The sequence below is a fragment of the Xenopus tropicalis genome, chromosome 4 (genome assembly GCF_000004195.4).
Source record: "Xenopus tropicalis strain Nigerian chromosome 4, UCB_Xtro_10.0, whole genome shotgun sequence".
Lineage (NCBI taxonomy): Eukaryota > Metazoa > Chordata > Amphibia > Anura > Pipidae > Xenopus > Xenopus tropicalis.
The window spans coordinates 46231752-46375930 of record NC_030680.2 but is presented as its reverse complement, the minus strand read 5'-3'; the positions used below and the strand labels follow the sequence as shown (position 1 = coordinate 46375930).

At 41.5% G+C, this 144179-nt stretch overlaps 2 long non-coding RNA genes and 1 pseudogene across 4 annotated transcripts; all 3 read right to left on the bottom strand.

Annotated features, from left to right (window-relative positions):
* Window positions 1–16141: 16141 nt before the first annotated feature.
* LOC116406498 lies at window positions 16142–26540 on the bottom strand. 2 transcript variants are annotated; one of them, XR_004222342.1, is made up of 2 exons: window positions 25930–26540; window positions 16142–17140 (listed from the first exon to the last, which is right to left on the bottom strand). It is a non-coding gene; the product is annotated as an uncharacterized LOC116406498 (long non-coding RNA). The 2 variants fall into 2 exon arrangements; XR_004222343.1 differs by lacking the exon at window positions 25930–26540 and adding an exon at window positions 18331–18763.
* Window positions 26541–34114: 7574 nt separating this feature from the next.
* Window positions 34115–36353, bottom strand: LOC116410550. 2 transcript variants are annotated; one of them, XR_004222468.1, is made up of 4 exons: window positions 36076–36353; window positions 35900–35935; window positions 34992–35018; window positions 34115–34465 (listed from the first exon to the last, which is right to left on the bottom strand). It is a non-coding gene; the product is annotated as an uncharacterized LOC116410550 (long non-coding RNA). The 2 variants fall into 2 exon arrangements; XR_004222467.1 differs by lacking the exon at window positions 36076–36353 and having other exon boundaries at window positions 35900–36015.
* A 13200-nt stretch (window positions 36354–49553) lies between these two features.
* LOC108644508 lies at window positions 49554–84787 on the bottom strand (annotated as a pseudogene).
* Between the last annotated feature and the right edge of the window lie 59392 nt (window positions 84788–144179).

The following is a 144179-nucleotide window of genomic DNA, read 5'->3' as shown; positions in this document are numbered from 1 at the left end:
AAAGAATAGCAGCAGTTTAAATTTAAACATATGAAGTCTATAGGTCAAATCTGATTGGTTGTTGTTCACCCCGCCCACTTTTTCTAACCTTGAGTACGAAGTCACGCAGTGACTGACCAATAAAATTCAATAGGTGAAATCTGATTGGCTGTTGGTGGCCCCGCCCACTTTTTCAAAACTAAAACTGCAGTCCTGTAGTGGCCAACTGTGAAAAGTTTGGGGACCCTGGTGTTATTACTGTGAGAATGGCAGCAGGCTGAATTTCTCCATTTAAAGTCAATAGGTAAAATCTGATTGGCTGTTGGTGGCTCCACCCACTTACAAAAATACAAAAAACCTTGTGTGTTAAAACTAATGTTTTAAACACATCAATAGCTTTTTATATTTACCACAATAGACAATTTGAATGGTATCTGACAAAGACATTGTACTCACAGTAGTTAGTGTGCTCCTGAAAATGTCAAAAATGGCAGAAAACAATGCATTTCTTTGGTACACAACCCTTTAGTACAGTTCCTTGCTATATTAGTTGCCCTGATTAAGTTACACGCAGACCATTTTCTTACATAGATTAATAGATCTTCCTATAAGTAGAATTTACGCAGCCATTTTTATAAGGTTTGATATAGTTGTAATACGTACCAGTGTCCCTGTATACTAATATACTAACATTACTGCCGCTGTTCTCCCTGAGGGGAGTAAGTGTTACTGGATTGTATTGTTCTTTTACCATCAGGTCTCTAATCACACAAATCATTCATCTATAGTACACAAACCACGTACACGTATCAATTTCGTTTGTTCCCTCCACTGACATTCAGGGCTGAATTATCAGATATGGAGGTAGAAACAACCTAATGGTTGGCTGATTAAAATCCCCATGATTGCATAAAATACGCACTTTAAATTGTAGTTCACCTTTAGATTAACTTTTAAAATGATGTAGACATTGAATATTCTAAGAATTTGCAATTGGTCTTTGTGTTTTATTTTTTTTTTGTTATTTAGTTTTTTGTTACGCTGCTTTCCAGCAGTAGCATTTTAACTAGGGATGCACCGAACCCACTTTTCTGGGTTGGACCGAACCCGCCGAACCCACACTGAAAGATTTGGGAATAGGGCATTTTATAACATACAAAAAGTTAATTTAAGGGCAAGAACCCACAGAGCAAGTTGCTCACCCTCCTGCAGGCAACTTTGCGCAACTGAAGCCATGTGTAGGGCTTTCCACCAACGACTTCTATTGCTGCCAATGGAAACCCTTTTCATAGCAGAGATCTATCGCGAGTAACTCTCTCCGTGGATTATGATCTTTAATTTGGACTGTAGAGTCGGCACCATCAATTTACAGTCCCAGTGATTAGACCAGGGATTAAATGGATCATTTTCATTCCAAAATACAGGTATAATTAGATTGGTTACTAAATATACTTCACTTTGTGGTTTGATGGAGCAGCAGAAAAGCAGATCACCAAAAGCAGTACCAATATTGGATAACGTGTTTATGTGATTTGACAAAAATCACATTAAAAGAAATGCTCAAATATATCCGACTTTGACATTTCCAGACTCAAAGTTTTGAGATTTATCAAATGGAATATGGAGGTTCATTAAGAGAGATGGGTTCTTATGGATCCTGCACAGAGATCAGACAGCTTATTAAATGGTTGGGATCTTAGGGATGTACCCAACTTAACACTTTCAAAAGAGGCAAAAATTGGGAAGGAAGTTTTGCACTAATATCGCCAAATATCTACCAGGTAGGGAAGTAGTCAAAGAGAGGGCACCGGGTCAAAAAAAGATCTAACAACTAAAATTGTGTTCCCCAGAAAATCCCAATCAGACCTCAAACTGGAGCATTCAGTAGCATGAGACATACACGAGGGGGGTGCTTGCACCTGATTTTTTATTAAGACCTTCATGAAAGTAGTGACATATAGGTGTTTATATAAAACAACCAATCAGGAATGTAAAAAAATGGAAGATACACAGAAATTAGCCTGCCATTCCAAAAACTGGACACCTAATGATTGCAGCTCACTGGTTAGGAATTTCAAAATGAACATAAACACATGAAATGCCAGAACCATATCAATACAGGCTACAGTTACTGAAACATACAGAGGATTGTACTTAGCACTGCCAATGGAGTAGGCTGCACCACAGCAAAACAGCTGGACAAAAGATGGCCATTCCGACAAGGCCAAGGAGGCTCCTTTAAAGGCAGATGCTAAATACTGAGGAGCTGACCAGTGCATAGAACTGATCTTCATTGTAATGCTCAGAATAGATACATCCACTCTCTCTCCACAATGCCCCACTATCATTTTGAATCAATAATAAAGCAATACACCGTATCTTCACTAAGAACAAAGGTCAAAAATATCTCCGAAATGTTTGTTAATAATCCAAAAATTGTCTTCTATTTTGTAGGAGACAAATTAATGTAGGAGGAACGTCACTGACGCCTTATCTCCCTATCTCAATTCCCAATGCAAATTGAAAGCTGCAATCTAGATCCAAAAACAAATGGTTTCTCCGTGCGTTATTGAAGTCTGGGCTTGATGGTCAACTTCATGAGTTGATCCTTATGCTTTTGGGCAGCTTCAAAAGCAGGTAAATTATGGGATGCCAAAGCTTGCTGGTCCACTGACCTCTAGGGAAAGCCTGCTGTTATCTTCTGAAAGACTGGCAAGAGCAGCTGGCAAGTTTCATGAACCAATGGGGGTTAATGTTACATTCCAGGATGACAAAGTTGAAACCCACCCTTGTATGCTCATCTGTTATTAGCAAAGTATGCTTTTAAAGAGAGCTGGATAATCAACATGTATTTCTCTTTACAAAAGTATTTGTGGCATATTTATAAAATCAACGCAGGAAACTGGCCAAGAGGAAAACATGTTTGAGGGTTTGTTCATAATAAAATCTCTAAATGCTTTGGAAGTACAAAGACAGTAGACTCACTACCCAAATTTAAAAAGAAGATCCAACCCAAAACCAACAAAAAAAATAATTTTTAGTAACTTTCCATATGCATTATTAAAAAGTTTGATTATTTTACTTAAATGAATATACTTGTAACTGTCTTTCCCTTGATATTCCCCCACTGCCTGTCCTAACTACATGTACCACTGAAACAACACAGCAGCTCCCCTCCGCTGGAGATTCCCACAATGCCTTGCATGTTTCCTGTTTAACAGAACCGTTAGAATAATAATAATACAGGTATGGGATCCCTTATCCGGAAACCCATTATCCAGAAGGCTCCAAATTATTGAAAGCCCGTCTCCCATAGACTCCATTTTAATTAAATAATTCAGAATTTTAAAACTGATTTCCTTTTTCTCTGTAATAAATAAAACAGTACCTGTACTTGATCCCAACTAAGATATAATTACCCCTTATTGGGGGCAGAACAGCCCTATTGGGTTTATTTAATGGTTAAATGATTCCCTTTTCTCTGTAATAATAAAACAGTACCTGTACTTGATCCCAACTAAGATATAATTAACCCTTATTGGAGGCAAAACAATCCTATTGGGTTTAATTAATGTTTTATTGATTTTTCAGTAGACTTAAGGTATGGAGATCCAAATTACGGAAAGAACCCTTATCCGGAATACCCTTGGTCCAGAGCATTTTGGATAACGGGTCCTATACCTGTAATTGTAAAAACCAATGAAAATTCTATTCTGTTACTCAATTATTCTATTAATATTTTTTTTAAAGCATGGGTATATTATGGCAAAAGTTCAAATTATATTTTAACATAATGGTTCAAAAATGTTAAAACATTACATTTGTTTTCCTTAATGCCATGTCTTCATTAAAAACCACTTTGCTCTGTGGTAAATAGGGTAAGGCTTCTCTTTTCTTTACATCTTCATTTCCTTCTGAAGGCTTTACAGCAGATATCTAATGGAATAAAGCAAAATGGGGCACAGAGTGCACGGCAGCTTCATGTAACTGGATTTGCTCGCTGCAAAGGGCTGTGGCAGATAGGGAGATTAGTCGCCCGCGACAAATCTCCTTTGTCAAGGGCGACTAATCTCCCCGATATGCCATCCCACGGGCTTGAATGTAAATCGCCGGTGGGATGGCATATTCCCGAAATTGCGGAAGTTTCCTCTCAAGGCAACTTCCTTCTGAAGGCTTTACAGCAGATATCTAATTCCAGAGTAAAGCAAAATGGAGCACAGAGTGCACGGCAGCTTCATGTAACTGGATTTGCTCGCTGCTGCTAAAGGCCGTTATACAATAGCTGTACCTGCTCAAACAGCTCATTTTCTAAAGCAGTGACCCCCAACCAGTGGCTCAGGAGCAATATGTTACTCACCACCCCTTTATTGTTGCTCCCAGTGGCCCCAAAGTAGGTGCCCATTTTACATTTATGACTTGGATGCAAGTTTTGGAGCCACAAAGACCATGTTTAATGTGAAACCGAGCCTTCTGTAGGCTGCCAGTCCACATTGGGCTACAAAAAGCCAATCACAGCCCTTATTTTGCATCCCTAAAGAACTTTTTTCATGCTGATCAAAAAATTGCCATGTTCTGGCCGTCCAGAGATTTAAAGGTACACAAAGGTTTGGATTCATTTCAGCTAAACTGCAAACCTGCAAAAAGTGCAAGGATTCGCCCAAATGCCAAACTAAAACATGGCTTAAGTGCATCACTACATAATTTGTTTTTGGTAGACAGCAGCATTCTGCAATAAGCATTATAATGGGAAATGCTATAAAAATGAAATCTGAAATTTCATGTCATGGCAATAAACTTTCACTGCCCCCCTAAGCAATCTGTCTCACAACATGCAACTAATGACAATTAGCTTTTATACATTGTCTATGCAAAGGGAACACTAGCCAGTGAGGTATTTGACCTGTCAATCCATATCCGACTCCCACATAAAGAAACTGCTGAGAGTGATAGTGAAGGGTAGCCCAATTTTAGAAATGGTACAGAAATATAATATTAATTGATGTCTTGCCAAGAAGAGGCAAGAAAAACTGATAAACATCTAAAAATCGCAGCCCAAGAAATGAGATTTGCTGTTGCGCCTGAACTAAATTTTTCTCTAAAAGTTAAAAATGGTGATAAAATGTCCCCATTTTTCTTACCTTTACATAATATAATCTATAGAACGGACTACAGCTCCCATTCCCAAGGACACCACAAATATTACTGACCCCCTTCTCTCAATCAGATACAAACAAGTATTAATATTATCGAGTTTGTAAAGCACCAATATATTCCACAGCTGTAAAGCTGGCCACACACGTGGCGATTTTCGATCTTTCATGCAACCATCGTTCCAACCCTCCACTGACATTCAGGGCTGAATGGTCAGATATGGAGTTAGAAACAATAGGATTTCTACCTCCTTCTGCCGGATTCAGCCCTGAAGGCAGGATTTTGCTCAGGCGCCCGATCAAAATCTTTTAACCCACCCAATTGGCGAGTCGACCGATATCAGCAGCCTTCTGCAATATCGGTCGGCTCGCCTAGTTTCCATACACGCACCGAATATCGTACGAAATTATTGGTGCGTGTATGGCCAGCTTAAGACAAAATAAACCAAGCAATATCCAAATAGATTATAGATTGACAAAAACAATGTAACTAAGGTAACGAGGCATCAGAAAGAGACTGCCATGATGAGAACCATCACCAGTAAGTATTTTTCTCTGTTCATCTGAAGATGTTCACTAAAGGGACCTAAGAACACAATCCTATACAGAGCAAGAATACCAATGCAAACAGGTTTCAGCTGACAAAACCAGATCTGAATCGCTTATTTGAGCTTTTCTTGATTAAACGTGTGACTTCAAAGTGGAAATGAGACTATATACAGAAGTTGCCACAAATCACTATGGAATGGCTGAAAGTAAATAGTGTAAGATTGAAGGTGGGTGTACACTGGAAGATATCAAGCTAAACGCCCTGATACTGTATGAAGGGCCACACTCACACACATACAGTACAGCCGCCTATCGCACTTCTCATTTAGATGGATGGCCCGAATGACCAAAACAACGCGATGCAAAGAGTTGTCAAAGCTCCTCTTTACTTCACTGTCCGATGATTTTAAATCTACCTGATTGAGGGACCAACCCATAGGTGGATTTTCAATAAGGCTAGAGGAGGCTAAGCCTCCCCAAACCTGCTCTGGCACCCTAAAAATAAAAATATAAAATAAAAAACCTGGCTCTGTTTCTGCGCTGTGCTGCAAATCTTCTCCTGTCCCTGCAAGCTCCGGGTTCTGCTCTAATCAGCTGTCCTCTGTTTGGATCTTTCTTCTTGTATATTCTCCAATCAGAGCACAGCTTTCTTGACAGACAGTAAAATTCACCAATCAAGACACAGATGCAGACAGGGATCGGGAAATTTTGCAAACTGCAGAAATGAAGACTTAAAAAAGAAGAATCTGCAGGCTGTAAGTTTACCCATGAACCAGCTTTGAACTTTGCTGCAGTTTTCATCCCACAGGTACTATACTGTATATGTTCTAAAGGCTGACCCACTAGCTGGAATTAAATTGTTTTTTGTCATCTGACATTTATAATATCCCCTACCCTAACAGATGGAGGGTAAGTTAATTTTTCCCCCTGACAAAGCTCATTGTGCTTTTATATATTTGTTATGGTTTTTTGCACATTCTATTTTTTTTTTACTTTTGTCATTGTTTTTTTCATTTATAGTAAGTTACAGTGGGGCCAATGCTGTGTATAAGTGCCAGTGTTATAGTGCCAGGGCCTGAATATCTGCCATCTGTACCCACTGCTCCTCATGGCATATAATGTGCTGGTTTTGTATATAAAGACTGTGTCTCGCTGTATATAATGTGCCTGGGATGTCAGTACCTGCTGCCTCACTTTCTATAAAGCTAACTTAAACACATCTAATGGGGAGGTTAACTTTTAAGTTAACTTGTAGTATGTTATAGAATGGCCTATTCCTAGCAACTTTGCAATTGGTCTTCCTAGTTAATTTTATATAGTTTTTGAATAATTTGCCTTTTGCTTCTGCCTCTTTCCAGCTTTCAAATGAGGGTCACTGACCAAAAAGTATTGCTCTGTGCAGCTACAGTTTTATTTTTCCATGCAGGCCCCTTAACTATTCATATGCCCATCTCTTGTTTAAACCACTACCTGGTATATAAGACCCTAGCAACCAGATAGCTGCTGAAATACCAAATGGAGAGCTGCTGAACAAAAAGCTAAATAACCAAAAAACCATTAAAAATAAAAGAGGACTAATTGCAAATTGTCTCAGAATATCAGTGTCTACATCATATTAAAAGTTAATTTAAAGGTGAACTACCCCTTTAACCTAACTGAACACAAATGTATAGAGAACCCCTAACAGAAGTGCACGTATGAATGCTTTTACATCCTAAGCATTTTAGGGTTAAAAAAATCCCCCCCACCCGCACTTTTGCACAGTATCCCTGGGAGTCAGTTGGGAGGTTATTTTTTTACACCATCAGTGAATCCACTAGGGGGCTGATTTACTTACCCACGCACGGGTCGAATGGAGTCCGATTGCGTTTTTTTCGTAATGATCGGTACTTTGCGATTTTTTCGGATTCTTTACGAATTTTTCGGATCCAATACGATTTTTGCGTAAAAACGCGAGTTTTCCTATCCATTACGAAAGTTGCGTAAAAAGTTGCGCATTTTGCGTAGCGTTAAAACGTACGCGAAAAGTTGCGCATTTTTCGCGTAAGTTTTAACGCTACGAAAAATGCGCAACTTTTTACGCAACTTTCGTAATGGATACGAAAAACTCGCGTTTTTACGCAAAAATCGTATTGGTAACGAAAAATTCGTACAGAATCCGAAAAAATCGCAAAACATACGAAAAAGTCGCAAAATGTTCGTTTTCAAGTCGGAACTTTTCCAATTCGGGTCGGATTCGTGGGTTAGTAAATCAGCCCCTAAGTGTCACATTAGCTGTAGGTCAGTCTGTGTATGGGCCATCTTTAGCCTCCCCAAACAAAAAAGTCATCCTCCGCCTATAGACCAACCGCTATCTATGGTATTTAGATATCGGTCAGATGTCTGGGCTAGCATACACCTACTGGAAAAAGACCCAAACAAATCATGTATGTACGTATGACCAGCTTTACTCTACAATCATGGCTATATGTATGGAACCCTCAGTCGGCAGTTTTGAAAACAGATAGTCTGCCTAAACAGCAAATCTTGCCTATCAGTGCCAGCAGTAGTTGGAAGAAAAAGAAAACCAGAAGGTACAAAGATTAAAGTGTACATGGCTATACAGCCCATGGGCCAATTGGTCAGAAAACCCCAATATGTGCTGTGTTAAAGATGATCTATGTGCAAATATTTTTTTTACACACCTAAAATTAAATCTATTTTATAAAAAATGTATATTCTTAATTCAGTGTCTGTTTAGTTATGCTTGTTTATTACATTACACTGCCTCCATAAAATATACTTTGCAACCTAGGGTGGCATCTTCTTGCACAGCAATGAGTAATTGCCTTTATGTGTGTAATTGCTTGCCTTTATTAGAACAAATACCTTAAAGGGGCAGTATACTCCTTGCTTAACATGAAATCAATGAATAGAGCTTTTGCCTGTTTTATACAAGAAAAAAAGCTAGACAGGGAAATTGATGATAGTCCATGTTTGGTCCTTGCGAGGTTTAAAACTAGGTAACCAGTGCTCAGACAAGCAGGAATCCATTGCGCAATAGGAAATATCTGTACACTGGTAAACTACCTAGCTTGCAAGGATCAAACATTTAGCTTCAATAACCCTGTTTAGCGTAAGAAATACGTTAAACAGGGTTATTGAAGTACGAAAAAATATGTTCAGTACAGGTACCATTTACTGAACATGATCATGTTAATCAAGGACAGTACAGCTCCTTTACCAATTTAAGGACCAGAATGCAAGCAGCAGAAAAAGAAACAGATTACTTGATGGCACCCAGCACATACAGGGTTAAGTCAATAAATCTAGTGGCAGAACTGACTTAAGATGATCATACACAGGCCAATATAACTTGGCATCTAGCCCCTTAAGTTAAAGCTGGCCATACAAAGAATGATATGCTCGTTTTGGTGAAGTCACTGATTTTTGGCCAGATATCGGTCAGGTTGGCCCGCCAGTGTCTCATACATGGGCAAATAAAAGCTGTTGAATTGGACCAAAGGAGCCAAATCGGCATTTAATACACTGGAAGATATAAGCTGTCGATATAAGTCCTTTAGAATGATTCACCTGCTTATCTGCCGCAGACAGGACTCAACCATCAATATCTGGTCGAAAATCGGGCAGGAATGATTTTCTCATTTGGCTCCTTGATGCAGTGCTCAAGAGAGCAGCTGATCAGACAGGTAGGTTTAAAAATCCCATTGTGTCAGGATCACATTGGCATGTAGATTGGATCTATACAAGCCTGAAATATGGTCAGAATAAGATTTTACTAATTTGATGACCCAAGCAAATATTGGCTTATTTGGAGAGGACCACATAGACATGTTGATACAAACTTCGCTCCAACACAGGCCCAAAATAAGATCCTAGTATTGGCCCCGACCAACAATTCGACAACCCTATTTTTCCAACCTTACCCAGCGAGCATATATCTCTAAGTGTATGGCCAGTTTTATATGGCCTTTCTAGCTTTGTTACTCATCAGGCACAGTTGTTATGGAGGCACCGATATGTGACAAAACATATAACAGACACAGGTTATATTTTAATAAATAATGTATTCTTATAAGGATTAATATGGTAAAAAAAAAATTCAGCTGAATAAATGCCTTTCAAGACAGACCACATATGGGCCTGCTTTTGACTTACACAACGGATCAGCTGATGTAACCTTTAATGGCTGTGAAAGAAAGATCCCCAGCACAAATCTCTCTCCTGCAAAATCTGTTGCTCATGTGACAGGCACATGAGCAGAGCATTCTGGTCCAGTAAAACTGTATGTGTGTGAAGAAAAGCTTCCCTGTATTTTTACGCCTCACTGTATTAACTTTGAAATGGATAAAGAGCCCATTGTCTTTGGTTTTAAACTGGAAAATTGTAGGAATCCTAGAGGACAGAACACTAGTATCTTCAGAAGCAGTATTCAAGAGTCCATAGGCCATATAGTCACAGATATAATTACTCAAGTAAACCTTCCTCAAGTGGAGTCCAGATATCTTCAGTAATATCCTTCTTGACGGACACTAAAATCATAAAGTCAAGTTTCTATTGATAAAAACAGCCTTTAATATGTGTTGTACTGTGGGATAAACCCTTATTCTGCAACAGGTTTCCTGATCATAACGCCAGTATTATTGCGGTTAAAAAAAAAAAATTTAATCCTGGACTGACGAGACCACAAGAAAAGTGATGAAATGTTTTCTGTGAAAATAAAAGCAGGCATGTTCTCAAAGGCCAACTTAAGGCCTAAGTTAAAACTGTTCCTTTCATTAAGAGGGATATGGTGTCTATGTAACCATGCAGAGAACTTAGATCCAAAAAACATTCTTTGATATCCATCCCGTCCAGTTTTTCCCACTGAGTGCCACTCTGTAAACTGATGTTGGTAAAAGGAGAAATATGGCAATAGAATGAAGAACCAATAACAATCTCTAGAACAGATACTTCATGCAAAGGAACAGAGGCAGCAAGAATAAAAAGATATTACTAGTGCCACAAGGTTCTAACATCGCTTGTTCAAACTTTTGTTGAGCACTTTAGTACATGCCCGTCTTAATGTTCTTAAAGCAGAGCTGCTTGCTGGCCAAATGATTTGGGCATTTCAAAATATTGTAGATAGAAGGCTCAGCATAAATCTTAAGGGACCTCAAAAGTGTCACATTTCCAAATGAACTGAAATGAATTAAATAAATCCTGTGATACACATCAGATCCAGTTCGACCATATCTTCTTGAATGCTGCAAATCCTAGAAAGAGCAAGTCTTGGGATCCACTGAAGGGATTGTTTCTTTGCCAGCTACTTGGTAGGAGTAAAGTAGCATGTTTTCATCAATCATCTTAGATTTCCTTTTCTTCTGGTGAAAATAACACCTTCATATTCCACTATTCTTGACAGGATAGTTCACAAAGCATCCACTGTCCAGATCTCCTTGCTACCTTACAGCTTCTTGTGGCGTACAGTTCTTTTCATCTGCTCTTCCAGATATAATGTAAACATCATAAACCACTGAAACCAACAAGGAGGTGGCATCCAGGTTAGGTGATAATACATGGTGATCCGGTCAGTAACAATGGCAAGTTAAACACCAGATTTTGATTATTGCTATATTTGTGGTTATGCTCATTTAAAAAGTAGAAAATGAAATTAAAAAAAGCAGGCTCATTTAAGATGATGAAACATTTTGATAGAATGATACAAAAAAGGTTAAGATGACCACTAAAGCCAGTGGAAAAACACTTTGGTTAGGAAAGTTAAATCATATAAATGAATAAACAAATATTCACTTATTTAGCAATGATGGAGGTTAAGAGCAAAGTGAGCAGAAAGGAGTCATGACACAGAAATGGTGAAGTATGAGGTGTGCATTTGCCAACTCAGGGGTTGCATAAAGGCAGTGCAAATCCAAGAATTCACTAAGGTTGGTCTGATACATATGTGCACCCCACAGTGACCCTTAAAATTAGTGTACTGCCCACTGACTGAGGCCATACCGTCAAGGGGTAACCCCGATATATAGATGGTGCTTTCTGACCGACAGCAATTTGCTATAAAGGCTTTCCCTCAGTATTAGGAAGATGCTTCCTAATAATGACTAATTACTGACATGGCAGGATTATAGTGATAATAAGCAGTTAGGGCAAGGCAGCTGTGATTCTATTAGCACTTATGGCAATTATGTTTACATACCCCTTTCCAAGGGAGGCATCATGCCTAGACTTAGGTTTAAAAATATCCAATAACTCCATACAAAGGACAGTAATCAGTTAGGGTCATAGTTTTCCTTTTTATTTCCAATATCAGCATGTATTTCTTTGAAGAAGCAAAATGGTAATTAAAGCTTTTTATTGCAGAATAAACTTCTATTGTAAAAATATGACTAACCTTCTATAATTAGGAAGATTCTACAGCAGTGTTTCTTAAATGTTTTCTCAAGTAAGCTGTGGTATGTGCTTTACAACACAAACATTGTTTTAGAACCAGTATACGAGAGGTCGCTTAGTACTTTGCATTGAAGAAGAAAAAAAAATTTCACATTAAAAGCAAAACAGATATCCACCATAAACTGCAACTGTAGAATACAGTCCCATTCTTCAGTAATGACATTACAAACTAAACAGTAGTTTAAAGGCAAACTCCACCCAAACAGAATTTAGTCTTTTTGAAAAGAGAATGTAACTTCAAGCACCTTTGCAATAAGCATCAATATAAAAATTATGAAAAGACTGCAAATTTTTTATGTAATAATATGGTTTGGAAGTTAGCTAAGCCCCGCCCCCTGTTAATCTGGCTGACTACTGGCTGAGACTCAAATAACATGTTACAGTAGCCGGCTGTCCTCTGCGCACATCCCCCCCCAATCCCACAATTCCCTGCATACATGATGTTAATAAGGAACAGTGCAATGCATTGTGGGTTACGTAGTCCCTGCATGCTGTCTGTAAGCTGTGGACAAGTTTTTACAATTTGTAACATCAGTGTTTTAGTCCCTCCTCCCCTGCCAGGATTGCAAATGATGCAGAAAGAGAACGATTTTGTGCCTGGATTTCAGCATATAAAAATGTTATGTATTCATACTCTTTGAAGGAACGGGTTACAGTGATAAGTATATTAGGGTTTCTATGTTGAGTGGGGCTCTAACAAATGGTGGTTCGTAAGCCGGAGCTCCCCTTTAAAGGACAATAAAAAACAAAATCCCTGGGGGTACTGATCACTAACTTCAGCCACTGCAGAACAAACCCCTGGACTTTGCATTTAAAAAAAAAAAAAACATTTCAAACTGTCAACTCATGCAGAATAAAATGTGACCATTACAACTCTTCTGACCAGGGTTCCCCTGAGCTAAAATGATGGTTTGTTCAGGAGTAGGTATTCCTGTACTGTACTGTGCTGTGCTAAGGGCAGCACATTCATTGGTAAGAACATCTAAAACAGTTGCATATGATCTGCAAGGAGGAGGAGCAGTGACCCAGAGTACTAAGTTAGTAATTAAAATCACTAGTTGGCAATATCAACCTATAATCAAAGTACTCAAAACAATTAGAAATTAAATAAAAAGTTCTACCCACTCTTAGTTTAAAACTAATGAACAATTTTCTTATAAATGATCTCATTCCTTCCTCTATCTCTGAATGTTTTGTAAGATTATAGGGGAGTTTATTGCGATAAATCTCCTCTATCACGTAATCTCCTGCAAATTCTATCCCACCGGCAATAAAGTGAATCGCCAGTGGGAAAATATATGCATCGCTTAGTATTAGCAGGAGATTAGTCGCTCGCGGTAGAGGATCTCATGTGTCAGCAGCCTAAATCATACGTTTATTATATTCTACTACTTTTAGTTTCATTATTCACAGCAGTCTGCAAAAAAAAAAAAAATAAATTAAATGTTTGTTTTGCCTATTAAGCAATTTAGAAATGTTTACTTGTGCAACGAGTTGTATAATAGACTTTAAAATACAAGCTAGAGGACTGAACAGACTCTTGTGAGTGAATTTTGTACTAATTTTCTTAATGTTATTAACCTAAAGTCCACAAAGCTAAAAGTCTGACAAAGACAACATGGCCTTTGCAAAACTGGAGCAAAGTAGTGCAAGCACATAATATATGTAATATTTCCTCACACTCATCTTACTTGCCAGTAGGCATTAAGGAGAAATAAAAATGGTCAGTAAAACTTGTGTCAGCAGTTTTACTGCCGTCTTAAGTGTGCAGTACATGACAGGGGATAAAGGAGGCTGCTGCAGTGCAAAGAGTTCAACACTTACCTTTCCTTTTGCACTATGACTTTGTCCACATCTTGTAATGCACATTGCTTTAGGCAAGTGAATAAGTCCAGTGTAAGAATGAGCAGTGAAAAGAAGTCCACAAGTGGCCATGTAAGCAGAGACAATACAAAGATGGACAGGGGGCTACAGGTTTATTTGGGAACATGATTTTAAAATGTCACTGTTTTTCCATCCCAAGCGTAAAAACAAGTGGCAATGTGTGTGTAAAAACCTTTTAGGTCTACTTTAGTCTGCCTTGCAGCATTGGGGTCCAGCTTTTAAATCCAACTAGAGGACAATCTGCAAAAAGTTTGCAAGTTCTCCAACATTCATACATACAGAAACTTGTGTGTGTGTGTGTGTGTGTGTGTGTGTATGATAGAGGTTGATGTGCCTAATGTACAATCTTAGTGTAATAGTGAAAATGGGGGCATATATGGGCTGCTAGAAGCTGCCAACTCAGACCCTTCAGACCAAGTTGGCAAACAATGCAACCCCTCAAAAAATAAAAAAGGTGGATGGGAGGAATGCAGTTGCATATAAAATGTTATTTTCAGGAACTAAGATTTTTAAATGTACAGTTATATATTTTGTAATGGTACCATAGGCTCTAACATGCATGCAAATGTTTTACTAGCATCCCTGTCTGTCAAAAAGCCATTGCTTCTGTGTAAACATAACATCTATAATACAATGGATAATCTGCCTTAGTGTTACAGCACTGAATATTTATTTCCTTCCTCTCTCCTTGAATTGCTGCAGGTCTCTGAGCTCTTTCGAGCACAGATGTAAGCTTCCCCCTTTCCTTACCCCCAACTTGCACGTGTGAATAAGGTGCAGAGTGCAGCTACTCGCCATCCAGAAGTGCTCTGCGCATGGGCACTAAGGGTAATGGCTCTTGTACTTCAGTTGAGGGACATCCCAAATGACCCCTAAGAAGCTTGTAATGGTAGCATATAAAAATAAAAGTATCCCACATAAAATAATATGAATATAAAAGACGTCCCCTTGGAGTTTCATGTCCTGTACAAAAGCATTCAGCCAGTGACCTGGTCACAGAACTCCTTGGGTAAGTGCTTTTACTAATGACACAAGGTTGCCAAGTGAGCAGATCTTCTCCTGATATGCCTACCAATGGGCAATATCGGGCTAATCCGGACGTTTGGCCCTAGGGCCAAAATGACCGAATTGAAATGGCAGGTATAGGTGCCGTCGGTTCGGGGACCACATCAACGAGCCAATGCGGTCCCCGATCTAACAGAAAAACCAAACCTTGCCAATCGAGATCTAGCTGATCTCAGGGCAGATGTCGGTCAGGCAGGCCTGTCATTTTGGCCAAACATGGGCAGATAAGCTGCTGAATCGGCAGCTAAAAATGGCCCCTGTATGGCCACCTTAAGACTCTAATTCACAAGGCTCAGCTTTATGAGGCAAGGACAAAAACTTTGGCCAACACTGCTCTAAATTATAGGTTACACTTCAGACTGAGGTTTTTATTTTGTATGGAAGTTAAGTTTGTCAGTTAAAAGATTAACAAAAGCAATTGAGAATATGTAAGCCTTATACATCCCAATTTAGCAGCGTTAAAGTAAAGAGACATTCCACCAACACAGTTTTTAATGCAAATCTTTGAGAAATTTTAGCAGTCTTAAGCAGTAATAAAAATGATACTATAAAATCATCAGCATCCCACTAATATAAAAATGAATATATCTTACCAATGTTTCTTAAGTTTTATAGGTGAAAAAGAAAGAAAACACAAGCATATTTCAGATGTAACCTACTAGATAAAGTAAATTGTGTGTTTAAAAGACACTAAATACTGCGCACTGCTGTGCTCATTACTGTAAAATAATAAGGGTAAGCACAAGTATTAGCCCCAGATTTTAATGGTATTTGTGTAGAGAAAGTACAGTTCCCATAAATGATGTATGCATAGCCTACAATCACAGTTTCTTTTAATATTGTATAAAAATATAAAATAGATGTAGCATCCCAAAGAAAATACCATTCACATGGGTGGAGTGGGAAGGTAGAATATGAGAACCAAAGGGTCCCAATAATGTTGTTCAAATAATGGAAAATATAAAGTGTGCCTAAAAGTTATGAACAAAACCATTTACGCTACACAGGATTAACCAGACATCATAAGCAGCAGAATAACAGAATAACATAGGATGCACACCAAATTCCCAGATTTTCTGCCTCTGTGGTTTTATTATGAGTCGTATAGTTAACTGCATTAATCAAGTATACAAACATGTTTTCAATATTGTGCATACAATCATTTTTAATTGTCTACATTTGCAGTGTAATTCTATGCACCGTAAGCCACACATTTGTCCTGTTCCAAGAATGGTTGCTGCAAATAATAAATTATGCCGATAACATTTCTTTCCTATAATTGTTCTTTTGTAAGTGCATGTTCTATATGTTAAGACCTTAAAAATATTTAAGTATGTTAAAACAAAACCCACCCAGAAACATTTGAACATCATGCCATTTTATTGTTAAGGCTAATAGACTTAGGATACCATTCAAATTAGTCAGTTGGGGTAAATACAGAGGAAATGAATTACCGGTACTAAATAAACGACACAGGAGGCAATAAATTGACACGACAAATAAATAAAAGTCTAAAGCCCTCCATACCATTAAAATGTTTTAATGTTGTTGCAAAAACACTATGCAACAAACATCGCTGCGGTTAAACACCTTAAAAGTCAGCGCTTGCAATTTCAGCCCCAGATTACAAGGTAAGGAACATTAACTAATATAGTGTCCTACCAGTTATTTCTCAACTCAGACCTAGAACATGTTTGTGAAATAAAAAAATCAATTAGTAAGAAAAAAAAATGAAAATATTAACCTCTGCTTCAATGTAAAGTTTCCAGAATCTGCCAGAGCTCGGGAACTGGGCAACAAGTCGCTCATATGTCTTCCGTGCTTTGTCTATAGGCTGATACTAAAATTGAAATAAACAGCATTTACAATATTATGACTGTGTGGGAACATTTTAGAATCTCCTGAATACAGCCACCTTTGGTACTCAAGAGAATACATAATGTAACCCTATGTCACTAAACCTGTGCCTCGCGAATGAGAATGCTCCATGCATCAAGGTCATACGGATTGTCTTCCAATTTCTTTTCCGCTTTCTTCACCTTTTCCGGAGCATATTCAGCAGCCTTGTGGGGAGAAAACAGATAACAGGATTATGAACAGAATTACAGGTAATTTGGCTATCCGTGTATCAAGCAGTTTTTTATGCATTTTGCCTGTACCGATTCAGCAATAACATTCAACACATTCCATAAAATTTACTATATAAAAACTACTATATAGTTTAAGTCGCTCTGGATGTGTAATTGTAATATGGCATTCACACATCCAGCACCTTTATGAAAGAGATCCTTCAGTGAACTAAAAGCATACAGTAAGCAGCTTTGCTCAAACACACCCAATACCTTTTATTTAATGTCAGGGCTGCCCAAGAGAAGGACTGCAGGCTGGATATTGCCCCCCACCATGAATTTCTAAGGGACCCAGTTTTACCCAGGAGTGCACAGAGCAATAATCAACTAATTATAAAACCTCAGAAAGCAAGTGTAGCCAACCAGCAGGCACCAGTCTGACATTTATTTAGGAATAACAATACAACATTGAGAAGCGCTGGGAAAGGCTCTTCTATAAACCCAAACACAACACCCTAAACATGTTTGTAATGCCTGAGTAGTATGTAATCATTACGGCATTATGAGTATTTCTGGTCAGCCAGCTATAAAGTTTTAGGTAGGCAATAACAATAGGATGGTATAGAAGTAATAAACTCAAAGATAATGTAACAACAAAGAAAAAAAAAAAACTATATGAAGGCACAATCATTAAGTGGTGACTGTCACCTGAACACATGGTCTCTCTGAAGTTGAAAGTCATTGCCCCAAGAGCTTGCAGGTTATATCCTTGACTCCTCCCAGTCCCACCTGCAAGTCTAATAAACCATACACTATATATACAAATGGCCCCACAATATCAGAATTGACTACAAAACGATCAAAGCTGCACGTGGCCCAATATACATCAAAATAGAGAACACGTATTTACATCATGCACAGTGCAGAAGTGCATCGGTGTGTGTAAAAACAATTATTTTAGTGCTGGAGGGATTGGGGAGGCACATATTTCTCTCCCCCAATAAGCCCAATTTTTTTGTGCCCCTCTTTTTCCCTGGGGAGAACACTGCATTACACTGTATTGCTGGCTTGTCTGGTATAAGATACAGTCTACTGAAATGTCCCTCTTGCTGGTCTAGGAAACGTCACTGCACTGTATTTCTGCTCTTACTGCATTTACACTGTGCATATTACACCATACTTACTATAAGTCCTTTGCACAACATTACTGGGCTGATGGAGGGAAGAAATACAAAGAGCCAAGTAGAGTAATGCTGCCGGCTCTGTACATGGTATTACACAAAGCTCCCCTGTATTTCTGGCCTGTCTGGTATCATATAAATAAAAATGTGTGGCTTGGAATAAGTGCAGGTAAAAAGAATAAAAGGTGGTGTCTGGATTATTTTTTAAATTCTGTAAAATGACATCATTAGATTTTTACTTTTCATATTTGGAACTTATATGGGTGCACAGCTTACAAATCTCTGCAGCAAGTTTGACAGATTAGGGGAGGTCCCAAAATGCATCATTCTAATTGAGCTCTATATAAACCCAATAACAGCCATGCTACAGACATCCTTAAAGGGATACTGCCATGATTTTTATGGGGTACTTTTTATTTCTAAATTACACTGTTTACATGGGAAATAATTCCCTCTGCCATTTAAACTTTTATTTATATTGGTGTGTAGGCGCCATCTCAATGCATTGTGCCTGAGTCTGAGCTTTCAGAAGGAGCCAGCACTACACATTAGAACTGCTTTCAGCTAACCTATTGTTTCTCCTACTCCCATGTAACTGGAGGAGTCCCAAGCCGGACTTGAATTTCTTATTATTGAGTGCTAAAAACTCCCCTTGACTAACATTTTGTTAGCCATTTAAAGGGGACCCCTCACCCAGATATAAAAAGCTGTACAATAAAAGTACTTTTCAAATTAAACATGAAAGCCAAATTATGATTTTTTATTAACACATCCATACAAATTATAACTTCATTAAAAAATGCCAGATGTCAATCATACATTGTATGCCCCGCCTCTTAGGTACTGTAGATGTCAGGTGACAAAAAACAATTTAATTTCAGCTAGTGGGTCAGTCTTTAGAACATATACAGTATAGTACCTGTGTATAGTACCTGTGGGATGAAAACTGCAGCAAAAGTTCAAAGTTGGTTCTTGGGTAAAGTTTACAGCCTGCAGATTCTTCTTTTTTTAGTCTTCAATTCTGCACTGCCTCCAGTTTGCAAAATCTCCTGATCCCTGTCTGCATCTGCGCCTTGATTGGTCAAAAGATCAGAGCACAGCTAATTTCTGCAGAACCCGGAGAAGATTTGCAGGGCAGTGCAGAAACGGAGCCAGGTTTTTTTTTTTTTTTTTAAGGTGCCAATGAAGGTTTGGGGAGGCTTAAGGTGGCCACACACGTGGCGATCTGACGATGTTTCGTGCGACCATCAGTCGCACGAAACATCGTCAGATCCGCCACACACCGTCAGGGCTGAAACAGCAGGTAAGGAGGTAGAAACAATAGGATTTCTACCTCCTTCTGCCGATTCAGCCCTGCCGGCAGATTTTGGTCAGGCGCCTTCTATGGCGCCCGATCAAAATTTTCTAACCTGGCCGATCGGCGAGTCGGCCAATATCAGCAGCTTCCTGCAATATCGGTCGACTCGCCGACATGTCATACACGCACCGAATATCGTACGAAACGAGGTTTCGTACGATAGTATTGGTGCGTGTATGGCCAGCTTTAGCCTCTAGCCTTATTGAAAATCCGCCTATGCTTGTTATAGTAGGAACCTTGTTTCCATTGCCCTCATACTGATATGGCTATGTAGCCACAGCCATAGTGCCGCCAATTACGGCCCCAGTTCTACATCCCATGAATACACACGGACCCCTCTCCCCAGCAACACTGGTGCCTATAGGCAAAAGTCAGAAGTTAAAGAGACAGTAAGTAACTGTGCATGGGGCCGCTGCCAGAGGGGGATATACCGTATATACTCGAGTATAAGCCGATCCGAGTATAAGCCGAGGTACCTAATTTTACCTAAGAAAACTGGAAAAACTTATTGACTCGAGTATAAGCCTAGGGTGGGAAATGTAGCCGCTACTGCTAAGTTTCAATAATCAAATTATTTAATAAAAGGACACTCACAAGTGCTTACATGACTACCATATTAATAAACACAAGGTATGGGCAGGAAAATGAGGCGCATCCAACATAAGATAACCACATGCAAGGTTGTACAGGTTAATATCTCATTTAATTTTACATACATATTGAAATTGTGATGTGTAAATTTGTTATTTAATTCTTATATAGTTCTGTATACTTTTTGGGGTGAGTGATGTAGAATCACAAGTTTAAGAAAGATAAGATCATGTGTACTAGGAAACAGTAAATATTTCTGACTCTTATCTGATCCAGTCTCTTCTGCAAACCACTCTCTGGTTACTAAGGTAAACAAGGCCCTAGCAACCAGATATGGACCTTAGATTGCAAGCTTCTCCAGGGCAGGGACTGATGTGATATAAATAACAGTAAATAAATAAAACATAAGAGCATTCCCTTAATATGTGCAGGGCAGGATGCAATCTGCCCCCACCTCCTGCTTGTAAGATAATCTGGGGTTCAGCAGCTGTGCATTGCTGTCCTCCCTATCTACTGGCTGGTTTGGATGCCCTCTCCTAGGAAATGTAGAATGTTCTGCCCCCGAGTGTGGCATCTCTCGCACTCCCCCCACATGGACGTATGTTCTGCCCCCTAGCGTGCCATCGCTCGCACCCCTCCTCACCCTGGGGAGCCTGACCTGCCGGGAGCCCTCAATTCAATGGCAGTTTCTTCAGTCTTAAAGACAATTCCTGTTTTTTCATGCTGTGACAAGGGAAATATTTCATTTTATGAGCCACAGAATACAGCTCCCCTTTTCTTCCCTTCTTGTTTCCTTGAAAAAAACACTAAGCTGCCAAAAAGTCCCCTACTTCTGCTCCTCTGTAGTTGTGAGGAATGCTGCTGGGCAAACGAACTGCTGCCACAGGCTGGACACATAAGTCTATAGGGAATGTTACAACAGCCACATCCAAAATTATTTCATAGTATGTGATCACAGTTTATACTATGGGTAAAAATGCTCATGTTAAAGTTCTCTAATTTCCGTATATTCTTAAATGTTTTGAACCCTAAGGGACGCTGGGAGTTGCAGTCCCAACTGTGGCAAGTGGAACATTCCCCCTATAAAGCTGCTGCTGCTGCTTCCCACCCCAACACTTGCCGTTCCGCTCAGAGCCTGTCAGTACAGGGCGAGTGACTGATAATGTGTGAGAATGTGTCACAGTCGCACCTCCCGCTAACAAAACATGGTTACGTTTGAACTCCGCACTTGTGAGCAATGTGTGTGTCTCTCTGAGAGATGCGACTCACGGTACAAGGTACGTTCCCGCAACACTGCCCCTGAGCGCTTCTCACCATGTCCCACCACAGGCTCAAAACAGACGTCTGCTACCCCCTGACGTCACCACGCAACCCCGCCCCGTCCCTTAGCAGTAGCCAGGCCTCTTTCGACAACCCTGCGCCGCGGCTGCTCCCTGCTCAGTCCTTATCTTGTTGCTGCGGTATCACCTGTCAGATTTCAGAACGTGATATGAAAGTGACTTCCAACACTGTGTCATGCACGTTGCACCTTCCCCCTTAAACAAGACGATACTTCTCCTCACTGATCAAATGTTTTCCTAATTTCACCCCGCCCTCTAAAATATACAAGCCCGTAAACTACCGTATATACCCGTGTATAAGCCGAGGAAGCCTTTTTAAGCACATTATTGGTGCTGAAAAACTCGGCTTATACTCGAGTATATACGGTACACATATACATATAAATACACACCGGCACATTTACTATATGGCACACAGAGCTGTGCCTCGGCTTCTCTCCGCCTGCGCTTTCTCTGATGCCCGATGCCTAGTTGCCCTTTTTCACGCCAATATCTGCCCCATGTATCTGCACCCAGGCCAACGCAGTGCCAGTGTGTTTTTTAAAATGAAAAAATCCAGTGCCTGATACAGAGCAAAGCATGGCGAGGAGAAAAACTGGGTCTGACTGGGGGCCCAAGACATTGGGGCACTAGTCTGGTGGGCCCTGGCCCTCGTGGGGGGACTGGTTTGGGGAAAAGGTTTTTCATCTGCCAAGATACACAGTGGCACAGGGGGGTGAGGGTTTAGCAATGGAAATGATGGGAAGTAGTTAAAATAATCAAATTAAGTTATTCCGCTAAGGGGCCGCATCCTTATATGCCTCCATGGCACTCTATAGGTTAATTCCCCTTCGCAGCTCTAGAGACATAAAATACCTCAGGTTCCCCTCAGTGCTACATTAACAGAAACCTTATTTATTATTATTATTTATTCCCAGTTATTTATATAGCGCCGACACATTTCCGCTGTGTTTTACAGAGATTATTCATCATTCACATCTGTTCCTGCCCAGAGAAGCTTACAATCTAAGGTCCCTATCACATTCACACACACTACGGTCATTATGCCTGTATGTTTTTCGGAAGCCTGATTGGTTGAATGATTATTCAATAAAACAATGAGTTTTATTATTCAATAAAACAATTAATGGTTAAATTCCCAGCACAATGCCACTGCCGGTATCATAACAGCATGAAATTGTGCCCTGGGTATAAGATCACCTGCGGTTTTTAATAAACTGATTTTGGCCCCTTGGCAACCTCTGCTAAATATGTAATGACTGGCACACTGGCAGCTAAAAATACATTCATGTATATGGGTCTCACCTACTCACCGGGGGCACATTCTCCTTCTAAGAGCCAACGTGCCGCCCTCTGTGAGGGATCAGCTATGGCCTCTTCTTTCATTTAAATAGAAGGAAATATCAGCTCATAGAGGGGGAAATTGTTCCCCACTAGCGACACTAATTGTCTTACCTCCTACCCCGTCCGGTGAACCTCTTCTTTAAAAAGGGCACCATCCCAAGGTACTACTCTTCTGCTGAGTGGGCCACCGCCATCTTGTTCCTGGCTGTCGGGTGTCCTCTTTCCAGGGCACAATCACGGGCAATACAGAACATATGCCATGTGTGAACTCAAGCAGGAGACAACTGGGAGCCAGGGAGAAGATGGTGGTTGTCCCCTTCATGGCAGGTGTCCGACTCCCTGGAATAAGATACATGCCCAGGTGGCTGAGCAGTATAGTGAGAACCAGTGAGCCCAAACTGGCCATGTAGGGACGGTACTTACTGCTCTTACACCAAGCGATGGAACCAAATGGGCCACAGCCCTATCCACTGATTAGATATTATATAGGGTGCATTGCCAGTGTGTGTGGCCATTGTCAATGACCAATGTGTAGCACACTATTATGTGTAGGAGATAGCTCCCAGCACTATTTCTACACACAAGCACCCATCCCAGTAGAACGTTTCTATGCCCAGAAAGAGATATTGCCGTGTCGAGAACCTGAAACACCACAACATCAGCACCCCCACCCACATACCATTTATTTCTAATGACTGACAGATGTCTTTGTAAAGGACATGTATGACTACAATAATAATGTTAGAAGCTCCCTGTTAGCCCACTCTACAGTCTAGGTTGGTGATTTTCTGAAATCTGCCCACCTTTGAGGTCCAAAATATGGTCAGGTCCCCATTAACTGGAAGACATTGCTGTATGGGTCATTCCCTCATAATTCCCAGACTATCTAGAACAGCAAGTGAGTGTTCATTTCAGTTCTTACCCTAAGTGACCGTCAAACTGGGCTTCCAGGAGTATCTACAGTAGATGAGCAACTAGATATTCTACCCACATCTCACCTTCAGACAGGTCTTCTCCAGCCAGGGCCATATATTTTATATAGGCACCCAAGGTGCATATACAGAAAAAAATGCAATATTTAAAAATCCCTGTGCCTGCCACACTTTTGGATAAATACGGAACCATTCATCTCATTTATTCATTCATGGTGGGTTTATGGAGGTGGAGGGTAAGTAGCCCTCTCCTATGTGCCCTGCATATGTGCCGAATGCGTAGGTGAGGGGGCGGGAGGGACCAGGACTGCACCTAGGACCCAGTTGGCACCCCCAGCATTGCCCCCAGTCACTACTCAGCGCCACAGCTCCAACTAACATTCTCCATAGTTTGCATCAGGATTGCTAAGTATTATTTTTGACCACTAGAGGTGCTGTTTCATGGGAAAACTTCAGCTACAGATCTTGCATTCAATGCAGACGCCCTGCAACTTGCGTGTTTTACAAGTGCCCCTTAACTGTCAAGTAATCACTTTGTTCTGTGTCAGTGTGTAAAACCCAAAGTGTTGAAACAGCGGTACAGAACCAACCTGTAGCCAATCAGAGCATTGGAATAGTGAGGATACAAATGGTAACAGAGTCAAATACAATACAAAGCGCCACTGTGTTGAAACCAATGGAAAATGTCCCATAAACAAAAAGGAGAATAATTCCCCTCTTAACTCTCTGAATAATTTGAGTCAATATATTCTACACTGACATTAACTCTTTCCACTTATCACCTTTATCAATGAAAGCAAGATCTGATAGGATGGGCCGAGCCAGTTCAGCCAGTGGCACCAATCATTGCCTATGGGAACCGGACTAATCCATTCAGTTGTGCTCAGACCTGCCTGGCTCTAATAGCCAATGTGGCTAACCAGTGGAATTGTAAGTGGCCAAAGATGACTACTGCCAATAAAGAAAAAAAAACCCACACCCCCCCAGGAAATTCCTTTCTGCCCTACCCCAAAACCAACCTTGTCTCTCCATTCTGGGCAGAGTCCGATATGGGAATTACAGGCAGCAGCAGGACAAACAGAGCCATTAGTGCCGGCTCTTATCATTGTATCTGTGAGTCTCTTAAATAAATCAGGTGCCAGAATATACAATACACAAGCAAAGCAAAGGGGGGGGCACAAGCCCCTATATGTGTATTTATATTGCCATTCTTTAGGTTTAGGAGCCAATAGGAATAAAACAACCAATTCTGATAAGTTTATTCTCTCACTGAATAATGCCTGCTATATATAAAGAATAGATCCTCCCATCAATAAAGCCCTATAGGCCCCTCCTGGGGGGGTTCTGCTCTGCAATGGGTTTTAGCATGGAAGGTCCCACAGCACAGACACTGCGCACAGGAGACGCTACACATATAGTGAATAGGCCCCATATATACAGCCTAGGGACAGGCATTCTCATCATATAAGGGACTATTCTATTGGGCCAATACTCACACTGGCACCCTGCACATAGCCACTCATGCCCTGCACTGGCACATACTGTATATATTCAACACACAATGTCAATTTTAACTCTGTACGTGCAGTTTGACTTTTAACCCCATCAGTGCTGTGCAGTGGTTACACATGCTTGCAAATAAATGCCTACTAAGAAGGTACAACACAGTGGTGCCAGGGCTGGCATACAATAAGGGCACAGTGCCGGCACAACCCCCAAGCTTGCACCATTCAATTCAGATCTGCCCAATCTGTGTCTAATTCCCAGCTGCTGTTGTACTACAATTCCCAGCATCCCCCATCAGCCTATGGTGGGAGTTGTGGTTTAACATCAGGAGGTAGCACACCATTGGGGATAAGGAGACAAAAGCATTTGGTGGGAGAAACAGAAGCCCCTGGATGGGGGTAGAGGGGCAGCAGCCAGGCTAAGGGGGGGTAACTGGGATATGCCTGTATCGGTGTATGGGGCAGATAGGGGAATGCTGCAATATGACAAGACTACACAGGTACATTAGGGCCCCCATTAGTGCCAGTCTTACCTTCCATGGCCCGTACGGGCATCTGCAGAGCTGCCATCACAGCCACAAAGAGGAGCAGCGATGCCCACCTTGCCCATGGCATTGCAGCTGTCGGGCACCCCTGCCAGCCTCTGCCTATGCACCCAATGCACCGCCCCTCATCTCCCACAGTCCCCGCCGGAGCCATCAGTGGGGGGATCGCACATCTACCCCAGGGGATCCAACCCCTCTGGGTCACAGCTCCGGAACGTTGCGACTCATTGGCAGTCAGGTTGCCGGCCCCCCGGGAGATCCTCCGCTGCAGCGTTAGGGGCACATACTGCCGGCTTGGCACTGGCTCAGGTGGGGACAGGTCGGCCCAGGTAGGGTTGGCTTGGCCGGCTGGAGGTGGGATCGATCGCTCACCGTTTGCTGTTGCTTTGGGGATGAAACTGTCATTGCAGCCTAGAGACGGCTTTTCATTGAGAAAGGGATCACGTCGCAGGCAGGAAAATGTGAGGACACCGAACGTCTGGGGAAGGGAGACACCTAGTGGCGGAATAGTGCAAGTGCATAGCCGGGCGCAATAGGGTAGCGGAATGCAAATATTAGAACAGATGTGAATCTATAGGAGCGTAAAGGGTCATGGGAGTCTATAGGAGCGTAAAGGGTCATGGGAGTCTATAGGAGCGTAAAGGGTCATGGGAGTCTATAGGAGCGTAAAGGGTCATGGGAGTCTATAGGAGCGTAAAGGGTCATGGGAGTCTGTAGGAGCGTAAAGGGTCATGGGAGTCTATAGGAGCGCAGAGGTTCATGGGAGACTATAGGAGCGCAGAGGTTCATGGGAGACTATTGGAGCGCAGAGGTTCATGGGAGACTATTGGAGCGCAGAGGTTCATGGGAGACTATAGGAGCGTAAAGGGTCATGGGAGTCTATAGGAGCGTAAAGGGTCATGGGAGTCTATAGGAGCGTAAAGGGTCATGGGAGTCTATAGGAGCGTAAAGGGTCATGGGAGTCTGTAGGAGCGTAAAGGGTCATGGGAGTCTATAGGAGCGCAGAGGTTCATGGGAGACTATAGGAGCGCAGAGGTTCATGGGAGACTATTGGAGCGCAGAGGTTCATGGGAGACTATAGCACCATAGAGGTTCATACACATCCCTGCCCCAAAGAACAACCTGATGCTGTCTCACTTGTGTTACTGATGTTGATGCTGGCAATTCCCACTCACATACACCTGTATGTAACTCTGCGCTGTTGCAAAGCTATAATGCCAGTCTGGGTGAGTTCCTGACTCTCCTAACTGCCCCTTTAATATCACTTTGACTGTCACATCCATGGCACATGGCACCAGTAGCACCAGACTGGGCCAAATTTAATATCAATTCTAATATGAGGAGTTTGTGTGGCCTGTACAAAGAGATGCCATAACACTATACCAGCATGGGTATTCCTTGGTACTAAGCATTAGCCAGCAGGAACAGCCCTCTGTGTTTGCTCATAGCCTGTATATAGGGGGAGATACAGTAACACCATGACAGTGTGTCTATTTCAGAAAAAACAGCCCCCTAACTGTGCCCATAGCCTGTATAGAGAGATACTATAGGGCACTGCCCTTGGAAGGCTACCAGGCTGCCTACTGTATAAATACCCAGGCCCAGACTCAGAATAGCCCCTGGCATTTCAAGCACACAGAGGCCCAAACAGACCCCCCAGGCCCAATAAATAGTGACTGTCTATGGCACCTTACAGCAGCCCCTCTGGCATTTGAAAGGAAAAAAGTTAAAAAAACTCTGCAACTTTGAAAGGAAAAAGGGGGTGTTTATGGCAATGGAAGGTGTTCATCGTGTGATTTACTTCTGTTGAGTGTCAGGCTGGTGAGGCTCAGTGTCTGTGCTGTGTGTAAAGGGTAAGATATAACTGCCATTTTCTCCATTACAAATCAAATGTCCAACGGGGCACTAGGGCAAGCTGAACCCTGCCAGTATGTAAGTTGGAATTATCTGGCTAATTGTAACCATGCCCCCCCCGCTTATTTAGTTCCAGCTGCCTGAAGGGATGAAGGAGATAAGGCAGAACCAGAAGAGACCACGAGAAGGCGGCTGGGGGGTATCCCTGCCCCTGAATGTTGTTTAAACTTGCCCTTCTCCCCTCCCGCCAGTATTGCTTTGGTTTGATCCAGCAGGAATCCCCCCTACTGACTGTATAACGTTACTCCCCCTGCTGGAAGGAGGGAAGTTCTGAGATGGGGGGGTCGGCCGGGAAACTGAATACAAAGGCCCATAGCAATAATATCAGCCCGATGAGTTCCATTTCCCAATATCCTCATTTAATTCCATGTTTGGGCCAATAATAAACTCAGTCCCCCAACTCCTGTCTCCTGTACCTTTTATTGTGTTGGGTTGGGAACCCCCAAATACTGTCCCACTTCCACGGATTCCTATTCTTAGCGCCCCCTATATTCTAAACGCTACTCCTCCTACAGTTTTAGGGGTACAACACCCAAACTCCCCACACTTCTTCGCCCTATAGCAGAGCAGGTTGTTTGTGTGTTTCTAAGGGATCCCGCCCCCGTCTTCTTGGGGAGCCTCTCCGAACCCCCCAATTATCCCATTGACTCTGACAGGGAAGATTTTTAAACTGCTGCCACACTTACAGCTTTGAAGCTACAAACTTGAATCACATAGTCATGGGGTCCGTCTGAATGAAAATATAATGATTGTTGGATGTCCAAAAGTGGGCAGAGCTGTGAACAACCAATCAGGTTTTACCTAATGACTTTCAATGGGGAAATCCAACCTGCTGCCATTCTCACAGTATTAACCCCAGGGTCCCCAAACTTTTCACAGTTGGACACTAGACTGCAGACTTTCATTGGTTTACATTTAAACTGCTGCTATTCTTTAGATATTAATACTAAGGATTCTTAATAAATCATTGATTGTTTTTTTAATCAAATAACTTTCAGGAGTTTATGTGAGTTTCCAAAAACACCGGTTAGTAAATGCCCCCCCATAGTTTCTCGGGTGTCTCAGCAAAGCAAAACTCCAGTCCCCCCTCCCTGTTCCCCCAACCTTTCCCTGTCTCTCTAATAAGCAAACAGAGCCGCTCAATGTCACACAACAATGGAACGTTTATTGTATAAATGTGCCTCTTTACAAAAAGAGAAAAGATTTAATATTTTTGTCAGTCCTCTGTTTGAAGGGCAACATCTATTTGATTTATGTGCAGAATGTTGATAGAAGCGCATGAAAATAAAAAATAAAATATATAGTGCAAAAAAGTAATATACTGAACACAATAATAAATATGGTGAGTGCTTTTGGATGAACACCACAATATATGTGACCCCAGCTATATATATGTTCAAACTGCTCACCAGAACAACGTATCAAAAGAGCATATAAACCACACCCAGCTGGGCTTTTGATTGAAGTGAGATCCAATTCAGCGATGTATATAGAATGGAAAATGAGGCAAATATAGTGTAAAACTGTTTAATAAATATAAAAGGCCCTGCGCTCTGCAGGCTACTTACAGTACAGTAGTAGTATAGGAGTAAAAACAAACGGAGTATCCTCCAAAGCTCTATTTGATTTAGCATCAGATGCACTTACAAACGCTTGCAAGTGTTTTCTGAATTCCATATTTCTTTCCTTTGCTGCAGAAGAGGCTAGCCATCGGGGACCAGATGTTATTGTGGGGCCCGAGGATGATAAATGGGCCCCTGTGCCCCTACCCCACCCCCCGATGGCTGCCTTGTAGCAGAATTAAGTGTAAAACAACTGTACTTTTCCGAGTCTATCTTGGAAACGTTTCCCCAACTCATCCGAGTGGCTTCTTCAGTTCAGATGGCAGGTAGGGAATTCCCCGGCACTTAAACCCTTGAGGGTAGAACAGTCACAGACATCCAACCGCAATGGTTCCATTGAACGTATCCAGTTAGGGGTTGGCTGAAACTGACAGGGGTAAGAAGGTGAGATCCAGTCACAGTGGTACCATGATTCCCATTGATGCGGGTTTTAATCCTTCAAAGTACGACTGGAGCAGAACAGTCACAGACGTCCAATCACGACGATTCCATTAAACTTATTCGGTGTGTGTTGGCCTGGTCTCTTTGCTTGTCTTTATTGATGAGCCAATGGCTGTGAATCCATGCCTGCCGAAAAAACTTGCTCATCGCAACCTGTCTCTCATTTAGTTTCCATAAAGGCCCAGTCTGGGGGCCCACAAGTTCTCAGAGCTCCTTTTAGAGGTTTGTATTCCTTCTCTTCAGCCTCTGCATTGGGTGCCACAGTTTCAGCCCAATGGTGCCAAGTCCTAATAACGCCAAGTTTATGTTCCAAAGGGCGGTGGGAATCAAACAGCAAGTGCTGCTCTTTCAGTTCCCTTGAAGGTGCCCAGGGCTTTCTTTTCCACTTCTTTCATGTAACAGTTCACTACAACTGGTTAGAGATGTAGCGACCTGTTCGCCGGCGAACTAATTTGCGCGAACATCAGGTGTTCGCAAGTCCGCAAATTCGCAAACTTTTGGCGATGTTCGCCATTTTGGGTTCGCCGCGTTTTTTTTTGTGCCGCGTTTTTTTGCTTCGGTTTTTTCCGCCGCATTTTTTTGCTTCGGTTTTTCGCCTTTGCGTATACATAGGAATAGCTTGCGGGTTTTTTTGGCGTTATTTTTTGGCTTTTTGTTTTGCGGTTTTTTTTGGCGTTTTTTTTTACAAAGTATTTTTCAGATAAATTTTTGCCCTTGATCCCCCTCCTGCATGCCACTGTCCAGGTCGTGGCACCCTTTAAACAACTTTAAAATCAGTTTTCTGCCCAGAAATGGCTTTTCTAGGTTTTAAAGTTCGCCTTCCCATTGAAGTCTATGGGGTTCACAAACTTCGCGAATATTCGCGAGTTTTGCCGAAAGTCCGCGAACGGGTTCGCGAGTTTTGCCGAAAGTCCGCGAACGGGTTCGCGAACATTTTTGGTGATGTTTGCTACATCACTACAACTGGAGACACAGGCAAACTCATAACACCACCATGTTTTTGTCCATAGAAAACTCCATTGTGCTTGAAGTAGGTATTGAGACACAGGCCCAGTAAGGAACAAATTTGTTCTGGATTCAGCCTTGTTCTGCTGTGGAGGGTGGTGCCTTGTTTCAGCCGTTTCCTCACTCTGTCATCAACATACAATGGCGCTTTGACACCCTTACCCCGGCGCTTTCACAGCAGTTTACACTTCCAGGCATGTACTTTGAAGGATTAACTACCTCATCAATAAGAATCATGGTACCACTGTGACTGGATCTCACCTTCTTACCCCTGTCAGTTTCAGCCAACCCCTAACTGAACACGTTCAACAGAACCACCGTGATTGGATGTCTGTGAGTGTACTACCCTCAAGGGTTCAAGTGCCGGGGAATTCCCTACCTGCCATCTGAACTGAAGAAGCCGCTCGGATGAGTTGGGGAAACGTTTCCAAGATGAACTGGGAAAAGTACAGTTGCTTCAGACCTAATTCTACTAGATAGAGCAGGTGTTACAGCTCGGCAGATGTTCTTGCTCCACCTGAGGAAGAGAAAAAGGATTTATCATATGAATTCAGTGTATTTGGTAAAATGTTGAAATAAATATATAAAGGACAAGGAATAATTCATTGTTGGGGTACCATTATCTTAGGTAACATTTTAGTCGGGTTCTCACATATATGGGGAATTTATAAATAGTTCGAGTTTGATTTTTTTTCACGATTTAAGATTTTTTGCGCTTGAAGAACCTCAAATTGGAATTATGATTCGAAAGCTCAAATGTCTGTTATTTAAGTGCAAAAAACCTGAAAACGCCAATGTAAAACTTCACCATCTAAATGCGAGTGAGTTTATATAGAAGTAAATGGGAGTTGCCCTGGGCAAAGTCGTGCCATATTTTTTACAAATTAGTAAATTCGAGGTATTCGAGTTTTTTTTATCTGAAAGAGTTTTCCTTATTAATAAATAAGAAGAGCATTTGATATGTGACTTTATTAAATGTAGAAAAACTAACAAATTCCCCAACAAATGAGCCAGTAATATATATAATGGGTACAATAAAGTAGGTAATATTATCCCTACCTCAGGGGGCTGATGGTATTGCCGCTACTCTCTGGGTCTCGTTACAAAAAACAATGAGTCCAGAGAGCTCATCCAGATCAACTCTGAGGGGGCTCCCTCCTCGCTCTGTTGTTCATCCTGGTTATAAAAGAGAGAAGATGAAAAATGAATATTTCACAGGGCAAATGAATGCAAAGTTTGTAACAGTTTTCTTTTTCTGCTTACACTGTCACTGCTCTCCTCTGACTCCCCAGAATCAAAGTAGGGCTCGAATGGGGGCATGTCCCTTCGGTTCTCCTGGTTAAGGTAAGAAAACATTATTTTATGAGATCAACTCCGATCAATACAGAATATGATAAAACAAATCTTTAACATTTCTTTCATTGCACTTTCATCCGTTCATTGATTATTTCCTGCTTACCTCACAGTGACAGGAATGGTGGGAGGATGAGGAGTCATCCTGGTTAAAAGAGAGAGAAAATCACAAATGAATATTTCACAGGGCAAATGAATGCAAAGTTTGTAAAAGGTTTCTTTTTCTGCTTACGCTGTCACTGGAGTCTTCCGATGATGTTGGCTGTTGAAAAGACAGGAAAAGGGGATTAAAAATAAAGTCAGTTACAATCTTTAGACTACAGTCTGCGTGTTGCAATCTAACCCAACCTATAAAACTATTCCCATTAATTCAGCCCCACAGAACTACATTAACTCAGTTCCCTAGAGAAGATGCTAAAGTGAATGTTCTGTAGGGCGATCTGATGCCGGGATGGAAATTGTAATATAATTGTCTTTGCTGCTTACCCCAAAGAGTTTGTTTGGCTCCAACTGAGGCATGCACCTTCGATTCTCCTGGTTAAGATAAGAAAACTCAGATCAGTACAGAATATGATAAAACAAATCTTTAACATTTCTTTCATTGCACTTTCATCCGTTCATTGATTATTTCCTGCTTACCTCACAGTGACAGGAATGGTGGGAGGATGAGGAGTCATCCTGGTTAAAAGAGAGAGAAAATCACAAATGAATATTTCACAGGGCAAATGAATGGAAAGTTTGTAAAAGGTTTCCTTTTCTGCTTACGTCATCAAGGCTCTTTTCAGGCTCCTGATAGTCCTAATGGGAATACAGAAAAAGGGGATTAAACTCAGTTCAGTTAAACTCCTTATTGCAGCGCAACACAACATATAAACGTAACCTATTGTGCCCATTGCTGCTTACCTGAGGCAGAGCGTCGCCTGCTCCCTCCTAGATTTGGGGAAAAAAAGAATAATATTGTATTAATTTAGTCCCATAAATCATTCTGAGATAAAACTTGTATAAAGGAAAATAATATAATACTGAGTGGCGCCATTTTCACAATATGTCTCCCTTCCCTTTTACTTACCTGACAGGTGTTAATGTCGGAGGGATTGTCAGCTGGTTCCTCCTAGTTAAGAAATAGAAAAGGCCCAGATCAGATCAATTCAATGTAGTAATGAGGATTTTGAGACAGGGTATAAATATCACAAAGGGACACAGTGGGAATGACATTAATATGGCTGCTAAATAGAGATGTAGCGAACTGTTCGCCGGCGAACATCGGGTGTTCGCAAGTTCGGAAGTTCACAAACTTTTTGCGTATGTTCGCAATTTGGGTTCGCCGCGTTTTTTTTTCTGCTGCGTTTTTTCTCTGCGTTTTTTCTCGGCCTAAAACCACCGCACAAGCCACACATGGTGTTTTTCAGCCTAGTACTGGTGTAAGCAAATCCCGTTTCCATGGTGCTAATAGTGCGAAATAGCAAAAAACGCCGCGTATTTCAGCTAGGTCTGCCAGCTGCCTTTGCGGTTTTATGCAACGCTGTGTCAACAAAGTATTTTTCAGAGAAATTTTTGCCCTTGATCCCCCTCCGGCATGCCACTGTCCAGGTCGTGGCACCCTTTAAACAACTTTAAAATCAGTTTTCTGGCCAGAAATGCTTTTTCTAGGTTTTAAAGTTCGCCTTCCCATTGAAGTCTATGGGGTTCGCAAAGTTTGCGAATATTCGCGCTTTTTGGCGTAAGTTCGTGAACGCGTTCGCAAACTTTTTTTTTGAGGTTCGCTACATCCCTACTGCTAAAGTGTAAGAGAGCAGAAACAATTATTTCTTCTTACCTGGCGAGTCTGAGCCCCGGGTGTTTCTGGGCGCTCCTGGGTAAGAAAGGGAAATGAAAAAGATGAGCGAGGTTGTATGATTTCTGTTGTAAATAAGCCGATTGGCTGATAAGGGACTTTGATTTGCGTTTATCCCTCTCTATTAGCCTTATGCTTACCTCAATCTCCTCGCCAGGCTCAGCAACCTGCTCTGGCTCCTCCTGATGAAGAGCGATACGATTAGTTATGGGATCAACTTACTATAGTTCTGTAGCTCATTATCATTAATTAACTCAGAAAATAAAATAGTTCCTTTACTACTTACCTGGCAGATGTTGGTACCAGGGGTCGGCGGCTCTGGGCAGGTGGTGTCGCCACAACCAACCGACGGAACCTGATTAAGAGAGGAAAATAGATCAGATTCACTGGGAAAAGTGGCGCGGGGATACAAACATGGGATGCACAGAGGCCGATATGGAAGGGAATCAGGGAACCATGTTACTGGGCCGAGTTACCGGCAGATTTATCTAAATTCTCCCACAAAAATCTCACAAATTTCTTATTTATTAAAAGATTCCAATGTAAAAAACACGAAGGAATAAAACCGCAGAACGAATACAAATAAGAGAGCGAAAACCTAATTTGCACAAGAATAATCAATACAAAAACCTCTCGAGCCAAAAATTCAATACAGATTGTTATGATTGGCCGGCGCGGCTCCCACTGACAGCTTTTAGACAGCGCCATTTTGTATTAGTGTTTTTACACTTGGTAAATTATTAAAAAAAAATGGTGTAATCAGGAAAATATTCTATTTTTAGGGCTAAAAAAGGTGCGATGAAAACAAACAAAATATGAACATTAGTAAATAAAAAAGGGGGAGTGAATAGTAATAATGTATGGGGTCCTTTTCTGCTTACCAGGCAGATGGTGGTCTCCGGAAGAGCCTGGGAATGGGATAAACAAAAGTGATGTTATTTTATAGAATTAACGGCTAATTAATGACTGAAAAGATGTGTTTAGTACTGGGAAAAAGTGCTTTTGAGAAGATATCATTCATGTGTATAAATAAATGCAGAGTCAGTACAGGTGTGGGATCCGTTACCCAGAAACCCAATATCCAGAAAGCTCCAAATTACGAAAAGACTGTCCCCCATAGACTTAATTTTAATCAAATAATTCAGAATTTTAATACTGATTCCCTTCTCTCTGTAATAATAAAACAGTTCCTGTACTTGATCCCAACTAAGATATAATTACCCCTTATTGGGGGCAGAACAGCCCTATTGGGTTTATTTAATGGTTAAATGATTCCCTTTTCTCTGTAATAATAAAACAGTACCTGTACTTGATCCCAACTAAGATATAATTACCCCTTATTGGGGGCAGAACAGCCCTATTGGGTTAAATTAACGGAAAGCCCCCTCATCTGGAATACCTTTGGTCCCGAGCATTCTGGATAATGGGTCCTTCACCTGTACATTAATTTATTATTGTGATATCAATTCAAAGGGGAAGGGGCTCTCTCTTGCCAGGGAACCAAACATATTGAAAAGGGTTCCAGCACTAATAATCTATTATATATATTGATATGTTATAGAATGTGCCATATATGGTTTGTGGTAATGAATGATTTTGTAGTTTAGATTTAAAAGTGAGAAAGTAGAAATGATGGGGGAATGGGGTCAGTAGTTAATATACCAGTAAATTCTCAGCGTTATTAAGGGCCTGTGACAAAGTCACATATAAATCTATAGGTCAGTAAATAAAAAGGTTTCAATAACACAAATAACCAGGAAAGTTGTGTTTTTTACAAATTGCTGCTTACCACAATGATGTCGCCAGCGGGTTCGTCTTGGTGGTTCTAGGAAGGATAAAATCATGTTTTATTACAAGAATAAACGAGCAAAAATGGCCAAAATTAATAGTAAATGAAATGGCTGGAAAAGCACAAATAGTGAGCAAAGAGTGATCATTATATTTAACCAGTTCCTCTCTGCTTACCACGACGACCGCGCCAACTTCATCGTTTTCAATCTAGGAAGAATAAAAACACGTTTTATTACAAAATAAATGAGAAAGAGGCAAACAAATTGTAAATGCAATGGCTCGAATAGGGCAAATAGTAATGTGGGATTTTTATACTGAGTGAATCAGTTATTCTCTGCTTACCGCAAGAGATTCGCTCGGGGGTTTATTCCGTCGTTTCTAGTGAAGAATAAAAAGTTTTATTATGAAAAGAAATGAGCAAATAGGCAAAGTAGAATGAATTCAGCAATACAATAGGGCGAGCAGATCACTTGGAAATTCAGGGACACTCCAATCAGTGCTGCCCTGCAACATGTATTTATTAGACGTGTCCCTGAATTTTCAAGTGATCTCCCTACAATAATATATATATATATATATATGTATAGGATCCCTTATCCGGAAACCTGTTATCCAGAAAGAAACAGTACCTGTACTTGATCCCAACTAAGATATAATTTCCCCTTATTGGGGGCAGAACAGCCCTATTGGGTTTATTTAATGGTTAAATGATTCCCTTTTCTCTGTAATAATAAAACAGTACCTGTACTTGATCCCAACTAAGATATAATTACCCCTTATTGGGGCAGAACAGCCCTATTGGGTTTATTTAATGGTTAAATGATTCCCTTTTCTCTGTAATAATAAAACAGTACCTGTACTTGATCCCAACTAAGATATAATTATCCCTTATTGGGGGCAGAACAGCCCTATTGGGTTTATTTAATGGTTAAATGATTCCCTTTTCTCTGTAATAATAAAACAGTACCTGTACTTGATCCCAACTAAGATATAATTACCCCTTATTGGGGGCAGAACAGCCCTATTGGGTTTAAATGATGTTTAAATAATTTTTTAGTTGACTTAGATCCAAATTACGGAAAGACTCCTTATCCGGAAAGCCCCAGGTCCCGAGCATTCTGGATAATGGGTCCTATACCTGTATATAGCAAGGCTATGAATAGCACTAAATGAGTGATATTAGAGTAAAAAGAATAAAGTTCTTACCCTTGGCACACAAGGGAGCCACGAAATTAAACGCCTAAACATTTTCTCTCAATTTCTCTCTATGGCGACAAAAAGAAATATCACTTTAGTTACAGTAATTAGTGAGTAAAGTATGAGTGAAACTGTCAAAAAAAGTGTGTGGGTCAGAAACACGACGCTCAACATTTCGTTTTACGCGTGCGTCAATTTTTTTTGACAAATTGTTTCCGAATTTTTGTACCATTTTGAAAAAAAATCCACATAAGCCCCCACAGCGCCAGTATTAAACTGATTAGTTATTATTATCTCTTATTCCTGCTAACGTTGGCACAAACATCCCTAGAGCTCCACCTACCTCAGTCGCCTGATCAAGAATGAGCCAGTTTGGCCGCTGCTTGGACACTTTGACTGTGCCCATTGTGACATCACAACGACATCACTCACAACAAACACTAATTACATTTACTCCAACCTTTGTGAGGTTCAAACCATTGTGACATCACATGTGCAACTGACTGGGAATGTGGGTTACATACATATAGTTACATAGGGTTGGAATAACAATGCCAGTCACGTGACCAGCCCCAGCTGGGAATGGGTTTCATGTTACAGATACAAATGGCAGTTGAAATGGCAGATCTGTATTCCTGCACAGGCAGCGATGGGTTAATGTCTGTATAATAAATCAGCACTTGGGCAAAAACTGCCCCCAGCAGGGGGAAATTAACCACCGTTTGTCATAGACCCATTAATGAGGTGTCAAATCGTGCGGCTTATTCGGGAATGGGGTGCTATGACTTTTCTGAGAGGTGGGCGGTTAATTGCCCCAGCATAGGGGATGCTGGGACATGTAGGACAAGGACAGTTATAGGACTACAGGCTGAAGGACTGATAGGGGATGCTGGGACATGTAGGTCAGTTATAGTTATAGGACTACAGGCGGAAGGTCTGATAGGGGATGCTGGGACATGTAGGACAAGGACAGTTATAGGACTACAGGCTGCAGGTCTGATAGGGGATGCTGGGACATGTAGGACAAGGACAGTTATAGGACTACAGGCTGCAGGTCTGATAGGGGATGCTGGGACATGTAGGTCAGTGACAGTTATAGGACTACAGGCTGCAGGTCTGATAGGGGATGCTGGGACATGTAGGTCAGTGACAGTTATAGGACTACAGGCTGCAGGTCTGATAGGGGATGCTGGGACATGTAGGCCAATGACAGTTATAGGACTACAGACTTCAGGTCTGATAGGGGATGTTGGGACATTTAGTTCATTGACAGTTTTAGGTCTACAGGCTGCAGGTCTGATAGGGGATGCTGGGACATGTAGGTCAGTGACAGTTATAGGACTACAGGCTGCAGTTCTGATAGGGGATGCTGGGACATGTAGGCCAATGACAGTTATAGGACTACAGGCTGCAGTTCTGATAGGGGATGCTGGGACATGTAGGCCAATGACAGTTATAGGACTACAGGCTGCAGGTCTGATAGGGGATGCTGGGACATGTAGGTCAGTGACAGTTACAGGACTACAGGCTGCAGGTCTGATAGGGGATGCTGGGACATGTAGGTCAGTGACAGTTACAGGACTACAGGCTGATGGTCTGATAGGGGATGCTGGGACATGTAGGCCAATAGCAGTTATAGGACTACAGGCTGCAGGTCTGATAGGGGATGCTGGGACATGTAGGTCAGTGACAGTTACAGGACTACAGGCTGATGGTCTGATAGGGGATGCTGGGACATGTAGGCCAATAGCAGTTATAGGACTACAGGCTGCAGGTCTGATAGGGGATGCTGGGACATGTAGGCCAATGACAGTTATAGGACTACAGGCTGCAGGTCTGATAGGGGATGCTGGGACATGTAGGTCAGTGACAGTTATAGGACTACAGGCTGCAGGTCTGATAGGGGATGCTGGGACATGTAGGTCAGTGACAGTTATAGGACTACAGGCTGCAGGTCTGATAGGGGATGCTGGGACATGTAGGTCAGTGACAGTTATAGGACTACAGGCTGCAGGTCTGATAGGGGATGCTGGGACATGTAGGTCAGTGACAGTTATAGGACTACAGGCTGCAGGTCTGATAGGGGATGCTGGGACATGTAGGTCAGTGACAGTTATAGGACTACAGGCTGCAGGTCTGATAGGGGATGCTGGGAGATGTAGGTCAGTGACAGTTATAGGACTACAGGCTGCAGGTCTGATAGGGGATGCTGGGACATGTAGGTCAGTGACAGTTATAGGACTACAGGCTGCAGGTCTGATAGGGGATGCTGGGACATGTAGGCCAATCGCAGTTATAGGACTACAGGCTGCAGGTCTGATAGGGGATGCTGGGACATGTAGGCCAGTGACAGTTATAGGACTACAGGCTGCAGGTCTGATAGGGGATGCTGGGACATGTAGGTCAGTGACAGTTACAGGACTACAGGCTGATGGTCTGATAGGGGATGCTGGGACATGTAGGCCAATCGCAGTTATAGGACTACAGGCTGCAGGTCTGATAGGGGATGCTGGGACATGTAGGCCAATCGCAGTTATAGGACTACAGGCTGCAGGTCTGATAGGGGATGCTGGGACATGTAGGCCAGTGACAGTTATAGGACTACAGGCTGCAGGTCTGATAGGGGATGCTGGGACATGTAGGTCAGTGACAGTTATAGGACTACAGGCTGCAGGTCTGATAGGGGATGCTGGGACATGTAGGTCAGTGACAGTTACAGGACTACAGGCTGATGGTCTGATAGGGGATGCTGGGACATGTAGGCCAATCGCAGTTATAGGACTACAGGCTGCAGGTCTTATAGGGGATGCTGGGACATGTAGGCCAATCGCAGTTATAGGACTACAGGCAGAAGGTCTGATAGGGGATGCTGGGTCATGTAGGCCAGTGACAGTTACAGGACTACAGGCTGCAGGTCTGATAGGGGATGACAAGTAAAGGAAGTGGGGACACTTTTAGTTCCTGGGTACTTAGCACTGTACCTTAGCACTTACCTGCAGCACATTTCCCTGCAAGCTAAGTGGACACATCCATGAGAGCTCTGTGTACCGATTCGTGGTTATCAGCTTTATGAGCCGGACCTTATTGCTACATTTACTCCTGACTCCATAACACACCGACTGCACGATGGGAGCAACAGAATTCAAAGCCAAGATGTGACATGGCATCCAAGCAAGAAACATTCGCTAGGCAGCCCTCCCAAAATGGTGGCACCTGGAGAGACAGCCATGAGATTACTACAGATCCTCAGTCACCCCAACCTGAGCCCAACAGCGCTTCTGCCAAACATCAATCTCCTCTGAACTGGAAGAAGTCAAAACCAACCTCCAGAATATTCCTGAGTGAGTGAACTGAGCGGGGAATAACAACTGGGGGGCACCTCTAACCTACTTCCTGTGGCCCCGGCAGGACTACAGGCCCAACCCAAAGCCTGAAGAGATAGATTAGCCGATTATGAACACCATTTTATGCCAATCATTTCTGTGTATTAGTGGCTATTCCAGCACTGTGTATAGCAGCATGGCAGCATTGGTTTCCCTCTGGCACCCCAGGCCTAACAGCAGGCTGCTCCTGTCACTGTTACAGCATATCCGATGATGAACCAGAGAGCGGCTGCGACACTGTGACTGGCTCCCCAAGTTCTGATTCTTCAGGACACGACAGCCCCTTTAAGAGCAGCTTTGTCAGGGATTTCTGACGTGTGAAATTGTCGCCTTTTGACAATTTTTCTCATTTTTGGCCACATTGGCTCTTCACTAAACATGATAGAACCCTCTGAGCTCCCCATTGCTTGTATTTAAGGGCTTTTCATTGAAAGAGGCAAAGTGGGCAATAATAACATATTTTTCTTAGAAAATAACATTAATCATTTATTATCTTAAATATTTTTACACTTTCTTAATTGTGCAGAAAACTGCAATCTATCCAATTAATATGCAACCGTTTGGAGACATCACTGTTGCTGGCACACTGGATATATATGAGTTTATAATGAAAAGTTAAAGAATGTGTTAACTTTTCAGCCGCTTTAAAGGCATCTAAGCCACTCTGAGCCTCCCCAATGCATCACAAATTGCATACCACCAGCTCTTTTGTTAGCCTGGTTCTAGACTTTTATTGCTCTAACAGTGGAGAAACCTGGAACATCAACAGAAACTTCCTGGCTTTCAAGTGACAATTACTGTATATAAAGGTTTATGCCCTGTAATTTGGGAAGGCCTTTAATGAACCTTTTAGAATAAAATGCTTTTGAACCTCTACCAAAAACACCTTTATCCTGCATTGGCCTCATACCTACAATGTTACCCTCTCCCTTTGCTGGGTGGAGCTGCCATACCACTTGCCTCTTCCATTTTTCATTGACACCAGGAAAGCAGAGTAATTAATGCTCCTGTGAATGAACACTCAGATGTGGCAGCAATATGGCAATTTCTACTAATATGTCAGATGTGAGTGTGTTGCACAGCGTGAGCTTAATGCAGTTGGTCTGTTTAATAGGAAAATAAATCATAAACACAACCATAATTCTAAATTGGTTTATTTCTCATTATTGTAACTCTAATATCCCAGTGACTCAAACAGGGGTATCCAATGGTGCCTGAACTTTTATGTTACCGCTCGGCAAGTCAGGGGTCGGGAATGATGGGAATCTTCAGCCGAGGGGGGAGAACTCATCGCTGGGAACCTTTTGTGATATTTTTATATTTATTATACCTACTGTGGCTCCATCATTGGGCCGTTATCTAATGTATCTTTCTCTTTTTAAAAAGCCTAATTTAAGGGACAGGTCTCAGCCGCCATTTCCCTGCCACCAACGCTCACTCTGGCACTTGCCCTGATTTCTCATTTTTATTTCTGGGATCAGAGGTGGGTGGAGCACTGATACACTGGGGGGGGCATTAAGGGAAATAATGGCAGAAACTGGAGAGGTACATTTCCTGAAGAAAATGTGAGTGGTGCTTGCCGTGGCAAAACTCGTGCCACAATATTACAATGTTTCACACTTCAGTGTTGCTAAAACATTAAAATCAACATTGCCCCTGCGGGGGCAATTAACCGCCCACCCCTCAGAAAAGTCATAGCACCCCATTCCCGAATAAGCCGCACGGTTTTACACCTCATTCATGGGTCTACAACAAACTAGCTATTCGCCAAAATCCCCATAAAAAAATCAATAGGTGAAGTCTGATTGGCTGTTGGTGGCTCCACCCACTTTTTAAAATCTAAAAATGCAGGCCCCTAGTGACCCTGGTGTTAATACTGTAAGAATGGCAGCAGGTTGAATTTCCCCATTGAAAATCAATAGTTAAAGTCTGATTGGCTGTTGGTGGCTCCACCCACTTTTTCTAACTCTGAACCACAGTTACCAGGTGACTAGCTGTGCAAAGTTGGAGACCTTAGTATTAATATTTAAAGAATGGCAGCAGTTTAAATTTAAACATATGAAGTCTATAGGTGAAATCTGATTGGTTGTTGTTCACCCCGCCCACTTTTTCTAACCTTGAGTACGAAGTCATGCAGTGACTGACCAATAAAATTCAATAGGTGAAATCTGATTGGCTGTTGGTGGCCCCGCCCACTTTTCCAAAACTAAAACTGCAGTCCACTAGTGACCAACTGTGAAAAGTTTGGCAGCAGGTTTTATTTCCCCAAGTCAATAGGTAAACTCTGATTGGCTGTTGGTGGCTCCGCCCACTTTTTCTTACCTTGAACCACAGTTACCTGGGGCATAACCCTGCAAAGTTTGGGGACCCTGGGGTTATTACTGTGAGAATGGCAGCAGGTTGGATTTTCACAAGTCCATAGGTAAAATCTGATTGGCTGTACACAGCTCTGCCCAATTTTGGGCATCCAACAATCATCATATTTTCATTCAGGCTGAGCCCCTGACTGTGTGATTCAAGTTTGGGGAGTGTCGCCTCAAAGCTGTAAGATTGGCATCAGTTTAAATTTTCCCATAAAAGTCAATGGGTAAAATTTGATTCGTTGTTGTTGGCCCCTCCCACTCACCCAGTCACCCAGTGACTGACAGTGCAAAGTTTGGGAACTCTGGCATCAAACCAATAAAAATCAATAGGTGAAATTTGATTGGTTGTTGGTGGCTCTGCCCACTTTTAAAATCTAAAACTGCGGTCCCCTAGTGACCAAGTGTAAAAAGTTTGGGGACCCTGGTGTTATTATTGTGAGAATGACAGCAGGTTGAATTTCTGCCAAATCAATAGGTAAAATCTGATTGGCTGTTCACAGCTCCGCCCACTTTTGGGCATCCAACAATCATCATATTTTCATATATTTGACCTTTCTACAAAATTCGCTCTCTCTGCTACAATCCATCAAAGTTGGTCTCAATGTTAAGTCTATGGGACTCACCCCTCAGAAAAGTCAAAGCACCCCATTCCCGAATACGGTTTGAAACCTCATTCATGGGTCTACGACAAACTAGTTATTCGCCAAAATCCCCATTATAAGTCAATGGGGCATATTTGGGTATCTCTCTTGCCCCGGGGGTAAAACTTATACCCTTGTGCAGGGTATCTTCTGACACAGGTTGCAAACCTCTTCAAATGTGGTAAATTTCACGTTTCTAAAAAATTCCCTCTCTGCGCTACAATCCGTCAAAGTTGGCCTCAATGTTAAGTCAATGGGATTTTTGACTGGTTAATTGCCCCCTGCGGGCCCCTTAGAAGAGTCATAGCACCCCATTCCCGAACAGGCCGCACGATTTGACACCTCACTCATGGGTCTACGACAAACGGTGTGGGACTAGTTACGCGCCGAACTTTTGTACGGAAGAATAATAATTACTAGAGAGGTACATTTCCTGAAGAAAATGTGAGTGGTGCTTGCCGTGGCAAAACTTGTGCCCCGATCTTACAATGTTTCCTTCAGTTCTCTGTCACAATTGCCCCTGCTGGGGCAATTAACCGCCCAACCCTCAGAAAAGTCATAGAACCCCATTCCCGAATAAGCCGCAATGGTTTGACACCTCATTCATGGGTCTACGACAAACGGTGGTTAATTGCCCCCTGCTGGGGCAATTAACTGCCCAACCCTAAGAAAAGTCATAGCACCCCATTCCCGAATAAGCCGCACGGTTTGACACCTCATTCATGGGTCTACGACAAACAGTGCGGGACTCAAAGTTGGTCTCAATGTTAAGTCTTTGGGCGGATAATTGCCCCCTGCTGGGGCAATTAACCACCCACCCCTCAGAAAAGTCATAGCACTCCATTCCCGAATAAGCTGCTCAGTTTGACACCTCATTCATGGGTCTACGACAAACGGTGGTTAATTGCCCACCCTTCAGAAACGTCATAGCACCCCATTCCCGAATAAGCCGCATGATTTGACACCTCATTCATGGGTCTACAACAAACGGTGGTTAATTGCCCCCTGCTGGGGCAATTAACCACCCACCCCTCAAATAAGTCATAGCACCCCATTCCCAAATAGGCCGCACAGTTTGACACCTCATTCATGGGTCTACGGCAAACGGTGGTTAATTGCCCCCTGCTGGGGCAATTAACCGCCCACCCCTCAGAAAAGTCATAGCACCCCATTCCCGAATAAGCCACACGATTTGACACCTCATTCATGGGTCTACGACAAACGGTGGTTAATTGCCCCTGCTGGGGCAATTAATTGCCCCTGCTGGGGCAATTAACCGCCCACCCCTCAGAAAAGTCATGGCACCCCATTCCCGAATAAGCCACACAGTTTGACACCTCATTCATGGGTCTACGACAAACGGTGGTTAATTGCCCCTGCTGGGGCAATTAACCGCCCACCCCTCAGAAAGGTCATAGCACTCCATTCCCGAATAAGCCGCACAGTTTGACACCTCATTCATGGGTCTACGACAAACAGTGGTTAATTGCCCCCTGCTGGGGCAATTAACCACCCACCCCTCAGGCAGGCTGTAACCCTGAGTGTTTCAGTCAGTCGGTTAGGGTACACCAACCGCCAATATGTAAAAGACAAGATTACGAAAAAACATGGTACAAGTGGGAGGAGGAAGGATGGCTCAGCGGTAGGGAGACTGCTTTACACCGATGGGCCTTGAGTTCGATTCCTGCCTGGGAGCTCTGCAAATTGAGCAGAGCCCCTGGGACGGGGGAATCTGGGACTCATACCCAGCGTATGATTGTATGGGCCAGCTTGAGTTCGATTCCTGCCTGGGAGCTCTGCAAATTGAGCAGAGCCCCTGGGACGGGGGAATCTGACTCATACCCCAGCAATTGTAAGGCACCTCCGGCCCCACTGGGCCCCTTGTGACCCTGGACAGAGTCACTTAACCTCATAATGTCCCAGCAATGATGGTGTCTAGAAATGGCAAAACATTGCTGTCCTTTTTAATTACTGGCTACAAATCTATTAAATGTCCCTGTCACAGTGTCTATGGCAGCTGGAAGCAACAAGCCAATTGATAGTTGAGCTGAGCTACCCACAGGTAGGGCCTTCCTATATGTTTATGTTTTTCCCTATTAATAACATTGGCATCAAACAACATGTTTTACTGTAAAATACCAGCCCTACCCGTGGGTCCCTACACCCCCTGAGCCTCTCCATCCACTTTTATCCCCCTTAATTCCCCTTGATATTTTATGGGGTGTCGAGTTTTACAAGGTGGGAGCTTGTTTGTTTACTGTTTGTGACTGGAAGCATCCCCTGCAGCCTGTAGTCCTATAACTGTCATTGGCCTACACGTCCCAGCATCCCCTATCAGACCTAAATCTTGTAGTCCTATAACTGTCATTGACCTACATGTCCCAGCATCCCCTATCAGACCTAAATCTTGTAGTCCTATAACTGTCATTGACCTACATGTCCCAGCATCCCCTATCAGACCTGCAGCCTTTAGACCTATAACTGTCACTGAACTACATGACCCAGCATCCCCTATCAGACCTGCAGCCTGTTGTCCTATAACTGTCATTGGCCTACATGACCCAGCATCCCCTATCAGACCTGCAGCCTGTTGTCCTATAACTGTCATTGGCCTACATGTTATACATACATACATATTTCATGAAACCCAAATAAGTGCCTGTAATCCTCCCCTCGCTTTCTATGGGATCCCCTCTATTTGAGAGCTGCCATTATTGCTACTCCCCCTATGTGCAGATTGATACCCCCCGGCCCATGTATTGGTACATTCTGTTTAACACTCAGACTCTCAGTATCTCTTGCTAGTAATGATGGCATCACATGGGCTGGAGCAAGGGATTGTGGGAGTTCTAGTAACAGCTGAGCGCTTCATGTTATGTAGCCATGCTCTCTAACAGGAGGGCCCCCACCAATCACAACTGGCATATACCACTACCCAAAGGCCCTGCTTTATCTATGCCCATTCTAATGGGAACCCATAAAAGCTGGGGGGGATTTAAAGGGGCAAATGATCAGATATTATTTTACAGACGGGTGAGATTTAGATGGGAACAGATCAGCAGGTCCCCTCACTATCCGGCATCAGTTTATAGGCCCGGCCATTTGTTTCCTAGAAGTTCTGCTCTGCCCAGAGATTTGCCCACAGTTATTTTGCTCCTATATATATATATTAGGCAGGTAGGAGGTCAGTACAAGATGGCACATCTGCCCCATCAGCCGCTCCTTACAGCTGGGTGCCATGTATAATGCCAGGCATGACAGGAGCGCATTGGAGTATAACAGTGTCAGTTCCCCAACCTGTGGCCCCCCAGCTGTTGCTACGGCTCCCTGCTTCCCTGTCAGATCCTTTAGGGTCTGTTTGTAAAATGGGAGAACTGGTCGAGGGTGTAAGTACTTATATAAGGCAGTGTATCCTGATGTGTGTAGCAGAGAGGGCCGGCACATATGAGCTCACAATCTCTTTTTTTCCTTCTCCCCATAAAGTGAAAATTGTGAGCGATTCTGAGCGACTCTGGCGAGAATTTTTGTGATTTTTTTTTTTGTGAGATATTCAGCGAGTTTCCAACTCACTTTTGACGCTTCTTAGGAAATAACATCTTCCATAGACGTCTGCTGATATCTCTTTTTTATACCCAACTGCTCTTTTAAGAGCAAGAAGACCGGGGCGCAATGCCATCCTGCGCCCCCTGGAGGAAGGAAAGGGAGCCGCTACGGTTACATTCGAATGAAGGGTCTGGATGTACAGAGTATAGAATGTAACAGAATCTTTCTCTTTTCCCACAGCGAGAGGCAGGATCAAGACCCCTCTCTGATATTTATAAGGTGAGTAGAAAAGAGGGTAAAACTGTGCCCCACTCACTGCTAATGCTGTAGGGGCTGCAGGTTTTGTACCCCGGGGAATATTATGTTATCAATAAAATCCCCCTTTTATTCTATTTTCCAGCCTCCTGATGGTCGGCTGACCAAGGGTGTGCTCCTCGGACAGGGCGGGCGCTGCAGCCGCAGTGGCTGCACCTCCATCGGAAGCCCCAGGAGTATCTAATTCTCAGATACCTGTTACTCCACCAGTGGCGTCTCCTCTCCCAGTTACAGCTACACCACCAGCAGTGTATGTAACACTCTATACACAACCTCCACCCATCATCTCTATCTCCCCTTCAGCCATAGTTCCACCAGTGGCACTTTTTCTCCAGCCCAATTTTAATATCTGCAGCTCCACCAGTTGGATTCCTGCTTTTAGAGAGCACAATTCCAGCAGCGGCACCTCACTTTGTAGCTCTCATTCTCCTTTTCTTTCTTTGGCTCCACCACCAGCCCCTCTTTCTTTTTCTGCTGCTCCTCTACCAACAGACCACCATACTAATACATCATACAGTATTTGCAGTTCCACCAACCTCAGCTCAAACAGTGCATCCACCACCGTCAGTCTTAAGGTTCCCATATACTATAAGATCCGCTCGATTGGCGATGTCGCCAATCGAGCGGATCTTTACCCGATATCCCCACCTACGGGTGGGTGATATCGGGTAGGAAGTTGCTGTAAAAAAAATAATCCGAACGTTTGGCCCTGGGGCCAAACGATCGGATTACATTTGCAGCCATGGGCAGTCGGTTCCTGGACCGCATCAACGAGCTGATGCGGTCCCCGATCCGACCGGATTTTCTAACCTGGCTGATCGATATCTGGCCAATTTCAGGCCAGATATCGGTCGGCCAGGCCGCACGTTTCTGCCCATACACGGGCCGATTAGCTCTATCGGCCCGTGTATGGGGGCCTTTAGCCTCCAACATCTACATTTCAGACAAGCACAGCTCCAACACCCCCTCACAGCCCCCTACAGAGGCTCCTCCCTTCACAATCCACTAAAAATTCTGCCGAAACATTAGATAGCTTTAACAAAGCCATTTAGCAAGGTAAAAATACAGCAACACTGACATAAACCCTTAGTAGAAGTTGATACAGGGACTTGTTCGATTACCCTTTGGGAGTCAGGAAGGAATTTTTCCCCCTCTGAGGCAAATTGGCTCCAACTTCAGATTGTTTTTTTCTGCCTTCCTCTGTATCAACTACTAAATAGGAACCTTCCATCTACACTAAAACTTAAAATAAATGAGTCCTTTCCAACCTAAATATGCATAACTTAAATACATCATATCTAAACTATAAATAAATATTTTAAAACATATTTGAATGGTGTTTTGCATTTTTATAGTATTGCCGGGAAAGTTTAGAGAGGAAGGAGACCTGTGGGGCAAGAGAAAAGGGTAATTAAAAAGAGATGGTGGAATCAGGGGGCAGGGGTGGGAGAAATGGGTGAGGAGAGATACCTGAATGGAATACGCTCGGGCGCAGGCACATGTAGCCGATATACGCATGAAAACGCGAGAGAATGCAAAGTCTTGCATGTGCCTGCATTCATTCATTCGGGTGCAGGCACAAGTAGCAGGCGTAAGGCTGAATTTTCGGCAAGCGTTTTTCCGCTTGCCGAAAAAATCAGCCCTACGCCACGTGTGGCATCAGCCTTAACATGGCACTGTCAGCAGAAGACTATTGCCCTGGATGAAAGCAGCTGATAAACACGCCATTGCCATGAGTATTATTGTTGGGGCAGAGAAATGGCAGGTCCCAACAGGCAAACAGGTGATTTAACTGCATGGGGAGGGGGGACATGCCCTTGATCTGCATTGGCTTTTCATCATTAGCAGTCACGCCATAAGTTTTAATGTAAAGACTGGAGGCTGTTAGTGGGTGGGGGGCCATTTGTTAGGAACCCACCATTCACTATAACTTTGCCCTAGCACATGCGCTTTGGTGCTGCTGAAAAGTTCTCCTGTGTTTTAGAATGCGAAAGTGTCATTGGTTGGAAAGGCAATGGGGCCTGTTCCGGGATAAACCAATCAGGTCTGCAGGCAAACCAAGCTCAGCACCCTGTAGAATCACTATGGACGTTATATGGTCTCTCCTTTGTAACAATGCGCTACTAAATAGTTGTACGATGCTATGGTATAGCACAATCTCATTGGTAAGGTGGCGGACGTGTAAGTTGGGGGTAAAGAGATGTAAGACTGAAACTCAGCACTTTTTATCCATAATCCCACCCAACAGTGCTCAGAATGATTGGTCTAAAAATGCAAATGTTTAGCTAAATATTACAGTAAAAACCCCTTTTATAAAATGAGGCTTGATTGGTTGCCTGGACATCGACTGCATGCTGTTCATGTACCCATGTGACCTCCACTGAAATGCGGCAGCTTGGTAAGGACAGTGCGAATGATTGCAATAATGAACAAAAACCAGCGTTGTGCATGGGGCCTTAAGCTTGCCATGTATGCCCACATCTGGTGAGGCATTTTGGCTAATTTTGCCTGACCCTCTGGGCATGTATGGCAAATAAAGAACAATATAAATCTGGCCATACCTTGTATGATATCCACCTGTTCCATCCAGTATGGGTCAGCCCATGTATGGCCACTTTAAGGACAAGGAAAGACTGAATCACTTGGCTTGCTGACTAGTTAGGTACCCCCAGTAATTATTATCCGTTACCTCAGAGCCAGAGTTGTATTCTAGTGAGCACCATCTTTTTCCTTTCTCTGGATCATCCCTCTGGCCCTGGGCTCAGTAGTGTAAATGTTCAGCCTTTAGCTTCTACGTTGCAATCTACAAGCAATGTGCACCGCCCAGCCACAAGGAATCACTGAGAAAGGAAAGATGGCCACAGACCCCTTCTCTTCTTCATCGTCGGAATCCTCATTGGGTCTTTTCACAGATTTATTTAGTAGTGTGTTTGACTTCAACTGGTCCGTTCCCCTCCATGTTCATCTCTGCCTGGCTTCCTGTAATGATCCTCACCGCCTCTTCCACTGCTGCAAAGACAGATACACATACATTGAAAGAGGCTCATTCAGCCAAGGGCAATCTGCAGCCACCCAGATGTTGTTCAACTACAATACCCATAACCCATTGCAGCCCTGGAAATCTAACTCCCATCCTCCTTAGCAAGACAAGAGCAAAAGCAGAACCGAGCTGAAAGAGCTGCAGGTAAATGCGTATGTGTTTCTGGAGCTTCGGTTTATAGGTGCACCAACAAAGCACTTACTGTCCGGCAGCTTGCACCTCCGCAAGATTTCCATAATCTCATCAACCTGTACGAATGGGCCCTTTGAAAAGAAATAAAATGGAATTTTATGAATTATTTTTTAAGGACTAACAGTTTATTGGCTGCCCAGAAGTATCACATTTTATTATAAACTGGGACAGTCAGTGGCGGAACTATAGGGGAAGCAGACCCTGTGTTTTAGAAAGCCAGTGGGACAGGGGAAGGCCGGGTAGAACTTGCAGTGCAGGGGAAGGGAGGGCACAGTATAAGGGAAGGGAGGGTTTTGTATAATGGGCGACTGGGATGGATCAGGAGGTGTGACCATGCTTCCTTCTGCAGGTCACTTTATTTTAACTAGGGCCACATTATTCTTGCTGGCAGGGTCCAAGGGCCGCAGGTGACCAATAGATTGATAGTTCGGGCCCCCTTGTTGGGGACGAGTCCTACTAACTTAGAATGGGGCTGCGTGATTGCTGATGGAAGCCCTGGTCCCAGTAGTGATGGGGCCATCAACATAAACAAAACAACGTATCCTTTGCAGCCTTTTCGCATTGCGGCCCTCTCCTCCTCTCACATTGTTCCTGGCTACAGTATCAAAGCAAAGGTAAGAACCCCACATTGCCAAAAAAAACAAAATTACACACTAACCTGGAAGCAAATGGGGGGAGGAAGCAGCTTCATTAAGATCACTGCAGCTGGAGGGACTGGGAATACTCTGCCAGGAACAGGATGGAGTCCAGGTGCTACAGAACAGAAAAACATTGTTTTTAGCAGTTAATACACGCGGCTGTTCTACAATCCAATTCTATCAGCCCTATAAAAAGGAAAGGGAGAGCGATTACTAAATTGACCAATGGCAGCGGGCCAATGTGCAGGACTCCCAGGCAGATAACATGGTGCGCATGGAGGCATGGCACCCCCAGGAATGGATTAGTAGACAAAGAAGCAACTAGTTAGAATCAGCAAATAAAAGTCCTCATAAGGTTTTCCTAGTTAAATGAATATGAGTCAATTAGCTTTAAAAAGGCTTACGAGCTAAATGTCCCGTCTGGAAAGGGATCATCTGGGACGTGTTTGGGATACTCTGGTTTTCGGTCAACATCATCCTTCAGCGAAGGGGCTATGGATGGAGCTATCACAGGGTCTGGGATTAGTGCTGCCAGTTTGGCTCTCGATACATCCTAGAAATAAGAATGAGACATTACTGTCAATAAGTTAGGAGTGAGGCAGACAAATTTTCTTGTGCTAATTGACAATACTGCAAACCACCAATAGCAATCAGCCATATCTGTTCCTTTATTATTTAATCAAGCAGCAGTTTGCTGTTGCCTGAGAATCTTGAAAAAGAGAAGCAAAAGTGAAGGGAGTGAAAGAAATAAATGTGTCTTTACTTGGTATAAAGGCATGGGAGCGGTAGAGGACGGCAACTGCTGGCACATATACTAGAGACCAAAGATAAGCCCAAGCACCACGTTAATATATGAATCTAACATAATTCCCATAATAGAGTAAAGGCGGGATAGCTATATGCAGGTACAAACCCTGATCACAACATACCTTGTATCCCAAAGCTTTCAGTTCACTTGTGGAGCAGGGGTACAAGTCCATAAATTTGTATCTATCCACAAGAAGTGCTGTCTCCTTCCCTTCATACTCCTCCTTGAATGCTGTGTATCTCCTTTTTTCCACTTTCAGTATACTAGCTAAATCTCCAATGTTACTTTCAAAGGCCAGGAAGCGTGCCCAAATCTCACTGCAGAAATCAAGGGGGGAAAAAACAAGGAGAAACAATTCAGTATTCCGAGACAAAGTGAGCTTTCCAGTTTGACAGACATTGTATAAAGTTCACATTCAGCATATAACAGCAGCATTATGCAGCTTCGCTTTTGCTGTTCTTCCCATCCCTCTTCACTTTCCTCTTCCCCTGTGTTGTCCTTGTATACTTGCACGGGGATGAAGCCTGAGCCATGAGCAGGCAGGATTTAATCTGAGCAGGGGAATGGCAATACTGTTGCAAGAGAAGCAAAACTTGCACAGGGGCAGTGTATGAACTGAATAGAGTTTTATTGGAATTCTACCATATAAATATATGATGTTTCCCATGATATAGCTGAGGGTACAGGCCTGCTTAGGGCTCCACTGTGTAAAGCTTTTATGCTGCACTGGGAAAGGGATCATAAAATAAACCCTGCAGTCTGTGTTACATGACAGTGTAGAGCAAAAGGCTTAAGGCTGCGCAGGGGAAGGTTCGTGACTTGAGACTGTCGTCTCTCACTGCAGTTTCTATGACTGGCCTTCCATATACGAAGTTTATATTCAGACTCACCCTGATTTTTCGGGAGGCAAACTTCCTGATGTTAAAACGCGTTCAAATAATACTCTTGTGTTATTGTCCTCTGGAAAAAAAATATTTAGGATTCGTTTAATATTATTTAACTTATCATAAAACCACACCTAAATTACTAAACATATACATATAACATACTATTTCACACATTTAGGTAAGTAAATGTGACCTGTCACATACAAACTAGAAAGCTACAGGCAGTAGCTCCAGAACTTTTAAAGGGGCCAGTAAAATATACATATATAACCTTCTAAAACCACATATTTACTGGGAACTGAGCGCTGCAAGCATTATAAGTGGTGTCTTAGTTGCTCTTTTAAAAAAAAAAAAACGAACAGAGATGATTAGTTACCGTTTATTTGAAATACACATTTATTACAGTGGTGTATAGAGAGGCCTGTGTTTAATACAATTATAGAAAGTGGTAAGAGCTTTTGCAAAGACATAAGCGAACAAACCATTACACTTTTACAATAAATAAAATGTATTCACGTAACTTACCATTAAGGTGAGACAAATAATCTATGTAGGCAAGGACATATTCAGGGATGTCTCCATATTTCTTTAGTCCTAACTCAAAAATCTTGAAGGCCACCGATGTATCCTGGATTAAGATAAAGTAAAACTTTTAAAACAATGTCTTTGATTATAGAGATTCTGTTTTCATGATCAGTTATAAAATGTTGTATAACATGTCAAAGGCTTTGCACACATTCCTGTTGCCGTGAACAAAACACAGCCAATTGCCAGCACAAGATGTGAGGCACTTACATATTGATGAAATGCAGCACTATTTGCCAGTGACTGGTACATTGTTATTAGGAGGGGAGCCTAGACCCAGCGCACAGCATGACTGATACATCATTTCCCATGGCCGTTACAGGACTGCAAGTGGTGGGCCCCTGATCCAAGAGAAGGTTAAACAATGTATATTTACTCTCACCTTGCTACAGTAATACTCCATTAAGGCTGCAGTGACGTAAACGTGATGACGGGTCCTGGGATCTTCCCTGGCTTTCTTGAAAATCATTCTCCCAGATTTGATGCCCTCAGCTCTCCTAGCAAACTTCCGGCTCTGGCAGTGTCTATTTATAGGCACAGGCATGCCCCGCCTCCTCTGTGACATCAGATATGGGGCAGGTGAGGTGCACGTCTAAAAATAGACATTCCGAGGGTGGGGACCTAACCAATCAGATGTCAGCACATCAGCAAGGATTGTATAAAATAATATTGATGGCTGATGATTACTTTCAATATATAGGTTCACAAGAGATTGCAAATATGGAATACCTATATATAGGATAACTATACAAGATATCAAACATCTGCATAGCCTGAAAACTTAAATGAATGATGTTTTGACCAACGTGGTCTTCACCGAGAAAACTGTTTTGATAAAATGAACATTTCCTGCAAGCGACTATTTCCTTTTCTGTGAAATGGAAACAGACAGCCCTTTGGAACAACTCAGAGCCATCAGGCAGGTACCACAGCATTTATGAGTGAAGCTGGAGTAAATACGCTATGGTGCCCCATTGGGGCTGCTGTTGAGTATTAAAGTCGCACTCATATTCCTAATGTCCAGCAACTTTATATAAACCTTAACTATTTATTAAAAACCATGTTATTCTTTGCTAGAGAACGTGTCCTTTCTGTTCATGTAAATCTCCAATACAGATACTGACCTCTTCGTAGTCTGCGTAGGCAAAATACAGCAACATGTTTTTCTTTAGAAGTGTACTGATTGCCCGCTCATAGATATTGGCAGCTTCATCGCTGAACAGTTTAGCGTTGTTCATGTCCTGTGATAGGAAGAAATGTAAAACCTTAAAACTGGAGCCATCAAGAGAAGCGCAGACTGATAGAGTTGAACTGACCCATGTGAAGCTGGCCACACACACAGCTGTACGACCCGACATTGGGTTTGATTTCAGCTTTAACGTTACATCATTGCATTATATATGGGCCCTTGTAAGGTAGTGTTGACAAAATGATCCTATTATAGATAAGTCAGTCTGTCAGACAGTAGATTCTTTTGCTAGTTCTTCTCATCAATAGGTGTATGGAGCTGCGTCAGACCCAACTGATAGGGCCATGCCACCCATCCCTACTTTCATATCCAATATTTGGAACCAAAGGATGAATAAGTGTTGTTTGGAATCAGTGTTGTTTGGAAATTCAAATGCTTGGTCAAATGAAACGCTCACTAGCCTGTGAGTGGCCAACTTAGACCAGTACTTCCCAGCGGAATGAAGATATCTGTCATACATTAGTATCATCAGTACCATGTAAATGAATTCAGTTAACTAAAAGGAGAATAAGGACAGTTAACAGTACTATAAGCTGGAGTCCGACCAATCACATACCCCTTTTTCAGCAAGCAGCTTGCTAGATTGTTCAAGGTATTGTCCGGCTTCATACCAGATGTCCGGATGATGTCCCAGTACCAACAAACACTGCTCATATGCAAACATAACTGCAAAATAAATACAAACATAGCTTATATAACAATATATTGGTGGGTGGGTGGGTGGCAAAGTGCTCCAAACCAGTCACTGCTGTAAGTTACTTTACCTCTTTTTGTTATTAGGGTCTGGTCCTCTGTTCGCAGAGGGTTACTCTTCTCCCACTGTATATATTTTTTCCACATTTCCACCTGCTGTGCTTCCTGGGGTGTGTTTTGAGGAGGCACGGAAGGAGCATTGCGATCCAGACCTTTCATCACTGTTTCATATTCCTTAATTAAAATACATTTATACAGTCACACAAGAGATAAGCCGATTCTAGTAGTATTGCCTTGACTGCTAAGTCTTAAATGACACTGAAGCCATTGTTAGGGTAATGTGTAATACAGGTATGGGATTTTTTTTATCCAGAAAGTTTCGAATTATGGGAAGGCTATCTCTCATAGACTCCATTATAAGCAAATAATTCTAATGTTTAAAAATGATTTCCTTTTACTAAGTAATAAAGAAAAAGCTGAAAAAGAATTTAAGCAGGTATGGAGATCCAACTTATGTAAAGACCTGTTAACAGGAAAACCCCAAGTCCCCAGCATTCTAGATAACAGATTCCATACCAGTGTTTTTTTTATGCTGCAATAACAACACATTTGTGGCCTAACAAATCAGTTATCACTTGCTAGCAATAACGGAACTGAATGGAACATACAGCAGTGATTGTAGACCAATAATTAAATATATATATATCATGTCTCCTAGCCTGTAAGACACACAGAGCACAAAGCTCAGTAAATTCAAACTTGTTCAGAATAAAATAAAATAAACCACCCATCCACTGAAACAGCTGGGATTACCTTTGCAACTCTTCTTGCATTCATGTAATCTCTACTTCTGTCTTCAATCATTTTCTTTGCCAAATGGATGTTGATACCCTAAAGAATATTTAGAGAGTTATTTCCATTTCCATTTTTAATGCCTTAAAGAGGCAGTGTACTCCCCTTTTACAAAGGCTTCTTAGAGGACTGCTCGCTCGTTTTGATTGCACTCATACAAAAAAAGGGCTTTTGTTACTCTCTTACTATATATATCCCGATTCTGGGCGTACAGCTTTAAATTATGCAATTTACCTCTTCATACTTGTTGTAATCCCTCCAAAGCTGTTCGATGTTAATCATGGGGTTGACACAGCCTCGCTGGTAAACTCTGCGGACGGCCGTAATCCTTTGGTTCTCAGCATAAGATCCCACAGCTTCTCTATATGCCAAAAATAAAGACGATATAGAGACATTCAAGCATATTGTTTTATAGGTATAAAGCTAGGAAACATATTCTTTGTTTTAGCCTTTATTATTTAGTGACAGTCAAACATTCTGTTGTCAGTTTTATATTTAGGAGATTATTTGGGAAAAACTAAGCCGGCAGCTCTGTACTTAGCCTGGCATTTTGCATTTCAAGCAGCTCATGGTGTTTGCAGACTGGCATTTGGATGGGCAGGCAGTGGCAAGGAATTTTGGGCATTTTTTTATCAGATGGCATTATTTTCTTCAAAAGTACTGTTTTAAAGTAGTACACCACAAATAATGGGATTTTTCCCCATTAGCTTTCTGCTTCTTTTTAGTTGTATATATTTTAAATCCATTAATTTCCCCTTTCGTGTTTCCCAGTGGAAATTCGGAAAGGTGGTTCTGACTACTTGGCCAGCACAGCGTCTCTGGGTGCAGATCACCATTCTGCACACTGAAGCAGACACATGGTTTCTTGGCCTGTGAAATTGGGAAAAAAAGTGGAGAGCAGACCAGGCTTTGTTTTCTAGCAGAACAAAAAATGTTTTATCTTTATTGGAAGACAGTGTTGCTGTCCACTTTTTTCCAATTTGACATTTTGAGGGAGTATGGAAAGGCTAGGCACATGCAGCACTCTCTCCCATTGGTAGCAGTGGTGAGCTTGAGCGGCTAAAATTGCATTTTAATTCTACATAGCCAAAGGCTACACTACAAACAGGCTTTTTTGTAGATGCGTCTGCACCCGAAACCACTGCACCGGCCCAAGCGCAAGCATATGGTGCTGATTTAGGAAGTGAATACATTCTGGGAGTCTTCACCCAGGCATATTCAAAAAATAATTGGAGCCAGAGGCTTTATACGTTTTACCTTTATGTGGTTTATTCGCAGGCTGAGAATCAGACCCATGTGGCTGTAGCCTAAATTTGAATTTCTGCTACTCAGCAGCTGCCATTAAACAAGTGTGTGCTTGCTAAACTATAGCTGTGTGATGCTATTTAGGAATTTTGGTTTAACGCAGCCATTGCTCCAAGATACCAGAACTTACTGTGTTCCTAATGTTGCTGTCTGGAACATGGAGCTTTGCAGAATGTAATAGGAGAACTAGACAAGCTGGAAAGCTCAGTGTCTGCTACTGACCAACAGGCAAACTTTGAGCAAATAACCCAACTACTTGCCCTGAAACCTCATAGCCAGACAGAAGCTCAGCTGAGTTAGCCGGTTTAAGAAATGTGAGTAAGGGATTTTTGCAGATCAAGCTTTCCACATTCACTTACACTCCTTTCAGGAAATTGATGTAGTCGACCCATATCTGCAGAGAGAAGAACAGCAACGTTAGCCTAGGCACAGCCCTAGCCATAAGGCAATGACTTGAGAAAAGAACAAGGAGTTACCTGATAGGACATGATTTCCATGCCAATTTTATCAAGCGCAAAGTCATATACCTGTGCCATTTTCTCCCTAGAAGAAAAAGCAGAATAAATTATTAGCATTGGTATACAAAGGGGCAAGATTCATAGCCTCTGAGGCACAATACGGAACCTCTCCCTCTCTTTAATGGCTGGCTATCCTGGGTGAAAAAGAGGTTGACATTAATACAGTCCTGGCAAATGACGGACAAATGAAGTAGGGCAAAGTTTGTATTTGAGTGTCTTTTAACTGTTTCTGTGCCAGTGAGGAAACCAACTGTGCTCACTGTCCCCAAGTAAAAAAAGAGCCATGTTGGCTGTTTTGAAGCACTAACATCACCCACTGGCATCAGATGGAAACTATGCAGGTCATCCTCTACCTTTTGCCCAAAAAATGCATGGCATTTGCAGAGTTCCTCCCTTATGTCAGTTGGAAGTGACATGCATCAAGTCACGGTGCGATACATGTAGGGTGTTCTGAACACAAAAAGGTTCTGAAAAAGTCATTCATGACCCCTGGGGGCACAAATGCAAGAGCACAAAGTAGTGCCAGGTGTCCCCCTTCGCGTCACACTCTGCATTGAGTGCCAGATGAAAAATCCAGAGCTCAGTGACGAGCGCAGGGCCAGAAGGCGCCACTAGCTCCAACGCAGGTCACACCTCCTGCTGCTCTGTACCTTATGCTTCTGAATGAGGCAAAATGTACAAGACAGAAGGGGGAATGCCTATGCGCCCCACGCATTACTAATACAGCACTGTCTAACGCAGTCAGCCCTGTATTAGTGAAGGGAGTTTCAGGTCTCTAAAATGGAGGGCAGATGACTTTTTCCACCAGAGGCCACTGTTTCATTGGAGCCTGTGTATGAGATTTAGCTGGTTGCTTTGCAATATAAAGATACATATCTCATTCCCTCTGCAGAATAACAGGTGTCAATATTTTACTAAACATTTACAGAGAAACAGAATAATGTAAACCCTATTTACAGACAGGCTATAGTTGCAGTTTACAGAAGCCACGCACGGTGCTTGGCCGGAATGACAAATTAGTAACCGATTATGGTGGAATATGGTGATTTTCTGATAACCAAAAAGGGGCACATTTACATTTTCAGGTGGCTCATTGCCATTGAATTCCAGTTGATTCAGTATGTTACCCGGCTGCCAGACGGCTGAAATCTTCCCTGGACTTGGTGGTATCTCCAGGGTCCCCATAGCGAAAAGACTTAGACACCAGATAAGCACAGTACTATGACGGTACTAAAACAAGAATGAGGGCTACAGTACAGAAGCAAAGCTAAACTAACCAAACAAAACTAAGACTTGTATTTGTTTGGTGTCAGTGTTGCAAATATAGCCCATGGCAGGAGGAAAGAAAACCGTAGTATTTTTGCAGCCTATTACTTACTTGTAACTTGCCAGTTTCCCTTTGGTTTCCCGCACATAGGACACATAGCATTTCCACAGATCTATGTGCAAGACTTTCATGAGGCACCTCTGGAACAGCTGTGGACAGAATTGGAGGAGAAAACTTTAGACCCTTAAAAGTTTGATGTGTGTGTTATAGAAGTAGTGGGTATTTGGAATCTCTGGCTTGAGCTGGTGATTATGAAATTGCAGCAAAACGTACATCATTTGGGGCAGCACGTGCTCACTTGGGATACACAGCATATATAGTTACAGATTCAAACGGGGTCACTCCCCTGGCACAGACACATTGGGGGTAGAGAGGCAGCCAGACAATCCCATTTCAAGCAGCTGGTTGCCTAGTATGCAGATATTAGGGTGCCAATGGGCTACAGATACAGTGCCATGCTAATCTCTAAATGCTCGGTTTTACTTTGAAGCACATAGGTGATTTCTTTTTCCAGTGATAGTTTGCCTCTGGTCCAATGCACACACGGGGAAGGCCCCTCAAGCTAACAGCACTGGAGCTCTAGTCATTAGAATAAATGTTGCTGGATGCGAGATAACCAGTAGGAAACAGAGATTAGCCCACACCATATAGTAAGGCTTTGGTATTATATTATTGTAGCTTGCAAGTACCCTAATATTATGGGTAGCAAACCTAAATTTAAAATATGTTAGTGAATAATCCCCCCATAAAATAGGGATATTATTAGACACCAATGCCTATAAACCATATATAGATAATGGAATATTTTGCAACAGCTCAAACTGAGCTAAGTAAAGCTATATTTGGGATTTTTTGTTTTTATTGTTGAAACTGCTTGCCCGTAGAATTAACCCTTCCCTGCCAGCTGCACTTTGTCTGCAAATATTCTTTTCCCACTGGCGATAACGTAACGTGAAAATACAGTATCTTTTTAATGCAGGCATTTCTGTAAATGTATATTTTTCTGCAGCTCTCGCTTTGGAATTTAAGGTCAGGGCACCTTGGACCTTAGCAGCCTAGATAATGTCTTAATGACCAATTGGAAGATGAGTAGGGCAGGTTCTGTGAAATAATTAAAAACTTAGAATGAATCTGCTTTCTGCTCTGTTTTACTACACAGTTGGACCTCTCTTTGTTGCTTAAACAGCCTCTACTCTTCTAGGAAGACTTTCCATTGTAAAATAGGATTTGCCTCCATTCATTCCTAAGAAAACTGGCACTAATGTTAGGCATCAGGTCTGGCTCACATCTGAGCCAATTTGGGATTTCTGTATAGAACATAAAAATTCTTCCACTCCCATCTCAGCAAACCCATTCTGTATGAGTCTTGTTTTACACGATGGGTTATCTTCCTGCTGAAATGGGACCAATGTAGGAAGCATGGAGTTGTTAAGAATTACACTGGATAATGTAGCAGCACCTGTGTCAGATTCAGTAATATAATTCTAAGCAGCTTATATATTCTATTTTAATCATGCAAAAGAATTGTTTTTGGGTGTAGGACCCTTTTAAATTTCAGTAATCAGAAATCCCAACTAAGATATAATTACCCCTTATTGGGGGCAGAACAGCCCTATTGGGTCTATTTAACGGTTAAATGATTCCCTTTTCTCTGTAATAATAAAACAGTACCTGTACTTGATCCCAACTAAGATATAATTACCCCTTATTGGGGGCAGAACAGCCCTATTGGGTTTATTTAATGGTTAAATGATTCCCTTTTCTCTGTAATAATAAAACAGTACCTGTACTTGATCCCAACTAAGATATAATTACCCCTTATTGGGGGCAGAACAGCCCTATTGGGTTTATTTAATGGTTAAATGATTCCCTTTTCCCTGTAATAATAAAACAGTACCTGTACTTGATCCCGACTAAGATATAATTAATCCTTATTGGAGGCAAAACAATCCTTTTGGGTTTATTTAATGGTTAAATTATTTTTTAGCAGATTTAGGTATGGAGATCTAAATTACGGAAAGATCCCTTACCTGGAAAACTCCAGGCCCCGAGCATTCTGGATAACAGGTCCCATACCTGTATGTCTATGAAGATTCTCATTCATCCAGGTCATGATATACAGTATCTAGTAGAATTAAGTCTAAAACAACTGGACTTTTCTGAGTTTTTTCTTGAAAACGTTTCACCACTCATCCGAGTGGCTTCTTCAGTTCAAATGACTGGTAGGGAATTCCCTGGTATTTAAACTCTTGATGGTAGTAGAGTCACAGACATCCAATCACAATGGTTCCATTGAACTTGTTCAGTTAGGTGTTAGCTGAAACTGACAGGTGTAAGAAGGTATGATCCAATCACAATGGTACCAAGATTCTCATTGATGAAGGTGTTAATCCTTCAAAATACATGACTGGAAGTGTAAACTGTTGTGAAACTGCCGGGGTAAGGATGTCAATGTGCCATTGTATGTTGGTGACAAGCGGTGTCTCAGGCCCCCTCCTCTGTTCAGGGATGGTTTTTCCAGGTTGGCATAAATGGCCTCTTTCACACCTCTTTCAAACCATCTGTCCTCTCGGTCCAAAATATGCACGTTACTGTCCTCAAAAGAGTGACCTTTTTCTTTGAGGTGTAGATAGACTGCTGAGTCTTGTCCTGAGGAGTTTGCCCGCCTATGTTGGGCCATTCTCTTACAGAGAGGTTGTTTTGTCTCCCCAATGTATAAGTCTGAGCACTCTTCACTACACTGGACAGCATAGACCACATTACTTTTCATGTGCTTGGGTGTTGGGTCTTTCGGGTGCACCAGCTTCTGTCTCAGGGTGTTGCTGGGTTTGAAAAACACAGGAATGCGATGTTTGTTGAAAATTCTCCTAAGTTTTTCTGATGTTCCAGCAACATATGGAATGACTATGTTGTTTCGCCTGCTGTGTTCCTCCCTTCTGTTTGTAGGTCTGGTCTTTCTGTTGGTCTTTGATTTGGTTTTGATGAAGGCCCAGTCTGGGTACCCACAAGTTTTCAGAGCTCCTTTTAGATGTTTATATTCTTTCTCCTTGGCCTCTGCATTGGGTGCCACAGTTTCAGCCCGATGATGTAGAGTCCTAATTACACCCAGTTTATGTTCCAAAGGGTGGTGGGAATCAAACAGCAAGTACTGGTCTGTGTGGGTGGGTTTCCTGTATACTTCAATATCCAGGTCCCTCCCCTCTTTGATAACTATAGCACAGTCCAAAAAAAAGCCAGTTTGCTGTCTTTCACATCTTCCCTTGTGAACGTGATGTTTTTGTCCACCGAGTTTATGTGTTTGGTGAAGGCTGGAACCTCGCGTTCTTTAATTTTGACCCAGGTGTCATCCACATATCTGAACCAATGACTTGGTTTTGTACCTTGAAGGTGTCCAGGGCTTTCTTTTCCACTTCTTCCATGTAAAGGTTCGCTACAATTGGAGACACAGGCGAACCCATGGCACAGCCATGTTTTTGTCTATAGAAAACTTCCTTGTGCTTTAAGTAAGTGGTATTGAGACATAGGTCCAGTAAGGAACAAACTTGTTCTGGGGTCAGCTTTGTTCTGCTGCTGAGGGTGGTGTCTTGTTTCAGCCGTTTCCTCACTGTATCAATTGCCTCGGCAGTGGGTATGCATGTGAACAGAGATGTTACGTCATAGGACACCATTGTATCATCGATCTCCAGCTTTAACTCCTTCACTTTTTTGACAAAGTCCATGGAGTTCTGAATGTGGTGTACTGTGTTTCCAACTAAGGGGGCTAAGATGTTGGCCACGTATTTAGCAATGTTATAAGTCACACAGTTAATGCTGCTGACAATTGGCCTCAAAGGGGCTCCTTCTTTGTGTATTTTTGGGAGTCCATATAGGCATGGAGTGGCTTCACCTGGGTAAAGGCGACGGTACAAAGCTTGACTGATGACCTTTTCCTTCTCAAGGTGCTGCAAGCAGTCTATAACCTTCTTCTTGTAGTTGCTTGTTGGATCTCTCTTGAGTTGGTCATATGTGTATACCTGTAGCATTTCATGGTGAATCCTTTCTTCACATGTATGAGCTCCCCAGACATATTATGTGCATGTAAATACACTGTTTATTACAGTGGAGCAGCTGAAGATATCAGACAAACAGTAGCCCATCTGGCCATGCAGGGGGAAGGCCGTACCTCACACACCTGTTTTTGGGCATTTTTACTCGATGGACCGTATTATTGTATAAATACATGTACGAGGCAGTAAGTTCTCTGGACACTCACCTTTTCAACTTTGTCATCATTTTTAGCTTTTACCTGTAGTGAAATTGAACAGAAAATTGTTAAGGATGCCCTTCTTCAACTCAAGGTTTTTTATACAAGGCCAACTTAAACATGCTTTTAATAAAATGTTATTTTTCCCCAGGGTTCCACCAAATCAAATACAAATTTCAGGATTCAGCTGAATTCGAGAACTTTTTGCAGGATTCGGACGCAGCTGTTTGTCCAAACCAAATCTGAACCATTACATTGAGGTGCCTTTATACGCCAGACAAATTAAACCGGTATATATCTGTTCCCAAAGGATTCTGCGCAGCAGTTTAACTCTACTCAAATGTAACTATACAAATAAGAGTTCTGATTCGTTTCCGCATTGGGCTAAATCAGTTGTAGATTCGGTGCATCCTAGTTAATTCTGCAGTTTTTGTGCATCAGGATCTGCAGTAGGGATAATATAACGGAGTATTATATGATTGCTCCAAATAAGGGGTGGCCAATACGTCGATCGCGGTCCACCAGTCGATCCCCAGTGGATTTCTGCGTGAATGCTTACATACGCTGCATCGCCTACGTACGCATTCACGCCACACTTCCGCATTCCGTGTCAGTCCGGTCGATCGCGACCGAGTCTGGCCACCCCTGCTCCAAATCCTTGGTTATCAAAAATGGTGCTGAAAGCCTTAGCCTGATGCTAAATGTGCTGTTTGACCAACACACAAAGGAATAATAGTTGCCATCTAAATGCCTTTAGCTGCCTCTCACCACCTATTTCTAATATACATAGTTAGGCTAAAATGTAATCTATAAGGACTGGAGCAGGCAGATGTCTAACATAATAGCCAGAACACTACTTCCTCCTTTACAACCCTCTAAGCCGTTAGTCAGGGACCAATCAGTGACTTGCGGGGGGGCATATGGGACATAACTGCTGTTAGTTTGCATTTGACCTGCGGGCTCACAAACTAACTGAACAATTATGTACCATGTGGTCCCCCCTAAAGTCACTGACTACTTCCTGCTTTCAGCTTTCTAACCTCTTAGTTAGTGTTCTGGTCATTATGTTAGACATCTGTCCATTCCAGCCTTAATAGATTACATTTTTGCCTAATGTAGGAATTAGAAATGTTTTTTTTTTTTTTTTTCATTTTGGACAGTCTATTTTATCCAGTTTCATTTTCACACTGAACTGTTCCTTTAAAGGGGCGGCTCACCTTTAAATTCACTTTTTATAAGTCATAGAATGTTCAGTTTAGAATTTTTAATTTGACTTCATTATTTATTTTTCATCGTTTATGAATTATTTGCCGTCTTCTTCTGATTCTTTCCAGCTATGAAATGGAGGTCACTGACCCCAGAAGACAAAACAAACTTGATCTGTGATCTTTTCATTACTTATCTTACTATTCCGTTCCTCTTCTATTCATAGTCCTCTCTCTCTCAACCACTATCTGGTTGGTAAAGCAACTGGAACCCTAGCAACCTGATAGCTGCTGAAATTTCACACTAGAGAGATTCTGAACAAAAAGCGAAATAATAAAAAAAACTAAAATAAAAAATGAAGACCAATCGCAAACTGTCTCAGAATATTACTCTCTACATCATCCTAAAACTAAACTCAATGTTGAACAAGCCCTTTAAAGGTGAATTTAACACCCCCCCTATAGCCAGTCTCATGTTTCGTGATGGTTCTGAGCAGCACTGCCTTTACATTACTTGTCAGAGAGACAGATTGTAATTAGAGAGGAGAGAAACATTGCTTTACAGGGCCAGAAGAACCATACAAATGACTGTAGGGGTTCCAAACAATAAGGATCCCTGTTCCCATTACTCTAATAATGGGTAGAGATATGCAATAGTGAGTAGGAATAGGGGAATGGGGACATATTATACCATTTTAATTGATTTCAGATAAAAATGCTCCATACTAGATACGACTGCAAAATATTGACAAATACATGACCAAGCTCTTGAACAATTCTGTGCATTTTTACAGGGAGCTCAGAAAGGCAGTCCCAGAGCAAGCCGTGCAGCACTGCAAACTGGGAGCACCAGTAATATTGCCACGGATATACAAGGGAAATGGAAACAGTTAAAGGTCCAGCTTCCGCTTTTGCTATTATGTACATGGGCTGCGGTTGGTCTAGTTGTTTTCACAGGGGATTTTGAAAAAAATGTTGTTGACCATTTCTAAAATTTGCCTTTGAAACAACAAATGACCTTGTTAGTGGTTTTTGGCTAATGACGCACTGGTGACCAGCGGGGGGGAAAGGTGGTCCCTTGCCTTGGTCTCCCTGAATGCGTGTGTGCCAACATGCACAGGATCAGCCCTACAGCACATTCTGTCATGAAAATTCATAGTTTAATGTTTCCATGCAGACATCTGCGCTGTGTGTGCAATGATGGGCTAATCCTGGGCATTCAGGGAGAGGAAGGGTACAGATCAAACAATGGGCCATTGGCCCTAAAGGAGAACTAAACCTTAAATAAGAAATAGGGCAGAAATGCTGCACATTCTGTTTGGGGCTTCTGTTCCAGTCCAAGGCCCCCACAACTCTTTAGCAGGGAAGATCAGTGCCCCCTAAGATGGCCCCCAGTAGCCCCTCATCTTCTTTCTGCTAATTCACTGCACATGCTCTGGGCTGCTGGCACTTAACTGAGCTTAGGGGCCCACTCACCATTTATATAATATAAATGGCACCATATAAGGCTGATAAGTATTTCACTTAGGTTCACATTACATGGCAGCTCAAACCACTGCAGTCTGCATCAGAACTGAATAATCAGCCCTGTAGCTTCATCTTTTATTACAGGCCAATCTCATTTTCTGCTTGATAATTTGCAATGACCCCTAAGCTTAGCTTCTCAATAACTGGCCAGAGCCCACTGAGCATGTGCAGTGTCAGTGACACTCCTTACGAAATCCAAGATGGGGAACTCCTGTGACAACTATAAAGGCCCGGATCATTGCTAGTATACAGATGCTGAAAGTGAAGTTCAAAATAAATAAAAGATAGCATTTCTAGCCACATTCATTTTTAGGGTTTAGTTCTTTTATAAAGGGAAAAATAATTAGACAGGGCCTAAATAAAACAAAACAAAAATGAAAAAAAAAATTACCAGAAATCTAATTTATTAAAGTCTTGTTTTCTGGGATCACTCTCCATAGATAGCATTTTAAATGTGTTGTTAATGAAAGGTCAAAGAGAAAGGCAGATAAATAAGAAATGAAGACCAGCTTCAAAACTGCTTAGAATACAGTGATCTATAACATACTGAAGCTGAACTGTAAAGGGTAAATGTAATAATAAAAGACAACTGGAAAAAAAACTGCAGCTATTGCTTTTAAAATGTATAATATATTTATATCTACATGGAACCAATACACTTGATTAAAAACAGGCATAAGCAATAAACATGGAGTCCATTTAATGTTCAAGTTTATTATATTAAGGACACAATAATCCCAAAACTAATGTTTTAAACACATCAATAGCATTTTATATTTACCACAATAGACAATTTGAATGGTATCTGACAAAGACATTGTACTCACAGTAGTTGGTGTGCTTCTGAAAATGTAATAAATGGCAGAAAACAATGCATTTCTTTGGTACACAACCCTTTAGTACAGTTCCTTGCTATATTAGTTGCCCTGATTAAGTTACACGCAGACCATTTTCTTACACAGATTAATAGATCTTCCTATAAGTAGAATTTATGCAGCCATTTTTATAAGGTTTGATATAGTTGTAATACGTACCAGTGTCCCTGTATACTAATATACTAACATTACTGCCGCTGTTCTCCCTGAGGGGAGTAAGTGTTTCCGGATTGTATTGTTCTTTTACCATCAGGTCTCTAATCACACAAATCATTCATCTATAGTACACAAACCACGTACACGTACCAATTTCGTTTGTTCCCTCCACTGACATTCAGGGCTGAATTATCAGATTTGAAGGTAGAAACAAAAGGCAATAATGTATAACCTAATGGTTGGCGGATTAAAATCCCCATGATTGCATAAAATACGCACTTTAAATGGTAGTTCACCTTTAGGGCTCTGGTACACGGGGAGATTAGTCGCCCGCGGCAAAACTCCCTGCTCGCGGGCGACTAATCTCCCCGAGTTTCCTTCCCCCTGCCATCCCACCGGCGAACATGTAAGTCGCCGGCGGGATGGCAGACGCGGCGGCGCGATTTCGCGCAAATCGCCAAAAAAGACTCGCGAGGATTTTTCGGCGATTTCCCGAAATCGCCCCGCCGCGTCTGCCATCCCGCCGGCGACTTACATGTTTGCCGGTGGGATGGCAGGGGGAAGGCAACTCGGGGAGTTTTAAAAGTTAATCTAAGGGCTCTGGTACACGGGAGATTAGTCGCCCGCGGCAAAACTCCCTGCTCGCGGGCGACTAATCTCCCGTGTACCAGAGCCCTTAGATTAACTTTTAAAATGATGTAGACATCGAATATTCTAAGAATTTGCAATTGATCTTCATGTTTAATTTTTTTTTTGTTATTTAGTTTTTTGTTACGCTGCTTTCCAGCAGTAGCATTTTAACTAGGGATGCACCGAACCCACTTTTTTGAGTTCCCACACTGAAAGATTTGGGAATAGGGCTTTTTACAAAAAATTAATTTAAGGGCAAGAACCCACAGAGCAAGTTGCTCACCCTCCTGCAGGCAACTTTGCGCAACTTCGGAAACTGAAGCCATGTGTAGGGCTTTCCACCAACGACTTCTATTGCTGCCAATGGAAACCCTTTTCATAGCAGAGATCTATCGCGAGTAACTCTCTCCGTGGATTCTGATCTTTAATTTGGACTGTAGAGTCAGCACCATCAATTTACAGTCCCAGTGATTAGACCAGGGATTAAATGGATCATTTTCATTCCAAAATACAGGTATAATTAGATTGGTTACTAAATATACTTCACTTTGTGGTTTGATGGAGCAGCAGAAAAGCAGATCACCAAAAGCAGTACCAATATTGGATAACGTGTTTATGTGATTTGACAAAAATCACATTAAAAGAAATGCTCAAATATATCTGACTTTGACATTTCCAGACTTGCTGTTTTGAGATTTATCAAATGGAATATGAAGGTTCATTAAGAGAGATGGGTTCTTATGGATCCTGCACAGAGATCAGACAGCTTATTAAATGGTTGGGATCTTAGGGATGTACCCAACTTAACACTTTCAAAAGAGGCAAAAATTGGGAAGGAAGTTTTGCACTAATATCGCCAAATATCTACCAGGTAGGGAAGTCAAAGAGAGGGCACCGGGTCAAAAAAAGATCTAACAACTAAAATTGTGTTCCCCAGAAAATCCCAATCAGACCTCAAACTGGAGCATTCAGTAGCATGATATATACACGAGGGGGGTGCTTGCACCCGATTTTTTATTAAGACCTTCATGAAAGTAGTGACATATAGGTGTTTATATAAAACAACCAATCAGGAATGTAAAAAAATGGAAGATACACAGAAATTAGCCTGCCATTCCAAAAACTGGACACCTAATGATTGCAGCTCACTGGTTAGGAATTTCAAAATGAACATAAACACATGAAATGCCAGAACCATATCAATACAGGCTACAGTTACTGAAACATACAGAGGATTGTACTTAGCACTGCCAATGGAGTAGGCTGCACCACAGCAAAACAGCTGGACAAAAGATGGCCATTCCGACAAGGCCAAGGAGGCTCCTTTAAAGGCAGATGATAAATACTGAGGAGCTGACCAGTGCATAGAACTGATCTTCATTAAAATGCTCAGAATAGATACATCCACTCTCTCTCCACAATGTCCCACTATCATTTTGAATCAATAATAAAGCAATACACAGTATCTTCACTAAGAACAAAGGTCAAAAATATCTCCGAAATGTTTGTGAATAATCCAAAAATTGTCTTCTATTTTGTAGGAGACAAATTAATGTAGGAGGAACGTCACTGACGCCTTATCTCCCTATCTCAATTCCCAATGCAAATTGAAAGCTGCAATCTAGATCCAAAAACAAATGGTTTCTCCGTGCGTTATTGAAGTCTGGGCTTGATGGTCAACTTCATGAGTTGATCCTTATGCTTTTGGGCAGCTTCAAAAGCAGGTAAATTATGGGATGCCAAAGCTTGCTGGTCCACTGACCTCTAGGGAAAGCCTGAATTTATCTTCTGAAAGACTGGCAAGAGCAGCTGGCAAATTTCATGAACCAATGGGGGTTAATGTTACATTCCAGGATGACAAAGTTGAAACCCACCCTTATATGCTTATCTGTTATTAGCAAAATATGCTTTTAAAGAGAGCTGGATAATCAACATGTATTTCTCTTTACATAAGTATTTGTGGCATATTTATAAAATCAATGCAGGCAACTGGCCAAGAGGCAAACATGTTTGAAGGCTTTTTCATAATGAAATCTCTAAATCAGGGGTAGGGAACCTATGGCTCGGGAGCCAAATGTGGCTCTTTTGATGGCTGCATCTGGCTCGCTGCTAAATCTTTAATAAAAAAAAAATAATGGGGGGCATGGCATGCGCTCGGCAGATAGAAGACGTGTTCTACGCCCTCCTCCGCATCGCATCCACATCTGGCATCTTTGGGACCCACTCTACCTTTCCCCGCAGCATCCGCGGCCAAACATATTGTATGGCTCTCAATGAATTACATTTTAAAATATGTGGCGTTTATGGAAATATAGAATGATTGGTGAACTTTGTATAAAATACTTGCGAAAAAAAGCTTTAGTTCCTAGTTGTTGTTCTGTGCTGCAACCAAACACAATTAATGTTTTGCAGTAAACCTGCTGAAGCTTTTTTCCTATTTTTTGGATTTCTGCAATGTGGTGTTTATGGCTCTCTCAGCCAAAAAGGTTCCCGACCCCTGGTCTAAATGCTTTGGAAGTCCAAAGACAGTAGACTCACTATGCAATTATAAAAAGAAGATCCAACTTAAACCAACAAAAAAAAAATATTTAGTAACTTTCGATATGATTAAAAAGTGTGATTATTTTAGTTAAATGAATATACTTGTAACTGTCTTTCCCTTGATATTCCCCCACTGCCTGTCCTGACTACATGTACCACTGAAACAACACAGCAGCACTCAGCTCCCCTCCGCTGGAGATTCCCACAATGCCTTGCATGTTCTCTGTTTAACAGAACCATTAGAATGACAATGACAGAGTTCCGAGTACCACAGCCTACAAGGCTCTACCTAGGATTCGCCACATGAACATGATGACATACTGCCTATTTCACTTAAAAAAAATAAAATAGAAATGTTTTTTCACTATTTTGTACGGGCTGAGACCTTCAACATGACATGGATGAGGGCCCCCTCCTTTTTGTACATTCTTAAGAGAAAAAAAATAATACAGGTATGGGATGCCTTATCCGGAAACCCATTATCCAGAAGGCTCCGAATGACTGAAAGCCCGTCTCCCATAGACTCCATTTTAATGAAATAATTCAGAATTTTAAAACCGATTTCCTTTTCTCTGTAATAATAAAACAGTACCTGTACTTGATCCCAACTAAGATATAATTACCCCTTATTGGGGGCAGAACAGCCCTATTGGGTTTATTTAATGGTTAAATGATTCCCTTTTCTCTGTAATAATTCAAATTATATTTTAACATAATGGTTCAAAAATGTTAAAACATTACATTTGTTTTCCTTAATGCCATGTCTTTATTAAAAACCACTTTGCTCTGTGGTAAATAGGGTAAGGCTTCTCTTTTCTTTACATCTTCATTTTCTTCTGAAGGCTTTACAGCAGATATCTAATGGAATAAAGCAAAATGGGGCACAGAGTGCACGGCAGCTTCATGTAACTGGATTTGCTCGCTGTAAAGGGCTGTGGCAGATAGGGAGATTAGTCGCCCGCGACAAATCTCCTTTGTCACGGGCGACTAATCTCCCCGATATGCCATCCCACGGGCTTGAATGTAAATCGCTGGTGGGATGGCATATTCCCGAAATTGCGGAAGTTTCCTCTCAAGGCAACTTCCTTCTGAAGGCTTTACAGCAGATATCTAATTCCAGAGTAAAGCAAAATGGAGCACAGAGTGCACGGCAGCTTCATGTAACTGGATTTGCTCGCTGCGGCTAAAGGCCGTTATACAATAGCTGTACCTGCTCAAACAGCTCATTTTCTAAAGCAGTGACCCCCAACCAGTGGCTCAGGAGCAATATGTTACTCACCACCCCTTTATTGTTGCTCCCAGTGGCCCCAAAGTAGGTGCCCATTTTACATTTATGACTTGGATGCAAGTTTTGGAGCCACAAAGACCATGTTTAATGTGAAACCGAGCCTTCTGTAGGCTGCCAGTCCACATTGGGCTACAAAAAGCCAATCACAGCCCTTATTTTGCATCCCTAAAGAACTTTTTTCATGCTGATCAAAAAATTGCCATGTTCTGGCCGTCCAGAGATTTAAAGGCACACAAAGGTTTGGATTCATTTCAGCTAAACTGCAAACCTGCAAAAAGTGCAAGGATTCCCCAAATGCCAAACTAAAACATGGCTTAAGTGCATCACTACATAATTTGTTTTTGGTAGACAGCAGCATTCTGCAATAAGCATTATAATGGGAAATGCTATAAAAATGAAATCTGAAATTTCATGTCATGGCAATAAACTTTCACTGCCCCCCTAAGCAATCTGTCTCACAACATGCAACTAATGACAATTAGCTTTTATACATTGTCTATGCAAAGGGAACACTAGCCAGTGAGGTATTTGACCTGTCAATCAATATCCGACTCCCACATAAAGAAACTGCTGAGAGGGATAGTGAAGGGTAGCCCAATTTTAGAAATGGTACAGAAATATAATATTAATTGATGTCTTGCCAAGAAGAGGCAAGAAAAACTGATAAACATCTAAAAATCGCAGCCCAAGAAATGAGATTTGCTGTTGCGCCTGAACTAAATTTTTCTCTAAAAGTTAAAAATGGTGATAAAATGTCCCCATTTTTCTTACCTTTACATAATATAATCTATAGAACGGACTACAGCTCCCATTCCCAAGGACACCACAAATATTACTGACCCCCTTCTCTCAATCAGATACAAACAAGTATTAATATTATCGAGTTTGTAAAGCACCAATATATTCCACAGCTGTAAAGCTGGCCACACGTGGCGATTTTCGATCTTTCATGCAACCATCGTTCCAACCCTCCACTGACATTCAGGGCTGAATGGTCAGATATGGAGGTAGAAACAATAGGATTTCTACCTCCTTCTGCCGGATTGAGCCCTGAAGGCAGGATTTTGCTCAGGCGCCCGATCAAAATCTTTTAACCCACCCAATTGGCGAGTCGACCGATATCAGCAGCCTTCTGCAATATCGGTCGGCTCGCCTAGTTTCCATATACGCACCGAATATCGTACGAAATTATTGGTGTGTGTATGGCCAGCTTAAGACAAAAGAAACCAAGCAATATCCAAATAGATTATAGATTGACAAAAACAACGTAACTAAGGTAACGAGGCATCAGAAAGAGACTGCCATGATGAGAACCATTACCAGTAAGTATTTTTCTCTGTTCATCTGAAGATGTTCACTAAAGGGACCTAAGAACACAATCCTATACAGAGCAAGAATACCAATGCAAACAGGTTTCAGCTGACAAAACCAGATCTGAATCGCTTATTTGAGCTTTTCTTGATTAAACGTGTGACTTCAAAGTGGAAATGAGACTATATACAGAAGTTGCCACAAATCACTATGGAATGGCTGAAAGTAAATAGTGTAAGATTGAAGGTGGATGTACACTGGAAGATATCAAGCTAAATGCCCTGATACTGTATGAAGGGCCACACTCACACACATACAGTACAGCCGCCTATCGCACTTCTCATTTAGATGGATGGCCCGAATGACCAAAACAACGCGATGCAAAGAGTTGTCAAAGCTCCTCTTTACTTCACTGTCCGATGATTTTAAATCTACCTGATTGAGGGACCAACCCATAGGTGGATTTTCAATAAGGCTAGAGGAGGCTAAGCCTCCCCAAACCTGCTCTGGCACCCTAAAAATAAAAATATAAAATAAAAAACCTGGCTCTGTTTCTGCGCTGTGCTGCAAATCTTCTCCTCTCCCTGCAAGCTCCGGGTTCTGCTCTAATCAGCTGTCCTCTGTTTGGATCTTTCTTCTTGTATATTCTCCAATCAGAGCACAGCTTTCTTGACAGACAGTAAAATTGACCAATCAAGACACAGATGCAGACAGGGATCGGGAAATTTTGCAAACTGCAGAAATGAAGACTTAAAAAAGAAGAATCTGCAGGCTGTAAGTTTACCCATGAACCAACTTTGAACTTTGCTGCAGTTTTCATCCCACAGGTACTATACTGTATATGTTCTAAAGGCTGACCCACTAGCTGGAATTAAATAGTTTTTTGTCATCTGACATTTATAATATCCCCTACCCTAACAGATGGAGGGTAAGTTAATTTTTCCCCCTGACAAAGCTCATTGTGCTTTTATATATTTGTTATGGTTTTTTGCACATTCTATTTTTTTTTTACTTTTTATCAGTGCCAGTGTTATAGTGCCAGGGCCTGAATATCTGCCATCAGTACCCACTGCTCCTCATGGCATATAATGTGCTGGTTTTATATATAAAGACTGTGTCTCGCTGTATATAATGTGCCTGGGATGTCAGTACCTGCTGCCTCACTTTCTATAAAGCTAACTTAAACCCATCTAATGGGGAGGTTAACTTTTAAGTTAACTTGTAGTATGTTATAGAATGGCCTATTCCTAGCAACTTTGCAATTGGTCTTCCTAGTTAATTTTATATAGTTTTTGAATAATTTGCCTTTTGCTTCTGCCTCTTTCCAGCTTTCAAATGAGGGTCACTGACCAAAAAGTATTGCTCTGTGCAGCTACAGTTTTATTTTTCCATGCAGGCCCCTTAACTATTCATATGCCCATCTCTTGTTTAAACCACTACCTGGTATATAAGACCCTAGCAACCAGATAGCTGCTGAAATACCAAATGGAGAGCTGCTGAACAAAAAGCTAAATAACCAAAAAACCATTAAAAATAAAAGAGGACTAATTGCAAATTGTCTCAGAATATCAGTGTCTACATCATATTAAAAGTTAATTTAAAGGTGAACTACCCCTTTAACCTAACTGAACACAAATGTATAGAGAACCCCTAACAGAAGTGCACGTATGAATGCTTTTACATCCTAAGCATTTTAGGGTTAAAAAAATCCCCCCCACCCGCACTTTTGCACAGTATCCCTGGGAGTCAGTTGGGAGGTTATTTTTTTACACCAGCAGTGAATCCACTAAGTGTCACATTAGCTATAGGTCAGTCTGTGTATGGGCCATCTTTAGCCTCCCCAAACAAAAAAGTCATCCTCCGCCTATGGACCAACCGCTATCTATGGTATTTAGATATTGGTCAGATGTCTGGGCTAGCATACACCTACTGGAAAAAGACCCAAACAAATCATGTATGTACGTATGACCAGCTTTACTCTACAATCATGGCTATATGTATGGAACCCTCAGTCGGCAGTTTTGAAAACAGATAGTCTGCCTAAACAGCAAATCTTGCCTATCAGTGCCAGCAGTAGTTGGAAGAAAAAGAAAACCAGAAGGTACAAAGATTAAAGTGTACATGGCTATACAGCCCATGGGCCAATTGGTCAGAAAACCCCAATATGTGCTGTGTTAAAGATGATCTATGTGCAAATATTTTTTTTACACACCTACAATTAAATCTATTTTATAAAAAATGTATATTCTTAATTCGGTGTCTGTTTTGTTATGCTTGTTTATTACATTACACTGCCTCCATAAAATATACTTTGCAACCTAGGGTGGCATCTTCTTGCACAGCAATGAGTAATTGCCTTTATGTGTGTAATTGCTTGCCTTTATTAGAACAAATACCTTAAAGGGGCAGTATACTCCTTGCTTAACATGAAATCAATGAATAGAGCTTTTGCCTGTTTTATACAAGAAAAAAGCTAGACAGGGAAATTGATGATAGTCCATGTTTGGTCCTTGCGAGGTTTAAAACTAGGTAACCAGTGCTCAGACAAGCAGGAATCCATTGCGCAATAGGAAATATCTGTACACTGGTAATCTACCTAGCTTGCAAGGATCAAACATTTAGCTTCAATAACCCTGTTTAGCGTAAGAAATACGTTAAACAGGGTTATTGAAGTACGAAAAAATATGTTCAGTACAGGTACCATTTACTGAACATGATCATGTTAATCAAGGACAGTACAGCTCCTTTACCAATTTAAGGACCAGAATGCAAGCAGCAGAAAAAGAAACAGATTACTTGATGGCACCCAGCACATACAGGGTTAAGTCAATAAATCTAGTGGCAGAACTGACTTAAGATGATCATACATAGGCCAATATAACTTGGCATCTAGCCCCTTAAGTTAAAGCTGGCCATACAAAGAATGATATGCTCGTTTTGGTGAAGTCACTGATTTTTGGCCAGATATCGGTCAGGTTGGCCCGCCAGTGTCTCATACATGGGCAAATAAAAGCTGTTGAATTGGACCAAAGGAGCCAAATCGGCATTTAATACACTGGAAGATATAAGCTGTCGATATAAGTCCTTTAGAATGATTCACCTGCTTATCTGCCGCAGACGGGACTCAACCATCGATATCTGGTCGAAAATCGGGCAGGAATGATTTTCTCATTTTGCTCCTTGATGCAGTGCTCAAGAGAGCAGCTGATCAGACAGGTAGGTTTAAAAATCCCATTGTGTCAGGATCACATTGGCATGTAGATTGGATCTATACAAGCCTGAAATATGGTCAGAATAAGATTTTACTAATTTGATGACCCAAGCAAATATTAACTTATTTGTAGAGGACCACATAGACATGTTGATACAAACTTCGCTCCAACACAGGCCCAAAATAAGATCCTAGTATTGGCCCCGACCAACAATTCGACAACCCTATTTTTCCAACCTTACCCAGCGAGCATATATCTCAAAGTGTATGGCCAGTTTTATATGGCCTTTCTAGCTTTGTTACTCATCAGGCACCTGTTGTTATGGAGGCACCGATATGTGACAAAACATGTAAAAGACACAGGTTATATTTTAATAAATAATGTATTCTTATAAGGATTAATATGGTAAAAAAAAAAAAAATTCCAGCTGAATAAATGCCTTTCAAGACAGACCACATATGGGCCTGCTTTTGACTTACACAACGGATCAGCTGATGTAACCTTTAATGAATGACTGTGAAAGAAAGATCCCCAGCACAAATCTCTCTCCTGCAAAATCTGTTGTTCATGAGCAGAGCATTCTGGTCCAGTAAAACTGTATGTGTGTGAAGAAAAGCTTCCCTGTATTTTTACGCCTCACTGTATTAACTTTGAAATGGATAAAGAGCCCATTGTCTTTGGTCTTAAACTGGAAAATTGTAGGAATCCTAGAAGACAGAACACTAGTATCTTCAGAAGCAGTATTCAAGAGTCCATAGACCATATAGTCACAGATATCATTACTCAAGTAACCCTTCCTCAAGTGGAGTCCAGATATCTTCAGTAATATCCTTCTTGACGGACACTAAAATCATAAAGTCAAGTTTCTATTGATAAAAACAGCCTTTAATATGTGTTGCACTGTGGGATAAACCCTTATTCTGCAACAGGTTTCCTGATCATAACGCCAGTATAATTGTGGTTAAAAAAAAAAAATTTAATCCTGGACTGACGAGACCACAAGAAGAGTGATGAAATGTTTTCTGTGAAAATAAAAGCAGGCATGTTCTCAAAGGCCAACTTAAGGCCTAAGTTAAAACTGTTCCTTTCATTAAGAGGGATATGGTGTCTATGTAACCATGCAGAGAAGTTAGATCCAAATAACATTCTTTGATATCCATCCCGTCCAGTTTTGCCCACTGAGTGCCACTCTGTAAACGGATGTTGGTAAAAGTAGAAATAGGGCAATAGAATGAAGAACCAAAAACAATCTCTAGAACAGATACTTAATGCAAAGGAACAGAGGCAGCAAGAATAAAAAGATATTACTAGTGCCACAAGGTTCTAACATCACTTGTTCAAACTTTTGTTGAGCACTTTAGTACATGCCCGTCTTAATGTTCTTAAAGCAGAGCTGCTTGCTGGCCAAATGATTTGGGCATTTCAAAATATTGTAGATAGAAGGCTCAGCATAAATCTTAAGGGACCTCAAAAGTGTCACATTTCCAAATGAACTGAAATGAATGAAATAAATCCTGTGATACACATCAGATCCAGTTCGACCATATCTTCTTGAATGCTGCAAATCCTAGAAAGAGCAAGTCTTGGGATCCACTGAAGGGATTGTTTCTTTGCCAGCTACTTGGTAGGAGTAAAGTAGCATGTTTTCATCAATCATCTTAGATTTCCTTTTCTTCTGGTGAAAATAACACCTTCATATTCCACTATTCTTGACAGGATAGTTCACAAAGCATCCACTGTCCAGATCTCCTTGCTACCTTACAGCTTCTTGTGGCGTACAGTTCTTTTCATCTGCTCTTCCAGATATAATGTAAACATCATAAACCACTGAAACCAACAAGGAGGCGGCATCCAGGTTAGGTGATAATACATGGTGATCCGGTCAGTAACAATGGCAAGTTAAACACCAGATTTTGATTATTCCTATATTTGTGGTTAAGCTCATTTAAAAAGTAGAAAATGAAATTAAAAAAAGCAGGCTCATTTAAGATGATGAAACATTTTGATAGAATGATACAAAAAAGGTTAAGATGACCACTAAAGCCAGTGGGAAAAACACTTTGGTTAGGAAAGTTAAATCATATAAATGAATAAACAAATATTCACTTATTTAGCAATGATGGAGGTTAAGAGCAAAGTGAGCAGAAAGGAGTCATGACACAGAAATGGTGAAGTATGAGGTGTGCATTTGCCAACTCAGGGGTTGCATAAAGGCAGTGCAAATCCAAGAATTCACTAAGGTTGGTCTGATACATATGTGCACCCCGCAGTGACCCTTAAAATGAGTGTACTGCCCACTGACTGAGGCCATACCGTCAAGGGGTAACCCCGATATATAGATGGTGCTTTCTGACCGACAGCAATTTGCTATTAAGGCTTTCCCTCAGTATTAGGAAGATGCTTCCTAATAATGACTAATTACTGACATGGCAGGATTATAGTGATAATAAGCAGTTAGGGCAAGGCAGCTGTGATTCTATTAGCACTTATGGCAATTATGTTTACATTCCCCTTTCCAAGGGAGGCATCATGCCTAGACTTAGGTTTAGCAGAAAATATCCAATAACTCCATACAAAGGACAGTAATCAGTTAGGGTCATAGTTTTCCTTTTTATTTCCAATATCAGCATGTATTTCTTTGAAGAAGCAAAATGGTAATTAAAGCTTTTTATTGCAGAATAAACTTCTATTGTAAAAATACGACTAACCTTCTATAATTAGGAAGATTCTACAGCAGTGTTTCTTAAATGTTTTCTCAAGTAAGCTGTGGTATGTGCTTTACAACACAAACATTGGTTTAGAACCAGTATACGAGAGGTCGCTTAGTACTTTGCATTGTAAAGAGAAAAGAAATTCACATTAAAAGCAAAACAGATATCCACCATAAACTGCAACTGTAGAATACAATCCCATTCTTCAGTAATGACATTACAAACTAAACTCTATGCACAGTAGTTTAAAGGCAAACTCCACCCAAACAGAATTTAGTCTTTTTGAAAAGAGAATGTAACTTCAAGCACCTTTGCAATAAGCATCAATATAAAAATTATGAAAAGACTGCAAATTTTTTATGTAATAATATGGTTTGGAAGTTAGCTAAGCCCCGCCCCCTGTTCCCCTGCTGATCTGGCTGACTACTTTGAGACTCAAATAAAATGTTACAGTAGCCGGCTGTCCTCTGCGCACATCCCCCCCAATCCCACAATTCCCTGCATACATTACGTTAATAAGGTACAGTGCAATGCATTGTGGGTTACGTAGTCCCTGCATGCTGTCTGTAAGCTGTGGACAAGTTTTTACAATTTGTAACATCAGTGTTTTAGTCCCTCCTCCCCTGCCAGGATTGCAAATGATGCAGAAAGAGAACGATTTTGTGGCTGGATTTCAGCATATAAAAATGTTATGTATTCATACTTTTTGAAGGAACAGGTTACAGTGATAAGTATATTAGGGGTTTCTGTGTTGAGTGGGGCTCTAACAAATGTTGGTTCGTAAGCCGGAGCTCCCCTTTAAAGGACAATAAAAAACAAAATCCCTGGGGGTACTGATCACTAACTTCAGCCACTGCAGAACAAACCCCTGGACTTTGCATTTAAAAAAAAAACAAACATTTCAAACTGTCAACTCATGCAGAATAAAATGTGACCATTACAACTCTTCTGCCCAGGGTTCCCCTGAGCTAAAATGATGGTTTGTACAGGAGTAGGTATTCCTGTACTGTACTGTGCTGTGCTAAGGGCAGCACATTCATTGGTAAGAACATCTAAAACAGTTGCATATGATCTGCAAGGAGGAGGAGCAGTGACCCAGAGTACTAAGTTAGTAATTAAAATCACTAACTAGTTGGCAATATCAACCTATAATCAAAGTACTCAAAATAATTAGAAATTAAATAAAAAGTTCTGCCCACTCTTAGTTTAAATCTAATGAACAATTTTTTTATAAATGATCTCATTCCTTCCTCTATCTCTGAATGTTTTTTTTAAGATTATAGAGGAGTTTATTGCGATAAATCTCCTCTATCACGTAATCTCCTGCAAATGCCATCCCACCGGCAATAAAGTGAATCGCCAGTGGGAAAATATATGCATCGCTTAGTTTTTGAAAAGTTGCCAATAGTTTCCTCACAAGGCAACTTCGGAATAAAGTGCAGCGTAGGTTTTCCCACCATCAATTGAATTAATTGACAGCGGGAAAGTATTTGCAGGAGATTAGTCGCTCGCGGTAGAGGATCTCACGTGTCAGCAGCCTAAATCATACGTTTATTATATTCTACTACTTTTAGTTTCATTATTCACAGCAGTCTGCAAAAAACAAAAAAATAAATTAAATGTTTGTTTTGCCTATTAAGCAATTTAGAAATGTTTACTTGTGCAACGAGTTGTATAATAGACTTTAAAATACAAGCTAGAGGACTGAACAGACTCTTGAGAGTGAATTTTGTACTAATTTTCTTAATGTTATTAACCTAAAATCCACAAAGCTAAAAGTCTGACAAAGACAACATGGCCTTTGCAAAACTGGAGCAAAGTAGTGCAAGCACATAATATATGTAATATTTCCTCACACTCATCTTACTTGCCAGTAGGCATTAAGGAGAAATAAAAATGGTCAGTAAAACTAGTTTTACTGTTGTCTTAAGTGTGCAGTACATGACAGGGGATAAAGGAGGCTGCTGCAGTGCAAAGAGTTCAACACTTACCTTTCCTTTTGCACTATGACTTTGTCCACATCTTGTAATGCACATTGCTTTAGGCAAGTGAATAAGTCCAGTGTAAGAATGGATAATCTGCCTTAGTGTTACAGCACTGAATATTTATTTCCTTCCTCTCTCCTTGAATTGCTGCAGGTCTCTGAGCTCTTTCGAGTACAGATGTAAGCTTCCCCCTTTCCTTACCCCCAACTTGCACGTGTGAATAAGGTGCAGAGTGCAGCTACTCGCCATCCAGAAGTGCTCTGCGCATGGGCACTAAGGGTAATGGCTCTTGTACTTCAGTTGAGGGACATCCCAAATGACCCCTAAGAAGCTTGTAATGGTAGCATATAAAAATAAAAGTATCCCACATAAAATAATATGAATATAAAAGACGTCCCCTTGGAGTTTCATGTCCTGTACAAAAGCATTCAGCCAGTGACCTGGTCACAGAACTCCTTGGGTAAGTGCTTTTACTAATGACACAAGGTTGCCAAGTGAGCGGATCTTCTCCTGATATGCCTACCAATGGGCAATATCGGGCTAATCCGGACGTTTGGCCCTAGGGCCAAAATGACCGAATAGAAATGGCAGGTATAGGTGCCGTCGATTCGGGGACCACATCAACGAGCCAATGCGGTCCCCGATCTAACAGAAAAACCAAACCTTGCCAATCGAGATCTAGCTGATCTCAGGGCAGATGTCGGTCAGGCAGGCCTGTCATTTGGGCCAAACATGGGCAGATAAGCTGCTGAATTGGCAGCTAAAAATGGCGCCTGTATGGCCGCCTTAAGACTCTAATTCACAAGGCTCAGCTTTATGAGGCAAGGACAAAAACTACTCTAAATTATAGGTTACACTTCAGACTGAGGTTTTTATTTTGTATGGAAGTTAAGTTTGTCAGTTAAAAGATTAACAAAAGCAATTGAGAATATGTAAGCCATATACACCCCAATTTAGCAGCGCTAAAGTAAAGAGACATTCCACCAACACAGTTTTTAATGCAAATCTTTGAGAAATTTTAGCAGTCTTAAGCAGTAATGAAAATTATACTATAAAATCATCAGCATCCCACTAATATAAAAATGAATATATCTTACCAATGTTTCTTAAGTTTTATAGGTGAAAAAGAAAGAAAACACAAGCATATTTCAGATGTAACCTACTAGATAAAGCAAATTGTGAGTTTAAAAGACACTAAATACTGCGCACTGCTGTGCTCATTACTGTAAAATAATAAGGGTAAGCACAAGCATTAGCCCCAGATTTTAATGGTATTTGTGTAGAGAAAGTACAGTTCCCATAAATGATGTATGCATAGCCTACAATCACAGTTTCTTTTAATATTGTATAAAAATATAAAATAGATGTAGCATCCCAAAGAAAATACTATTCACATGGGTGGAGTGGGAAGGTAGAGTATGAGAACCAAAGGGTCCCAATAATGTTCAAATAATGGAAAATATAAAGTGTGCCTAAAAGTTATGAACAAAACCATTTACGCTACACAGGATTAACCAGACATCATAAGCAGCAGAATAACAGAATAACATAGGATGCACACCAAATTCCCAGATTTTCTGCCTCTGTGGTTTTATTATGAGTCGTATAGTTAACTGCATTAATCAAGTATACAAACATGTTTTCAATATTGTGCATACAATCATTTTTAATTGTCTACATTTGCAGTGTAATTCTATGCACCGTAAGCCACACATTTGTCCTGTTCCAAGAATGGTTGCTGCAAATAATAAATTATGCCGATAACATTCCTTTCCTATAATTGTTCTTTTGTAAGTGCATGTTCTATATGTTAAGACCTTAAAAATATTTAAGTATGTTAAAACAAAACCCACCCAGAAACATTTGAACATCATGCCATTTTATTGTTAAGGCTAATAGACTTAGGATACCATTCAAATTAGTCAGTTGGGGTAAATATAGAGGAAATGAATTACCGGTACTAAATAAACGACACAGGAGGCAATAAATTGACGCGACAAATAAATAAAAGTCTAAAGCACTCCATACCATTAAAATGTTTTAATGTTGTTGCAAAAACACTATGCAACAATCATCGCTGCGGTTAAACACCTTAAAAGTCAGCGCTTGCAATTTCAGCCCCAGATTACAAGGTAAGGAACATTAACTAATATAGTGTCCTACCAGTTATTTCTCAACTCAGACCTAGAATGTGTTTGTGAAATAAAAAAATCAATTAGTAAGAAAAAAAAATGAAAATATTAACCTCTGCTTCAATGTAAAGTTTCCAGAATCTGCCAGAGCTCGGGAACTGGGCAACAAGTCGCTCATATGTCTTCCGTGCTTTGTCTATAGGCTGATTCTAAAATTGAAATAAACAGCATTTACAATATTATGACTGTGTGGGAACATTTTAGAATCTCCTGAATACAGCCACCTTTGGTACTCAAGAGAATACATAATGTAACCCTATGTCACTAAACCTGTGCCTCGCGAATGAGAATGCTCCATGCATCAAGGTCATACGGATTGTCTTCCAATTTCTTTTCCGCTTTCTTCACCTTTTCCGGAGCATATTCAGCAGCCTTGTGGGGAGAAAACAGATAACAGGATTATGAACAGAATTACAGGTAATTTGGCTATCCGTGTATCAAGCAGTTTTTTTATGCATTTTGCCTGTACCGATTCAGCAATAACATTCAACACATTCCATAAAATTTACTATATAAAAACTACTATATAGTTTAAGTCACTCTGGATGTGTAATTGTAATATGGCATTCACACATCCAGCACCTTTATGAAAGAGAACCTTCAGTGAACTAAAAGCATACAGTAAGCAGCTTTGCTCAAACACACCCAATACCTTTTATTTAATGTCAGGGCTGCCCAAGAGAAGGACTGCAGGCTGGATATTGCCCCCCACCATGAATTTTTAAGGGACCCAGTTTTACCCAGGAGTGCACAGAGCAATAATCAACTAATTATAAAACCTCAGAAAGCAAGTGTAGCCAACCAGCAGGCACCAGTCTGACATTTATTTAGGAATAACAATACAACATTGAGAAGCGCTGGGAAAGGCTCTTCTATAAACCCAAACACAACACCCTAAACATGTCTGTAATGCCTGAGTAGTATGTAATCATTACGGCATTATGAGTATTTCTGGTCAGCCAGCTATAAAGTTTTAGGTAGGCAATAACAATAGGATGGTATAGAAGTAATAGACTCAAAGATAATGTAACAACAAAGAAAAAAAAAACTATATGAAGGCACAATCCTTAAGTGGTGACTGTCACCTGAACACATGGTCTCTCTGAAGTTGAAAGTCATTGCCCCAAGAGCTTGCACGTTATATCCTTGACTCCTCCTCACGTATTTACATCATGCACAGTGCAGAAGTGCATCGGTGTGTGTAAAAACAATTATTTTAGTGCTGGAGGGATTGGGGAGGCACATATTTCTCTCCCCCAATAAGCCCAATTTTTTCCTGCCCCTCTTTTTCCCTGGGGAGAACACTGCATTACACTGTATTGCTGGCTTGTCTGGTATAAGATACAGTCTACTGAAATGTCCCTCTTGCTGGTCTAGGAAACATCACTGCACTGTATTTCTGCTCTTACTGCATTTACACTGTGCATATTACACCATACTTACTATAAGTCCTTTGCACAACATTACTGGGCTGATGGAGGGAAGAAATACAAAGAGCCAAGCATGGGCGTCCACAGAAGGGGGCAAGAGGGGGCACTTGCCCCCCCCTGGAAAAGTAGCAAAAAAAACAAAAACCTTACTCCGTTTCTGCAGTCCCCTCAAGCCCGTTTTTGCTGTGCTCCGATTGGATCTTTCTTCTTGTGGATTCTCCAATCAGAGCACAGCTTCCTTGACAGACAGTAAAATTGACCAATCAGAGCACACATGCACACAGGGATCGGGAGATTTTGCAAACTGGAAACAGAAATAAAGACTGAAAAGAAGAATCTGCCCCTGTAACTTTACCTAAGAACCAACTCTCAACTTTTGCTGCAGTTTTCATCCCACAGGTACTATACACAGGCACTATACCCAGGTACTATACACAGGCACTATACCCAGGCACTATACACAGGCACTATACCCAGGTACTATACACAGGCACTATACCCAGGCACTATACCCAGGCACTATACCCAGGCACTATACCCAGGCACTATACACAGGCACTATACCCAGGCACTATACCCAGGCACTATACCCAGGCACTATACCCAGGTACTATACCCAGGTACTATACAGTTCTAAAGAATCACTAGCTGACATTAAATTGTTTTTTACCTGACCTGACATCTATAATAATATATAATCTATCCCCTACCCTAACAGATGGAGGGTAAGTTAACTCTTTCCCTCTGAAAAAGCTCATTGTGTGTTTATATATGTGTTGTTGTTTTTTGCACTTACTATTTTTTTTTTTTTTGTCATTGTTTTGTTCATTTATAGTAAGTTACAGTGGGGCCAATGTTGTGTATCAGTGCCAGTGTTATAGTGCCAGGGCCTGAATATCTGCCATCTGTACCCACTGCTTCTCACTGTATATAATGTGCTGGGTTTGTAAATACAGACTGCGTCTCACTGTATATAATGGGGAGTCAGTACCCACTACCTTTCTTGCTATAAAACTAACATAAACACATCTAAAGGGGTGGTTCACTTTTAAGTTAACCTTTAGTATGTTATAAAATGGCCTATTCCTAGCAACTTTGCAATTGGTCTTCCTAATTAATTTTTTTGAATAATTTGCCTTTCTCTTCTGCCTCTATACAGATTTCAAATGGGGGCCAAAAAATATTGCTCTGTGAGGCTACAATTTTATTATTATTATAATTTTGTATTACTTATTTTTCCAAGTAGGCCCCTTAACTATTCATATTCCCATCTCTTGTTTAAATCACTACCTGGTTGCTAGGGTAAATAAGACCCTAGCAACCAGATAGCTGCTGAAATACCAAATGGAGAGCTGCTGAACAAAAAGCTAAATAACTGAAAAACCATTAAAAATAAAAGTGAATTCGAATGCGAACTACCCCTTTAAGCTAACTGATCACAAACACAAATGTTTGCAGATCCCCTAACAGAAGTGCGCGTATGAATACTTTTACTACTAATACTAAACATTTTAGGGTAAAAAAAAAAAAGCACCCCCACCCGCACTTTTGTACAGTATCCCTGGAAGTCAGTGGGAACGGCAAGAGGTAGTTTGGAGGTTAACTTTTTACGTCAGCAGCGAATCCACTAAGTGTCACATTAGCTGTAGGTCAGTCTGTGTATGGGCCATATTTAGCCTCCCCTAGTATCATCCTGCAAAAAAAAAAAAAATATATATATATATATATATTTATCTGTTGCAGGATGATGCTAGCTTACTTGCCCCCCCTTGGAAAATTTTCTGCGGACGCCCATGGTCCAGACGACTGTCGTTTTCCCCCTTTATTTAAAAAAAATAAACGTTAATTTCAAGGTTTTGAATTATGTTCACGATGCCAGGAACCACTGCGGGTGGGAAAAGGGTGGGCACAAGAGGCTGCACCTACCCACTATGGTGTCACCAAGTTCCAGCAGTGACGCGGAAGAAAAGATGCCTGTGTACCTGGGTAGCCCTGAAGATCTGTCTGACGCTGAGGGCACAGACAGGGACTACCGTCCAGAGGAAGCCACCGGTAAGAGCAATGAGCTCCCTCCCCCCTCATCTGGACCCTCATCTTCAAAAAGGATGAGGCAGGAGAGCAGGCTGCGTAACCTGAAATTAATAGAATTTGAAAATGAGGCACTAGTGGAGGGGCTGGTGCCAGTAAAATCATCAGCAACCTTTGTTATTCAGCAAAATGGCCGAAAGACAAAATTGTCGCCAGAATATTTGCAAAAATTTAACCCATATAACATATTGATGCTGTTACTAATAAATGTAAGAGTGGAGGAGAAAGTACAAGAAAGTATAGAATACCATATGAATGAAGGCTAAATAATTAGCCATAACTCAGTTCAAAAGTACAAAAATAAAACAACTTTTATTATAACAATACCATTTTTAGTCTAAAACTATAAAAACTTAGGCCTTGCTGCCCATAAACTTATCGACTTTTTGCTCTACTCTGGCCAACTGGGCCTTCATGGAGGCAATGTCCTTCTGTATGGACTGAAGAGTGAGGTCAATCCGGGAAGGTGATGTTTGGGTCCCCACATCTTCAGTCTTGCCTCTTCCCAGTCTTCGGCCAGGGGAGCGAAATGGGCCTGGGGAGAGTCTGGGGCATGGGGAGAGAACTCCAGGGCCTGGGGAGAGTAGTCCAGGACCTGGGGAGAGTCCAGGGCCCGGGGAGTGTCTGGGGCCTGGGGAGTGTCTGCGGCCTGGGGAGAGTCTGGTGGTGTAGCCGGGGGGGCCTCTGGAGCCTCGGGGGCCTCTGCAGCCGGGGGGGCCTCTGCAGCCTCGGGAGCCTCTGGAGCTGGGGGGGCCTCTGCAGCCTGGGGGGCCTGGACCTCTGGAGGGTGATGTGGTGCTACATCCAGCTGAAGTTCTGTGAGATAGTATTGCAAAATTTTATTTAAATATATTATACAGATATATATATAAAAGTCCACAACTCTCAGGAACAAGTGATCATCAATCTATCAGGGCACCGGCTTACTGAAGCGGAGGTAAGCGTGTTATCTAAAGGATTAACCTTTGTACCTACGGACAAGGGGAATGTATTTGAAAGAGTAATAGATAATTACAAATTTACACGCAGGCTCCGGCTCAAAGAACATTTTTTTTGGCAGGGATAGCTCTTCTGAAGTAAACAAACAGGATGCCCAGGGACATGCCTTTAAAATGAGGAGTAATTTTGATCCGGTCACCAATAATGTTTCACTTAAAGCCTTTACACGCATTATTAATGAGCAAGTCCAAGCAGTGGGACAGAAAGTAATGTATAGAGACAATTTGAAACATGCTGAACAGGATCTTAGAAACAATCGTGACATCATAATAAAGCCAGCGGATAAGGGTGGGGCGATTGTGGTAATGGATTACCACAGATCAGAAGTTGATTTTTGACCCTACCCCAAAATTTCAATTGCAGTTAAAGAAAATTTTGAATGATGCAGTGCTACACCGCTGGATTACAGAGGAGCTCATGGACTATCTATACATGGAGCATCCGGTAAGACCAGTAATATACACTTTACCTAAAGTACACAAAAACCAGGCACAGCCACCGGGGAGGCCAATAATATCAGCAAGGGGATCTTTAAGTGAGTGTATAGCCAAGTATGTTGATGTGCTTTTGCAACCTATGGTGAGAGATCTTAGTACTTTTCTAAGGGATACCAATGACTTTTTACAAGTAGTAAACAGTATGAAAATGGATCAGTTTGATTTTTAGTTTGTAACTATGGATGTACAGGGAATAGGAGCCGTGAGAGAGCTCCTAAGTAATTGTCAACAGTATAATGGTCCCCCAATTGAGTTTATACTATCTCTTATTTGGTTTATACTGTTTAATAACCATTTCAAATTTGAAAAACAGTTTTATTTGCAATTATCCGGAATGGCAATGGGATCAAATGTAGCACCCACATATGCAAATATATATATATGCATTGGTTTGAAACAATGTACATATTGGGTCATCCGCTGTTTCGCCAATATGGGGCCTATTACAGGCGCTACATAGATGATTTGTTTTTTATCTGGTTTGGCACGGTAGAAGATTTGGAAAAATTGACTAGTGAGCTCAATGCGCTACCCACTCCCATCAAGTTAACTTTGCACTTCGATTATGATGCCATTAGTTACTTGGATGTTACACTGTATAAGGACATTGAACATAAAAGGCTGCAAACCAAAATTTATCAAAAGGTGACAGACAGGAACACTTTGCTTCACTTTGGTAGTAATCACCCTCAGCATTTGATAAAGTCTCTTCCTAAATCTCAGATGCTCAGAGTAGCCAGGATCACAAGCGAAGTTGCTGAACGTAATAAAGGGCTTGAGGCTATGTCGGATCGGTTTGTGGAGAGATACAAGATATTATGGAAGTTGAACAATGGGCTTGGATAGAACTGTGCTTTTACAGAATGAACGAGAGATTGTAAATATAAATGATTCTACACTAGCACATATGGTCCATGCAGTGCTTTGACAAAGAAATCTCTTTTACAGTATTGGCCACTCATCCATACCGACAATGAACTGTCCAAATTGGTTGACAAAAAATCGTGTTTTGGGTACAAACGGAACAGGAACTTAAGGGAGCTTCTGACGCCTGCGGATCTGGTGGGCAAGTATTTACTCACAATGGGAAACAGTTCTCAAAAGTGTGGGGTGTTTAAATGTGGTAATTGCGTGATGTGCAATACATTAATCCTAGGGGACAAATTTTATCATCCGCACAATGGGAAACCTTTTTCGATCAGATATAGGCTAACATGTTTGTCACAAAATGTGGTGTATATTATAAAATGCCCGTGTGGGTTGATATATTGTGGAAAGCATTGATTATTAATACTTACATGATGTCGGGGGTTAATGGTCACTAGGGGTTAATGTGCATATGATGTCACTGGTACTCCCTGGATTCATGGGAGGAGGCTATTTAACACAGTTGTTGTATGTAATTTTACCTTGAAAAAGGTCCCAAAAGGAACCGAAACGTCGGTTGTACATGCAATTATAATACACTAATATTTGTTTGAACCACAAGACCCTTGATGCTGGTTGTGTTTGATTTGGTATATATATATATACATTCATACACAGAGGACCACCATCATAAATAACGGGGCCCCTCACAACAACATTTTTTTGGACACCCTCCTCCCACGCCCACAATGGCCCCTCCCCCTGTGACCCCTCACATCAACACAAAGGACACACAGACATTGTTAGCCAGGGCCCCATAAAACATTTGTGGTCCTTCCCCAAATTACTCATACTATGGGCCGCTCCCCCCTGCTTTAAACTTATTTATGTATATGTTTTTTTTTTGGACCTTTCTCAAGGATCCTTGAGAAATGAGGACCGAAATGTCGGTTTTAAAAACAATATGCTTTCAATACATTTTTGACAAAGTATTGAAGGGTGTGCCGGCTACGGATGATTATTATTTTTTGTATGCTCATATTTTGGCTGTGCACCCCGTGGAATATTGAGCCTTGGAGTGCTGACACTATCTGGATTGATATCTATATATATATATATATATATATATATATATATATATATATATATATATATATGTATGTGTTTATATGGATTTTTTTTTCAAAATGCCACAACATATTTAAAATTCCCTCTTTATTGTGAACTTTATTGTGTGTTTTTGAAAAAAGAAGAACAAAAGCATATATATATATATAGAATATACATTTCTTACTTTTAGTTAAAATTACTTGCAAAATCTTTTAATTAATGTATTCTTTAAAACCCTAATAAAGTACAATAATTACCTTCCGCTATTTCAGCAATTTCGAGGGCAAACCTGTGGTGCAATCTCACTATGAGGCTGCAGAGGATTGCCCTCTTCCTTTTGTGGACCCCTATGGCCCCCAGCTGCAGCCTGAGCGCAGGATGAAGAGGCAGATGTAGCGCCTCTCCTCCGGTAGCAGCTCTGAAACCCCAGGCATCTTGTCAACAGATGTGTCTGTAGGCTCTCTGTGTGACTGCAGGCTCTATGACACAAAATGGCCGCAAGTCGCACGTGACACAAGATTACAAGGTCGTGACCAAACAGTCACCAAAATATACCTAGTAATGTATTTGTGCAATTAGTCGCCAAATACACGTGCGTTTATTGTAAGGGTTCGTAAAATTATACGCTCAAATTAGTCACATATTTGCATTATAGGAGTTGAAAATGCAACACCCTAATAAGTTCTCATTGCCCTATATGATAACTTAATTCTCTCTGATGTAACTTCCAAATTTGCTTTCTTTTAGAGGAGAATGAGAAAGTTGAAAGTAAACCATTATGAAGATTTGATTTCACAGAGAAGCATAGCACTAGGGACTTTCATGCCATAAAAGATGACTATTTTAGAGCAAGAATAGTCGCAAAGTTAATTTTGTCCCCAAAATATTCGCCAATATAGTGGCGAATATTATGGCGACTAAATATTCACCTCTATAGTAGCGAATATTATGGTAACAAAATATTCGCCGCTATAGTAGCGAATATTATGGCGACAAAATATTCACCTCTACAGTAGCGAATATTCTGGCGACAAAATATTCGCCGCTATAGTGGCGAATATTCTGGCGACAAAAGAAACTTTGCCACTATTCTTGCTATCAAATATTCTACTTTGATGGCATTAAAGTTAGCGACTGTTCATAGACTATACTCTTAGACAATTTAAACGCACTTTAGTAAACAGACCCCTTAATGCCCTGTACTCTCCTTTATCAAGGAGGATTATTGTTTAAGCATTGGTTAATACAGAGAGAGTATAAGGGAGAGCCCTGGGAGTTAGCGAGGCCACTTAGCAGCAACTTGCAGCATTTTAGTATGGTTTTTGTGTCAGAGCATGCCTTAGTATTGTTACACTTGAAAGTAAAGGGAATTGATTGTGGCAACAATCAGTAACAAAAAGTGACTGCGTTGTTATGGCTTGCTTATTGGAGACAACACAATCAAACCATTTGTATATTTTCTTTAGATCTGGAACTGGAGGTGGCCCTGGCAAGCGGGTTCATTTCACCCGATTTGAGGAGCTGCTGCTGTCTTTCCTCCACAGGGAGAGCGTGCGAGGTGTGTCTGGCACCTTTGATACAGACAGGAATGTTGGCCAAGGTAGGTGTAATGATTAAGATTAAGATTAAGGTTAAACAATCTTTTCTCCAACAGATTCATCTTTATCTCCACCTGGCCCGAGCAGACGCAGACAAACGGCATCTGCTCCCATTCCAGGTATTATTCTTAACAAATTTGGTTCGACCTGTGTTTCGTGTTAGGCTTGTGCAGTGGCATAATAATGAATTGTGTCTGTGTATATTGCAGCTGTTTCAATTCCAGAACTGCAGTGTATTGCTAATAAGATAGGTGTGTTATTTGCCAAGTGTGTCTTGCTGAGTTAGGTGCAGTCAGTTCATCTTTGACTTTTGGACAGTCAATCTTTTCAACTTGATTTTACCTTTTTTGCCTCATTTGGAATGAATCAATGTCCACAAATTTTTCTGTACAAATAAACTTGGTCATGTTTGAACAAAACTGACCATCAGTGTCCATGAAGTTTGTTTTGCATCATGAAGATAACAAAAAATTAAATAAAGTTTTTTCTTCTTTTTTTTCCGAAGGTGGATGCTCCTCATCTGGGCTCCACTCCCCACAGCACCATTCTGAAATGCAAGGCGAAACATTTAGTGGGGAGGAAAGTGAGAGAAGGTCACACGTCGGTGGCGGCGACGTGGCCTTCTTCTCGGATGAGGAGCCGGCCAACATTCCCCAGCAGCAGCAGCTCCAACCCCAGGCCACAGGAGAGAGAGTGGCCCACAAACAACCACTAAAAGCTAGGTTCCACAAAACCCTTATCCGAAATCACAAAGCAGTGATGCACAAATTACATCTGGTGCATACCGACTTGTGTGTGGCCACTAATGCCTACAATGAAGGGCAAGCACGCCAGGCTGCACACGAGTCGGCAATGCTAAGCCTACATGAGGCAGACGTGGCCCGTAAGGCCCACGAGGCTGCCATACTGAGCCTGCAAGAGGAGAAGGTAGAGCTTAAAAGGCAACAAGTGGCTCTGTTGGCTGAACAAAATGCTCTCCTAAAACAACAAATTGCTGCCCTACAGCAACAGGGCCAAAAGCTAACAGAGCCAATAAGCTCTACCAGTGGAGCTGCTGGTGAGAGCACAGCTCCCACTCCTGCGGGTTCAACGAGGCAGCTTCGCAAACGAAAATAAATTGGGCATGTGCAGATTAGGGTTTTGTGGAACCTTCGGCCTATGTTTTTTTTTTAATTTTGTTTTTGGTTTGGTTTCTTGGCAGGTGTTAAACCTGTTAAAAAAAATGATTTGGGAAGTGTTCCCTGAAAATAAAGCTTTTTCTTTTGGAAAAGGTGTTTGGTATTTCTTGTGTATGGGATTAAAGATTGTAGGTACTTACAGGCAAAGTAATTGGTAACAATTTGTCCCCGGACTTGACTCCCTTGGGCATCCACACGTTGTACAGGATCTGGTGGATGCATGGGGTCCTCCAGGTCATCGCCACATCACCTGGTAAGCCGTGGCGACTCGCGAGATTGTGAATGTTGGCAACTTTGGTGGGGCTGTACATCAGGCTGCCTCCTTACTTATTGAGGCAGCGGAACCGGCTTTTTAGGACCCCAAACCCCAGCACTGACCGCGCTCTCACATGTGCTTGGTTTAAAGCACGCTCGGCCCGTGAACGCGGCCTGTGAATGGGTGTTAGGAGCCACCGACAGCACGGGTAGCCAGCATCTCCTGATATAAAATAAGATGTAATAAGATGCTGCAAACAAATAAGCTGCTTCCAGTCTCCCTGTGTCAAAACACGGCCTTTTGCAACAGATGTGACAGTGTGAGACTGACAGGTGACACTACAAGTAGCTGCTTTGACTCCCCCAGTGGCAAAAGAGGGCATTTTCCAAATTGCAAAACAAGCTTATGGCAGGCAGGGCCTGGTTTTACAGTGGGACACAGAAAGCAAATGTGGGCAAGTTGTGCTAGATAGGTGACACTACAAGTAGCTGCTTTGACTCTCCCAGTGGCAAAAGAGGGCACTTTCCAAATTGCAAAACAAGCTTATAGCAGACAGGGCCTGGTTTTACAGTGGCACACAGAAAGCAAATTTGGGCAAGTTGTGCTAGATAGGTGACACTACAAGTAGCTGCTTTGACTCTCCCAGTGGCAAAAGAGGGCACTTTACAAATTGCAAAACAAGCTTATAGCAGGCAGGGCCTGGTTTTACAGTGGGACACAGAAAGCAAATGTGGGCAAGTTGTGCTAGATAGCTGACACGACAAGTAGCTGCTTTGACTCTCCCAGTGGCAAAAGAGGGCACTTTACAAATTGCAAAACAAGCTTATGGCGGGCAGGGCCTGGTTTTACAGTGGGACACAGAAAGTACACCCCCCCGTAAACCCCCCCGTAAACCCCCCCGTAAACCCCCCCGACACTCTGGAAACTTCCAGTGGCCAAAAAGTGCAGGGAGCACAGCAGTTTGACCATCCCAGGCACAGCACGGCTTCGGCGAGTCAGTGGTTCAAGGGAAGGCTCAAGCAGCTCATACAGGCTGGATATCGCTGCCCTATTGAGCCTTTACCGCCTGACCACTTCATCCTCGCTTAAGCCCTCTAATGTGGCCCTTTGGCAAAAAAGCCAAGGTCGCATAATTCGGGAAGGCTGGGGGTCTTGCTGCTCCTCCTCCAAATCAAGCAGAAAGCCCACTACATACTCCATTTTGATTGTAACACTCAAAATTGAAAAATGTGCTCTGCCCCAACGCCTCCCCCAATCAGGCGCTAAAATACGCACACATTCGCGTGCTAATTAACGCACTTAATGCTTTATGTGCTTTTGTGAATCGTTCGTTCGCATTCTTTTCATTCACTAATTACCGCATTGCGTTAAAATTAACGCATGCAGTTGTGCACGAATTAACGCATGTGATGTGCGCTAATTGTCGCGTCTATTTTAACTCAAAAAAGCATGCAATAATAATTAACCCACTTTAGTGAATCAACTCTGTAGTATTCTGTGAATATATTTAGTGCACACAATGAAATGCCTATGTATAAAATATAATAAAATAAGTGCCCTGTGGCATGTATCACATATAACAAATTGAACAGATCTTGAAATGGACAGCATCCTACTGCAGTGTAATTTATCCATCAAATATCTCTCTGGCTCCAATGCCAAATTCAGGGGACAATTAACCCCATATTCACCTTCATTAAACCCATAGTATTCTATGAATATATTTAGTGCACACAATGAATTACACGCTAAATGCCTGTGTATACAATATAATAAGTGCCCTGTGGCATTTATCACATCTAACAAATTGAACAGATCTTGAAATGGACAGTATCTTACTGCAGTGTATTTCATCCATCAAATATCTCTCTGGCTCCCTTACAGATAAACTGGGACAAATCCCAAATCCTTCCACTTACAGCCCGAGCATCTCAATCTATCAACTCTGCAATTAATCTCAAGACAGTGGACACCTTCAAGTACTTGGGAATCAATATACACAAAGACCCCACCAACTTCATCTCCTTAAACCTACAACCTCTCATACAACAAATTAAAAACACACTATCACGCTGGTCCGCACTACCCCTTACACAAATTGGCAGAGTTAATATATGCAAGATGATATATCTCCCCAAACTACTCTATGTCTTTACCAACTCGCCTTGCTATATCCCCAAAACCACACTACGAACAATAGACCGTATACAAGCTGACTTCGTCTGGGCCAAGAAAGCTCCAACAGTAGCTAGGACTACTCTCCATGCATCAACCTCACAACTAGGATTAGCAATGCCCAACTTAGAATTCTACTATCTTGCAGCACAGGCAGTACATGCTTCAAACTGGAAAACATTTGACACTGAAAACCCAGCTTCTCTACTAGAAGCACTGTATTTTGGCTCCATTGAATCCTTACACCATGCTCTATATAGACCAAGCAATTGTCTACCCCCTCTAATACCTCTTTTAAATGCCACCAAAAAAACCTGGGACATGTTGTATAAAACCTCCAACATAAAAAACTCAGTCTCACCTGACACACCTCTGTGGCACAATACCCTTCAAAAATTTTGCAACTTTTGAAAAAGGCGCTACATGGGCAAGAGCAGGGGTCAAACAACTCCACCATCTACTACACTCAGGATCCCTAAAAACCTGCAGGCAATTCCAGGAACTTCCTGCCCTGGCGGACCTGTCGGTGCTCAGTTACATGCAAATACGACACCTCTTCCTTACACAATTTCAGCAAGATACCCACCCCATAGAATACACAACAGTAGAAAACATAATCTCTGCTCCAGACAAGCGTAAAACCCTCTCCAAAACATATGCAGCAATCAACGTTCCCTCTAATTTTTTATAGGCTGTGTGCGCAAAAAATATCATCCGTGCGCATTTTAAAGCAAGATTAAATTTTTGTGCGCTACAGAATGTTTGTTGGAGTTCAGTTATGGGCATTTTTGCGCAGGTCTTTCAGTTTGTCTAAATCAAGTTACAAAAACACGATGTTATTTCAGTTATCAATAACACTGTTTATTCAAACAAGTTTCATTGTTAAATGCTATACCTATTAATAACGTGTAATTATATTTTATAGGTAGCATTTCGAAACTAAGAGTAATTTAGTTTTCACAGTTTTTCTCTGCGATCTTTCATATTTATCCAGTCTGAATAAATTCTGTCAAGATCTATCGTGCCTCCATTTTGAAGGTTACTCTTAATACGCATCAGCATTTCCAAATGTTCTAACTGTAAACGGTTCCTTTGCTTCGTTTTCAGATTGTTCATTAAACTAAAACCACGCTCACAATCTGCACTCGAAGCTAAGAATGTGGCACCAATGTCCATCAATTTTGCTAATTCTGCAAATTGATCATTCTGAAATGAAAATTTTGTCATATCTGGAAAGCTGTTTATCAGATTGCTTTTGATTTTTTCTGCAACAAGGAATTTAAAGTCATTGTATTGTTGAATAATGACACTTTCCTCCTGAAGAAATTGTTTGTACTTTAAACAAAGAGATCGGATATGTTCAATTCCAAAGTCAAAGTCACATTGTGCTATTGCTGTACAGTCAAAAGCAGACCATTCCTCACCACCAAGTCCCACCACAGTACTACAATAGTAGTTACTAGGGCAAAATAATTCTTGATGCTGGACTTAGTACAAATTGAATTTGGAATGGATCAGTGGGGTGAGTGTCCATGAAAAACTGATTTACGTCATAATTTAATGAAGAAAGAGTTGTGATTTTTTTTTTTCCCTGGGTGAAGGGCAAGGCACATTGTTGTATTTAACTGTGGTACAAGTAATACTGGCTCCAGCATTGGCTGGTATATTGGCTGTAATACCCTTAAACTTAGCCCCTGAATGACCAATTTAAGCTCTCAATTAGTCCCAGTTTTACCTTTTCTCACCTCTCTCTGCCCAGGACCTGTCTGTTGTGTCTAGGATTGAAACCTGCCCGGCCTTATGAAAACTGAGCTGCTGGGGCGAAAACTGCCTATAAGGATTTACACATTTAGAAATCAGGACAGGACTTTGTCTTTCCCCCAACCTTACCCTCACCTAGCATTCCTTCAGTGAAGGACCTTCACTATACATTGTGTGCCTATGCCACATCTCCAACTACCGTTGCCCCCTGGCTGGTAAAAATGAAGCCTGATGCCAAAGTTATTAATTCCCCATTGATTTGTTTGCTGCTGAGCCAGCACTACCAAAGCAGAATCTCCATGTTAGCTGGGATGGCAGTGTAACTGTGCTGTACATACTTGTATACACCTACCTGGTCCTCATGACGTGCCATCCAGCACTTCCCACAGCGCAATGCCTTTGGAAATAACTCAGACGTCTCCTCGGTCTCCCGCCCTCGTTACCCCGGCAACAGGTACTTCTGGCTCCTGTCCGGTGCTGAACGTGCTCCTTGCGCGCACCCCCCCCCAGACGTCCGTGCGTGGGCAAGTACGCGCGCAGGTACGCACGGACACTCTACACATTGCACCGGACAGGAGCCAGAAGTACCTGTTGCCGGGGTAACGAGGGCGGGAGACCGAGGAGACGTCTGAGTTATTTCCAAAGGCAAAAATCATTTTAGGCAAAAATTTAATTTTTGTGCGCGCTATTTTAATTTGTGTGCGCGGGTTCGGAAAGTCGTGTGCGCGCGCACACGCGCACGGCTTAGAGGGAACAGTGGCAGCAATCACTTCTCACAAATATGACCCCAGACCCAGAGTCAAACTCAAATGGGAAACAAGCGGCCTCCACCTAGACCCAGATGACTGGGAAGAGGTGATAGGCAATCTTTATTTCCCATTAATAAGCACAAGAGACAAACTAATTCAGTTCAAAATTATACACCAAACATACTTAACACCTAAGAAACTATACCAGATGGGTCGCCTGGAACACTCCCGATGCCTTCGCTGCAATGAACCTGATGCGGATTATATGTATGTATGTATGTATGTATGTATAACTTTATTTATAAAGCGCCACAAGGGTACGCAGCGCTGTACAGTCTTACAGAATACAAAATTACACACAGGGAGGACAAGTGATATAATAAATAAATACAATAAATACATATATGTATATATATATATAAGTGCCATGTGGTATGAGACACAGTAGGAAGGAGGTCCCTGCCCCGTAGAGCTTACAATCTGAGTGGTTGGGTAACATACAGGCACAAACTGGAAGGTAAGAGTGCATCAGGTATGGGCATTTGCCCTTAAGCGCAGGACTGGGCAAGATAATGTCTTAGTGCTCCAGAAGGTAACAGGTGAGTTTTTTCTTAAAGAGAGTGGGTGAGTTTTCCCTACGGAGGGATTCAGGGATAGAGTTCCAGAGGTAAGGAGCAGCGAGATAGAAAGGTTTAAGACGAGAGAGCGCAGTAGGTGTGGATGGTGTAAAGAGACGGAGGCTCTGAGAGGAGCGGAGGAGACGACCAGGAACATGTAGGGAGACCAGTGAAGAAATGTAGTGAGGAGCAGAGGAGTGAAGGGCTTTGAATGTCAGCAGAAGGATTTTGTAAGCTATCCTTTGCTTGACAGGCAGCCATGCTAGTGAGCTTAATTGAGGCTGAGCTGGATCCCTCTTAGGAGAGAGCAGGAGGATCCTGGCAGCAGAGTTTAAGATTGATTGCAGGGGAGAGAGGTGGGAGTCTGGGAGGCCGGTTAGTAGGAGATTGCAGTAATCTAAGCGGGAAAGGATAAGGGCATAGATTAGTGTTTTAGCTGTTGCTTGTGAAAGAAAGGGGCGTATCTTGGCAATATTACAGAGGAAAAAGTGGCAGGTTTTGGCAGTGTTATTAATATGGTTAGAGAAGGAGAGGGACTGGTCAAAGATAACCCCAAGGCAGCGTGCAGAATTTACAGGGTTGATGGTCATGCCATCAATAGTAATGGTGAAAGGAGGAGGAGGGCCAGGTTTGGGCGGGAAGACCATGAGCTCTGTTTTAGCTAGGTTAAGTTTGAGCTGGCGTCGGTTCATCCAGGAGGAGATAGCCAGGAGGCAGTTACCAATCTGGGTTTGGACATCAGCAGTTAGTGCAGGGGTGTCTAAATATATCTGGATGTCATCTGCATATAGGTGGTATTTAAGACCAAAAGAAGAAATAAGGTCTCCCAAAGAGAGAGTGTACAGGGAGAACAGCAGGGGACCAAGCACAGAGCCCTGAGGCACCCCCACACTAAGCGGAACCGGGGTAGAGGATTTGTTAGTAAGAGCGACAGAGAAGGAGCGGTTAGAGAGATAGGAAGAGAACCAGGATGCTGCTTGATCCCGGATACCCAGAGAATGGAGAATTTGCATAAGAATAGAATGGTCGACAGTATCAAAAGCAGAGGAAAGGTCTAGGAGAATGAGAACCGAGTAGCGTCCTTTGGCCTTGGCAGTCTGGAGATCATTTGCCACTCTACATAAGGCCGTCTCAGTGGAGTGCGCAGGCCGAAAACCAGACTGCATAGGGTCCAGCAGATTATGGGTGCAGAGGAAGTTAGTTACACGAGAAAAGACAAGACGTTCCAGGAGTTTAGAGGCTAGGGGCAGGAGAGAGACAGGACGGTAGTTAGAAAGGCAGGATGGGTCCAGTGTAGCCTTTTTAAGAATGGGTTTGACACATGCTTGTTTGAAGAGAGAGGGAAAAGTACCAGAAGCCAGAGAGGAATTGAATATGTGGGTAAGAGCTGGAGTAAGGGCAGGGGCGCACTGTTTTAGTAGGGATGAGGGCATAGGATCCAGCGAGCAGGTAGTAGGCGGAGAGGATCGGAGAAGCTGAGAAACTTCAGACTCTGTTACGAGACTGAAGGAGCTGAATACGGAGAGAGGAGATTTAGGAAGGTCGAGATTACCGGTATCTGAGGGTTGGGAAAATTGATTGCGGATAGAATCGACTTTGCTTTTAAAGAAGTCAGCAAAGTCCTGGGGGGTGTGTTCAGATACGATTGATTCATTAGGTGAGGGATGAAGTAGCACGTTAAATATGGAGAATAAGCGCCGCGGGTTTGATTTATTATTATTTATAAGTGTGTTATAGTATGCTTGCTTGGCCTGGGATAGGGCAGTATTGAGGCACACCATAAGAAATTTATAGTGGAGGAAGTCAGCTTTAACGCGTGATTTCCTCCAAATGCGCTCAGCAGATCGTGCACAGGAGCGCAGAAATCGCGTCTGAGGGTTAAGCCAGGGACGGGGATTGCGGGCACGACTGCGTTGGGGCTGCAGGGGGGCATGGGTGTTAATTGCAGATGATAAAATTGAGTTGTAGCTATTTACCAGTGACTCAGGATCAGAGGAAGCACAGGAGGAAGAGAGGCTAGAACCATGGGCGTCCGCAGAAAATTTTCCAAGGGGGGGCAAGTAAGCTAGCATCATCCTGCAACAGATAAATATATATATATATATATATTTTTTTTTTTTTTGCAGGATGATACTAGGGGAGGCTAAATATGGCCCATACACAGACTGACCTACAGCTAATGTGACACTTAGTGGATTCGCTGCTGACGTAAAAAGTTAACCTCCAAACTACCTCTTGCCGTTCCCACTGACTTCCAGGGATACTGTACAAAAGTGCGGGTGGGGGTGCTTTTTTTTTTTTACCCTAAAATGTTTAGTATTAGTAGTAAAAGTATTCATACGCGCACTTCTGTTAGGGGATCTGCAAACATTTGTGTTTGTGATCAGTTAGCTTAAAGGGGTAGTTCGCATTCGAATTCACTTTTATTTTTAATGGTTTTTCAGTTATTTAGCTTTTTGTTCAGCAGCTCTCCATTTGGTATTTCAGCAGCTATCTGGTTGCTAGGGTCTTATTTACCCTAGCAACCAGGTAGTGATTTAAACAAGAGATGGGAATATGAATAGTTAAGGGGCCTACTTGGAAAAATAAGTAATACAAAATTATAATAATAATAAAATTGTAGCCTCACAGAGCAATATTTTTTGGCCCCCATTTGAAATCTGTATAGAGGCAGAAGAGAAAGGCAAATTATTCAAAAAAATTAATTAGGAAGACCAATTGCAAAGTTGCTAGGAATAGGCCATTTTATAACATACTAAAGGTTAACTTAAAAGTGAACCACCCCTTTAGATGTGTTTATGTTAGTTTTATAGCAAGAAAGGTAGTGGGTACTGACTCCCCATTATATACAGTGAGACGCAGTCTGTATTTACAAACCCAGCACATTATATACAGTGAGAAGCAGTGGGTACAGATGGCAGATATTCAGGCCCTGGCACTATAACACTGGCACTGATACACAACATTGGCCCCACTGTAACTTACTATAAATGAACAAAACAATGACAAAAAAAAAAAAATAGTAAGTGCAAAAAACAACAACACATATATAAACACACAATGAGCTTTTTCAGAGGGAAAGAGTTAACTTACCCTCCATCTGTTAGGGTAGGGGATAGATTATATATTATTATAGATGTCAGGTCAGGTAAAAAACAATTTAATGTCAGCTAGTGATTCTTTAGAACTGTATAGTACCTGGGTATAGTACCTGGGTATAGTGCCTGGGTATAGTGCCTGGGTATAGTGCCTGGGTATAGTGCCTGTGTATAGTGCCTGGGTATAGTGCCTGGGTATAGTGCCTGGGTATAGTGCCTGGGTATAGTGCCTGGGTATAGTGCCTGTGTATAGTACCTGGGTATAGTGCCTGTGTATAGTGCCTGGGTATAGTGCCTGTGTATAGTACCTGGGTATAGTGCCTGTGTATAGTACCTGTGGGATGAAAACTGCAGCAAAAGTTGAGAGTTGGTTCTTAGGTAAAGTTACAGGGGCAGATTCTTCTTTTCAGTCTTTATTTCTGTTTCCAGTTTGCAAAATCTCCCGATCCCTGTGTGCATGTGTGCTCTGATTGGTCAATTTTACTGTCTGTCAAGGAAGCTGTGCTCTGATTGGAGAATCCACAAGAAGAAAGATCCAATCGGAGCACAGCAAAAACGGGCTTGAGGGGACTGCAGGAGTAAGGTTTTTGTTTTTTTTGCTACTTTTCCAGGGGGGGGCAAGTGCCCCCTCTTGCCCCCTTCTGTGGACGCCCATGGCTAGAACTAAGAGAGTTAGAGAGAGCAGTTATATCAACCATTCGCGTGTTGCGAATCAGGGTTTTAGGCTGAGAGTTAGAGGGAGAATGAGACACGTGCGAGATAGAAAAGGAGATAAGATGATGATTTGAAAGAGGAAAAGGCTCACTGTTAAATGTAGATAGATCTAGATTTTTAGAAAAGACCAGATCTAGAAAATGACCATCCTTATGGGTAGCTGTATTAGTCCATTGCCGGAGATCAAAGGAGGAGGTTAGATGGAGAAATCGAGAGGGCCAGGGCTGAGAGGGGTCATCTATATGGCAATTGAAGTCGCCTAAAATGATTGCAGGGATGTCAGAGCATAGAAAAAAAGAGAGCCAAGATTCAAAGTCAGAGAGAAAAGTAGCCAAGGATTTTGTAGAAGGAGGTCTGTAAACAACTGCCACCCGCACAGAAAGAGGGTGGAACAGCTGAACCGTATGCACCTCGAAAGAAGGAAACCTGAAAGTAGGGGGTATAGGGATTAGTTTAAACCGGCAATGAGGGGAGAGCAGAACCCCTACCCCTCCCCCACGGCCAGTAATGCGGGGAGTGTGAGAGAATGAAAGGCTGCCATAAGAGAGAGCTGCCTCAATAGCACTATCATTCTGAGAGAGCCAGGTCTCTGTTATGGCAAAAAGGTGAAAGGACTTGGAGCAAAACAGATCATGAATAAAAGCGGCTTTGTTAGTTACAGAGCGGGTATTGAGAAGGGCACAAGAGAAGGGGAGATAAGAAGAGGAGAGAGTGGGAATGTGAACAATGTTAGACGGGTTAGTGGTTTGTGAGGGTTTTACCAGAAGAGAAGCATTGCGTGGGCGATAGGAAATGGGTATACGGCAGGGACCAGGATTGGGAGAGATATCACCTGCGGCCAGTAGTAGCAGTAAGGAGAGGGAGAGGAGGTGTGAGAATGATTTAAAATCGTTATGCTTTTGTGAGGTATTGGTTGGAGGTGCTAGATTTTTCAAAAATGTATAAAGATTGTAAGTGCAGCAGTGTGTAGAATGGAGCAGAGAGGGAGATATTGTTATAGAGTAGGGACAGTCAGCTGGGGGGTTAAAGGAAGAAGTTACCTTTGGAAGCACAAACATGAAAGATAAAACTAATAAGAGCAATGACATTTTGCAAGTAAACTGGGTCTTGATTCAAGTGGACTGAGGCTGGCCGGTCATCTGCTGTTGTTTCCCTAGTTGTTCCTCTTGTTTAACTCCTTGTTAAACTCGTTCAGATCACTTGTAAACAAATCACTTTGGAACAAATCCCCTGCACTTGCTTTGGAATTGCCCAGACATCCAGAGATTCTGGCAACAAGTTATGCGCTTCCTAGCAGACGAACTTTCCTTACCTCAAGTTTTAAACCCAATCACATGCTTGCTGGGCCTCGTGGACTCCCTACTACCAAAGACAGCCTTGAGATCACTTATGAGAGCTCTGCTATTCTATGCTAAGAAAACTGTGGCCCTACACTGGATGGGTCCCCAACCTCCTACTTTGAATAAATGGATAAAATTGATTAACTCTCAACTTGAACTCTACAGGTTAACATACCTAGCCAGAGGATGCCCACTAAAGTTCGAGAAGATTTGGAACCCATGGCTGGAGTCTCCAGCAACAACGGTCTAAAGCACCACAATACGCTCTCCATTCCCTACTTCCCCTCCTCTCCTCCCTCCTTCTCTCTTTCTTCCCTCTATCATTTCTCTTGTTTATAAAAAAATTCAATAAAAGTTGACTATTAAAAAAAATATCTCTCTGGCTCCAATGCCAAAAATTCAGGGGGCAATTAACTCCAGAACTTATATGGATCAGGAACTCCCACATCTTTAAATCTTACTGTCCTAAAGAGAAATGAAACAAAACATATAATAAGCAAAAATTAAGACATAAAACACAAGTATTTGTTAAAAACAAGCACTTGACATCAACTTACTTATATAAACATCATAGGGGTATATTCCCTATTGAGACCGACAGGTGACAGGGTACCTAATGTATTAAACCAACACATTTCCACTTTCTTTAGTAATCGCTGTATTTCTCCTCCCCGTCTAAGTGGATCGACATTATCTATTACTTGATATCTTAACTGTGAAATAGAATGTTTCATTTGATGAATAGGAAATTGCAATTGTTTGCAACGTATATTGGATTTATGTTGCTTAATTCTATCCTTTACCTTCTGTGTAGTGAATGAATTATGTATAACAAATGTTGACAAAATATATAATGGTGTAACTGACTAGCATATTCCAAGCTAAATTTTCATGACAAAATAGATGCTTGTGACAAAAAGGAAGATTCTATAGCACAGTATTGATACTATCAACAAAATGAATACTTAGTTCCACAAAATTGATAAAATATATATTCTGTGAAATAACACTGTCACACTGAACCAATAAGAAGCAAGTATATTCATTATCCAATAACATGCAAGTTTTAATTAAAGTCAAATTACTGGTCTTTCTATATAGTGTTGACCCTGCCATCCGCCCCACACACACACACAAAGAAGGATTTGTTTAACAAAGAACAAACACTCTTAAAAGGGCAGCTGTTTAACAGGTTCTTAAATGAAATGTCTTACAGATGGATGAGAACTATAATGCTTTACTGATTCTGTGGTACAAAACTGAACTAATGATGTTTCTATGGATTGTGCAGCTAAAAATCAATTTTAAATTAAAGCATTCAAAACATTAATATGATACCTTGAGGTATGTCAGCTATTCCCATCATTATATCCCCTCATTAGGTTTGCCCCACCCCCCCCATTTGCTCAAGCTAAGGGAGTAGGAGTAGGCCGAGCAATAGAAACCTTGTGTGTATGGGCAATAACAACCTGGCTGAATTTTGGCCAGGTTGAGGGTAGGCCGGAGGTAGAATGACAGGTAGTCTCGTAAATTCACAATACTGGCCCTGGCCTTGCCTGGTATTTTACTTGCTAGGCTGGCAAAATACTGGACAGGTAGCAACCCTACCCCTAACAAGTCAATAAAGCATAAGATATCAATAGCATTATATTAAATAAACCCTAACATTAGCAGAATAACAACTCATGTGGGGGCCCCTCTGTACAGTACAATATAAAAAACATATATTTATGGTAGTGTAGGGAACTGGTAAATTGTGCCCTTTCTCACTGGTAGTCCCCTAGGTATTTGGACAGCTATAAAGGGTCCTTAACGTTATGGGAAGTAAGTCCCTTTTCCTGCGTCATAGCATGAACTTTTGCAGTTTAACAGTTTGACCCTAAGGTGGCACTGTGGTGTAGTAAAAAAGGCTGAGCAAATAACAAACTTAGAAAAAAGGCAGGCACTCCGGGAATTTTAGTGAAAAATGGCAGTTGTTCACGAAAGAGTGAAGTAAAATCACAAAATGTTTATTATACTAACACATAATGGAAGCATATACCTGAAAGCTGTGAGTTAACCGATTGTGCCCTGCAGCTAAAGAGTTATTGTGACCATTCGTTGTAAGTACTGCCTATTCTATGAGATGCTACTACCTACCTATTTATTGAAAAAATACAACATTCATTCAAAAAACGTGTGATTCACTAAAGTATTGTGGAATGCGTTAAGTCGCATATTGCGTGTGTTAATTTACGCGCAACCGCATGCGTTAATTTTATCGCATTGCGTTAATTAGCGGGCAGAAATAATACTAACACATGATTCACAAACACTTAGATGCACTAAATATCGCATTAGTCTGAGCAAAAAATAAAAATAGGCTTCGCGACTTAGATAACTCAAGCAGCATCACGTCTAAATTAACACAAGTATGCTTTTAGTGAATTGTGCGTTAAGACGCGAAAAATTAGACGCAATAAAATTTTTAACGCTTGCTATAAACAGCACACGTTTAACGCACTTTAGCAAATCGGCCCTAGTGTAGCTTGTAGTTATAGAAGGGCTAATTTACTATAAGCTTACATTTGCACACTGTAGTAGTGACCCTAATAAACTTTGTAGATTACATACATACATAGGGTTGAAAAAAGACCAGAGTCCATCAAGTTCAACCCAAGTAAACCCAGCACACACAACCCTATAGATACTAATCTACAGGTATACCAACACATATATAACTATATATACAAACATTAATACTAACTGTAGATATTAGTATCACAATAGCCTTGGATACTATGCTTGTTCAAGAACTCATCCAGGCCCCTCTTAAAGGCATTAACAGAATCTGTCATTACCACATTAATAGGAAGGGCATTCCACAACCTCTCTGCCCTCACCATGAAAAAGCACCTACGCTGCTTCAAATGGAAGCTCTGTGGAAGCTCTAATCTAAAGGGGTGGCCTCTTGTGCTTTGATTGTTTTTATGGGAAAAAAGAATACCCCTATCTGCCTATAATCCCCTCTAATGTATTTGTACAGAGTAATCATGTCCCCTTGCATGCGCCTCTTTTCCAGAGAAAATAACCCCAACCTTGACAGTCTAGACTCATAGCTTAAATCTTAAATCCCTTTACCAATTTAGTTGCACGTCTCTGCACTCTTTCCAGCTCATTAATATCCTTCTTAAGGACTGGAGCTCAAAACTGCACTGCATACTCAAGGTGAGGCCTTACCAGGGACCTATAAAGAGGTAAAATTATGTTTTCATCCCTTAAATCAATGCCATTTTTTATACAAGACAGCACTTTATTTGCTTTAGTAACCACCGAATGACATTGCCACGAATTAGACAACTTATTATCTACAAAAACCCCAAGATCCTTCTCCATCAAGGATACCCCGAACAAACTACCATTTAGTCGATAGCTTGCATTTATATTATTTCTACCAAAGTGCATAACTTTGCACTTGTCCACATTGAACCTCATTTTCCAGTTTCCTTTCCAGTTTTGTCAAATCGCTCTGTAAAGCTGCAGCATCCTGCATGGAACTTATAGTTTTGCATAATTTAGTGTCGTCAGCAAAAATAGAAACAGTACTTTCTATGCCCACCTCCAGGTAATTAATAAACAAGTTAAAAAGCAAAGGACTGACCCCTGTGGTACTCCACTAACAACATTGGTCCAATTAGAAAATGTTCCATTTACCACCACTCTTTGTAATCTATCCTTCAGCCAGTTCTCTATCCAATTAAAAATATTATGTCCTAGGCCAATATTCCTCAATTTGATCATTAACCTTCTGTGAGGTACTGTATCAAATGCTTTAGCAAAGTCCAAGTAGATGACATCAACTGCCATTCCAGCATCGAGGTTCCTGCTCACATCATCATAAAAAGTGACCAAATTAATCTGGCAAGATCTGTTACACATAAAACCATGCTGGCACAAACTTATAGTATTGTGAACTGCAATGTATTCAAGTACTCTATCCCTTATTACCCCTTCCAAAAGCTTTCCTACTACTGATATCAGACTAACAGGCCTATAGTTTTCAGACTGAGAACGGGATCCCTTTTTAAATAACGGCACCATATTAGCAATTCGCCAGTCTCTCGGCACCATGCCATACCTCAACGAATCCTGAAAAATTAAGTGAAGAGGCTTGGCAATCACAGCACTAAGCTCGTTTAATATGAATGGGATGAATACCATCTGGTCCTGGACCTTTGTTTCAGTTTACATGTTCAAATCTCTTTTGAATTCCCTCCCGAGTGACCCATGCATCAGTAGCTATATTACTAGAACTGGGCATATTAAAAGGGAAGCCTTCATTAGCTGGCTCCTCAGATGTATGAAAAATGAGAGTTAAAAATTTCTGCTTTTTCCCTGTTCTCATCAACCAACCAACCCCCCCCCCCGTGATAATAACTTACCCCTTCTTGCTTCATTTTTTTTACTATTCACATAATTAAAAAATAATTTTGGATTCTTTATACTCTTTTTCTTTTTGCTAGCTGCAATATCCCTTCCCATCTCTATTATAGCTTGCCTGCTAGCTTTATTTGCTTACTTGTAACTGATGAAAGTTTCCATTTAAATTCACAGCCCAGTCGCATTTTTCATCCCATCAGGTCTCAGTGATACCAGTTAAATCATAATTTTCAATACATGTGTAGCCCACTTTTGGCTATAGCTTTACTTTTAACACACTTACTATGGGGGAGCAGGTATACTTTATACTTGGTGTGCCTCCACCCAGGGTAGGGACAGGTTGAACTGTAAACACCGCTCCCTGGGAAAATTCTCTTAAGTGATACTGACACGAAAAAACAACTTTTCAAGTTATGAATCTACATAAAAAGGTACCTATAGGTCATGTTGATCTTTTTTCACTGTTGGGGCTGGTTTTGTATGTAATTTTTGCTTGAAGTTCCTAAACCTAACTGTTTTGCCAACCTGACTGTCCCTTCTCAACCTGTCAGTTATAGCTTCTAATGCTAACAGTCTACTGCTGCACAAATATGGCAGCCCCCTCATAGAAGAACATGGGGGATCAGATAAGGAATTGAAAAGCTTTAGGAAATACTTTTATGGCAAAATTATAAAGCTCATGCAAAGACAATGTTATGATAGATGTAAAAAAGGTTTCATTTTTGGTGTCAGTATCTCTTTAGGTTACTCTGTGTAGTCCTCCAAATGTAGGGACTCCCTGCAACTCCTGGGACCTTGCCCCCCTTGGGGTGGTTGCTTACCAGGCAGTTGAGGATCCACTCTTTGAGGAATTGACCAGGAAACTGTGCTGAATAACCAAATAAACTTCTTTATTGTATCCACCCAGTATCCACTATTATGACATGCAGGTTCAGGTACTTTCTCCTTATTCCCGGTACTCCCACCAAGAGATCCTTTCTTAGAGTTCTCCCTGGAACTCATGCCAAGAAACCCTCTCTTAGGGCTCTTCCCGGTACTCCCACCAAGAGGCACTCCCTTAGGACTCTCCCCAGTACTCACACCAACAATACCCTTTGCTTAGGCAATCTCCTTTCTGTGCTGAGCTGGCTACTTAATGTACCTGAACTCTGGCCAGTAATGCCGGGAGGTCTTAACCTCATTTAACTCCTGTTGGGGCTTCAGACGGCCCTTTCTGGATACCCTGTCTATTCTCTCACTCCTAGAGTGACTATAACAGGTCTACCCGAACACTATAACTGGAGCCTGTAGCTAACCACTTACAGAGGGGGGTCCTAGGTCTTTACCTTACACAATATGTGTGCCATCACATTTTATACTTCAGCACACCACCTAGTGGTTGCTGTTAGAACTGCAGGGAAACTCCCTTTTCACACACAAACAGCTAGGACCACCTAGGTGTCCATAATCAATAAGGCACCCCTCTGGTGCCTGTCTAAATCTTTGGGATCCCTACACATGCAATAGCCTGCAGCTCCCCTAATTTAGCCAACAAGCTTCACGCATTAGCCAGCATGCAGAGGAGATTACTACTTCTCCCTCTTATATTTACATTAGCTAACAGAGAGTTAGAGCTAAGGCGAATATTAGTCTGTTTCCCTTGTAACAAGGGAAGCTCCTTATCTGATAAACTATATGCCCCCCTCACTCCTCCCCCATGACCCTTTGCTAATCCAACAGCCCCGTCTACACTAGCTTTCCCATAAAACCCAAATCTGTCCTCCTTACACCAAGACTTTAGCCACGCATTTAGCTCCCTATGCTCCCGCTGTCTCCCTAAACTTGCATGTGGCACCAGCAAAATTTCGGAAAAAATTACATTGGAAGACCATTCCTTAATCTTAGAGCTCATTCTTTAAGGTCCTCCACCTACCATTCATTTTGTCATTAGTACCAATATGTTCCAAGCAAACTGTTCGGTTGAAGTGATCTGCTCGACAGATTACCCTATCCACTTTCCTAATGATCGAATCCCCTATAACCGCCATCTGTTTAGGCCTAGCTCTTGCTCTCCTCCCTACCACTTCTAGAGAAACTGGTCTCCCGCCAGTCCAGAGTTCACGCTCCTATCATCTTCACACAATGGCAAATCTGTTGGGATGCGCAAACCCTGGTGCAGCCTCCCTCTTCCTTTTCCCCACACTAGATTGTCTAACTGTCACCCAGCTTAGAAGACAACGTTGATAACGTTGGATAAAATGACCGCAGCTGTTTATTACGATTTTGCCTTAAACAAAGCCATAAACAACACTTTAATTAAAGTGGTGTTGGCACACTTCCACTTAACCATGGCTTTTTCTATGGCATTTTGAATGCCTATGTTGAAAATATCATGACCAACATCTGATAAGTGAACACCATCAACATCCTGCAGGCCATTTCCACCCAATTCCAACTCTGTGTGACGATAAGGTAACATCTTTAAAGATACAATAAATTTTCCTTCTGCAACTTTCCAAAGGTTTTAAACGAATGTCTATTAATCAAGGCTGCCGGGAGATTATTTCGGACCATATGATATCATATGCCATTTGTCTGGCAAGGCAAAGTGAAGCTGAGCCAGATCTCTATGCACGCATTTAATAAGATCAATTGTTTTCATGTGACCAATGTCATTGCCACCCAGATGAATAAAAATAATATCTGGTTTACCCCATTTAGAATGTAACGTTGCAATCATTGCATTTAAATTAGTTAGGGTTAGTTTCCACTAATTCAACAGCACTCTAGCAGCCAAAGGGTTAATTTACAAACACACTCTCCTGCTAGCAGTCAACTAGTTAATTAGCATTTACACAGAACTTACCCCCCTACTCAATACGCACACAGCCAAGCAGTTAATATTTTCAGATGTAAATAAGGTACTTGAGTCTTAGAGCCAAAGGACAGAACTTATTAAATTTTATATTTAATATTACAAGGGTAAACAGTGCTTTTAAAAAGATGTTACAAAAAGAGACATATACATAAAAACAGTAAATAAAATAAAAGGAAATAAAACACAGAGAAACCCTATGTACGTTACTGAGTTATCTTTTGTGTCCTCCTGAGGTAAGAGTTGGGAAATTCTGAGCCCACCCACCTGAGATTAGGACCTCAAGAATGAGCTAATGAGTACCTGGGTCTATGGCCCTTTTATTACCAGCTGGGACCCATCCTCATTACCGTATGCATGAGGAGGGAGTGTCCAGGAACTTGTCCATTGGGACCCCCTATAGAGAGCATTCAATTCTCAGGCCAGTTGCTGTCATATAATATTGGCACTTGCCAGTACCCAATATTATTATGAAAATAGGGGCTTGCTTTAACCCATATGTGGGCGATCAAAATGGTGGTGTCAAAGTGGTGTCTCATGCCCCAGTCCCCCAGAAACTATCCCTCCTAACTGGTGGGTATAGGCAGTCCCTGTTTGGTATCATTGGGAAGCATGGGACCCCCTCATAACCAATATATGATTTATGAGGATGTGAACCTTAAAGCAAATGAGATATAGATCCCTTTCTATAATCCATATTTTCTGTATAGCTGTTCCCTCCTACTGTTCTTTAGGTCCACAATTGCCTTTCTTTGATCAACAGATCAAAGAAACCAATGGCCCCCAGCTCCTCTGCCCTAAATGGCTGGCTCCAAATTTTCTGATTAACTCTGATTAAGATAGGTTTGTCACCTTCCACCATCCCTTGTTGTGTATTGAATTAATTAAGGGTGTCTGGTGGACACAAAGCAAAATGTTGCCAGGTTTAACCCTTTACAATGCCAGGGCAATACTGCTGACATGACAGTATCTGCTAAATTATTTTCGCAACCTGGGATATACTTTGCTCTGAGCCAAATATAGTTACATAGTTACATAGTTACATAGGGTTGAAAAAAGACCAGTGTCCATCAAGTTCAACCCATCCAAGTAAACCCAGCACACTTAACCCACACCTACCAATCTATACACTCACATACATACACTATATATACAACCACTAGTACTAACTGTAGATATTAGTATCACAATAGCCTTGGATATTCTGATTGATCAAGAACTCATCCAGGCCCCTCTTAAAGGCATTAACAGAATCTGCCATTACCACATCACTAGGAAGGGCATTCCATAACCTCACTGCCCTCACCGTGAAAAACCACCTACGCTGCTTCAAATGGAAGCTCCTTTCCTCTAATCTAAAGGGGTGACCTCTGGTGCGCTGATTGTTTTTATGGGAAAAAAGAACATCCCCCAACTGCCTATAATCCCCTCTAATGTACTTGTACAGAGTAATCATGTCCCCTCGCAAGCACCTCTTTTCCAGAGAAAACAACCCCAACCTCATAGTTTAAATCTTCCATCCCCTTTACCAGTTTAGTTGCACGTCTCTGCACTCTCTTCAGCTCATTAATATCCTTCTTAAGGACTGGAGCCCAAAACTGCACTGCATACTCAAGGTGAGGCCTTACCAGGGACCTATAAAGGGGCAAAATTATGTTCTCATCCCTTGAGTCAATGCCCTTTTTTATACAAGACAGCACTTTATTTGCTTTAGTAGCCACAGAATGACACTGCCTGGCATTAGACAACTTGTTATCAACAAAAACCCCTAGATCCTTCTCCATTAAGGAAACCCCCAACACACTCCCATTCAGTAGATAGTTTGCGTTTATATTATTTCTACCAAAGTGCATAACTTTGCACTTATCAACATTGAACCTCATTTTCCAGTTTGCTGCCCAGTTATCTAATTTTGTCAAATCGCTCTGCAAAGCGGCAGCATCCTGCATGGAACTTATAGTTTTGCACAATTTAGTGTCATCAGCAAAAATAGAAACAGTACTGTCTATGCCCACCTCCAGGCCATTAATAAACAAGTTAAAAAGCAAAGGCCCAAGGACTGACCCCTGCGGTACTCCACTAACCACACTGGTCCAATTAGAAAATGTTCCATTTACAACCACTCTTTGTACTCTATCCTTCAGCCAGTTCTCTATCCAATTACAAATATTATGTTCTAGGCCAATATTCCTTAATTTGATCATTAACCTTCTGTGAGGTACTGTATCAAACGCTTTAGCAAAGTCCAAGTAGATGACATCAACTGCCATTCCAGCATCAAGGTTCCTGCTCACCTCCTCATAAAAGGCGACTAAATTAGTCTGGCAAGATCTGTTACGCATAAAACCATGCTGGCACAAACTAATAGTATTGTGAACTGCAATGTATTCAAGTACCCTATCCCTTATTACCCCTTCCAAAAGTTTTCCTACTACTGATGTCAGACTAACAGGCCTATAGTTTTCAGGCTGAGAACGGGATCCCTTTTTAAATAACGGCACCACATTAGCAATCCGCCAGTCTCTTGGCACCATGCCAGACCTCAATAAATCCTGAAAAATTAAGTGAAGAGGTTTGGCAATCACAGCGCTCAGCTCATTTAATACCCTGGGATGAATCCCATCCGGCCCTGGACCTTTGTTTACCTTTACATGTTCAAGTCTCTTTTGAATTTCCTCCCGAGTGACCCATGCGCCAGTAGCTAAATTACTAGAACTGGGCATATTACAAAGGAAGCCTTCATTATCTGGCTCCTCAGATGTATAGACAGATGAAAAATAAGAGTTCAAAATTTCAGCTTTTTCCCTGTTCTCATCAACCAACTTACCCCCCCCGTGATAATAAAGTTCCCACCCCTTCTTGCTTCATTTTTTTACTATTCACATAATTAAAAAATAATTTAGGATTCTTTTTACTCCTAGCTGCAATATCCCTTTCCATTTCTATTTTAGCTTGCTTGATAGCTTTTTTGCATGCTTTATTTGCTTCCTTGTACCTGATGAAAGTTTCTGCTGTCCCAGCTAACTTGAATGCCCTAAAAGCACGTTTTTTCTTACCAACCTCGACCCTAACACTTATTCAGCCATAAAGGTTTTGCTTTGCGATGCCTCTCCTTGCTTACAAGGGGGATATACTGTTGTGTATACCTACAAAGCAATGTTTTAAAGATGTTCCATTTTCCTTCTGTGTCTAACCCCATGAAAAGCCTTTCCCAGTTGACACATTGCAGAGATGCCCTTATACTGGCAAAGTCTGCACGTCTAAAATTGAGCGTTTTAGTTACTCCCTTATAGAGCTGTCTCTGCAGCATTATCTCAAAGGAGACCATGTTGTGATCACTGTTCCCCAAATGCTCACCCACACAAATGTTATATCTAAAAGCCAAGAAAATTAAGTGCCTCATAATTTTAACTACTGGAGGAGATTTAGCTGAGAGGTTGTTAATAACTTGAACCACCCATATCCACCATATTGTCACAAAAAAGCAAAATACATTTATTGGCTAATAAGGGACCCCAAATTTCCAAAGCATTTCTAATAAAACTAAATTCCCTGTGAATTCCTGTTCCCTCCATTCAGCAGGCCAGGTTGCACAGAGCCAATGGCCAGACAAATATGCCCCAAAACCGGTTGATCCAGCAGCATCTGTGAACAACTGAATGGCTGAATTCTCGATAAATTCCTCTTGCCAACAAGTTCTCCAGTTGTATATTGACAAAAACTGTTGCCATACTAACAGATCTTCTTTTACAGAGCTTGGAACACGTATATGCCAATTAGGCTTGCTGATGCCCATGGTTAAATAGATAAGCCGCTTATTAAAGACATGGCCCATCGGAATTATTCTAGTGGAAAAATTAAGGTGTCCTATGAATGACTGTATATGCTTTAATTTTTTTAGCCATCAAAGCACTTGCAATCAAACTTTTAAGTTTTGAGATTGTAGCTTCAGGTAACCTAAATTGCATTAAAATTGTGTCAATTTCAATGCCTAAAAAATGCAAAGAAGTTGTTAGGGCGACAGTTTTTTCCCTCGCAATGGGAACTCCAAATATTTGTCAAAAATATAGAAAAGTATTAAGAAGAATGCTGCAGGTGTTTGATCCCTTTGCGCCTAAAAATAAAAAATCATCAAGGTAATGAGTCAAAAAACTGGACATAGTCTCAAACTTTATGACCAATTCTATGAAATTAGCAAATATTTCAAAATTTTACAGAAAATAGAACAACCCATGGGGAGACATTTGTCATAAAAATATGCTCCCTGAAAATGAAATCCAAACAAATAATAACAATCAGGATGTACTGGCAACAGCGGAAAGGCCAATTCAATATTTTGTTTGCCAATAATGCACCTTGACCACATTTTTGAGCTAAGTCAATTGCTTTATCAAAAGAAGAATACTCCACTGAGCATAACTCAGGAGAAATGCCATCATTCACAGAAAGGCCTTTGGGATATGATAAATGATGAATTAGGCGATATGCGTCCAATTCTTTCTTGGTCACTACCCCTAGAGGTGAAATTCGCATATTCCTTATCTGAAAAAGGACCTGCAATTCTATTATTTGACAACTCTTTCTTTAACTTATTTGAAACTATTTCAGGATGTAAATTAGCCGATTTCAAATTATTATATAGATTGTAAGCTCTACGGGGCAGGGACCTCCTTCATCTTGTGTTTCTGACTCTTATTGCAACTGTACCTTGTATTTATTTGTATTTATTGTTGTACTTTGTATTTATCCATTATCTTTAACCCCCTGTTTGTATTAATGTATTCTACTGTACAGCGATGCGTACATAAGTAGCGCTTTATAAATAAAGATATACATACATACATACATTAACCAAAACAAGAGACCATTTAAAATCATCAGCAGGAATTTGGAAGCCAAAGGAGAATCCAAATGCAATTATTTCCGCTGTCTCTCTGGGTTAATTTTTAGGTATGGCAACATTTCGCTGATTTTCATTGGCGTTATCAGCTCTAGCTCTGGGTTCTTTGGCATATACAATGTTGTGGAATCTCTTTGCGCAACGAAAGGCAGGATGTGCCCCGTTGCACGCAGAGCATTCATGCTTGTAACGACAACTATTCTGCCATTTACAAAAATTCTCATTAAAAGCCCAACAAGCATTATGCTTCCCTGTAGCATTCTTATTGGAAGGGTTAGTTGGTTGAGGTCTAGGAACCCATCCACAAATCTATATCTTTTGAACCCCAAGTCATAGATTTGTGCACAGACATCTTTTGGCTAAATCTATCTTCATATATAAACCGGGCCATTCCCCAATAGCTTCTATAGGCTACCAGGATGATATCCAGGTGCTTAAACAAACCTGGCCCAAATTGAGGATGCTTTTTACATAAAATATTGGCATAAATACAGAATGCCTGCAAGCAGTTTTAGCATCGCCTGTCCTCTTCTTTCTCTCCTTTTTCTCAATTTTAAGGAACTCCTTTGCTGAAGACAAAAGAGATAATAAGTCAACATATTCACATTTGAGAATTTTTGCCCTAACTGAAGCTGATAAATGAAGCCCAAGGGGAGTAACCAGACAAGTAAATGAATCTTTAAAACTACATTCAGTAACTCTGTGCTTAATTGCATGTTCGCCGCACCAGGAGGGTTGTCATTGCAGGCAAATGTTAAAGTTAAAACCAGGTATAGCCTGAAGCCTGGAGCAGTTTACCTAGTTCCTGCAGCAATGACAACTTCTGTTCTGTCTGCCACATGCCTTATCCCCCAGCAGAGTTGTGGACCTGAAAGAGAAAAGGAGAGGAAGGGAGGGGTGAAGCTGCTGCAACAGCTGAAGTGTTGGCAGCTCTGGAAGGAGCACTTGCATCAGCGCACCACTCTCCTCTTTGGCTTCCTCCTTCGTCGTCCAATGATGCATTCGACTCCTCCGGTGATGGCGACGTAGCTGGAGCATCAGAGGTCCCCTGAGTAGCCTGTGTCTTCTTCCGCATCTGCGTCTTCTTCTTAGCCAAACTTCCTTTGACCATCGCTTTTAATCTTCTCTTTCGGGTCAGCTGCTTTCTGAATGGTTGACTCCTTGGACTAGAGACGTCTTCCGATTGGGAGGCGACGTTGTTATCAGAATCTCTGCAAACTCCTCCTGACATCGCGAGAAGACCCGAAGCAGTTCTTACATAGTAACATAGTAACATAGTAAGTTGGGTTGAAAAAAGACATACGTCCATCAAGTTCAACCATAATGCCTATATATAACCTGCCTAACTACTAGTTGATCCAGAGGAAGGCAAAAAACCCCATCTTCCTTCTCCACCTTGGATTGCACCCACACCAGGACATCCTCCGCTTGCAGATCAGGAGTCTCTGGAGCCGATGATCCCGCTGAAGTGAATCATGACAGCATCCTGATGATGGTGCAGCCTCCAAGCCAGCTCACAACCACTGAAGGTGCAGTGATCCTAATATACTGTATAGCCTGCAAATGACCTCATGTGACCCTGAACAACCAATGCCGTATGCCCCGTGAACTCTGCCCTGTGACCTCATATCCTTGCCAACAGGCTTCAACCAATCAAGGGGGGAAGGGGGGTCATGTGCTACGCTCTAACTGAATTACCTCAGGTAGCAACAAATGTTAACCCTTTTACAGCCAACCTTTCCCAATGTTCTTGATAATAGCATTCTCCCAGTTACAGAAACAGTTAAACAAAAATAGGGAACAAAATTTGGAATAAATTCAAACTTAGTACCTTGTCTGAAACTCCTTTTGTTTGTAACTCCTGTGATTTATAAGTCCACTTACAGAGCCCTCACTAACTCCTGTGGTTTATAACTCCACTTACAGAGCCCCCACTAACTCCTGTGGTTCATAACTCCACTTACAGAGCCCCACTTAAAGAGCAGCACGAACCACCAGAGCAAGCTCCACTGTGTTGGTAATTTTAACCAACCAGAACCTTATTATAGAACCCTGAGACAAGGTTCTTAGCATAACTGATGCTTTATTCATTAATCAAAAACAGAGTCTTGTGGAAGCTTTCAGCAACACAGAACAGCAACTGAAATGTGTCACTAACAGCTTCCAATGAGACCCTGAAAGTCTTAGCCAGTTATAGGGGATGACATACCTTATCTAAAAAGTATATGATGCCCCTTTTACAACTTTCTGTGTGCTCTGTGGTTCCAGCTGATAGCAAAGTGCATGTAGGGTCTTAGCTAGTCAGCACTATCATGTCTAATCCTTGTGATTTTATAAGATGGTATACTAGGCTTTTATATTCTTTTTTATACCTTGCATATATAGTATTTTTATACCTTCATCTCCTACCTCACCTGCCTTGGGTTGTCTTTATAGGGGACACTGGGGGGATTTTATGTGTCCCTTTATACAGAACTTACCCGTCATAAGTGAGTGTCTCAACAACTGGAGTCCCAGTGGTTCTATTTATAGAGTCTGTTTAGGTGCAACTAATCAAACCCCACCCACCTTAAACTGAGGGTAATTACAAGGAATGCAACTTCTAGCAAACCTGGGGGCTGATTTACTAAGACACGATTTCGAATCCGAATTGGAAAAATTCCGATTGGAAACGAACATTTTGCGACTTTTTCGTATTTTTTGCGATTTTTTCGGCGTCTTTACGATTTTTGCGTAAAAACACGAGTTTTTCGGCGTCTTTACGAAAGTTGCGCAAAGTCGCGTTTTTTTCGTAGCGTTAACACTTGCGCGCAAAGTCGCGCCTTTTTCGTAGCGTTAAAACTTAAAAGGCGCAACGTTTCGCGCAAGTTTTAACGCTACAAAAAAATCGCGACTTTGCGCAACTTTCGTAATGACGCCGAAAAACTCGCGTTTTTACGCAAAAATCGTAAAGACGCCGAAAAACTCGCGTTTTTACGCAAAAATCGTAAAGACGCCGAAAAAAAATCGCAAAATTACCGATCATTACGAAAAAAACGCAATCGGACGCATTCGGCCTGTTCGTGGGTTAGTAAATGTGCACCCTGGTGTAAGCCTTATAGTTCACCAAACTTTGTAATTAAGCACCAAAAACAGCAAATACGTTTGAAAAAATTTAAATTAAACAGTTAAACAACACAATGATTTTGTTAATAAAAGTTAATAAAATCTACTTATTCCTTTTCTTTGTTGAACTGAAAAAGCAAGTTGTTTCAACCAGCCACCAGCCTGTTAGTAAGCAAGATGATTGTTAGGCTCCAATGTCTGTCCTCCTCCTAGCCGTAATATTTCACCAGTTAGCTGATAGCACTCTCTTAATAATGTAAGCACATTATTATATTGTTCAACAGACAGGCTGGTTGTATAGTATGATGTGTTGGCCTGTTGGCCTTGTAATTCAACTACAACATAAATGAGTACTATGTTCAAACAAAAGGAATCATTTACATAATGGTACTTTTAGGGGGATCATCATTTATTTATATGATGTATTATGTGTCTACGTGGTGTTGGACCCGGGGTTCACCAGGGCTGCCACCCCAGGAGCCCCTCACCTTGCCAGCTTCTCCACCACTGCCAGCCCCACCCTGTGTGTAATGCACTCTACGTACCCCCTTCTTCTTCCTTGCAGCCACTATTGGGGTTGGTTCGCCCAAAGTGGGACCCATTGGGTTTTTTTCCCTGTGGCTACATAATGTAGTAGTTGAACTATAGATAAGCACATTACTAAGAGACTACTGTAAGCTAACTAGTACAAAATTACATAATAATAGGAGGAAACCAAACACTGGAGTCTAACAGTCATCTACAAATGTTTTAAGGGTCACTACTAAAGTTATGTAAAGTTGTGAAAATTCATGTTGTAGTGTAGATGTGAATCAGCTGGTATTCTTGGAGGGAAGAGCTTAAGTTAGATGGTTTATACTGTATTCACATGGTGCATATTTCAGACATACTGAGTTACATTGCTACTATAAATATCTGGTGTATTGTACTTTACCGAGGGGCCCCTCACCCATAAGCAGTTATACTGCTAATATTAGGGGGGGTTCAGTGTCGGACTGGGATGCCAAGGGCCTACCAGAAAACCTTGGGCCCACAATTCTTTTCTCTGTTCACTTACTTCTTTAGTCTCTTATTTACTTCTTTATACATATGATTATCTATCCTTTCCTTCATTTCTTCTGTCTGTTTCTTCTTATATAGAATTTGGTAATGGCCATGGTATAGGCATGCAAGACAAACAGTTGGGTAAACAGGAGGGCCCACTGACACCAGGGCCCACCGGAAGTTTTCCTGGTATCCTGGTGGGCCAGTCCGACACTGGGGGGGGGGGTTAATATGATAGAATTAAGATAGTTTGGTTGATTCACTAAAGGGCGATAAAGCTTATTGCATGCTTTTTTGCGTTAAAAAGCATGCAATAAATAATAACCGATTCGCCAAAGTAATATCGCATGTGTTAAGACACATATTGCGTGCGTTAAATAGCGTGCTACCGCTATGCGTTATTTAGTGAATGAAAAGAATAGTAACGCATGATTCACAAAAGCACATGAAGAGTTAAATGCACTAATTATCGCGCAAATTTGTGCGTATTTTAGCACCTAATTGGGGGAGGCGTTGGGCAGAGCACATTTTTCATTTTTGTGTGGGTAAAGGCAAGATGGATTTTGTAATGGGGTTTTTGCTTGATTTGGAGGAGGAACATCAAGTCCCTGAGCCTTCCAGAGTTATGCGACCTCGTTTTTTTAGGAAAGGGGCCACTTTAGAGGGCTTAAGCGAGGATGAAGTCATCAGGCACTACAGGCTCATTAGAGCGGCAATATCCAGCCTGTATGAGCTACTGGAGCCTTCCCTGCAGCCACTGTCTCGCAGAAGCTGCCCTGTTCCTGGAATGGTCAAACTCCTGTGCTCGCTGCACTTTTTGCCCACTGGAAGTTTCCAGAGTGTTGGAGGGGTTTACGGTTCACGGTGCCTTGGCCAGGTCCTGGACGCCATCTGCTCGGTGTCTGGGAATTTCATCTCGTTCCTCAAAAATCGGAACGACTGGAACACCCTGAAAAGGCAGTTTTATGGGGTAAGTGGCATCCCCAATGTGTTGGATGCAATTGATTGCAAAACCCCAAGACAGGGAGCACATTTTCCGCAACAGGAAGAGCTACCACTCCCTCCATGTGCAAGTGGTGTGCGATGCATATATGAACATCCTGAGCATCGTGTCTGGGTTCCCCCGGCTCCTCTCACAATGCTTACATCCTAAGGCAGTCCGCACTTTACAATGCTTTTGAGACAGGACAAATGCCTCACGGGTGGATGTTAGGTAAGTATTTTTGTAATGTCTAGAACAACTTGCCCACATTTGCTTTCTGTCTCCCACTGTCAAACCCTGCCTGCCATAAGCTTGTTTTGCAATTTGAAAGTGCCGTCTTTTGCCAGTGGGAGAGACAAAGCAGCTACTTGTAGTGTCACCTGTCAGTCTCACACTGTCACATCTGTTGCAAAAGGGCCATGTTTTGACAGACGAAGACTGGAAGAAGATTATTTGTTTGCAGCATCTTATGACATCTTTTTTTATTTCAGGAGATGCTGGCTACCCGTGCTCTAGGTGGCTCATCACACCCATTCACAGGCCGCGTACACAGGCTGAGTGTGCTTTTAATGAAGCACATATCAGAGCGCGGTCTGTGATTGAGCGGACATTTACCAATTACTTTTCCTGTAAGTACCTACAATCTTTAATCCCATAAACAAAAAATACCAAAGAATTTCTCCAAAAAATGTTTTTATTTACAGGGAAATTAGTTGCCCACTTACAAAAGAAATGCTCCTTTCTTTTGTTTCTCACAGCAGTAGTGAGTGGCAACTAAGGCTGATGTGGATTTGAGCAGGTGATTCCCCCACCCCCAACACAAATAGCAAAAAGAGAAAGAACTATTTACAAAGAACATAGGCCTAAGAAAACATAGGTTCCACAGATACCTAATGTGTATTAATATTCTTTCTTAATACAGCATTTGGCTATTTACAAAAAATAAGCACATTTTCGTGGCACATTTATTTTTTTTTACAAAGCTACTTAGTGGGAGCTGCAGGAGCAGTAGCTGAACTCTCACCACTATCTCTAGTGGTAGAGCATGTTGGCTGAATTTCCTTTTGTGCTTTTTCTTGCAATGAAATTTGTTTCTCTAGAAGAGAATTTTGCTTAGCCAACAATGCCACTTTTTCACGTTGGACTTGTAAACACTCCTCTTGCAGGATTAACATGGCGGCCTCGTGCGCAGCTTGTCGTGTCTGACTCTCCTGTTGCAGGCTTAACATGGCAGCCTCGTGTGCAGCTTGGCGTGCCTGACTCTCCTGTTGCAGGCTTAACATGGCAGCCTCGTGCGCAGCTTTGGCGTGCCTGACTCGCATTGTAGGCATTAGTGGCCACACAAAAGTCCACATGTAATGCGTCCAACTTTTTCATTAAACACTTATTATGCCTAATAAGGGATCTATGGAACTGATCCTTCTCAGGTTCCTTGGGGGGCACATGAGCTGTGGTGGTTCTGGCCATGGGTGTGATCTACTATTGGGGAATTTGTGCTGGCTCCTTATTAGAAAATAAGGTCACGTAACTGGCACATTCCCCAGACCGTCTCTCACTTGCATCCCCACTCAAAGTTTCCTCTTCCATTGCAGGATGGCATTGTGGGGAGTGGAGCAGAGACGAGGACCGTCCAGCGGAACGTCTGTGGCCACCTTTTTGAAAAAAGAAAAAGAGATTATTTAATTTTTTGTTATTATGTCCATGATGCCAGGCAAACTTCATGGACAATAATGATTGTCATTTGTTTTAAAACATATACAAAAAAAAACACAGACAAATAAAACATAGACATAAACAAAGTTTATTTTGCAAAAACTATTTGTGGACATTGATTCATTCCAAATGAGCAAAAAAGGTAAAATGTTTTGCCATACAGAGTGCAAGGGCAAAATCAAGTTGAAAAGGTTGACTGTTCAAAAGTACTAAATGAACTGTCTGCACCGAACCCAGCAAGACACACTTGTCCAATAATGCACCTATCTTATTAGCAATACACTGCACGTCTGTAATTGAAACACCTGCAATATACACGGACACAATTCACTATTATGCCATTGCACAAGCCTAACACAAAACACAGGTACAACAAAATTTGTTAACAAAAATACCTGGAATCAGATGACGATTGTCTGTGTCTGCTTGTGCCAGGTGGTGGTAAGGATGAATCTGTTTTACAAAACATTGTATTCCATTAACTCTTTTACTGCCAACGACGTATGGGATACGTTGTGGCAGTAAAAGGGCTTAAATGCCAATGACGTGTCCCATACGTAGTTGGCATTTAAGCGCTGCTCTCTGCAGCGGCGGCATTTGCCGCTGCTGCAGAGAGCTTCTATACATGACAGCCCCCCTGGGCAATGTGCCAGGGGGGCTGTCATGAGGGTCCTGCGAGACGATCGCTCGCAGGACCCTCCAGGAAGCAGCAGACACGATCGCATCGCGTCTGCTGCTTCCTATTTCCCCCAGGAGCGCCAGCCCACTGAGGAGGAGGCGATCGGGTCTTCAGGACAGGTAAGGAGTTTTTTTTAATGCATTTTTTTTTGCATTTACACACTTACACACACACTTACATACATTTATACACACTTACATACATTTACACACACTTACAGCACACAATTTAGCAGTTTTTTTTTCATTTTTCACACTTTTATACACTTATTTACACTCATATACACACTTACACACTATCACACAACTTTTACACATGTACACACATGTATACACAAACACTTTGGTTTTTTTTTTTTTCATTTTACCACTTTGTTTTTAGTTTCTTTTACCTAAAAACTGTTTATTTTGACAGCGTGACTATTGGATCAGATATTCTGACCACTAATTACACTGTCATGTGACTTATTTTGTTGTTTCACTGATTTGCACAATTTTTGTGGTTTTATCGCATTTTATCCCTGTATAAGTGTTCCTAATCTGTTTTTAGCATAGCTTTGCCAGGTGTAACTTTGGTGTACAAAAATAACTTCATAACTAAATATCATATAGGGGTATGTTCCCATTGGGGCCCCTACATGCCACATACTTAGGTAAACCTATTCATATTGGGCATCAAACTGTTCAGTGGACCCCTGGCGTTCATATTTAGGGTGTTTTATTTTGTACCTAATGCTATGTGGGAGATAAGATGCTGCAAAGTGGAAGCTTTGAGGGGATTTTTGGAAATGTCATCAAAATTGCTAACTTTAGAAAAGCTGTGTGGCTTGGTACTTTGGAGTAGAAAGATATTGGTACCCATTTTAGATTCGGGGGAATGTGTACTTTCCAAAAATATATGACTTTCTGGGGTGAGTGTACTTTTTACTAGCTTTATCCCACATATAATGATGTAAATGTGTTGATTTTGCAGGAGCTGAAATGACAGAAATGACAGTACATATGGGGGTATGTTCACATTGGGGCCCCTACATGCCAAATACTTAGGTAAACCTATACGTATTGGGCATCAAACTGTTCAGTGGACCCCTGGTGTTCAAATTCAGGGTGTTTTATCTTGGTACCTAATGCTATGTGGGAGATAAGATGCTGCAAAGTGGAAGCTTTGAGGGGATTTTTGGCAATGTCATCAAAATTGCTAACTTTACAAAAGCTGTGCGGCTTGGTACTTTGGAGTATAATGACATGGGTACCCATTTTAGATTCGGGGGAATGTGTATTTTCCAAAAATATATGACTTTCTGGGGTGAGCGTACTTTTTACTAGCTTTATCCCACATATAATGATGTAAATGTGTTGATTTTGCAGGAGCTGAAATGACAGAAATGACAGTACATATGGGGTATGTTCACATTGGGGCCCCTACATGCCACATACTTAAGTAAACCTATACATATTGGGCATCAAACTGTTCAGTGGACCCCTGGCATTCATATTTAGGGTGTTTTGGTTACTTTATGACCTGTAGGAGATAAGATACTATAGACTGGAAGCTTTGAAGCGATTTTTAAAAAAAATCACAAATTTTGATAAAAACCAATAAATTTAGGAAAGCATTGCGACTTGATAGTTTGGAGTAGACAGACAGTTGTGCCTATTCTGTATTCCCCAGAATCTGTTCTTTCCAAAAATGTACAATTTTCTGGGATAAACCTTCTGTTAGTTGAATTTTTGGCCTTGAAATCTAAAGTATGCAGCTTTCTGGAGCAGTGCTTTGGAAATTTGGTAGTGTACTGCTGAGAGTTTTTGACCTATACAAGTGAGAAATCTCCATAAAACTATATATATTTGGTATTGGCACATTCAGGAGACATGGGAATTTCCAAATCAGTTGTATATTCGTGCATAAAATAATTTTTGTTTCTAGTATGTGTGATTATAATATGGAAAATTTGATTTTTTTGCATTTTTAGACATTTAGAAGCCTATATCTTGTTACAGAATTGGAATTACACAAAAATTCTACCATATTTTGGAAGCTTAGGTTGTTCTGAAAAAAACGATATATTGTTTTCCTGGGTAAACTAAAAGTCCCCCGAGGAAAGGCCCCTAAAGTGAAACAGTGCAAAATGTTCAAAAACTGTCTGGCAATACAAGTTCCGCTTTGACCAAAATGGCTGGCAGTAAAAGGGTTAATATTAAGCTTCTCTGCAAGATTAAATACGCTTGTATTAATGTCCATTACACCTGCCTTTGCCAACATTCCTGTTGGAATCAAAGATTCCGGTGTCACCAGTCACGCTCTCTGCATGAAGAAAAGGCATGAGTTGCTCCTTATACCTGCAGAAAAAGACTTTCTTGGAAGAGCCACCTCCAGTTCCAGACCTAAATGAAATATATGAATGGTTTTATTGTGTTGCCTCCAATAAGCAAGCCATAACAACACAGTCACTTTTTGTTTATCATTGTTGCGCCAATCAATTCCCTTTACTTTCAAGTGTAACAATACTAAGACATGCTCTGACACAAACCCTACTAAAATGCCGCAAGTTGCTGCTTGGCCTTGGCCTTGGCCTGACTAACTCCCAGGGCTCTCCCTGATACTCTGTATTAAACAATGCTTCCACAATAATCCTTCTTCATAGAGGAGAGTACAGGGCATTAAGTATTTTGGGAAATATTTATTAAATGACCCCCCTATTTACTGTCTTAATTTGTTGTTCTACTCCACAGCTTTGAGGACATAAGTTGCGCACATAGTAATAGGCGTGCCATACATACATTACATAAAAGTAAAGTAAGTAGGAAAGAAGCCAAAAAGGAAGGAAAGACAGTAAGCCGATTGAGGAGAAAAGCAGATGAGTAAGTGTTAAATAGAAAGATGAATGTAAGATATTTATATCTGGAGTCCTCTGCCAGCTTTTTCTTCAGGACCTGCTTTATGTCCTGGTAAGCGCTTCTTGCAGTGTTGGACACTGTGCAGACAGACTCCAATGCTGTTAACATGGTCTGCGATGTCCCTCTACGCCTTGTTTTTCACAGTTGTCGGTGTCTTGGCAGCATATTTGCAGATGATCTTGTCGAACACCGGCACAATCCTCTCCACCAAAGCCTTATTCTCAAATTCAGAGAATTTGAGGTTTCTTAGCCTGCTCTCCTGCTGTTTCTTGCGGCTCCTTTTGGTGATGGGGGGGAAAGTTCCTCACTTTCCTCTCCACTGGCTTCCTCTGGCTGATATTCCTTATCAGTGCCCTCCACATCCGACACATCTGGGCTGCCAATGAAACCAGGCCTCTCTCTGTCAGTGTCACTGCTGGAGCTGTGTGACATGGCAGAAGCAGGAATACTTGCAGGTGTGGGTTGGTCAAGTGTCCCTTCCTCTGCCGCTTTGGTGGTGTGGGTTCTGACATAGAACCTGCCTGGTTTCTGTAGGCTTCCTTCAGGGTGCCTGTGCCTCTTCTCAGACTCCTGTGGCCTACCATTGTGTTCCCTCCTTTTTGCCACCTTTTTTCCTCTGCCACTGCTGGCTTCCACAATGCTCTCCATCATTTGGGTCACCTTGTGTTGCTTTATGAATTGCGCACCAGCACCTTACATGCACCTTCCCTATACACTTGCACAGTGCAACTGCGCAAAATGGCATTAGTCATATGGTATATGACGCGTTATGCTTGTGTACAGAATTTTGCGCCTTAAATAATGCAAACAGCATTGCGTCAAAATTTTGACGTGTGTCCTTTTAGTGAATCGTGCGCTAAGTCGCAAAAAATAAGAATCGATAAAATTTTTAATGCATGCTATAAATAGCGCTCGTTGTAACGCACTGTAGTGAATCAGCCCCATTGTGTTTTATTGACTTGTATGTTAATGAGGGGATATTAGGCCTATTATAATGATGGGTTAGGCTGGGAGATAATTGGAATAGCATCTCACCTTAAGTTATCATATTAATGTTTTTTTGTTGTTGTTTTGTTTTCTTTAACCCTTTCACTTTGTCTGTTTTGGGCAAAGCAGAACTTCTACTGCCAGACAGGTTTTGAACATTTTGCACTTAAAGGGGCCTTTCCTCGGGGGGGACTTTTAATTTACCCAGGAAAACAATATATCATTTTTTTCAGGACAACAAAATTCAGGACATACAAATTATTGTATGCATGAAATTACAACAGATTTGAAAAGTCCCATGTTGCCTGAACATGCCAATACCCAATATATATGGTTTTATGGAGATTTCTCACTTGTATAGGTCAAAAACTCTCAGCAGCACACTTCCAAATTTTCAAAGCACTGCTACAGAAAGCTGCATACTTTGGATTTCAAGGCCAAAAATTCCACTAAAAGAAAATTATGCATTTTTAGAAAGAATCCAGGATAGGTAAAACTGTTTGTCTACTCCAAAGTACCAAGTTGCAATGCTTTCCTAAAGTTATTGGTTTTTATCAATATTTGTGAAATTTGTAAAAAATTGCTTCAAAGCTTCCACTCTATAGTATCTTATCTGCTACAGGTCATAAAATAACCAGATAAAACAACCAAAATATGAACGCCAGGGGTCCACTGAACAGTTTGATGCCCAATATGCATAGGTATGTGGCATGTAGGGGCCCCAATGTGAACAAACCCCATATGATCTATCATTTCTGTTATTTCAGCTTCTGCAAAATCAACGCATTTTACATCATTTTGTGTGGGATAAAGCTAGTAAAAAGTACTCTCACCCCAGAAAGTGATATATTTTTGGAAAGTACACATTCCCCCCTAAAATGGGTACCCATGTCTTTCTACTCTAAAGTACCAAGCCGCAAAGCTTTCCTAAAAATGGCAATTTTGATAACATTTCCAAAAATCCTCTCAAAGCTTCCAGTTTGCAGCATCTTATCTCCCACGTATCATTAGGTACCAAGATAAAACACCTTGAATTTGAACGCCAGGGGTCCACTGAAAAGTTTGATGCCCAATATGTAAAGGTTTACCTAAGTATGTTACATAGTTACATAGGGTTGAAAAAAGACCAGTGTCCATCAAGTTCAACCCATCCAAGTAAACCCAGCACACCTAACCCACACCTACCAATCTATACACTCACATACATAAACTATAAATACAACCACTAGTACTAACTGTAGATATTAGTATCACAATAGCCTTGGATATTCTGATTGTTCAAGAACTCATCTAGGCCCCTCTTAAAGGCATTAACAGAATCTGCCATTACCACATCACTAGGAAGGGCATTCCACAACCTCACTGCCCTCACCGTGAAAAACCACCTACGCTGCTTCAAATGGAAGCTCCGTTCCTCTAATCTAAAGGGGTGACCTCTGGTGCGTTGATTGTTTTTATGGGAAAAAAGAACATCCCCCATCTGCCTATAATCCCCTCTAATGTTCTTGTACAGAGTAATCATGTCCCCTTGCAAGCGCCTCTTTTCCAGAGAAAACAACCTCAACCTCGACAGTCTCACCTCATAGTTTAAATCTTCCATCCCCTTTACCAGTTTAGTTGCACGTCTCTGCACTCTCTCCAGCTCATTAATATCCTTCTTAAGGACTGGAGCCCAAAACTGCACTGCATACTCAAGGTGAGGCCTTACCAGGGACCTATAAAGGGGCAAAATTATGTTCTCATCCCTTGAGTCAATGCCCTTTTTTATACAAGACAGCACTTTATTTGCTTTAGTAGCCACAGAATGACACTGCCTGGAATTAGACAATTTGTTATCAACAAAAACCCCTAGATCCTTCTCCATTAAGGAAACCCCCAACACACTACCATTCAGTAGATAGTTCGCGTTTATATTATTCCTACCAAAATGCATAACGTTGCACTTATCAACATTGAACCTCATTTTCCAGTTTGCTGCCCAGTTTTCCAATTTTGTCAAATCGCTCTGCAAAGCGGCAGCATCCTGCATGGAACTTATAGTTTTGCACAATTTTGTGTCATCAGCAAAAATAGAAACAGTACTCTCTATGCCCTCCTCCAGGTCATTAATAAACAAGTTAAAAAGCAAAGGACCAAGGACTGACCCCTGCGGTACTCCACTAACCACACTGGTCCAATTAGAAAATGTTCCATTTACAACCACTCTTTGTACTCTATCCTTCAGCCAGTTTTCTATCCAATTACAAATATTATGTTCTAGGCCAATATTCCTTAATTTGATCATTAACCTTCTGTGAGGTACTGTATCAAACGCTTTAGCAAAGTCCAAGTAGATGACATCAACTGCCATTCCAGCATCGAGGTTCCTACTCACCTCCTCATAAAAGGCGACTAAATTAGTCTGGCAAGATCTGTTACGCATAAAACCATGCTGGCACAAACTGATAGTATTGTGAACTGCAATGTATTCAAGTACTCTATCCCTTATTACCCCTTCCAAAATTTTTCCTACTACTGATGTCAGACTAACAGGCCTATAGTTTTCAGGCTGATCCCTTTTTAAATAACGGCACCACATTAGCAATCCGCCAGTCTCTTGGCACCATGCCAGACCTCAATGAATCCTGAAAAATTAAGTGAAGAGGTTTGGCAATCACAGCGCTCAGCTCATTTAATACCCTGGGATGAATCCCATCTGGCCCTGGACCTTTGTTTACCTTTACATGTTCAAGTCTCTTTTGAATTTCCTCCTGAGTGACCCATGCGTCAGTAGCTAAATTACTAGAACTGGGCATATTTAAAGGGAAGCCTTCATTAGCTGGCTCCTCAGATGTATAGACAGATGAAAAATAAGAGTTCAAAATTTCAGCTTTTTCCCCGTTCTCATCAACCAACTTACCCCCCCATGATAATAAAGTTCCCACCCCTTCTTGCTTCATTTTTTTACTATTCACATAATTAAAAAATAATTTAGGATTCTTTTTACTCCTAGCTGCAATATCCCTTTCCATTTCTATTTTAGCTTGCTTGATAGCTTTTTTGCATGCTTTATTTGCTTCCTTGTACCTGATGAAAGTTTCTGCTGTCCCAGCTAACTTGAATGCCCTAAAAGCACGTCTTTTCTTACCAACCTCAACACTAACACCTTTATTCAGCCATAAGGGTTTTGCTTTGCGATGCCTCTCCTTGCTTACAAGGGGGATATACTGTTGCGTATACCTGCAAAGCAATGTTTTAAAGATGTTCCATTTTCCTTCTGTGTCTAACCCCATGAAAAGCCTTTCCCAGTTGACACATTGCAGAGATGCCCTTATACTGGCAAAGTCTGCACGTCTAAAATTGAGCGTTTTAGTTACTCCCTTATAGAGCTGTCTCTGCAGCATTATCTCAAAGGAGACCATGTTGTGATCACTGTTCCCCAGATGCTCACCCACACAAATGTTAGAGATGAGTTCATTATTATTAGATATCCCCAGGTCCAAAATAGAGGCATTCCTAGTAGGTTCTTGAACCGCCTGAAATAAAAAGTTGTCATTTAGCATATTTACAAACCTACTAGCTTTTTCTGACTTAGCCACCCCATTACTCCAGTCATTGTCCGGATAATTAAAGTCCCCCATAACAACAACTTGACCCAGTTTTGAAGCCTCCTCCATTTGCAACAATAGCTGGGCCTCATCCCCCTCATCTATACGGGGTGGTTTATAGCATACACCAATGACCATTTTCTTTGTGACCTTCAGCCCTACTGAAATTTCTACCCAAAGAGATTCGACGTTTTCATTGGTAATGTCTTTATTACATGGCTTTAAATCTGACTTAAAGACAAACCCCTCCACCCTTTTTAATTTCTCTGTCCCTCCTAAAAAGTGTATAACCATTTAAATTCACAGCCCAGTCGCATTTATCATCCCACCAGGTCTCAGTGATACCTATTAAATCATAATTTTCAATACATGCAATAGCTTGCAGCTCCCCTAATTTACCCGACAAGCTACGCACATAGCCAGCATGCAGCGGAGATTACTACTTCTCCCTCTGATGTTTACATTAGCTAATGGAGAGTTAGAGCTAAGGCAAATATGAGACTGTTTTCCTTGTAACGGAAGCTCCTTATCTGATAAACTATATGCCCCCCTCACTCCTCCCCCACAACCCTTTGCTAGTCCCCCTGCCCCGTCTACACTAATATTCCCATAGAACTCTAGCTCACCCACCCCCCCCTTGTCTAGTTTAAACACTCCTCCAACCTCTTAACCATTCTCTCCCCTAGCACAGCAGACCCCCTTCCATTGAGGTGCAATCCGTCACGGCTGTATAGATTGTACCCCAAGGAAAAGTCAGCCCAGTGCTCTAGGAACCCAAACCCTTCCTTCCTACACCAAGACTTTAGCCACGCATTTAGCTCCCTAAGCTCCCGCTGTCTCCCTAAACTTGCACGTGGCACCGGCAAAATTTCCGAAAAAATGACATTGGAGGAGCTTAATCTTAGAGCCTAGATCCCTGAACTCACTCTTTAAGGTCCCCCACCTACCGTTCATTTTGTCATTAGTACCGATATGTACCAAGACAGCCGGATCATCCCCAGCCCCACCCAATAATGTGTCAACCCGATCAACCACATGCCCAACCCTGGCACCAGGAATACAGCAAACTGTCCGGTTGAAGCGATCCGCTTGACAGATTACCCTGTCCACTTTCCTAATGATTGAATCCCCTATAACCACCATCTGTTTAGGCCTAGCTCTGCTCTCCTCCCAATTTTGCACTCTTACATATTGCTATCATCTAGCCCACCCTCAGCTAACCTTAGAGGATCATGAAAATGGCAAGTTCCAAGCAGAAATCATTGCAGAAAGAAGCTGGCAATTACTTCAAGCAACACCCGCCTGATTCCAGTCTAAAGTCTCAAAATGGCGACGCTTCGCCTTCTAAAATCCCAGCACCAGACATTACACAGGCACCGAACTTAACTAAAGCTGATCTAGATAACAGCCTATACTCCCTGCAAAACAAATCACTGCTTCCTTCCAAACTGAAATAAAACTTTGGCGACCAAACTCACGAAGGAGATTAACTCACTCGGTGCACGCATGGATATACTAGAAGCGAAACACGATGACCTGCTTTCAGCACACTCCACCCTACAATCACAAGTAGAATCTTTGCAACGTGCAGTTACAGCCCTAACATTGCATACAGAAGACCTGTAAAACAGGTCTTGTCACAATAATATATGCATACGTAATGTAACTGAATCCTATACAGATATGCAATAATTACTTGAGCTCCTGTTCTCCAAGCTCTTGCCAGAGTACAGTGCAGAGCTGCTAATTAATAGTGGATAGGGCTCATAGAGCTCTTCGAGCAAAACCCTGATCTGGCAAGCCACCTCGAGACATTATAGCCCGTCTCCACTATTATGAAACCAAGGAGGACCTGCTGTGATCATCTCGTACACATGACGCAGTAGAATTGGATGGCAAACCCATTACTATATACCAAGATGTGGCACCCACTAGTCTCCAAAAGTGCAGAGACCTTCGCCCAGTTACCTCAGCTTTACAGCAAGCGGGGCTCAAGTACAGATGGGATCCCAGCGAGGGACCCAGCTAGGCCTTATCATCTGTTACAAAGCTCATATCACTGTTACAAAGTATTGACTATGGTAAGATCTGCCCAAGATGCGTTCTCTAATATGCTTACATTTATTCTCCTTCTTCGACCACCGAGACCATGATCTGTTTTCTCCTGCAATGTTCCTGGTATGGTCTTCTCCTACCTCAATATGGATCACAGCTTTTTCTTTAGCACTGTTAACCTCATCAGAACATAATCCTCCTGGAACTTTTAAACAACGTTGATACTGTATATACATTGTTTTTTTTCTCTATTTTTCCAGTTTTCTTAAGTGTTTTTATTTTTTCTATTTCTTACCTGATTTCCCCCTAATTTTTTTTGGTAACAAACCATTTCTGGCTAAGTCTTAATGAATATGCTCACTAGCCATAAGCTTGAACACCTTACAGGCTTAAAGGGGACCTGTCACCCTAAGAAATAACTCCAAATTATTTTCTATATTGTTAGTTGAGCAATATAAACTCCACTTACACTATATAAATAATATAAATCTTGTTTCCTTCCGTCTTGTAATCACTCAATCAAAGCAAGCAGGCAGGCACCATTTTGTGGACACTGTTATGAAGGCAAGCTTTGTATCATGCCAAAATCTTGTTCATGTGCCAGAATGGGGGACCAGATGCCCAGGCCCATGCACTGCCTACACAATTAGATGATGAGGAGGTAGGGGAAAAGTGAGATGTGCAGTGACATCTAGGTAGTGCTGAATGGAAAGCTAAAGTTATTGTCTGCCCCTCCTCTATGCCTAAGGCATAGAGGCGGGGCAAGCAATATATGATTGACAGCTGGGATTTTTAATTGCCTTTATAATGGGTTTGGATGTGTTAATATAAAAATGAATTTGGGTTTCATGTTTAATTTGAAAAGGACTTTTATTATACAGGTTTTAATGTCTGGGTGACAGGTCCACTTTAAACCTAACTATGGAGATACAAAAAACAGTCCTCAGTTTCACCAAACATATCACCTCTGTTCTGGTTACAGAATCACAGACCATTTACGATATCTTTTAGGCTCTGGGCCTTTATCCTTATATATCTACTGTTAAAAATGCTTATCGGTTATGCTATCCTATATTACGTAAAATATGGGGATGGACATAACTATAGTCACACATAATGTTAAAGGCCTTAATTCTCCCACTAAGCGCAAACTGGCAGCTTTATAATACCTTAAGTCACATGCTGACATTGTTGCCCTCCAAGAAACACACTGGGCAACAAAAGGCCCTTTCCCATACTTACATAATAAATTACTACAAATATTTGCTACAACATATGCAACAAAATGGAGTGGCTATAGCATTCTGTCCTCAAGTCCATTTTGTTCCAGAAAAGGTTATACTAGACCCTGACAGTAGATATCTGTTTTTATATGGACAAATTCAGGGTAAACTCTACACGTTTATGAACATATATGCCCCACCGGTAGGCATACATCAGTTCTTCACAAGAATATTTTTGTTATTGCAAAAGTATGCCCAGGGAACAATAATCCTCCTAGGGGACTTTAATTTAGTTATGAACCCTGTCACAGATCGTAAGGGCACTGTTATATCAACATCTGGAACAGCCCTAAAATATCTCAAAACATTACCTCCAAGAATTAGCATTGGTTGACACCTGGAGGCTACTTCACCCTAATACCAGAGATTTTACCTTTTTCTCAGCGCAACATAACTCCTACTCACGGATTGATTATGCTTTTATCTCCCAAATAGCATTTCTGACTCTCACCAAAGCCCACATTAACCCCATCTCATGGTCAGACCATGTTTCCCAGCACATAAGCCCCCAGGTCTCAACTAATTTCCCAAATAGGCATTCCTGGCGCCTCAATGAGGCTATATTAGCAGACCCCAATCTGTGCTGTAAAATTGCAGATGCTATAGAAAACTACTGGATTGATAATCTAGATAAAAAACTATCTATGACTGCTTTATGGGCAGCACAAAAAGCAACTCTCCGTGGTACTCTTATCAGCATTGCCTCACATAGAAAATGGAGATATCTTAAACAGATTGCTAGTCTTGAAAATAAGATCTCAGACCTAGAACAACTACGTAAGAGTACCCTGGACCCAGATAACCTTGCTACTAAAGCCTGTCAGGACCTAACCACTTTCCTATATCATAAAGCCGATAAGTCACTTCGGCTAACACAACACAAATTTTTTAGACTTAAGGACAAACCAGACTGTCTAAGCTCCGCCAAGTACAAGGATTTCAGCCCATTTTAGCTATCAGGAAAAGAGATGGAACATTGGTTGAAAATCCCCCAGATATCCTAACTACATTCCACAAATTTTACAACCCAACTATATGACTTTGTGCCTCAAGAGAGTGTAGACAAAGACTCCCTTTTAGCAAAAGTTACATTTTCCAAATTAACATCTGAGAAAAACTCCTGTCTTAACTCTCCTATCACCACAGAAGAAATAGAAGTAGCAATCTGCCAAAAAATAACCTCATCCCCAGGCCCAGATGGCTTTCCACCTTCATACTAAAAAAAATATAGGAACCTACTTCTACCTCATATGCAAGTATTGTTTAATGAAATGCTACAAGGGTATGACGCTACAATGCAAGATATGTTATTTGCAGACCTCTCAGTACTTCCTAAACCTAATAAAGACTTGACATGCACCCAAAATTATCGCTCTATTTCAGTTCTTAATGTAGACAGTCGCATATTCTCTAACATACTGGCTGCCAGCCTCAATTCATACCAGACCAGACCAGTTTTGTCCCTGGTAGACAAACCACAGATGCTACCCGCAGACTAATAAACATAATTGCAGATACTAACATTACTAAATCTCCCTTATTACTTCTTTTGCTTGATATACATAAGGCATTTGATTTATTATCCTGGCCATATCTCTTTCACATCCTCCCTAAATATAATATTACAGGACCCTTTTTAGATGCCCTCCACGTTCTATACCGAAACCCCATAGCGCGCATACAATTTCTTGGTTACCAGTCAGCTAAAATCCAGAGAGGCACCCGCCAAGGATGCCCGTTATTGCCAATTCTCTTCTCCTTGGCTATAGAACCCCTAGCTTAGCTAATTCGCTTAGATAGTAACATCTCAGGGTATAAAAAACAACATCAGTCCTACAAAGTAAACTTATATGTGGAGGACATTAGGCTCATGCTTACTAAAAACCTCTTACAAGCCTTCCCCACTTACTAGATAAGTTTCATAAAATTTCAGGCCTACAAGTTAGTGGGGCTGATTCACTAAAGGTCGATAACGCTTATCGCATGCTTTTTTGCCCACTCTAGAGGGCTTAACTGAGAATGAAATTGTCAGTTGCTACAGGCTAAATAGAGCTGCAATATACAGCCTGTATAAGGTACTGGAGCCTTACCTGCAGCCACTGACACGCAGAAGCCATGCTGTTCCTGGCATGGTTAAACTTCTCCACTCCCTGCATTTTTTGGCCACAGGAAGTTTTCAGAGGGTTGGAGCGGTCTACGGGGGGTGTCACAGCCCACTTTTTCACGGTGCCTTGGCCAGGTCCTGGATGCCATCTGCTCGGTGTCTGGGAATTACATCTCATTTCCCCAAAATTCAAAATAAGTTGAACACCATGAAAAGGCAAGTTCTATGGCGTGAGTGGCATCCCCAATGTATTGGATGCATTGATTGCACTCACGTTGCATTAAATCCCCCCCAAGACAGGGAGCATATGTTCTGCAACAGGAAGAGCTACCACTCCCTGAATATACAAGTGGTGTATGATGCACACAGGAACATTATGAGCATTGTGTCATGGGTGGCTGTTAGGTAAGTATTTGTGTAATGTCTAGCACAACTTGCCCACATTTGCTTTCTGTCTCCCACTGTCAAACCAGGTCCTGCCTGCCACAAGCTTGTTTTGCAATTGCAAAAGTGCCCTCTTTTGCCAGTGGGAGAGTCAAAGCAGCTACTTTTAGTGTCAGCTATCAGTCTCACACTGTCACATCTGTTGCAAAAGGGCTGTCTTTTGACAGAGGTAGACTGGAAGCACCTTATTTGTTTGCAGCATCTTATTACATCTTATTTTATTTCAGGAGATGCTGGCTACCCATGCTCTAGGTTCACAGGCCGCGTACACGGGCTGAATGTGCTTTTAACGATGATTGAGCGAACATTCGGAGTGAATAAAAACCACTTCCGCTGCCTGGATAAGTTGGGAGGCAGCCTGATGTACAGTCCCTCTAAAGTTCTGTACTGCACATTCTGGCTAACCGCCATGGATTACCTGGCAATGTGGCTGAGGACCTGGATGACCCCATACATCACCAAGATCCTGTCCAAGGTGCGGATGACAGAGGGAATCAAGCCCGGGCAGAAATCGTTACCAATTACTTTTCCTGTAAGTACCTACAATCTTTAATCCCATAAACAAGAAACACCAAACAACTTCTCAAACAAAAATGTTTCTGTTTACAGTGAAATTAGTTGCCCGCTTACAAAAGAAATGCTCCTTTCTTTTCATTCTCACAGCAGTAGCGAGTGGCAACTAAGGCTTATGTTGTAGTAATATTATTGCTTAATGCAACATTTCCCCATAAAATTAAAAAAAAAACAAAGATGACTTAAAAATTGTAAACTAAGAAGAAAACATGCACATTTATTTTTATTACGCAAGCTGTCTACCGGGAGCTGCAGAAGTGCTTGCTGAACTATCAGCACTATCTCTAGTAGTAGAGCGCATTGGCGCTATTGTTTGTTGTAGAACACTTAGCAAGTTTGTGTTCATTTCCTTTTGTGCATGTGTCATGCTCTCTATCAAGGAATTTTGTTTTTCTACAAGGGAATTTTGTGTTTCTTCCAGGGAATTTTGTTTTTCCAACAACGCAACTTTTTGTTGCTGGACCTTCAAATGTTCCTGATGCAGGTTTAACATAGCTGCCTCGTATGAGGCTTGTCGTCCCTGACTATCATTATAGGCTTTGGTGGCAACACACAAGTCCAGATGGACAGTGTGCATTTTTTTATTAACGACTTGTTGCTCCATATCAGTGATCTATGGAAGCGATCTTTTTCAGGTTCCACTATTTGGGGGGACACCTGAGTAGTTGTGGGCTTGGGCTTGTGTGTGACTTGGAGTTGTTGGGGAGTTTCAGAGGACTCATCTTCAGAAAACATTGCTACATCACTGCAGCATTCCCCAGACTGTCTGTCGCTATCATCCCCACTAAATCTCCTTGCTTCCATTTCAGAATCCTCTCGGTGCGGAGAGTGGAGCTGAGTTGAGGACTGTCCAGCAGAGCGTTGTTGGTCACCTTTTTGAATAAAAAAATAACAAATTTCAGTGTATGGAATTCTGCTCATGATGCCTGCAAAACTGCATGGCTAATAATGTTTAGCATTTGTTTTCCAACATGACAAAATTTATTTTGCAAAAACTATTTGTGGACATTGATTCATTCCAAATGAGCAAAAAAAAGGTAAAATGTTTTGCCATACAAGGGCAAGGGCAAAATCAAGTTAAAAAGATTGACTGTCCAAAAGTAGAAGATGAACTGACTGCACCTAACCCAGCAAGACACACTTGTCCAATAACACACCTATCTTATTACCAATACACTGCACTTCTGTAATTGAAACACCTGCAATATACACGGACACAATTCACTCTCATGCCATTGCACAAGCCTAACACAAAACACATGTCCTACAAAATTAGGTAACAATATTACCTGGAATGGGAGCAACTGAGGATTGTCTGCCTTTGCTTCTGCCAGGTGGTGGTAAGGATGAATCTGTTTTACAAAACATTGTATTCCATTAATATTAAGCTTCTCTCCAAGACAAAATACACTTTGCCGACATTCCTGTCGGAATCATAGATGCTGGCGACAACACTGACACGTGTATGAATGGCAGCAGTTGTTCCTCAAATGTGGTGTAGTACACCTTTTGGAAGGCCCACCTCCAGTTCCAGACCTAAATAAAATATATGAATGCTTTTATTATGTTGCCTACAATAAGCAAGCCATAACAACGCAGTCAGTTTTTGTTACTCATTTTTGCCCCAATCAATTCCCTTTTCTTTCAAGTGTAACAATACTAAGGCATGCTCTGACACAAACCCTACTTAAATGCTGCAAGTTGCTCTAAGTGGCCTCGCTAACTCCCACGGCTCTCCACTATATTCTGTATTAAACAATGCTTCCACAATAATCCTCCTTCATAAAGGAGAGTACAGGGCATTAACTATTTTGGGAAATATTATTTTAATTACCCCCCCTATTTACTGTGTTAATTTGTTGTTCTACTCCACAGCTTTTAGGACATAAGTTGCACACATAATAATAGGCATGCCATACATACATTACATACAAGTAAAGAAAGCAGGAAAGAAGCCAAAAAGGAAAGAAAGATAGTAAGCCAAAAGGAAAAGCAGATGAGCAAGTCTTAAATAGAAAGATGAATATAATATATTTACCTATATCTGGAGTCTTCCGCCAGTTTTTTCTTCAGGACCCTTTTGATATCCTGATAGCGGTTTTTACAGTGTTGCGCACTCCTCAGACACTGTTCACATGGTCAGCGATGTCCTTCCATGCCCTGTTTTTAACAGCTGTAGCTGTTTTTGCAGCATATTTACCAATTATTCAGTCATAAACAGGCACAAGTTTTTCAATGAGTTTTTCAAATTCCGAAAATTTGATATTTCGGAGCCTGCTCTCCTGTTTTTTTTCTTGCTTAATTTGGGTGATGGGGGTAGTTCCCCACTTTCCTTTCCACTGGCTTCCTCTGGCTGATATTCTTTATCTGTGCCCTCAATATCAGACACATTTGGGCTGCTCATGTAGCCAGGCCTCTCTCCCTCAGTGCCACTGCTGGAGCTTTGGTGGTATGGGTTCTCACGTAGAACCTGCTTGGTTCATGTAGGCTTTTCCTTTTTGGCCTCTGTTGGTGTTCTTCAGTGTGCCTGTGCCTCCTCCTGAGATTGCTCAGGCCCCAGCCTACCTTGGTGTTCCCTGTGTGATGCCACCTTTTTCCCACTGCCACTGGCTGGCTTCCACACTGCTCGCCATCGCTTGGCTCGCCTTGCTTTGCTTGGGCAATTGCGCACCTGCACCTTCCGTGCTCTCCATCTCTACACTCACAGCGCAACTGCACAAAATGGCATTAGTCATGTGGTATATGACGCGTAACTCTTCCGTGCAGAATTTCACGTATTAATACTGCGTGCGGAAATTACCTTACAAAAACGCGTGCTGCGTAAAATACTGCACAAAAACCCTCATTGCGAGTTAAATACTGCAAAAAACATTGCTTCTAAATTATAACGCGTGTCCTTTTAGTTTTATCGACCTTTAGTGAATCGGCCCCAGTATCTTTAAAACTGAGGCTTTGCCCATTAATCCAAAGCTCATGTTAAACTCTTAGAATTGAACTTCCCCTTTCATTGGAGAAAAAAATCAGTAAACTACTTAGAAGACAAGATTACTAAATCATACAGCACTTTATACCGTACCAATTTTCCTTTTCTTATCCGGTCCCTTAGTAAGTTACTTGAGAACTGGTTACTCCATCACATGGCTACGCCAGATTGCAGCTACTCAAATGTTTTTTTTGCTTAAGTTACTCTACGCTTTTAGAGCCCTTCCTATCCATAATAGTACAGCGGAGCTATCTTGGCTACAAAGAATGGTCTGGAATTTCATTTGGGAAAACAAAGCTCATAGAATAAATAAAAACATTCTCTATCGAAAGTCCCAAACTTATTATTCTACTACAAAGCAGCTAGAGTCGCCCAACATATACAATGGCATCATACTCGTAGCCCCCTTAGATTGGGTTGAATTTGAAAATGCTAGCATTTATCCCCTAAAGCTTTCCTCTCTGTTATGGGCAAACCATGGGAACATACAGCAGTATAATATCACAAATCCTATTGTTAAATTCCATCTCCGTTTTTGGTCTTTGTAAAACATAAGCTAATTCTTCATACTTCATGCAGCCACTTACAACCCTTGGTTGGAAACCCAGACTTTGTCCCAGGGCTCAATCACACACCCTTCAAATGGTGGATCGAGAATGGATTTTTTTGTCTTTGTACAACTTACTGACCCCTCTAGTCCTAATGTCATAATCTTTGCTACAGGAATCATATTCTCTCCCTAATTCCTAAATATTCGCTACAACCATCAAGCACTTTTATAAGTCCCAATCTCCACATCAAGCTACTCAAGAAGGCTCAGAATATGAGCTTTGTTGCCGTAACCCCTCTTGTCAGAGAAATGCTATATCAATAATCTACTCTCAATTTATAGACTCTCCTAACAAACCTGCTTGGCACAGTTTCCTTAACCCGTACATTAGGATAGAGTTTACAGATGGATAGCCAATTTTTCTTATTTATCAGATATTAAGGGGGAGCCCAGATCTTTATCCCATGCCTTCATGAAGGGATGCAAGGTTGATAAGCAAGAGTTGATTCTACAAGAAAAATAAATAATATGACTGGCTAAGATGCTTTAAAAGGGCAAGTTAAAACAATTCCAGCTGGCTACGATGCTTTAAAAGGCAAGTTAGAAGATTTACAGTTGGCTATGATGCTTTAAAGGACAAGCTAGAACATTTCCAGCTAGCTATGACGATTTAAAGGGCAAGTAAAAGGCTTGTTAAAGTTCCAGAAGATTTGCAACAATTGTTGTATGCATCAGCAAACACTGATGATTTAATTAGTCCCATTTAATTATTATTACACTTACAAATAAAGTGTAAGGTGATGAGCCAGTCACTTTTCTCCCTCGTGGTTGGTTATCCTCACATCTAGCAATATACCCCTCAACTTCTGCATCCAGATCATCATTAATGTCGGCAGCATAGTGCAACATAACACAGCCAATGATAAAGTCTGAAACCTACCTGGGAGAATAACGAAGAGCTCCCCCAGTGACAAGAGGCATCAGAAGCATGAATTAAGCAACCCAAAGAAGCGCTTGATGACTTTGTGTGTCTTCCGATGGGCACCTATGTTGCCAGCCATGCAAGGAAACCTAACGGGGGTCGTCAGACAAGGCAGAAGCCCATATCCTGTGTCTCCTAAAAAGTAGAAACTAAAACAGATTTATGGATTATGTATAAAGGTTGTTTGTTTTAAAATTCTGCCAGGCAGTGCCTGAGTGCTGTCACTGGTTCCAAGTCCTGCCTAATGAGCTCATTAGGATGTCAGATGTCACCTGGAGGATAGTAGCGCGGCTTCAGCTCAGTATAGGAACTTAAATCTAAAATCCTGAAAGATTATTCAAATGAGTACAATATCTGTGAGATCTGTTTGATAAATTGGGCAGGTGTGCCAAGATATGTGTGTCTATCCTAAATCACACAGTATGCACCCTGTAAAGTAACTATAGTGCAAGGTTTCTTTTCCAATACCATTTTTGAATTTCTGACTTGAAGGCAAGTTTTGGAGGCATAAAGACCATGTGTCTGCCAAACAAAGCCTCCTGTAGTCTGCCAGTCCACACTGAGCTACCAGATAACCAATTACAACCCTGATTTGTCACCCCATAGGAACTTATATTATGCTTGCTTTGCTCTACAACTTTGTATATATTTAAATGTTGCTCACAGGTAAAAAGGTTGGGGATCTCTGCTCTACAGCTTAAAATAATAAATTCTAGTATTCACTCAAAAGAAATGTTATTCTAATCTACTACAATATCCGCTTTCCTTGTGCAAAAATAGAGATGAAATTTCATAGTTCATTTTTTTTACAGATGACATGAAAAACTCAATACTATTCTATTTACTGCGTGAGTGAGGAGCTTTAAAGCAATAAGTGTACAGTGTTCTGAATCTCTTGAAAAGAAATGAGTGTAGCTGTAGAGCGACCTAAGGGTATTACTGTCTGGATTATTTCAAGGCCTCACTGATTTCTGAAAAATAATTGCTTCCTTGATCTCCAAGTAAGATGTTGGTGTGGAATTCAGATATCAAAACCCTTGACTAGAGCTTTATTACTGCAACTTGTTGTCAAAATCAAAGCATATTGCCCAACAAAAGATGGAATTTTTATTCCAACAACATCATATTATCATTCTATTGTATTGTACTTTATATGTTTCTGTTCATTTCTATCTGAATTTTAACATGAGACAATGTGTGGAATGGTACTTCTACACAGAGCTCAAACAACCACTGCCTTCTGCTATATCAGATCAAGATATTGACAACCCCCCGAAGCCTCAGTGCAGCTGCACTTTAGAGCAGCCTAGCCACTACCAGACTGTGCCGCAACTCATATGCTTGGATGCCCTGGCATCCTTCCATGCTCAGGTTCAGTGGCGGTTCATTCCCCACCAGCTTCAAGCAAGTAACATCATTAGCAACAATGGATGAAATTTGCTGGCCACCCTCCTTGCCTTGCTTTGCACATGTTCTCAACCTTGTGATGCAGTGTTTCTTGAAGAGCTACCCAGATTCGTAAGTCATGCTAGAAAAGGCACATAGGGTATGCGGGTGCTTCCGTCTTTGTAAGCAGCAACAACTGCCACCCCACCGGCTGATCTGTACTCTGCACATGGTGGAAAGCCTTGTGGAGCAGCACTGGACAGTCAGTAATTACCTGCTGGAGCACAGTGCCAGGGGAACACAGGGGACACAGCAGGGGTACTTAAAGGGACAGTAACACCAAAAAATTAAAGTGTATAAAAGTAATTACTATATAATGTAATGCTGCCCTGTACTGGTACAACTGGTGTGTTTTCATTAGAAAGACTACTATAGTTTACATAAATAAAGCTTCTGTGTAGCCACGGGGGCAGCCATTTACAGGAGAAATGGCACAGGTTACTTAGCAGATAACAGATAAAACCCCATTATATTCTACAAAGCTTATCTGTTATCTGCTATGTGCCTGTGCCTTTTCTCCTTTTTCCCAGCTTCAATGGCTGCCCCCGTGTTGACATAGCAGCTCATTTATATAAACTATAGTAGTGTTTCTGTTGCAAACTTACCAGTTTTACCAGCGCAGAGCAACTGTACATTATATTTTAAATACTTTAAAACACTTTCATATTTTGGTGTTACTGTTCCTTTAAGCAAAGAGCAGTAGCAGCAGATAAGGCAGCTTTGTGGAGTATTCCTACACGCTATCAACAAGATATGTTTGAGCAATGTCTTGGTCTTCCTGCTCACGTGGACGCTAGATGGC